The 127252-nt window shown below is 34.6% G+C and overlaps 3 protein-coding genes and 1 long non-coding RNA gene across 9 annotated transcripts; all 4 read left to right on the top strand.

Moving 5' to 3' along the window:
* Window positions 1–59399: 59399 nt before the first annotated feature.
* LOC141671422 (uncharacterized) lies at window positions 59400–70716 on the top strand. Of its 2 annotated transcripts, XM_074477668.1 has the most exons (9): window positions 59400–59566; window positions 59866–59921; window positions 60023–60158; window positions 61649–64155; window positions 64649–65748; window positions 66971–67101; window positions 67200–68005; window positions 69284–69396; window positions 70309–70716. In XM_074477668.1, exons 2-9 carry the CDS (start codon window positions 59868–59870, stop codon window positions 70658–70660), a joined length of 5199 nt encoding a protein of 1732 aa, XP_074333769.1. In that variant the 5' UTR covers window positions 59400–59566; window positions 59866–59867; the 3' UTR covers window positions 70661–70716. The 2 variants fall into 2 exon arrangements, with proteins under 2 accessions (XP_074333769.1, XP_074333770.1); XM_074477669.1 differs by lacking the exons at window positions 69284–69396; window positions 70309–70716 and having other exon boundaries at window positions 67200–67696; window positions 67782–67916.
* Window positions 70717–74566: 3850 nt separating this feature from the next.
* LOC141671423 (uncharacterized) lies at window positions 74567–80594 on the top strand. 3 transcript variants are annotated; one of them, XR_012555133.1, is made up of 3 exons: window positions 76177–78030; window positions 78632–78784; window positions 80013–80594. It is a non-coding gene; the product is annotated as an uncharacterized LOC141671423 (long non-coding RNA). The 3 variants fall into 3 exon arrangements; XR_012555134.1 differs by lacking the exons at window positions 76177–78030; window positions 78632–78784 and adding an exon at window positions 74567–76162; XR_012555132.1 differs by lacking the exon at window positions 78632–78784.
* Window positions 80595–81619: 1025 nt separating this feature from the next.
* Window positions 81620–87449, top strand: LOC141672593 (B3 domain-containing transcription factor VRN1-like). 3 transcript variants are annotated; one of them, XM_074479231.1, is made up of 8 exons: window positions 81620–82070; window positions 82207–82261; window positions 85247–85314; window positions 85440–85851; window positions 85962–86089; window positions 86271–86529; window positions 86706–86839; window positions 86956–87449. In XM_074479231.1, exons 3-8 carry the CDS (start codon window positions 85249–85251, stop codon window positions 87205–87207), a joined length of 1251 nt encoding a protein of 416 aa, XP_074335332.1. In that variant the 5' UTR covers window positions 81620–82070; window positions 82207–82261; window positions 85247–85248; the 3' UTR covers window positions 87208–87449. The 3 variants fall into 3 exon arrangements, with proteins under 3 accessions (XP_074335332.1, XP_074335333.1, XP_074335330.1); XM_074479232.1 differs by having other exon boundaries at window positions 85217–85314; window positions 86496–86529; XM_074479229.1 differs by having other exon boundaries at window positions 85217–85314.
* Window positions 87450–89054: 1605 nt separating this feature from the next.
* On the top strand, window positions 89055–89750 carry LOC141673812 (uncharacterized). The gene has a single exon (XM_074480548.1). The coding sequence runs from the start codon at window positions 89055–89057 to the stop codon at window positions 89748–89750; it is 696 nt and encodes a 231-aa protein (XP_074336649.1).
* The last annotated feature ends 37502 nt before the right edge of the window (window positions 89751–127252 follow it).

The following is a 127252-nucleotide window of genomic DNA, read 5'->3' as shown; positions in this document are numbered from 1 at the left end:
CTGAGAGAGAACAGTTCCATTATAACAGAGTTTATTATATCGAATACATCTGTTTTCTGTTACTTGTGTTTTAAATCGATTTGATTGTATTCTACACTGTATTCAACCCCCTTCTACAGTGTTGTCTGACCTAACAAGTGGTATCAGAGCCTATCTGTTAACACACATACAGTAAAGATCCAAAATAATCATGTCTGAAGAAGCAGAAAATCCAACCAAGCCCGCCAAAACCGAAGAAACCTCAAAGACTCAAACCCATAGTCGATATGAGACTATCAGGGTTCCCATGCTGAGACCTTCTGAGTATCTCATATGGAAAGCGAAGATGGCTATGTTTCTGGAAGCTACAGATCCAGAATACCTTGACAGAATTTATGAAGGACCGCATAAGCCAACCAAGCTCTCTGTTGTAGTTGCAGATCAGCCAGCAAAGACCATACCAAAGGAGAAAAGTGAATACACAGCAGAAGATATCTCATCTATTGCCAATGATGCAAAGGTAAGGCATTTCCTGCATAGTGTCATTGATAATGTCATGTCAAATAGGGTAATTCAATGCAAGACTGCAAAGGAGATATGGGATGCTTTGGAGACAAGGTCTCAGGGAATTGATGCAATCAAGAAAAACAGGAAGACTATACTCACTCAAGAGTATGAGCACTTTAACTCAAAAAGTGATGAGTCATTAACTGACTTATATGACAGGTTTGTTAAACTCTTGAATGATCTGTCACTGGTGGACAAGGAATATGACATTAAAGATTCAAATCTAAAATTCCTTTTAGCTCTTCCTGAAAGTTGGGATTTGAAAGCTACTATTATAAGAGACAACTATGCTCTTGATGAAACTACTCTTGATAAAATTTATGGAATGCTCAAGACTTATGAATTTGAGATGGATCAAAGAAGCAAGAGACATGGGAGAAAGTCAAGGACAGTTTCTCTTAATGCTGAGGAGGAATCCCCCAAAGTGGATGTCTCAAAGAAAGGAAAAGGAAAGGCTCTCATCATAAATTCTGATTCAGAATCGTCAAGTTCTGATGACGATGATTCAGAAACTGAAAGTCTACCTGAAGTAGATGCTGATGAAGAGATGATGAAGATGTGTGCTCTTATGGTGAAGGGTATCACAAAGATATCCTACAGGAAATTCAGAAGGGCAAAGAAGTTTTCCAGAAAAGGTAGAAGTTCTGATAAGAACGGCTTCTGAAAATCTGAAGGCAAAGAAAGAAAGTCTGACAGAGGAGATTACTCAAATGCCAAATGCTACAACTGTGGTGAGAAAGGCCACATATCTTTTGACTGCAAGAAAGGAAAGAGTGACAAAGGCAAGGCTCTTGTCACAAAGAAGAAAAGCTGGACAGACACTTCAGATTCTGAAGATGAGGAGAACTATGCCTTGATGGCAAATGCTGATAGCAATTATGATGTTGCTGAGTTAAAGGTACCTCAAACAACTTATGCCTTTCATACTGATGATATTACTGAGTTGAGATTATATCTTAAAACCATGTTTATTAGTTATAGAGATCAAACTTTAACATGTGAGAGATTAACTTCTGAAAATCTTGCTTTTAAAAAGAGGAATGATTAATTAGAAAAAGAGTTAGTTATGTTCCATCAAATTCAGAAGGATAGAGATGATGCTTTCTATGTTAGAGATGAAGTGCTAAAAATGAATAAATCTCTAAAAACTGAGTTAGAAAAGGAGAGAGAGATTATCAGGACTTGGACTAACTCTGGAAGAGCAACTCAGGATATACAAAGTAGTGGAAACTGGAAAGAGGGCTTAGGTTATGGAGATGAGAAAAGTGAAAAAGGAACTGAACAAGTTAAGCCAATTATTGTTAAACAGACTACTAAGCCAAAGGTAAATCCTGTTAAATTTGTAGCTAAAACTGTAAAGTCTGATTCTGAAAAGATGAAAGATATTGAGACAGAAGTGATAGCAGAGTCAACTTCTGACAAATTAGAACAGGATAAACCAATTGAAGTTAATATAGGCTTAATGACAAAGAAGCAGCTTAAACATAAGCTGAAAGAGATTACCAGTATAAACAAGGTAAAGGTAGCTAGGAAAAATAGGAATGGAAAGGAAGGTGTAAATAAAAGCAACAATTATATGCATGTTCCTAATGCTCCTAGAAAGAAATGCTATAACTGTGAAAAATCTAAATATCTGGCTTCTTTTTGCAGGAAGAATAAGAATATAAACTCCTTACCTTCTAAGTCAGGAGTTAAGAGTCAGCCTGTTAGGTTTAAGCCACACAATCCTTGTTTTCATTGTGGTAGTATATGGCATTCCATTAATACTTGTAAGGAATATCATAGTTTGTACAATGATTATTATCAGATAAAAACTTCTTTGAAGAAAGTTACTTTAATTCCTTCTAGTGTAAAGTATGATGCAAAGTCTGATACTGTTAATACTGATAAGAAAAATGTTAGCATAAACTCTGATGTTAAATCTGCTGCAAATGTTAACAAACTTAAAAAGGCCAAAGGATCCAAGCAAGTCTGGGTCCTTAAAACTAACCATTAGTGGTCTTTGTGATTGCAGGGCAACAGGAAGAACATCCTAGTTATGGATAGTGGATGTTCAGGACATATGACTAGAAATAAAGCCCTGCTATCAAATTTTGTGGAGAGAGCTGGCCCAGGAGTTTCTTATGGAGATGGCAACATTAGAAAAACTCTGGGATATGGCAAGATCAATCTTGGGAATGTCATCATTGAATCAGTAGCTCTTGTCTCAGGACTTAAACACAATCTGTTGAGTATAAGTCAAATCTGTGACAGAGGTTATTGTGTGGATTTCTTTGAAGAACACTGTGAAGTATAAGTAATTCTAAAGGCAAAGTGGTTCTGAAAGGTTACAGGCATAGTAACATTTATGAAGCCAGACTTTCAACAAGTACTGATGGTTCTGCAATCTGTCTGTTGAGTAGAGCATCAATTGAAGAAAGCTGGAATTGGCACAAGAAACTCTCTCATTTAAATTTCAACAATATAAATGAACTTGTAAAGAAAGATCTTGTGAGAAGACTGCCAAAAACAGTATTTGCTGCTGATGGCCTTTGTGATTCATGTCAGAAGGCAAAACAAAGAAAATCTTATTTCAAGAGCAAAACTGAGTCATCAATTCTTGAGCCTTATCATCTACTGTATGTTGATCTATTTGGTCCAGTCAATGTCATGTTTATTGCAAAGAAGAAATATGCTATGGTTATAGTGGATGAGTTCACAAGATACACTTGGGTGTATTTCTTGCACAAGAAGACTGAAACAAAATCTACTCTAACTGATCATGTCAAACAGTTGGATAAATTGATCAAAGATTCTGTTAAAATCATAAGGAGTGATAATGGCACTGAGTTCAAGAATTCAATCATGGAAGAGTTCTGCAAAGATCATGGAATCAAACAGGAATTTTCTGCACCTGGAACTCCACAGTAAAATGGAGTTGTAGAAAAAAGAACAGGACTCTCATTGAAGCTGCACGAACAATGCTTGATGAAGCAAAGCTACCAACCTATTTTTGGGCTGAAGCTGTGCAGACTGCTTATTTTACACATAATGCTACACTCATAAACAAGCATGAAAAACACCATATGAGATGGTGAAGAAAAAGAAGCCAAATCTGAAATACTTTCATGTATTTGGTTGCAAGTATTTTGTTCTTAAGACTCATCCTGAACAACCGTCAAAATTTGATATAAAAGCTGATGAAGGAATTTTTGTTGGATATCCACTTTTCACAAAAGCCTTCAGAGTCTACAATTTAAGAACAAGGGTTGTCATGAAATCTATCAATGTCTCTTTTGATGATAAGAAGATTACTGGACTTGAAGATTTCAATGATCATGATCAGCTGAGATTTAAGAATGAAGATTTAAATTCTGATTCTGAAAATTCTGATGACTTATGTCCTGATCCTGTAAGTTCTGATGGATTAAGTTCTAATGTCATTGAATCTGTGGTAACAACTCCAAAGGAAAATGCACCTGTCCAGGGGGAGCAAGCTGAAGAACCTACCACATCTCAATACTCTCAAGAAGCATCAGAACCTGTCACTGGCTCTTCAAGTTCTGATTCGTCTAGTCCCGATGAGCCAAATTCTGATAATTCAAGAAGCTCTGATTCTTTAACTCCTGAAAAATCAAATTCAAATTATGATGTCTCAGAGAGCATAACAACAGGGGGAGCATCATAAAATGATGATGGAGACATCATAGATCATGGGGGAGGATCCAGTTCTATTATTCAACTTTCATCTGCAAGGAAGTGGACTAAAGCGCACACACCTGATTTAATCATTGGAGATCCTGAAGTAGGTGTTAGAACTAGAACTGCAACTTCAAATAAATGTTTCTATCATTCCTTTCTATCTCAGACTGAACCAAAGAAAGTGGAAGAAGCTCTTCAAGATGCTGATTGGGTGCAAGCAATGCAGGAAGAGTTAAATGAATTTGAAATAAATAAAGTCTGGACCCTAGTGCCAAGACCAAAGAACAAATCAGTTGTTGGTACAAAATGGGTATTCAGAAACAAAACTGACAATGATGGCATAATTACAAGTAATAAAGCAAGACTGGTTGCTCAAGGCTACTCTCAACAGGAGGGTATTGATTATGATGAAACATTTGCACCAGTTGCTCGATTAGAAGCCATAAGGATCTTTTTGGCTTATGCTGCTCACAAGAAGTTTAAAGTCTTTCAAATGGATGTGAAAAGTGCTTTTCTCAATGGAGAATTTGAAGAAGAGGTATATGTTGAACAACCTCCAGGCTTTGTAGATCCTAAATTTCCCGATCATGTCTACAGACTTGACAAAGCACTTTATGGCCTTAAGCAAGCTCCAAGAGCATGGTATGAGACTTTAGCTCAATTCCTTTTAGAAGTGGATTTCACAGAGGCACAATTGACAAGACTTTATTCTACTTCAACCATGGAAAGGACTTACTTTTGGTACAGATATATGTTGATGATATCATATTTGGTTCTACTAATTCCAAACTGTGTGAGAAGTTTGCAAAGCTAATGCAATCAAGATATCAAATGAGTATGATGGGAGTACTCAGCTATTTTCTGGGCCTTCAAGTTAAGCAAACTGAAGAAGGCACTTTTATTTGTCAATCCAAGTACACCAGAAATTTACTAAGAACTGCAACCAAGTTAGATAAGGATACTGGTAAATCAATAGATATTACTAACTACAGAGGTATGATTGGCTCCTTACTCTATTTAACTGCAAGTAGACCTGTTAGATATATTTGTGATGTCATGTCTAATAATGATTTGTGTTTAGTTTTCAGATCTTGACTAACTAGACAAATCAGGACTTAACTGGAAATCAGTACTTATACTGAAGTTAAAACTTAAGATATCAGAACTTAAGTTATCAGAACTTAAGATATCAGAAGATATTCATCAGAAGATAATATCAGGAATTAAGAAGACATTCAGATAAGGAAGGCGGTTGATTGAAAGGAAAGAAGATCAAGACTAAAACAAGAAATATGCATGGAGAAGAATTCTATGAAGAATAGAAGACTTGGAGGAAAAGATAACTAATTTATATATTTTAGGATGCAGACTTATATTCGATATTAATTAGAAGATTATCTTATAACTGTGTGTCTATATAAACACATCATAGGGTTTACACTAAAAGTGTTATCTTAATCGAGAATATTATTCATTGTAACCCTAGAAGCTCTCGTGATATTTGTTCATCACTGAGAGAGAATGCTTCCATTGCAATACTGTTTATTAATAAGATTATTCCGTGTTACATACTTGTGTTCTTGATTCGATTTGATTGTACTATACAATGTATTCAACCCCCTTCTACAGTGTGTGTGACCTAACAAGTGGTATCAGAGCCTATCTGTTAACACATATACAATAAAGATCCAAAACAATCATGTCTGAAGAAGAACAAACTCCAACCAAGCCCACCAAAACTGAAGAAACTCCAAAGACTCAAATCCATAGTCGATATGAGACTATTAGGGTTCCCATGCTGAGACCTTCTGAGTATCCCATATGGAAAGTGAGGATGGCTATGTTTCTAGAAGCTACAGATCCAGAATACCTTGACAGAATTAATGAAGGACCACATAAGCCAACCAAGCTCTCTGTTGTAGTTGCAGATCAGCCAGCAAAGGTCGTACCAAATGAGAAAAGTGAGTATACAGCTGAAGATATCTCATCTCTTGCCAAGGATGTAAAGGTAAGGCATTTGCTGTATAGTGCCATTGATAATGTCACGTCAAACAGGGTAATCAACTGCAAGACTCCAAAGGAGATATGGGATGCCTTGGAGACAAGATGCCAGGGAACTGATGCAATTAAAAAGAACAGGAGGATTATACTCACTCAAGAGTATGAGCACTTTGACTCAAAACCTGATGAGTCATTAACTGGTTTATATGACAGATTTGTCAAACTCTTGAACGATCTGTCACTGGTGGATAAGGAATATGATCTTGAAGATAATAATCTTAAATTCCTTTTAGCTCTTACTGAAAGTTGGGATTTGAAGGCAACTACTATAAGAGACAACTATGCTCTTGATGAAACTACTCTCGATGAAATTTATGGTATGCTCAAAACTCATGAACTTGGGATGGATCAAAGAAGCAAGAGGCATGGGAGAAAGTCAAGAACAGTTGCTCTTAAGGCTGAGGAGGAATCCCCCAAAGTGGTTGTCTCAAAGAAAGGCAAAGAAAAGGCTCTCATCACAAAGTCTGATACTGAGTCGTCAAGTTCTGATAATGATGAGGATTCAGAAACTGAAAGTCTATCTGAGATGGATGTTGATGAAGAGATGATGAGATTGTGTGCTCTTATGGTGAAGGGTATCACAAAGATAGCCTACAGGAAATTCAGAAGAGGAAAGAAGTTTTCCAGGAAAAGTGGAAGTTCTGATAAGAAGGGATTCAGAAAATTTAAAGGCAAAGCAGGAAAGTCTGACAGAGGAGATTACTCAAATGTTAAATTTTACAATTGTGGTGAGAAAGGCCACATATCTCCTGATTGCAAGAAAGGTAAAAGTGACAAAGGCAAGGCAAATGTCACAAAGAAGAAAAGCTGGACAGACACTTCAAATTCTGAAAATGAGGTGAACTATACCTTGATGGCAAATACTGATAGCAGTTCTGATGCTGCTGAGTTAAAGGTACCTCAAACAACTTATGCTTTTCATACTGATGATATTACTGAGTTGAGATCTTATCTTAAAACCATGTTCATTAGCTATAAAGATCAGACTTTAACATGTGATAGGTTAACTTCTGAAAATCTGGCTTTTAAGAAAAGGAATGACTATTTAGAAAATGAGTTAGTTATGTTCCATCAAACTCATAAGGATAAAGATGATGCTTTCTATGTTAGAGATGAAGTGTTAAAATTGAATCAATCTCTAAAAACTGAGTTAGAAAAGGAAAGAGAGATTATCAGGACCTGGACTAACTCTGGCAGAGCAACTCATGATATACTAAGTAGTGTAAACTGGAAAGAGGGCTTAGGTTATGGAGATGATAAAAGTGAAACAGGAACTGAACAAATTAAGCCAATTATTGTTAAACAGACTAATAAGCCAAAGGTAAATCCTGTTAAGTTTGTAGCTAAAACTGTAAAGTCTGATTCTGAAAAGATGAAAGTTAATGAGACAGAAGTTAAGGCAGAGTCAACTTCTGACAAATTAAAACAGGATAAACCAGCTGAAGTTAACATAGGCTTAATGACAAAGAAGCAGCTTAAGTATAAGCTGAAAGAGATTAAGAATGTAAACAAGGTAAAACCATCTAGGAAAAATAGGAATGGAAAGGAAGGTGTGAATAAAAGCAATAATTATATGCCTGTTCCTAATGCTCCTAGAAAGAAATGCTATAACTGTGGAAATTCTAACCATCTGGCTTCTTTTTGCAGGAAGAATAAGAATATAAACTCCTTACCTTCTAAGTCGGGAGTTAAGAGTCAGTCTGTTAGGTTTAAGCCACAAAATCCTTATTTTCATTGTGGTAGTTTATGGCATTCCATTTATACTTATAAGGAATATCATAGTTTGTACTATGATTATTATCAAATTAAACCTTCTTTGAAGAAAGTTGCTTTAATTCCTTCTAGTGTAAGTTCTGATGCAAAGTTTGATACTGTAAAAATGATAAGAAAACTGTTATCATAAACTCTGAAGTTAAATCCGCTGCAAATGCTAACAAACTTAATAAGGCCAAAGGATCCAAGAAAGTCTGGGTCCTTAAAACTAACCATTAGTGGTCTTTGTGATTGCAGGGTAACAGGAAAAATATCCTAGTTCTGGACAGTGGATGTTCAGGACATATGACTGGAAATAAAGCCCTGCTATCAGACTTTGTAGAGAAAGCCGGCCCAGGAGTTTCTTATGGAGATGGCAACATGGGAAAAACTCTGGGATATGGCAATATCAATCTTGGGAATGTCATCATTGAAAAAGTAGCTCTAGTCTCAAGACTTAAACACAACCGGTTGAGTGTTAGTCAAATCTGTGACAGAGGTTATCATGTGGATTTCTTTGAAGAACACTGTGAAGTTGTAAGCAAATCTACAGGTAAAGTTGTTCTGAAGGGATACAGGCATGGTAACATTTATGAAGCCAAGCTTTCAACAAGTTCTGATGGTTCTGCAATTTGTCTGTTGAGTAGAGCATCAATTGAAGAAAGATGGAATTGGCACAAAAGACTCTCTCATTTAAACTTCAACAGCATAAATGAGCTTGTAAAGAAAGATCTTGTGAGAGGATTTCCAAAATCAGTATTTGCTCCTGATGGCCTTTATGATTAATTCAAAAGGCAAAACAAAGAAAATCTTCTTTCAAGAGCAAAACTGAGTCATCGATTTTTGAGCCTTATCACCTACTGCATGTTGATCTATTTGGTCCAGTCAATGTCATATCTATTGCAAAGAAGAAATATGCTATGGTTATAGTGGATGAGTTCACAAGGTACACTTGGGTGTACTTCTTGCACACAAAAAGTGAAACTGCATCTATCTTGATTGATCATGTCAAGCAACTGGATAAATTGATTAAAGACTCTGTGAAAAATATAAGAAGTGATAATGGCACTGAGTTCAAGAATCTGATCATGGAAGAGTTCTGCAAAGACCAAGGAATAAAGCAAGAATTCTCTGCTCCTGGAACTCCACGGTAAAATGGAGTTATTGAAAGAAAGAATAGAACTCTCATTAAAGCTGCACGAACTATGTTTGATGAAGCAAAGTTACCAACCTACTTTTGGGCTGAAGCTGTGCAGACTGCTTGTTTTACTCAGAATGCAACACTAATCAACAAGCATGGAAAGACACCATATGAGATGGTGAAGAAAAAGAAGCCAAATCTGAAGTACTTTCATGTATTTGGATGCAAGTGTTTTGTTCTTAAGACTCATCCTGAACAGCTATCCAAATTTGATCTAAAAGTTGATGAAGGAATTTTTGTTGGATATCCACTTTCCACAAAAGCCTTCAGAGTCTACAATTTAAGAACAAGGGTTGTCATGTAGTCTATCAATGTCTCGTTTGATGATTAGAAGATTACTGGACTTGAGGATTTCAATGATTATGATCAGCTGAGATTTGAGAATGAAGTTTTAAATTCTGATTCTGTAAATTCTGATAGTCTAAATCCTGATACTGTAAACTCTGATGGGTTAAACTCTGATGTTATTGAAACTGTGGTGACTACGCCAAAGGAAAATGCACATGTGCAGGAGGAGTATATTGAAGATCCAACCACATCTTAAGAAGCTTCAGAACCTAGAACAGGCTCTTCAAGTTCTGATTTATTAACTTCTGATGGGCCAAGTTCTGATAATTCTTGAAACTCAAATTCTGATTCATCAAGTTCTGATGGGCCAAGTTCTGATAATTCTGGAAACTCAAATTCTGAAGGATCCAACTCAGAGAGCATAATTTCAGGGGGAGCATCAGAAGATGTTGATGGAGATGGCATGGATCATGGGGGAGCATCCAGTTCTAGAGATCAACTTCCATCTGCAAGGAAGTGGACTAAATCACACACACCTGATCTGATTATTGGAGATCCTGAAGCAGGTGTTAGAACTAGAACAGCAACATCAAATGGATGTCTCTATCATTCTTTTCTTCTCAGACTGAACCAAAGAAAGTGGAAGAAACTCTTCAAGATGCTGATTGGGTGCAAGCAATGCAGGAAGAGTTAAATGATTTGAAAGAAATAAAGTCTGGACCCTAGTGCCAAGACCAAAGAATATATCTGTTGTTGGTACAAAGTGGGTGTTCAGAAATAAAAATGATGGTGATGGCATAATTACATGGAATAAAGCAAGGCTGGTTGCAAAAGGATATTCTCAACATGAGGGAATTGATTATGATGAAACATTTGCACCAGTTGCTAGATTGGAAGCCATAAGGATATTTTTGGCTTATGTTGCTCACAAAAAGTTTACAGTCTTTCAAATGGATGTAAAAAGTGTTTTTCTTAATGGAGAATTAGAAGAAGAAGTATATGTTGAACAACCTCCAGGTTTTGTAGATTCAAAATTTCCTAATCATGTCTACAAACTTGATAAAACACTTTATGGCCTTAAGAAAGCTCCAAGAGCATGGTATGAGTCATCAGCTCAGTTTCTTCTGGAAAGTGGATTTAATAGAGGGACAATTGAAAAAACTTTATTCTAACTCAACCATGGAAAGGACTTTTTGGTACAGATATATGTTGATGATATCATTTTTGGTTCTACAAATGACACACTTTGTAAAAGGTTTGCCAAGCTAATGCAGTCAAGATATCAAATGAGTATGATGGGAGAACTTAGCTATTTTCTGGGCCTTCAAGTCAAGCAGAATGAAGAAGGAACTTTTATTTGTCAATCTAAGTACACCAGAAATTTGTTGAAGAAATTTGGAATGCAAGACTGTTCAAGTTCATCCACTCCTATGGCCACTGCAATAAAATTGGATAAGGATACTAGTACATCAGTAGATATTATTGATTACAGAGGTATGATTGGCTCATTACTCTATCTAACTGCGAGTAGACCTGATATCATGTATGCTACCTGTCTTTGTGCAAGATTTCAAGCAGATCCAAGAGAACCTCACTTAACAGCTGTGAAAAGAATTTTCAAGTACCTTAAGGGTACAGCTGATCTAGGATTGTGATAATTTAGGGAATCAAACTTTAAGCTAATAGGTTACTCAGATGCAGATTTTGCAGGGTGCAAAATTGACAGGAAAAGTGTGACGCCCTCCAAACCCAGGTCAGAAGTTTGGGGCTCACAACACACACACATAATATATAAACCTGTATATAAAATATTATATGCACTGACCCTTCTTTTCACAACCATGGATCACAACAGGTTCAAGTATGAAAACAAGCCACAACCTTAACTTTTATTACATCGTGCCAAATCCCAACTAGTTCAACTTACAATTGATAATGATATCATTTTCACCATCTTACATAACTCATTTACAATATAAATCTCCTGGTAGCTCGATCCAACTTAATTGGAAAACCTAGCTCGCACATTGGATAGGGAATCCTCGTTACCAATAATTTCCCATTTCAACTGTTGAAAACATAAAAAATTTTGCAAGAGTGAGCTTACTAGCTCAGCAAGGAATAATAGCAGCAATTGAGGTTAAACAATCACCAATTGAAATGATTCAGAAGAATCAAGTTTCTGAATAAGCAATGATTAGAATTGGATATTCACTTTTCATTTTAAAAACCAAGGTTAGGCTGCTGATCAGTCACGCACTAACCCCGAGCAAGGATCCCAGCTTTGCTCTATATACTGGATCCAAGGCACGCATTGGCCTATTATGACCACGAATCTGGTCTGACCACGAATCTGGTCCATATTTATAAAACCATCAAATTCTAAAACAATTCAATATGATAACCAATGTAAATCAATAAGCTGAATCATAAACAACATTTATTTTGAAGCATAGGGTGATTCATAACACCATGAAGGCATAACAGGGAATTCGAAAAGATTGGCTTTCAATCAAGGAGAGATTCAGAAAGTAGAAGACCAAGGGTTCAAGGGTTCCAAGAATTGGTCTTCTGTTAAACAAGGAATAAGGGTTGGTATGTTAAGAAACTCAATATCAGAATCAGTATGTGGTAGATATGTATTTGTGGAGTAGTATCGTATATGTTTGGATCGTGTTGGGAATTCAACAATCAATGGTTTATGAAGAACAAGGCTTATGGCTCAAGATCAAGGAGAATCAAGGTTCAAGGTTAAATAGTTTAAAGCACTTGCAATATAAAACAGGAATTATTTTGAATAATAGTGACATGTTATGAAACAGTTCGAAAATATTTGCAATATATCTTAAAGAAAGGTTCAGAAGTACTTGCTTTATCACCGAAGATTTCCACTTTACATGTACTCATCTAACAGTTTTACTCATCAACCACTTCTCTTCTCTTTCTATGCTTTGCTTCTATTTATCAATCACTTTCCTTCTCTTTCTACACTCTGATTCTATTTATGGACAACTGATTTCCTTTTCTATGCCTCGCTGACTCTGCTAGGCATCACAAGTATCTATCAATTATTCATACTCATATTATTCTAATCGTCACATAGACGTCATAAGCTTTTATCTACCATTCGTTTCACCCAAATCTGACGTACGGATTGCAAGTTATGAATAAAACAGTCAAACCATAACCACATAGGCATATAACGCATCAATCAGTGAACACGTAGCACATAACACGTAAGGTATTTGATCAAATTAAATTTTCAAAGAAGATTCGGGGTCAAAATGATTTTCCAGGTATTTATTACGAATTTTTGAACATTTTTCAGAATTAAAAATGGACTCCGAATCATTTTATATTTAGATAATAGGGTTCGAACACTCGAATTTGACTTTAAAATAATTTTATAATATTTATCGAGCCTTGAAAATAATTTAAAATAATTTTTTAAAGCTCGAAACTATTTTTTTGGAATTTTTAAATCAATTTTAAATAATTAAATCTGATTATTAAATCAATTAAAATTAATTAATAATTAATTAAATTAATTAATCAATTAATTTTAAATTAATCGATTAATTAAAATAATTAAAAACTAATTAAAATTAATTAATAAAATAATTTCGATTTATTTTTGAATAAATAAATAATTAAAATAATTTTCTGAATTTAAAATGGTTAAATAATTGATTTTCTGATTTTTAAAATAATAAAAATATCATTTCTAAAATATTTTTAACAGAAATCTAATTTTTGTAATATTTTAAAACAGAAATCCCTGCTTTGCAAGATTAGCAAAAATACAGGTACTAACCTGCATTTTTGCCATCTTCCCCGCCTCGCAGCCGTTCGCCGCTTTTTCGGTGAGCCTGAATATTATCCAGAATTCGACGAGATTAACAGGAGATGTTCCCCTCGTTTCCAGCAATCCATTTATGCAATTTATTCGACCAACAAATCACTAAATCGCCTAGAAAAATTGATTGAAATTTCTGACGCCGTTGAACGGCGTTTTTCGACGAACACGAATTACAGGTCCTCGGTTTGTCTCTTTTATGTCAATAGATTGCTTTTAAAATGATCTAAACGATGGTTGCATTCGATTTAACCCAGAATCAGTAACTTAAAAATCCCCAAATTTTAATTAAAATTCTTCAAGAACTTCAAGAACCCTAGTTCATATAATCTCGAAAATTAAATCAAATTTTAGGCATGATGCAGAGCTCAAAAATCAACATATGATATACCAAACTGACTGGCAAGAGATGATCTACAACATGGAATCATCAAATCATATCAACAACATCAAGAATAAAAATTCATATTTTAATCATCAAATAATTCGAATTAAAATTTGATTTCTGGGCAAAAACAAATGGTTGATTCAGAAAGAAGATTTCAAGAGCTTCATTTTGATATGCTGCACGCCCGAATCAGAGTTCGATAACGCCTTCGTTCATACGTTAGATTCTCAAGAACGTATCGTTTTTAGGTTTTTTTTTCTCTGTAATTACTATAAAATTTTTATTTTTTTTACTGGTGGTAAATTAATAAACGAATAAAATGAAATAAGAAATATGGTATTTGTATTTACGGAATATTGGTTCGTTCGGGATCGTTTTGGATCATTAAATTAGTTACTTAGCCGCTAGGTCCAAAGGTATCGTAGAAGGGGGGTTGAATACGATACCACCAATTAATTCCGATTCAAAACAAGTTCTTAGTTTATGTTGGAAAGTAAAAACATAACACAATTCAAGGAATATATTTCGATTGATATAAACCTTAATGTTGCTACAATCTAATCAATTGATTAGCTTCTACAGAAATTTCAACAGCATAACAGTACAGTTACAAAGCAATTAATATGAACTTGAATGCTCCGTAATGCTCTCCATAAAAGCTTCTCAGTTTGCTGGTGAAGAATTCTCATCTGAATAAATGCTGAGATTTCTGTTTTATTGTAGACTTAAAACCAAATTGAATACGTGGCTTCTTCTGGTCCAAGCATTCTAATTTGCTGCATTTCAAAATAACCCAAGTCCCTAGTAGTCGAATTTGCATTCCTTCTTAGTAGTCAAATTTGACCTTGATGAAATTTGACTAGTAGAATATAGAAGTCGAATTCTATACATGTGTAGCACTTAGAGAATATTCTAATTAAGTAGAAGTCGATTTTGGAAGTCCATTTTGGAGGTCAAAAATTGACTAGTAGAATAACATTCCACTAGTTGATTTTCCACTAGTCGAATTCATACAAGTCGAATTCTACTAGTTGAAAATCAACTTCTATGCCTTAGAATATTTTCACTCATTCTTCTTTTTTTCTTTAATTCTGAATACATTCTTTTGTATGATCTTGAAATCAATTAACACTTCTTTTGTAGACTTGAATGATCAATCCTGGAATGCTGACGCTTAGTGCACTGGTCTGATTCACAAACGACTAGCCCTGAATTGAATATCCTTATCCTTTCTGATTGTTCCTTGTTAATGAATTCTGACTTGAGTTCTATAGATTGTTTTCTACTGGAATCACTTGATTTCTATACTTGAATCTTCAACTGTATTAAAACAACAAGTCCTCTGATTGTTTATTCTTCACAGAGGCTTGATCACTGAATGATCTTCTTTCTATGACTTCAAATAGACTTGCACTTGTAATACTGTGTTCTGATTCTTGTATGTGTCTGATCATTCTTCTTCTGGATTCCTTATGTAGACGTAGTTTTATTAACCTGTCATGTTCTAGTGTTGTTATTGTGTTGAGTTATCACGTAATTGTTCATACAGCTACGCAGTCTCACCAACAATCTCCCCCTATTTGATTGTTAAACTTAACAAACAAATTAAATAGAGAGGATAACTCAACTAACAACTAGAAAAAGTAATGTACCAGGACTTGTAAATAATGCTACTAGTTTTCTGGATCAAATACCGCATTTCCAGATTTCTTAAGTAACTGAAATGAAAGATGCTTGTTCCTTTAGCACTGAACTGATCTTCAAGTAGTTTCATCTTCATTTCCTTGGTTCTTCAACTCTCTGCCAGATAATACTTCTCAGTCTTGAAGTAATCATCATCAATTTCTTTTGTACAACCACATTTCCTGTTGAGAAGCGCATATCTCTCTTGCTTCTCCCTCTATGAGAATGAACTGCTTAAAGGAGATCACCTTCGTCTACCACCTCTCCCGTACAGTAGGATCCGCAGATAAGAACTAATGGTATTCCCCTTTTGGAAAACAGCTTCTCCCCTTATGAAGAATAGTGATGAACCAAACCACTTCTTCTGATCACTAGAAAATCACCTTTGTGTTTACCACCTCTCCCGTACAATAGGATCCGTAGTTACAAACAACAATGGTGTGGTGTAGTGTTTATGTACATTACCTTTTTCCTCCTTCCTGCTATTTCTCCCCCTTAGTTGAGGAATCCTCCAAACTATTATATAAGCTTTTATCTCCCCCTTAGAGAAGAAATGTATGCTGTCATCTGACGGAGTTCTCATATGTTACTGGGTTGGAAAAGAAATAACAAGTCTGAGTCTGATCAACCGTGTCCCTTTAAATGCTGCAAGAATGACTTCACTGTTGATCATCATGTTCACCAATTTTCCCAACTCCTTATACCTCCCAAATGTGAGATCACCAAGTGTTACCAATTGTTAGCTCCCAAGGTCCCGAAGTATTCTAATCTAATCTGTAAATGTTAGGTCCCTAAGAGTTAGGTTCCAATCATAAACAGATTCGAGACCCGAAGTATCAAGAACCATGTTTAGGGAATGGGATATGGTGTTTCTCTTTCTTCCTCACTGTGAGTGTGTGATTCTGTTTCGTGTACCTCACAAGTGTTTCACTCTTCTCTCCACTCATGTTTACACTCATTCTCACAAGTGTATCATTCCTCACATAGCTCCAAAATCCAGCTGTACCTGCAATGAAAATCACCCCAGCCATCCTTAAAGAGGTCACAGGTGGTGCAATGGGAGTTCGCAAATCCCCATCCTTGTTAGACTCATCAGATGAATCTGAGTCATAATCTACAAGTTGCTAGTTTCCCTTTTAGGGTTCCAGATTTGAACTATGGGAAGGTAAACAGTGATCCAAAGAATTTAGCATAAAGATCAAAGTTCCCTTCTAATGTCTGTGAAGACATTTCCTTGTGACACATCAGGTAAATCCGAATCATTGTCAACAAGTTGCCGATCTGTACCTATGTCAGATCCACTATCCGCAGATGCATCCAGGTTTATTAGTCCTGGGGAGGTAGACACTGACCACTGACATATGGCTATTGGATCAGTATCCTCTCCTAACACCTGTAAAGGCAATTGGTCCATTAAAGAACCTTGAACAATTGAATCTGACCGTAAAATGGTCGAAACTCTTGTTTCCGTTAACTCATCCTTTGTATGTGTAACCTTTACTTGTGCATCAAGAATTGTTTATGTTTGAGGTGGTGACACTACATCGGATACCCTGGCCGACAGGCGAATTTCAATAGACGCACCCTGTTGAGAGGATGAATCTAGTAACTGTTTTGTGCCTTTTCAGCCATTATATCTTTTTGAGAATATGTATGGGGGCTAGAAGTTGTCTTGGTTTAAATGCTACTCATCTTTGTAGGAGACAGGGCTGCTGGGTTGACGTCAGAACCTTCCTTATGTGGTGCACTAAGGCACTTTCTCCATCACGCTCATTCATACATCATTTTAGGGGTAAGAGATTATTGGTTGGTTCTATTTTTGTGTTTGTCTTTACACTCTGAGATAGAAGTTGTGGGTTTTCAACCTCATGACTATCAATGAAAGAATGTCATTGGAGGCTGAACCTGTATCACAAAGCATATGGCAATGTAAAGATAAAATGCACTTAAGATCTATAACGAATGAAAATTATGCATTTAATCTTTTGAGAGAAATGATGTACAATAGTGATTTCAAAAAGATTTTAATGAAATAAGCAATCACTAAAGTAGAAAGAAGTTTGATTTTCTCCTAAAACTGTTCGAGTGCACAAGTCTGTTTTTATGCCTAAAAAGATAAATGATTTGATAAGACACAGACTGATGACCTAGCTGTAACACCCCCAAATCCGGGGTCGGGGATCCGGGTTGTCACGAGTTCCATTTCCCTTAATAACACTTAACCTTAATAAACAACCAACTACTGCGTACTGTGACCCCACAATATATACACACACACACACCACAAGTTATAGTCTCAGAGATGAATACCAAAAATAACACAAGTCATTTTATTCCACAATTATAAACCGTTACACCTTAAAAGGGTTTCTGAATAAATTTACATTTCTTTGCCCTTATTATATTTCATATAGATACATAAGTCTGATACATCAGAAGTTGAAAGCCTAGCCTATTGGTAATTTATACCTCAGCTACAGCGGCATCAACGCCTACAGGAAACTGCGGAACGTTTCCTATCCGCTCGCAAATTGGGAGCTTGGTCCTGTTCATCTTGTCTATCTGTTGTTGTGTGATGAAAGAAGAAAGCAAGGGTGAGCAACAAGCCCACCGAAATAATATGTATAATAATTAACAATATATGAGCATTCTCATAGTACTCATGAAAGTCTTGGTCAAGAAGAAATGAACCAAGTTTGATATCTTAATGCGACAAAGTCGCAAAATATTTAGTATATATACTTATATACTTTTCAAAATCTTGGAAGTCCTCTTCCATGCCTAATATACACAGAGTTCCAGTTTATAACTGTATAAAAATATCGTTGCAAGGTGATCTCATATATCTAACCTTGTCTCAACGTTTTTCTGAAAATCTTCGACGTGCATAAGATAATCATTTACTAGATATAAGTTCAAAAGATGAAGTTACAAGATACTCCAATATACTTATATCTTTTCCAAATACTACTTGAACTACCACCGTTCAAGTTATAATCAGTTTCAAAAGTTCATCACACTGATGAGACTACAAGATAAGACTTGAATAGATTCAATCTTTGAAATATCATTTGAAAGAAATGAAGTTACGAGATACTTCATTAAGTCCCGATATATATATATATATATATATATATATATATATATATATATATATACCTATATATATATATGCATTTCATACACTCCTTGAAAACCTCTGTTATGAAAATTATAAACAGAGTTGCAATATCCAATGAATTTGGAAAGGAGAAAACCTTGGCATAAACTTGATATCTTGTTGATCAGGCAAAGATACCAATAAGTAACCTTTTCTACAAGTAGATGGACGAATTCCCCACTGGTCATCACCCTGGCCGCATTAGGACCTATGCTGGACTTCCACTCAGCCACTACGCATTGATGGACTCCTACTGAGCCACTTACACTTTCATGGACGCCCACTGAGCCCATGTTGCTTATGCCGACTCAAATAGATGGACTTACTTCCCGAATGTTGGGCAAGTAATCAAAATGTTTTCTCAAAACAGCAACCTTGTTGCGAATATAAAATACACCACAGAGCCGGATCCCTCGGGTTTTGAGCGATTATTTAAATGCCCATTGAAAGGAAGATCTTAAATATAAAAATGAGTTTTGGGATCCGCTCTAACTTTCAAAATCATTTTGAAGACTCGAAAACATTTTTAAGAATGTTTGGAGTAATGCTGATTTAATAAAATAAATCAGTCCCAATATATTAGAAAACATCTTAATATTATTGTTTAAATAATATTCCCATAAGGATAATCCTTATTAAAATAATTGAAGTAGAAGTTTTAAAACTTTTACTTGAAATGAATAATAAATAACCAAAGATATACTTATACGAAAGTACGATCTTTATTTGAATAATCGAAAATAAGTTTGATTATCGAAATATTATTCTTTAATAAAATAAAGAATATTATTTAATAAAATAAGCAGAGTCATAAGTCCTCGAATGAATATTCAAAAATAATATTCATTAAATAAAATAAACGGAATCATAAGTCCCCGAATGAATATTCAAAATAATATTCATTAATAAAAATAAAGTTATCGAATAAACCTTATTCGATTAATAATTTTGAAAACTATATCTATATATATATATAAGTATATATATATAATATACTCGGGAACATCGACTCCCGGTTTAGAAAATGTTCACCTTTGGGTCCCCTACACTAAGGGTATACGCAACTACTGCTTATCTCTAGCATAGGTATTATGCAACTTATAAGCATTTGAATCAACAGTTAGATATCAATATTATGAAACAGACATGCATATAAATCATATCAGCATGCTCCAATATACCGCAAGATTTGCTAATAACAATCATGCATCTATCACAAGATAATGTATATACATATATACATCACCACAATAGTATAACGGGTAGAAAACTTGCCTGAGTGTTCCCGGAATAGACTTAAGCTTAGACTGGGTCCGGTAACCTATGAACAATAACATAATCTGGAATTAGACCACGGTCGCTTAAGAAACTAGTTTTTAACCACTTAGACCCTAACGTTCGCTTTTACGCTTAGCGGTTTACATAAGTCGCTCGAGTACCCTCGGCTCCACCATTTTTAATAAATTAACCGTTACGAATTTTAAGTCGATTCTTTCGCGAGTACTCTACCAACTGCCTAATCCACTTTACATAATTGTTTCATACTCCAATTAGTCATTTAAGGGTCTTAACTAAGGTTTCAAAGTAAGGCGAGGGGTAATGGTTCGTTCGCGAAATGTCGTTACTTAAAACGGTCGTTTCTCCTAAACCGTACATCGGATTCAAGCAAACCACATATCAAAACGAAGCTTACGACATAATCTAACTAAACATGGAAAAGTCACAGATTCAATAGTTAGCTCTCTGTCCTGAACACTAAGAACAAGCAGTTGTATGAAATTGGGCATTACGACAGCTATGTTTACGCGATTATCAAGTTTTAAACCACTCCAAACAACCACCATTCAACTCACAACCAACAATACAACCAACCCTCATCCAAACCTTACTACATCAGTCCCCAAACCTCAATATTTTTCAATTTATACAACCCCACACATGAACTACTAGCTATACTTAAGTTTCATTAACTATAAACAAGATTTCAACATCCAAATCACTACAAATCCAATCCAAACTCTAAACACACAAGCATCATGCTTCTCATTTACTATAACCATCAAAACCATCGTAATACTCAAAGTAAAGTTAGGGTTTGGAGGTTTTATACCTTCCTTGGAGTGATTAGAGTAGCTAGGAAGTTTTAGGGAGCCTCCTACAAGCTTGATCTTTCCAAAGAAATCAAGAACACAAAGTTAGGTTTTGAAGTTTCTAAAAGTCAGATTTAAAGAACTGTCAAAACGAGGGTCTTACCATGCTTATTTGGACGAGACTTGTGAACAAGAGTTGTAGGCCATCTCAATACCTTTCCAAAGAGCTATAGAACATACTATTTGAGTGAGTATTGAAGGAGATATGGTAGTTTGAAGTTGCTGCTCTGGTTTTGGCCGAGAGCTTTTGTTCTTGGAAAGCAAAAGTCAACTTCTAATTTGTGTTTTGTGATAAGTTTTGCCTTGGCTTGGTTGCTACCTTTCTAAATTGTTACCATGGTAAAAATTATGTGGCTCACAATCAACCAACCAATCCTTCCCACTTTGTCATGCTCATGTCATCTGCTTATGTCATCTGCTTACACTTGTCCTCCTCTTGTTGGTGTGATGACATCATCCTCCACTAACCCTTTTGATTAACTCCTAATTACTTGGCTAATGATCGCTGATCTGTTATACGGTTCGCTTAACTTTCGTTCTCGTTTATCGTTTGAGGGATCATATCCGGGATCTTATTACTTAGGTTCCCCTAAACCTTTCTCAGTATTTTATATTCCTTTTATGATCCTCTCTTATAATCCTTGAATTTAAATCCTTTTAATCATGTTATCTTATACTCATTTCTTTCGGTATATGGTGGATTTTCGGGGAAAATCAAAGTGTTCGAATTTGAATTCTACCGACCTTTATGTACACTCATTTACTTTATGGAATACTAATACGATCTTAGAATTTCCATAACAGTACTCCTATATATCGTGGGCTGATAATTTTCCTTAATCAGCATCATCAGCAAAAGTTACTATTCATCAGGGTTTCAAAAAGTCCAAATTTTTTGGGGTTATTACACTAGCAGTATTAAGAAGAGAAAGAAAGATTTTGTCTTTTAATATGAATGAGTTTTTGTAAAAGCATTGATCACTTAGGGTAAAGTATAAGCAATTCTCATTCACGTCAAAAGCTCCATAATCTATCTTTATAAGATTATAATCAACAAAATTGTTTATTGATAAATAATCTTAATAAGACTGATTATGCTGCTGATTTCAAATTGTAGTGAATCTTTTAGATGTAGCAACTCATATAAATCCACTAGAAATTAAAATCTCACAATTATCTGCAATAAAATATTAACAATATATCATTATCTGATACTTGTCAAGTACTTTAGATACCAATAATTATGTTGCATTCTATTTTAAATATTAAAATAAGATATCAATAAATTAAATACCAATTATCTATCAAAAAGACATCAGCATTCAATTTCATATTTCGTACAATTGTTAACTCCTAACAACTGTAATATCTCAAACAATATTGGTTTGATAAATAAAGCAATATTAACCAACATCGTCTTGTTTGCAATCTTAGAAAAATGTTCTAAGTTCCATATACTTTGATCCATTGAGTATTGCATCTATTATCAAAGTGTTTAGGAGTTTGCAAACAAGTATAAAAATTACTCTAGGTGGATAATATATGGTTACTTATAATAAAGTAAAATCTTCATTGACCATAGTTGTACTCAAGAAAAATTTCCACACTTTCTATATTAGTATAAGTGACTGAAGATAAGCATTAATTACTTAGAGGAGTTCTAAGTAATGTCACAAATACTAATACTTCACAATTAATTCATATTTAAACTCTTAACTAAATATCATTAACTGATATAAGTCAAAAATTACACACAACTAATCTTGCTACAATCATATTCTGATTTCAGTGAATTCTTGAGATATAAGTATTGCTAAATTCAATAAAACCAAAATCTCATAATTAACTTATAACACATAAGTTACAATCAATATAGTAGATATCAGTTGTTGACAAATTTAGTTATAATCAATCATGCTGCTTATTTATTTTAAGTTAATTTGAATTATGGAGCAAATAAAATCATTGAATTGCTTCAATTTCCATAATCCAAACTACCCAAAATAAATATTAAATAAATAAATACTAGATATCTATGAGTTAGATACTAGCACCTAAATATTTATAATTATTCTTGAATAATCACCAAAAGGATATATGACTTATATACATGGCAATCACCTTCTGGATAATTAGTAATTTTAGAAATAATTTCTAAGCATATAAAATATTGAGAGGTTTATATACATAACTTAGAAAATACTTCAACTTTCAATATTAGTGATTTTAGAAATAAGCATTGATTACTTAGAACAAAAATTCTAAGTAATATCACTAACACTAAAAGTATCATAATTATTCGTACAAGATACAAATAACTATGCTGCATATTATTTTAATAAAATTCAAATTATGAGACTAATGTGGAATGGAATTGTCTACAGTCATAATTTAAATCAATTAAAATAATATTCAAACTTAATGCTATAACACTTAACTACCATAAATGTAAATGATATTGTAATCATGATAATCAAGATAGTGGCACTAAGTACGAGGTACTGGATTACTGATAAATTCACAAGTCCTTCAAATATTTAAGATTTAGTACTTGTGAACTTATATTAAGAATTTCTTATAGATGGAATTTCCAACTAATATGCAATAAATGATATCCCACATTTACAAACCAGTCTTGAAAATTAACTTTAACAAGTGATTTAATAAATGTTTCTGCAAGTGACTCTTTGACTAAAAGACATGCTCTCGAAATAAATGATACCTGGTGTCAAGGTGCCTTGTCATAGAGTGTTCCACAGAGTTATTGGATTTAAAGTTGTTTCTTATCATAACAAGAAATTAATCTTCTTCCACGAAGTTGACAGCTTCTCGAGATGCTTCTCCTATCACTTAAGTTGACAGCTTCAGAGATGCTTCTCTTGTCTTTCTTACAACCTGCATAATCTGTATCTATATAGCCAAACATGTTAAGCATAATATTTTTTAGGGTACTTTACTCCAAGAGTTGATAGTCCCTTAAGATATCTTATAATCTTGTTAATATCTATAAGATTGGATTCTCTAGGATCCACTTGAAACCTTGCACTTTGGCATCTTGAGAACATTACATGTTGTCTATTAGCATTTGAGTAAAAGAGTGAGCTCGTCATACCTCTATAGCTTGTCATTATACCTGAGTTACACTGATCAAGCTTTAGTGGTTTCTGTTGGTAAGTAGTCTTGGCATGTTCAGAATCTTCCAAATTTTGCATCTTCAAAAGATCCTTAACTTACTTGTATTTCCATCATTCTTTCGGTTTACTTGTGCTCCTAAGAGAATTGTTCTTTTGGCTTGCTTGAGCTCCTAAAAGAATTATTATAATGGCCTGCTTGAAGTAATTCCAAAAAGAATTGTAACCTTTCCAACATGCTCCTCCATACCTACTCTGCAATTACTTAGCAAATAATCTTGCACAAGTTTTTGTTAGTAGACCAACATATAAAATTATCATTATATCAAAGCACATATATAACATTATGTTTGTGCCAAGTGATAAGAGAGTTATTAATATGACGACTCTACTAGTTCATATTAAACTGTAACTTCAGTTAGAGTGCCATACCATGTCCTTGATGATTGCTTGAGTGGTATACTAGTTCATACCAATCTGAAGTGAGCTTGTGAAGAAGAGATATACGTGGTTCAATAGGTCTGCAACTGCAAAGTCCATGAACTGTTGTGCATTGACTTCCTCTTTTGACTCACCAACCAGGAGTGCACTTGTACACATCTACTAGAGTCCAATTCCAAGTATAATGTGCATCAGGTGCCTGATATGTCATAATATCCTCAAGTCTCATCACTGGTGCTTTTTGTTAGATACTGCTTCCTGATAATAACCTAGCATCCAGTTTGGCCTTGTCCCTCGTAACAATATCATTGTCATCCAGTATGATTTCTGGTTATCTTTATAGCAATTACAATATTGTCATTTGGTTTGGATACCAGCTTCCCTACAATCTGCTCGCTGACTGATTGAGCTCATCTTGCTTTGCAATCACCCAATCAATCCGAATCTATCAGAGCTTCTGTAACTTTCTTAGTTTCTTCTTCAGATAGAACTAAAGAAATTATCATTCACACTCAGTAGCCCTTGCTAATCATTACTCCACCATCTGGATCACTTAAGAACTAGACTCTGGGAATAATATTGACATCAAACCCTTTGTCTCAGCAGATATGTTCTTTAGTGTCCTCTTGATTTTCAATGTGGTATTGTGTCTGACTAGTTGATCCTTCTATTGCTCCCCCTAAGCTGTTGCCGGAATTTTCTGAAAATCCTTACCCTTGCTGACTGGCTTCATTGAAATAATAATTTGTATTATACATTGCCATTCCACTGCTTGGATATGAATCATCAATACCATCAATTTCTCCTTTAACAGCTTGGAGCATGGAGTTGTTGAACTGTGCACTTAGACTGTCAATCATCTTCTGTTGAAAAACCACAAATGCCCTGTAGGTTGTAGACTCCACTGAGTAGCCATGGAAAATATCCTAACTGTAGAACATTCTCTCCAAACACTTTGAGGTTATCCAGTGTTTGCTTCTGTTGGCCATTGACACATTAGTGGTCTTCATGTATACATCCAGATCAAGGCTTGATCTTACTTGTTGCAAACTGTTTTGACTACTCCAGCCTTTTGGTATTTAGAAAGTCTTGATTAGCTTGATATTTCCCTTGTAGCTTTAATCAAGTTCCGCTTCTTTCTTTGTACCACTCCATTCTGATACGGAGTTCCTAGTACTGAATATGTCTCAAAATATTCTTGATGTTACAGATATTAAACAGAAATGCTTCTTGAATTCAGTCCCATTATCCGATCACAAGATCATTTCTTTTACAGTTGCTTCCAGCTTGATCTTTTGATATGATCAATCACCAGTGATGTCTTGTCTTGAGAACGCACAAACAACAACTTTATGTTAAGAGTAGTCATCCACCATCACTAAGTTATGTCTTTACTTTGATGTGATGTTGTCTTTGACTCCTCTTTCTGACATGCCTCATATTTATCATTTTCTGTATTCTAGATGAGGTAGTCCTCTCACGAAACCCTTTTCACAAAAAAATTCCTTGAGTTGATGTTCAAGGGTGAGAGCTTCTAATCCATAGCCAGCTGTCATTTGCAGATGCTTTACTGTAGAAACACATTACTTGACCATCTTCTGCATAATTCCAGTCAGCTACAAACAGATCACCTTTTCTTACTCCATTGAGAGCAAGCCTTTCATTCTTCTGATTAGTGATCAAACACTTCTCCTTCTTGAACAACACATCACATCCTTTGTCACAGAATTGACTTATGCTTAGAAGATTATGCATAAGACCATCAACCAGAGAGATTTCTTCTATGATGACATTTCCAATTTCCAAACAGCCATATCCCGTTGTATAACCTTTGCTGTCATCTCCAAAGGTAACCACTGGGCCAGCTTTCTCAACCACCTTTGATAGCAAGGCTCTATCTCCAGTCATATGCCTCGAACATCCACTGTCCAGAATCCACATGACCTTCTTCTTCTTTATGCCCTGTATACAAAGGAGATTAAGATTTCTTTGGTACCCAAACCATGTTGGGTCCAGGGTACCTAGCAGATTTCTTAACATTCTTAACAGATTTAACATGATTTACATTGTCATTGACTGTGTCCTTAACACCCTTGGAAGGATCATTAGCTTTGCTTTTGGTCTTGGTGAAGGTAGCCTCTTTCCTAGCACTAGGAGGGCTTGCAGTCTTTGACTTACTCTTGTTCTTATGCATATGATTATCATGATCATGGCATGCATTGTGTGAGTGTGTGTAATCAAGATACATTTTCATGAATGAAACAACACATGACATGCAAGCAGGCTTATCACACTTGGAAGATTTAGGAACACTAGTCATGGTATGCATATTAACATTTTTTACTTTATCCACTTTAACCTTTTCACATGCATGAGATAGGTGTCCAGTGGATCCACAATTATTACACACCTTTCTAGGGCCATCCTTTCCTGTTCTGTCATTTCTATTCTTACTAGATTTAGTGGTGGAACTAAAACCTAGTCCTGCAGTAGTTTGTTCTCTTTTAGGAGATGCTTGTTTATCAGAATTCTTAGCATTTTTATCTTTTATCTTTTCAATATCTTCAACAAGCATCTCATGATGAATGAACAAATTCTCCTCATCAAAAGGTTCAGAAGATGCCTTCTTGAACAAAGGTTTCTTAATATTCTTCAGAACATGTGGTGTATCTAGTGGATTAACAACTTTTATTACAGGTTCATTATACACCACATGTTTCTTACTAGATTTCCTAAGTTCATCATAATCTAGTCCAATTCCAAGTTTTCCACTTACAACTTGACTAGATATGAGTTCCTTTACAAGATTAACAGAATTAACATAAGCCTGAAGCTTAGTTTCTAATTCCTTTATCTTCTCATCCTTTCCTTTTATAGTCTCAACATGTTTCTTATCTTTAAGTTCCAGATATTGATTTCTTGTTTTAAGGTCTTCTATAGCAACATTGGTGAGAACTAACTTATCATTTTCAGTTTTGATCTTTTCTAATTCTTTCTTCAAGTCACTAGTAGTACCTTCTGAACATCTTAGGGATAAGCAACAATTCCTATATCTTAACCTAAGCATATTGTAGTTTTCAGCACATAACTTGTCACTACATTCTACATTAGGTCTATCATAGGAAAATTTATCAGAATATACTTGAGCAAGTTCTTTAAAAGCTATACAGTTAGCATTATCACAAATTTTAGCAGGGGGTGATATAGATACCTGAGGAGTTGATTCTGCCATCAATGCAAGATTTCCATATTCTTCCTCTTCATTATCTGTATCATCCCGGCTTTTTCCTTCAGCAATGTAGGATTTGACTGGATACTTTTTGGATTTCCCTGAATCCCTATTCTGAACCCCTTTGCCCTTGTCTTTTGATTATTGAGGCTTCTTGCATTCACTGGCAAAGTGTCCAACCTCATCACAGTTATAACATTTGAATTTGTTTCTGTCTACCATTCCATTTTTATATCTAGAACTGGAGTATGAGTTGGATCTCTGCCCTATGCTACTTCTCTCTGAGCCCCTGAAACCTTTCTTCCTTCTGAATCTCATATTGCTGAACATCCTTGCTAGATTTGCCATTGTGGGATCTTCCATCTTTTTTAATTCTTCCATGGTGTAGTAGTCACTAGGATCCCCAGTCAGATTTCCATCATCCACTTCAGCCTCAAAAAGCACATTAGTTTGAGACTTGGCCTTCTCAACAGTGATATATAGGTCTTCATGCTTGCTTGCAACCAGTGCAGTTGTTCTCAGCAACTCAGCATTTTTGGCATCACTGGATTTGTTTCCATATATGATCCTCTTCTGGAATAACTCCATCTCACGAGTCTTCATTCTTCCATACACCTTTTCCAGTTTCATGGTCTTGAAGTCCACTCGTTCACGAACTGTTTCTTCCTTGTTGTCCAGATGTGAAGGGAGTGTCAACAAAAAATTTCTTTTGATTTCAAGCTGTGCATACTTCTTTCCATGAAGATTCATTTCATTTAACAGCCTATTCAGTCTTTCATAAACTGAGGTTACACCTTCACCTGGGAGAGACCTGAAGGCTTCATATTGAGTAGTTAACATGTCTAGGCGATTCTCTCTCACATCTTCAGTACCTTCCATTAAGAGTTCAATTGTGTCCCACATGTGTTTGCCACTTTCATAAATAAGAATTTAGTGACACATGTCAGAGTCCATGGCATCTATCAATATCAGCTGTAGACTGTCATCTAGGGCAACTAATTCCTTTTCCTTTGCAGTCCAGTCAGATTTTGGTTTAGGAATGGTACGTCGTTCATTATCAGGATCAACCATTTCAGGTATGTGTGGGCCATCATTCAGAATTTCCATGTAATCAGGGTTCACAACCTTGAGATAGAGAATCATCTTTTTCTTCCATAGATTGTAATTTTCTTTGTCAAACTTTGGTACCTTAATACTTCCAACCTTTTGAGAACTCATGATTAAATTATTTAAGATTCAAAAATTTCAAGAAATAGAAAATTTTGAAAATTAAAAAATCTTCAAGAGTGAACTTGTTTTGGTCTAAACTTCCGGATCTTGATTTGTATGTCAATCAAACTGCTCTAATACCAATTGTTAGGTCCAAAGGTATCGTAGAAGGGGGGTTGAATACGATACCACAAATTAATTCTGATTCAAAACAAGTTCTTAGTTTATGTTGGAAAGTAAAAACACAACACAATTCAAGGAATATATTTCGATTGATATAAACCTTAATGTTGCTACAATCTAATCAATTGATTAGCTTCTACAGAAATTTCAACAGCATAACAGTACAGTTACAAAGAAATTAATATGAACTTGAATGCTCCGTAATGCTCTCCATAAAAGCTTCTCAGTTTGCTGGTGAAGAATTCTCATCTGAATAAATGCTGAGATTTTTGTTTTATTGTAGACTTAAAACCAAATTGAATACGTGGCTTCTTCTGGTCCAAGCATTCTAATTTGTTGCATTTCAAAATAACCCAAGTCCCTAGTAGTCGAATTTACATTCCTTCTTAGTAGTCGAATTTGACCTTGATGAAATTCGACTAGTAGAATATAGAAGTCGAATTCTATACATGTGTAGCACTTAGAGAATATTCTAATTAAGTAGAAGTCGATTTTGGAGGTCAGAAATCGACTAGTAGAATAACATTCCACTAGTCGAATTCATATAAGTCGAATTCTACTAGTTGAAAATCAACTTCTATGCCTTAGAATATTTTCACTCCTTCTTCTTCTTTTCTTCAATTTTGAATATATTCTTTTGTATGATCTTGAAATCAATTAACACTTCTTTCGTAGACTTGAATGATCAATCCTGGAATGCTGACGCTTAGTGCACTGGTCTGGTTTACAAACGACTAGCCCTGAATTGAATATCCTTATCCTTTCTGATTGTTCCTTGTTAATGAATTCTGACTTGAGTTCTATAGATTGTATTCTACTGGAATCACTTGATTTCTATACTTGAATCTTCAACTGTATTAAAACAACAAGTCCTCTGATTGTTTATTCTTCATAGAGGCCTGATGACTGAATGATCTTCTTTCTATGACTTCAAATAGACTTGCACTTGTAATACTGTGTTCTGATTCTTGTATGTGTCTGATCATTCTCCTTCTGGATTCCTTGTGTTAACGTAGTATTATTAACCTGTCCTGTTCTAGTGTTATTATTGTGTTGAGTTATCACGTAACTGTTCATATAGCTACGCAGTCTCACCAACAGTTTATGTTCTGCTACATCAAACTTTATGATCAGTATTACAGATATTACTATCTTTGTGTAATCTATGCTTCAATTGAAATTTACTTAAGTGCTGATTATTGTCTGATGTGAATTTCTAAACTCTGATAGTGATATGAATGTATTTGTGACTATTCAATCCAATGAGGATAACTGTGCTAGATGCTGACCTAGTAGTCTCTAATATACTAATGATCTCATGTTTGAAGTAATTGTTTATGTGGAAATCTTTTAACACAAGCAAATTCTGATATTGAGCTTGGTTAGGTTCACTTTGTGTATCTTATTACTAAGTCACAAACTAGAATAGTGCTTCTCATCTGTAAAGTTCTGATGTTGGTAAATCTGATGGATGTACTAAGTGTTGATAAGCCTCACTTATCAAAAGAAAAAGTAAAGAAAAGAAATAAATATCAGGTACTCCTTTGAGATTTAGAGAAAAATGTATGTGGAAGGGAAGACCTAAGTGCATTGCTGGTATTAAGTAATATGCATTAGAAAAGCAAAATAAAATTTTCTTGGTGACTTTTCACATTCTTTGATTACTGGAGAAATACTCTGATAATAGCATAAATTCTGATAAGCAGTCGTGACTCACTTACACTGAGAAGCCACTGTAAAAAGGAATTTCAAAAGATGCATAAAATGAGCACAAAACAGTTGAGGTGGACTCATGCATGAACTCATTCTATAGTAGACTTTAGACTAATGACAGATTTTGAGCAAAGTTGTTAGTTATGCCTTATTTCTTAGATATACTGAAGTGAATCAGACTTTACTCTTTGTCTGATATTTAGCTTAAAGCACACACTTACACTCCATATGAATGATAAAAATTACTGTGGTGATCAATGTTGTTTTAGATGAATAGTTTAAGTGTTAGTTGCATAAATTCTGAGGACAAGTTCTGATGGAAGTTCTGATGATTAAGTTCTGTTGAAACTATATCAGTATTTGTGTGAAGAATTACAGAAATAAACATTCACTTTTTGAGTAAAGGAGCCATATTCTGATGACCTTTAAATTCTGATAATAATCAAGTTCTGATGCTTACGTGGCAGTATTTATTTCCTTGATTTATTTTTTGTCACTACTTCAACGGTTATATTTTATCAGAATATTGGTTTAAGTGAGATAAAGACAGTAATAATCATTTGTTTAGTGAGAACAGTTTTTAAAAAAAACTGCATGTGCATAGTAATCATTACTTATTTCCCGTGCCCATTAACTTTAGTCTTAACTACTGCATGGCTGACAGGTGTAACGTCTGTTCCACTTCTCAATAACTGTTGTCAAGTGGAGTGTATAAGTAAAAGAGATAAAAGATTTTAAAATCTTTTATTTACATTTCTTTCTATTCTCTCTCTCTTTTATCTTAATCTCTCTCTGACGGTTTTCTATACAAACATTTTATCAATCACCTTTCAGGCACTTCAAATTCTCACTTCTTTTTCAATGGCACCCAAGGATATAATCTTTAATGGAGCTAAGTTTGTACCAAACAACTACACTTCCATTCTCACTGTAACGACCGAGAATTTTGCGTCGTAATTAAGAAAGTAAAGTGCGTGTTATGTGATGAGATTATAATTACGTGATTAAGTGGTAATTATTTGTCATATCTGAGGAGCGTGGATAAAAACGTTCCAATTTAAAGAGTCAGCTTAGAAGTCGAGTTGTGGTGTCGGCCGTCAGGTAGAACGGAACCCGTCCTAATATAGAAATTAAATAATATAAAATGTGAATTATATGTGAAGTGAATGAATAAAGTATTTCGTCTTAAGAGACGTGTTAATTGGCAAAAGTAATGAGAAGCGTATTCGAAATGCTGAGCGTCGGGCCGTCAGGCTGAACGTTACCCGGTACGCGTAAAAGAGGATAAAGATTTAAGAGTGATATATTTTATAATCAGACCTGAGTCGTTATATGATCGTATATGTGTGATTGCTTGCCTGTGTGCATGACTGTGTGCTCTGTGACATTTTTTTTTTGGATTAAAAGGAATTACTTGATTTAAATAAGGGTTTATTTAACCTTCGTGCATTTTTATAAAATCATCTGAGATGGATAAAAACATGAGATTTGTTCTGTTATCTTCGTAGAGGTCTTAAAGACTTTTTAAAAATGATAAGTGAATTTAATTGTGGATCTTTGCATTTTTAAATTAATTTTATGTGGAAAATGTATTTATTAAAGCGAGTTCTACGTGATAAAGATTTTTATTCAAAGCAATTTCATCGTTCTGAGAGAAGCCTTTGCAGATTAATTCTAATTTCTTTTAAGGATAAAAAGAGAGTCAAATTAAGCAATAACCAAATTACCATATTACCCTCCCTTGGTAATATAAAATCACCCCACCTCCTTCTCTTTTCTTTTCTTCCCGAGCCCTCCTCTTCATTCTCTCTTTCTCTCATTTCTTTTCTCTCTCTCTGGTTTTTCTCTCCCTCTCGGTACTCTCTCTTTCTTCACTCTCTTTCACTTGTTCTTCACTCATTTTCGGGTATAGAACCCTAATTGTGTGAGAAATAGAGATATCCACTTGTATTCATTCATGCATGTAGCCATTTTAAAGTTTTTGGGAAAGATCAAAGTTGAGTTTGGTGATTTTTGAGTTCGGCTTTCATGAAAATAAAAAGGGGTCTTGTGTTTTGAATGAGGATTGTGTTGCATGTGTGATTACTTGAGTAATTGGTGGTTGATGGTTGGAAACCCCCGAATGGGGGCACCACTGAAATGCCACCGCCACCGGTGATGAACTCCGGTGAACTGGTGGTGAGCTATGATGCTTTGACTGAGCTCTAATAATTCAAAAACTTGGTTTCGAGTGTTGCATGTTTGTTGTTTTTTTTAGAGAATCCGAATGTTGATCTTGGTTTAAAAATGTTGTTAAACTCAAATGATTTGATGAATGTTTATAGTATCGATTTGAATTAGGATTTGATTGTGATTTGAAGGTGTGTATGTTAAATATGATTGCATGTTGAGTTGTGGTTCGAGAATTTGTTATAAAGTTTCGGATTTAAAGAATGAGTGTTCAAATTATTATTGATCAAGTACTTTTGGTTTAGATTAAACTCAATTCTTGATTTTTGAACTTGCATGTTGGTTTTTGCTAGTTGCATGGCATTTTGTTGAAAAAAGGCCGAATGGCCATTATAATTTTAAAGAAATCAAGTTGATTGTGGTTGATTGCATGATTTAATGATTTGATGTTAAGAAATAGGATGATTTGTGATTCAAGGAGTAAGAATATCAAGTTGCATGTCTTGTTTTTGAAAAAGGCCGAATGGACTTAATCTTTAAAGTTGTTTGATTTAAGTAAACTTGATTAAAGTAATAATGGATTGTTATTAGTTTGAAAAAGGAATGAAATTATTGATGCATGCTAAGTTAGGTTCGAATTTTTTTTTATGTTAATAAGAAAGGGAATTGATTTTTGTGAGATGATCTTGGTAAACGCTAAGTATGAATAGCCTAAAAGTGATTGCATATTAGTTTTACAAAGGATCAAGATGTGCATGTCAATGGTTTGTCCTTGAGATGTGAATTTGAGTTATTGCCGAATGAAATTGAATTAAAATAGATTAATTTGATGAATGAATGGATGTATGTTGTAATTTAGAGAAAAAAATCAATTGTGTTAAGGAACTGAGTTGGCTTACGTGGTAAAGATAAAGTGTTTGATATCATGCTAAGTTGAAATTGAATTGCATGTGAGCATGTATGTAGTATTATGGTTCGAAATTTTATGAATACAAGAAAGAAGAGTGGTTCTTTAAAGGTTGTTAAATGAGATACTTGTTTATATGAATTAAAGTGAATATTTGATTGGTTCTATGGTAGGTATTTGCAATAAAGCCGAATAGGCCATAAGAAATAAAGGTCAAAACTTGATTTTTGGTAATTGAAAGAATGATTGAGTGTTATATGTGAAAATCTTTGATTTTGCTTGATTGGATTGTTGTTTTGATTCGAATTAAGGAATAAAAGAAAAGGGAATTAAGTCGATTGATATAAGTGATAGTATGCACGTAAATGTTTGGTTGTGAATGGGTCTAGTACTCGTAAAAGAGTGGTGTTAGTGTGATTTGAGAAATAGCCTAGGTCAAGCGAGTACGCTTTGATTGCTAGGTATATAAGGATATGAAAACTACGAGAAAGAATTGTGCTATGTGCTATGTGCTGTGTGCTTATCTGTATAAGCTATATTCGTATACTCGAGTTAAAGATATAATCGAGTTATCGTATAGAGAGATCGTTCCGGGAACGAGAGTTGGGAATCTAATTAAGGTTTTGGTTTTTATTGTAGATTCGGAGCGTGAGGGCATTTGGGCTAGGAAAGGGAAAAGTATACTAGGTGGCAGTAGTTCAACCCTCAGGAAAGCAATTTCAGGCAAGTAACTCTGATTACTTGTGTAAATGATTATAAAGGAAATGTTGTTCATACCATGTAGAGTATTGAACTGCTAAAGTATAAAACCCTTGCTTTATGAAACCCTGATATTGATTTGAAGTATCCTTTATTCTTGATAACCTGTTATTGATAATCCTATTGATTTCACCCCTTGATAATCTGCCTTTCTGTTCAAGTTTCCTATAATGCCATGGTCATATTGAACCTTTAATTATCTTGGATAACTCTGTTAATGATACCCTGTTTCTCTTGATCACACTAATGATCCCTAAATTATTACTGATCCTTCAAGTTAATGCCTTATTATCCTTGATACAGAATTCTTGAAAATTGTTCCTTGCGTATCTTTGATTCACTCCCTGAACTTTGTTTCTTTAAAATCTGAATTAAGAATGAGTTTCGACTTGAAAGAGTCCAAATGATTTCAAAGGCTTGGTAATGATAAAATAAATTTTAGAAAACCTATTGTTTTCCAACTCAAGGTTTTCCAAATGAATTCCTGATGGATTGGATTGAGACGTAAGAGGCTAGTGGGACTAGTCTAGTCATGGTAAGAGGCTAGTGGGACTAGTCCAATTTAAGGCTGAAATTATGCCGAATGGTACCTTAAAGACCGGAATGGAGGTCGATACGGGCTGATCACCCGTATATAATGAAATGGAAAGATAAGTGATCCAATCAAGGGTTCTAAATGACTATTTAAAAAGGGAACTGAAACTTTTATTCAGTAAATTGATTTCTGGAAATGAAAATGTTTTATACTATTTTGAAAAGAGCTGATTATGTTATTGTGGAGCTTAAGGCTCAGAACCCTGATTCCTGAAATTGTTGATCATATGAATGATTCTATATCTTGAAATACTGTTGCTTTCCTCTATCGTAAGATCTATTTTGATCCTATAATGATTTGTGTTGAATGTCGGCTTTCATCCTGTTTCGAGCCTTGATTCTTGAAAGCCCAACTATTCTTCGGATACCTTTCCTTATCCCAAAGAAATCAAAAATGAATATATGGAAATCTGCCACCTAGATTAGCTAAAATAGAATGCCCTAGTTTGTTCAAAGTATATTGAGAATTGTTATTGTAGAACTGCTATATAGTTACTTGCTGAGTTTTATACTCATTATTTTGTCTTAATCTAACCATGGCAGTTAAGCAAGAAGATGGCCAGACTTAGGCGCACTGCTCGTAAGAGCGTACCTGGTGGTCCCTATCGTGTTGAGGGCTTCCAGTTGCCAGAGCAGGTAGTACAGGTTATGAGTGAGCTCGCGCCTAGAAAGTGGTGTTTAAAGATACCATGGGTTATCTGTCGGTTCCCAGCCGGAATCGATATTGATCATTTAATAATATTTTGGGTTTGTAAGTTATATTCTGTGATTGGTAGTTGTAATCTTGTCTCATACTTTATCCTGTTGATCCTGTTAGTAGCTAATCGGGGTTTATGCATATTTTATTATTAGAATAGAGGAGTGTAAGTCCTCATTTCCTAACCCCGAGATTGAGGGCGTCACACTCACTAAGAGTGAAGCTCCTTCGGAACTTCATTTTATTTAGGATTTCTTATCTCATAGTGAAATTGGGTTCGATTTGACGCAGCCAGCAACTTTTCTGGAACTCAAGTTCTGACGTTCTGGCGAACTGGTTTCTATGATGATGGTGGTAAGAATGGGACTCCAAGTATCGTGTTTACAGCACAGGAGGTTGAGTATGTTGTTACTCCGGCAACAGTTCGAAAAGCTTTACACCTACCTGAAAACTGTCAATTCAGTTCTGCTGTGGAGGAGCCATTGCTACAACAAATGATGGCTAATCTTGGGTATGAACAGAGTTTGGCTAAGTTGGGTCAACTCAAATGCCCATATATTCGAAAGGAATGGAGCTTCTTCTTCGATTGTATCACGAAGACGTTTGCCAACAAGTGCTCAAATTTGGATGCCATTCCTATTCTGACACAACAAATTTGGTATGCATTCCTAAACCAGTCTCATTTTGATTATGCAAAGACTGTGTTATATTTTATAGGTGATAGAATGAAAGAGGACAGGAATGTAGTTTACTTTGCTAGGTTTTGTCAGTTAATCTACAGTCATTGTACTTCAGAAGAACCACAATTAGAAAGTGAACAGATGGAACCATTTAGATTGGCTAAGAGTGTTTTTACTGATCTTATAACTGCTGACAACAAGAAGGGAGTTTTGAGACCCCTTAGAATTCCTTTATCAGTAAAGCAAGCCTTTGTAAATGTTGATGTTGCTACCTAAATATTGATATATCATGATGTCCAACCCACCAACACACAACAGCCATCAGAACCAACCACCACCCAAACACAGCAATCACAAACATCAGAACATACCAATCAACCATCGGCACCTACAGTGCAACCTTCTTCTTCTAGAGCAAAGAGGACTAAGAAAGTACCTCAGTCACAGCAGAAAAGAAGGAAGATGATTTTAACAGATGAATCTGATGATGAGGCACGGGTTCAACCATCAGAACCTGTTGCTGAAGCAGCTGAGGAAGTGTCTCCTCAGAAAATAAAGGAAACTGGGAGTTCTAGGCCCCTCAAAAGGCTTAGAAAGATACATTTTGATGACAAAGCTCCCAAAGTCTCTCCACCAGCAAAGAGACAAAAGAAACAAAGAGCAAGGAGGGTTGTAGAAGAGTCTATCTCTGAAGGAGTGGAAGCATCAGCTAAGGAAGGAGGTCAGGAATCTCTGATCTCAAAAGAACAAGTTGTGATTGAATCTCTTCCCAGTGTTGAACCAGAATTTACTGAAGCTCCACAATCTCCAAATCAAGAGCCAGAGACTGCTACATCACCAATGCCTACACCTGCTATGTCTCATATTCACTCTCCAGTACATGCTGATTATCCAGGTACAAGTGCTGAAATAGATATTCACAACTTGAATGTGCCTGAGGTTCTGTACTTGGAAGCTCCAACCATTCCTCAGCAAACTCCACCGGTAACTCCACTGCTAGATGATGATGTTAATGCAGATGAATCTTCTATTGCTTCACATACAATTATTCTATCACAAGATAATGATACTGAAGATTCTGCAAGTTCTGTTGAAATTAATGCTGAAAATACTGGTGAAGCTGCTACAAATGAAAATGTTGATGCAGCTGGTCCTTCAGGACATGCACCTCCATAAACAGTTGGTAAAGCTGATTTGATTAAGAAGTTTGTGAAAGAGGATGCACCAGTACCTTGGAGTGAAACCTCCAGAGGAAAAGAATTGATCAAGGAGTGGAACAAAGTTGATTTTGTTCCTACTGCAAATATTTTTGCTGAGCACCTGGCTAAAGCTGATGAGATGCTGGTGAATGATGACTTCAAAGCACAGCTCAGAGTTACTGCATTGAGTACAAGGAACCTTCAAGGTCAACACTCAATAACTCAAGCCAAGGTGAACAAAATTCAAGAAACACTGATTCAGCAAGACATGAATGTTAAACCGGATAAGAACAGGTTTTTCAAGCCTACCTTTAACAGAGTTGAGGCTATTGAGAAAGCTCAGGAGAAACAGCAAGCTCAGATTGCCTAAGTACTGAAGAATCAAGCTTCTCAACAAGTTCAACTAAATGAAATCCAATCTTCAGTGGAATTACTTCTCTCTCCAACTACCTGATGATGCCAAAAAGGGGGAGAAAGTGATTAAGTCCAAATGCAAAACTGATCAACCACTGCAGGGTAAGGATGATGGAAATGATGACCAGGGAAACTCTGAAAAGGGTAGAGGTCATGGTCAAGGCAAAGGCTCTTCATCTAGGAAAGCAGGAACTTCTACACAGAAATCAAGCTCTGATGCTGATAGAAGAATAAGTTCTGATAAACAAGTTCTGACTAAGCCTGATGTTCTGATATAAGGTGAAAGTCAAGAATCACAGAAGTTTATGCAAACACTGAAGCTTAAGGGGAAGGAAACAACAGTCTACTATCAAGACCCCAAGATACAGAAGCTGGATGAAGAAATTTCAAAAAGATTATTTCTCAAAGACAATCTAGGAATGGACTTTGAAAGTTTGAAGGAAGAAGAAGCCAGACTTAAAGCAGAAAATGTCAAATCCAAGTCTAAAGCTTATACTACTGCAAAGAAACCTCCAAAGCCTAAGGGCATTGTGATTAAAGAGAAAACAAACTCTGAGGTAACCAAATTCGAATTCAAAGCCAAATCACAAATAGAGGTAGATCCAAGGTTCAAGGGCAAAGCTAAAGTTGATGATTCTGTAAAAATCTATCTGCCAACCATGGATGAACAAGTAAATTCTGATGAAGATATTAGTCTGATTTTGAAGAAGAGGAAGAATATTCAAACTACCTCTGACAGAGCTCATGTTGTTCAAGATCAGGACTTAGTAAATTCTGATATTACAATGAAGCAAGCAACCTCTGACAGAGCTCAAGTTGTCTTGATATCAGAAGATAAAGGAAAGAAAACCTCTAACATTGCTCATGTTAAACCTTCAAAAATTCTACTACCTGGGTTTACTAAAGCTCAACAATCTACTCAACCTTTGAAGACTACATCAAGTGGTTTTGAAGCAAGAGTTATTCGAGGGAAGGAAACTAGAGATAAATCAGGATTAAGTAGTTCTGAAGAAAAGAGAATAAATATTACTACCTCTGATCCAACCTCTTTGAGTGAACCAGGAGTGGGAACAACTCCTGAAAGATTGAATCAACTGGAGTCTGTACGAATGGTCTACCACACTGTGCTAAAAGAAGACATCATGCTATACTTTATGACAGATGGGAGGGTATTCCAGATAAGAAAGGATGTTATTCATTTGAAGTATTTTGAAGAATTGCAACATGTGCAATTTCTACTACAAGTGAAAAACAGATCAACAGATGGTGCTGCCAGATACTTAAGGACTGATATTGAGAGACAGAAGAAACTCTACTCTATAAAGTCTGACAGGCCATACTATCCTAAGTACAGAGATTACAATGGTGATTTAGTTGAGATGAAGCCCAATACTGCCAATATCACTACTTTTCTGGGTATTAAGGGTGTTGAATTTAATTTGGAGTCTGATAAAGCTTATCTGATCAGACTGGATCAGAATATAAGAAAATCAAAGATTAATGATCTCAGGGCTGCTATCTTTCAAACAGGAGAAGATACAGCTGAACTTAAAGATGCTAAAAGGAGGATGATAAATGAACTTGAATATGCTGAGAGAACTCTTCTGAAGAACTATCTCAGAACAACTCCTGACATTAGAGAGATCACACACTGAAGCCAAGTCAAGGACTACAACTGTTAAATTCTGAAGGATATACAGGCTAAAGCTGATATCAGACTTTAAGGATGGTAAAAGCTACAAGGACTGTGAGTTATAGTTATCTAGTCAAATTCTCATATGCATTTGTACTTAATGTTTTTGACATCATCAAATATCTATTGAACTTGTATATTATGCTAATTTATAAGTTGGGGGAGATTGTTAGATATATTTGTGATGTCATGTCTAATAATGATTTGTGTTTAGTTTTCAGATCTTGACTAACAGGACAAATCAGGACTTATCTGGAAATCAGTACTTATACTGAAGTTAGAACTTAAGATATCAGAACTTAAGTTATCAGAACTTAAGATATCAGATGATATTCATCAGAAGATAATATCAGGACTTAAGAAGACATTCAGATAAGGAAGGCGACTGATTAAAAGGAAAGAAGATCAAGACTAAAACAAAAAGAGATATGCATGGAGAAGAATTTTATGAAGAATAGAAGACTTGGAGGAAAACATAACTAATTGATATATTTTAGGATGCAGACTTATATTCGATATCAATTAAAAGATTATCTTGTAACTGTGTATCTATATAAACACTGCATAGGGTTTACACTAAAAGTGTTATCTTAATCGAGAATATTATTCATTGTAACCCTAGCAGCTCTCGTGATATTTGTTCATCACTGAGAGAGAACAGTTCCATTGTAATACTGTTTTATTAATAAGATTATTATGTGTTACATACTTGTGTTCTTAATTCGATTTGATTGTACTATACATTGTATTCAACCCCCTTCTACAGTGTGTGTGACCTAACAAGACCTGATATCATGTATGCTACCTGTCTTTGTGCAAGATTTCAGGTTGATCCAAGAGAACCTCACTTAATAGTTATGAAAAGAATTTTCAAGTACCTTAAGGGTACAACTGATCTAGGATTGTGATATCCTAGGGAATCAGATTTTAAGCTAATTGGTTACTCAGATGCAGATTTTGCAGGATGCAAAATAGACAGGAAAAGCACTAGTGGAAGCTGCCAATTTCTTGGAGGCAGATTGGTTTCTTGGTTTAGCAAGAAACAAAAATCAATTTCTACATCAACTGCAGAAGCAGAATATGTTGCTGCAGGAAGTTGTTGTGCACAGATTCTTTGGATGAAGAATCAGTTACTGGATTATGGGTTAGAATTTTCTAAAATCCCTATTTACTGTGATAATCAAAGTGCTATTGCTATGACAGGTAATCCAGTTCAACACTCAATGACAAAGCACATCATCATTAGGTACCATTTCATAAGGGAACATGTGGATGAAGGTACAGTGGAATTGCATTTTGTCCAACAGATCAACAGTTAGCAGATATCTTCACAAAACCACTATGTGAAGCTACTTTTATAAGATTGGTAAATGAACTTGGAATGGTTTCAGGTTCTTTCTCTAAATCTGCTTAGTTTTTGTTCTCATGCATCAGACTTTATGATCAGTGTTTACAGATTGTATTATCTATATGTAATTTGTGCTTAATTTGAAAATTCATTAAATGTTGATTGTTATCTGATGTGGATTTATATACTCTGATAAGTGTTTTGAATGTTCTGTGGCTATTCAATCCTATGATGATAACTGTGCTAGATGCGGACCTAGTAGTCTTTAACATACTAGAAATCCCATGTTTGAATTAGTTGTTTATGTGGAAACTCATTAACACAAGCAGATTCTGATATTGAGCTTAGTCAAATTTACTTTGTGTATCTTATTACTAAGTCACAAACTAGATTCGTGTTTCTTATCTGTCAAATTCTGATGTCAGTAAATCTTAAGAATGAACTAAGTGCTGATAAGCCTCACTTATCAAAAGAAAAGAAAAGAATAAAAGTCAGGTACTCCTTTGAGATCTAGAGTAAAAATGTGGAAGGGAAGACCCAAGTGCATTGCTGGTATTAAGTAATATGCATTAGAAAAGCAAAAAATTTCTTGGTGACTTTTCACACTCTATGATTATTGGAGAAATACACTGATAACAGCATAAATTCTGATAAGCAGTCGTGACTCAATTACATTGAGAAGCCACTGTAAAAAGGAATTTTAAAAGATGCATAAAATGAGCACAAACAGTTGAGGTGGACTCTTGCATAAATTTGTTCTATAGTAGACATCATGACTGATGACAGATTTTAAGCATTTTTCTTAGTTATGCCTTATTTCTAAGATGTACTGAAGTTAATCAGACTTTAATCTTTATATGATATTTTGCTGAATGCACACACGGTTTCACTCCATATGAATGATGAAAATTACTGTGGTGATTAAGTTGTTTTTGACAAATAGTTAAGTGTCATTTGTAAATTCTGAGGACAAGTTCTGATGGAAGTTCTGATGATTAAACTCTGAAGAAAACAAGTCAGTATTTGTATGAAGAATCACAGAAAAAGATTTTGACTTCTTGAGTACAGAAGCCATGTTCTGATGACTGTTAAAATCTGATATAAGTTAAGTTCTGATATTAAATCCTGATGGAATCTTTGATGCTTACGTGGCATTTTTCTTTACTTGACTTATTTGTGATAATATCTGAAATAATCATATTTAAATCAGAATAAATTTGGGTGAGACAAAAACAGTCATAATCATTATGGGTTAGTGGTTAACGTGTATTTTTTGAAAAACTGCATGTGCACAGTAATTGTTAATATTTACTTCATCGATTTTTAACTTTATCCTGTGATGAATGTTTTGATTCAATAATGGTCAATAATAAATTTTGATGATTTGAGGAAACAATTGAAGCACGAGTTCATGCATCTAAACCTGTGATAATTAAAGCTGAGAATGTTACTTCTCAGAAAGAGAAAGCAGCTCAAAGTTCTGATACTTTGAAAAGGAAATCGGTAAATTCTGATGCTGCTGAAGTAACTCCTTCATTGGCAAGGAGATTGAAAAAAATGAAGGCTAGGAGGTATTTGGCTAAGGCTATATCAGAAGATACTGAAGAAGCTGAGGAAGGGGGTCAGGAATCTCTGATCTCACAAGAACCAATTATCATTGAAGCCCTTCCAGCTCAAGCAAAAGACACTGCTAATGACACAGTTGTTACCCCTCTTGTCTCTCCTATTAAAGCTACAGATGATGCTAAAGAACAAACTGACAATTCTGAAATAGATATTCATAATTTGAATATACCTAAAGTTCTTTATCTAGAAGCTCCATCTACATCAAAGACACCAGCTCTGGAGATAAATTCTGCTGATCAGAATTTAGATGATGTTATTCCTGAATCTCCAGTTGCTTCACACACTGTTGAGCTATCAGAACAGAATGAGTCTTCCTCAAGTTCTGATGATAGTGTTTCTGTTGAGATTCCAGTACCTACTCTGGGCGAGGAAGAATTGGTGAAGAAATTTGTTAAAAATGAAGCACATATTCCTTGGGAGGATACTCACAGAGGTGTTGAATGGACCAAGAAGTGGAATAAATCAGATTTTATTCCATGTTCTGAAGTTCTGACAGAGCATATTGCAAAAGCTGATGAGTTGCTCACAAATGCTGATTTCAAGACACAATTCAAGATCACAGCTCTGTCTACAAAACATCTTCAAGGTCTACATACTTCTACAGATGAAAAGGTTGATACACTCAAAGAACAAGCTGATAAGCTAAATATACAGATCAAGCTTGACAAGAACAGGTATATCAGACCTATTTCTGAAAAAGTTACAGCCATTGAGAAAACTCAAAAGAAGCAACAGACCCAAATTGTTAAGATCCTGGCTAATCAAGCTTCTCAGAAAGCTCAATTGGATGAAATCCAATCTTTAGTTGAACTTCTTCTTTCTCTTTTACTTCCTGATGATGCCAAAAAGGGGGAGAAGGTAGTTAAGTCCAAATGCTCACCTACTCAAGAACTGAAGAAAAATGATGATAAAGGTGATGACCAGGGAAACTCTGAAAAGAGCAGAGGTCAAAGAAAAGTTCAAGAAAAATATTATATTCAGAACAAGTCAAGTTCTGATGCTGTGAATGCTCAAAGACTGAAGTCAATTGGTGATAAGCAAAGTTTGATGTCAAATTCTGATATTCTGATTCAGTCAGGATCTGAAGACTCTCAGAGGTTTTTGCAAACTCTGAAGTTAAAGGGGAAGTAGACTACTGTTTATTACAAAGATCCTAAAATCCAGACACTTGATGAGGAGATAGCAAGAAGATTATTTCTGAAACACAATCCAGGAATGGATTTAGAAACTCTCAAGGAAGCAAGAAGCTAGATTTGCTGCTGAAAAGTCAAATTCTAAGTCTAAAGCTTTTGATGCAAAGAAACCTCCAAGGCCTAAGGAAAAAGGCATTGTGATCAAGGAAAAGTCAAATTCTGAAACTTCAAAGATCAAGACTAGATCACAGACTGAGAGTGATCCCAAAGAAAAAGAGAAAGGAAAAATTTATGAACCAACCAAGTCACTGGACTTGAAAACTTCTCAAGATCTGATGAAACCAGTATGTAAAATGGTTCAAGTAACTGATGATAATCTTATTGAAGATGAAACTGTTCAAATTCTGAAAAGAAAAAAGATAAATGAAGATTCTAAAATAACCTCTGACACTGCTCAAGTTGTTGTTCAGAATAAAGGACAGGAAGGTACAGAAGAAACATCAAATTCTGATCAAGCTATCAAGACATCAACTATTGACAATGCTCAAGTTGATTTGGGTAAAATGATAATTGCTGATAAGAAGAAGCTGTTATGGAAGAAAGCAACTCCAGTTGAACCAAAATCCAATCTCGTGATTAATCAACTCGCTACATTTGGGTTGAGAGCCAAGCAACCTAGAGATAGAGCTAGATTAGGTTCTGACGAAGTGAAGATTCAAACAGGAGTAGAGGTTACCCTAAGAGATCCTTTCATGTTGACTGACAAACCATATGAACAAATCAAACAAAGGCACCTTGATAAGGTATTATCTGCTCAAGTTGTGATAGATGCTCATGATAAGGAGAATTTAAAAGAGAAATTGATCTTATTTCTCAATGATAGAAGGACTTATAGATTAGCTGATACTGATGTACTAAATAAGTCTATCAGAGAACTTCAACATTTTCATTATCTTCTGGAAGTAAAATCTGATGTTACAAGAAGATGGTCAGAATACATTTTGAAGGCTATAAGAGATCTATTCAGAATCTCTGGTACAAAGACTTCTCATTACAGTCCAATGATTACTGAAGGTGATGGAAAAGAAATTTCTATGCTGAAGAATTCTGCTAAGGTGGAAGTTATTCTGAAAGGAAGATGGTTATGTTATAATGAAAACTCTTCACATCCTAAGGTTATCAGACTTGGTGATGGACTTGAAAGAACATCCATTCAAGCTCTCAGAACAGCCATTTATCAAATTGGTGATAGTAAAGAAGAAGAACTGATGCAGGTCAAAGCACAGTTAGCTGAAGTTCTGAAGAAAGCTAAAGATAATCTGATAAATGATTTTGTTAAGAATCATTATGGATTCAGATTGATTCAGTGATGTTGGTAAAGCTGGATGTTTTGTAAGTTGTAGTTAATAGTCTTATTAAACTCTTATTGCATTTGAACTTAAATATTTTTGACATCATCAAATCTATTAACTTGTACATTCTTGCATAATTTACAAGTTGGGGGAGATTGTTGGATATATTTGAGATGTCATGTCTAATATGTTTCATGTTTAGTTTTCAGATCTTAACTAACAGGAAATATCAGTTTTTACTGGAATCAGGACTTACTGGAAGTCAGGACTTAGATTATCAGAAGATGGATATCAGAACTTAAGTACTAGAGGACTAACAGTTAAGGAAAGATCGAGACTAATACAAAAAGAAGATATGCATGGAAAGAGTTAGAGGACTAGAAGAATTATATAAGATATCTGATTGATATATTTTAGGAGATAGAATTATATTCCATATCAATTAGAAGTTATCTTGTAACTGTGTGTCTATATAAACACAAATATAGGTTTACTCTATAAGAGTTACGATCATCGAGAAGATCATACAATTATAACCTAGCAGCTCTCGTGATATTTGTTCATCACTGAGAGAGAACAGTTCCATTGTAACAGAGTTTATTATATCGAATACATCTGTTTTCTGTTACTTGTGTTTTAATCGATTTGATTGTATTCTACACTATATTCAACCCCCTTCTATAGTGTTGTGTGACCTAACAAAATTCATTACAATAAAGCAGATCCAATGTAATGTTCTAAATTATCAATTAAAGTGTTTAATAATTATTACATTGTCTCAGGCTCCTGAAGAAGGCCTTCCTCAGGTACTTAAACATTTGGTTGGAAAGGAAGTCACTGTCATTATTCAGTTGAACAAAGTAAATGTAACTGAGGATAGTACCATATTTGATGCAAATGACATATTTGACACGACTATGCAGAGTCCAAGTCCATCTGAATCTGCACATATATCAGAATTTTCCTCCATCAACTTTTTCGTTAATGTAAGTTTGGTTTTTATTTGTTATAATACTCGAACCATTATAATTTTATAACTTTTAGTCTTTCAACAAATCTTTATAAAGCATAATTGTTGTTGTGTTAGTCTGTCGATCTTGATGTCATTTATCATACTCCAGGCTCTGCAAAATCAGTTACCAAAAAAATTAAAAAGGTAAGATACATTTATGCATTGTATTTTGTTTTTTTGCATTAAATCGCTTACATTCCGTTCATTAATTATCCTCATAAGTTGTAAGATAAGTTGTTTTTCTACGTTAAATTTAAAGGATTACATATTGGTTTTGGTTCTTGACGTAAGTCTGAGTTACATTACAATTTGATATAAATTGATTGGTATAAATATATTAATAAGTATCTATATTCTATAAGTTTTTTCTGTTGTTTTGGTCATATTCTAAGAATTTTTAATCTGATAAAATTTGCAGGAGAAGTAATACAACAGTTTAGCACTCAATTATTTTGCTTGATGTTATGTACGAAAGCTGGATTGGATTGGTGTTTAGCATTTCTGAATTTCGTTTTAAATAATGACCATTATCAAGTTGTTATCATTATATTCTATCTTTCATAACTTTATTTTCCGGAATTGATGCAAATAAATTTTGCAGATTGGACAAGTTGTACATCTTTTATCTGGCATGGATGCAGCATTTGTGTTGGCAATCCAATTTCTTCAGTTTTTAATTATTAAATTTCCTTATCAAATTGAACTCTAAACTTGATTTGCTGATGTTGAAAGTTTGTTTTTCCTATTTGAATCAATGAAGAATGCGTTTTGTTTTTTTTGTCGTTTATTTCGTATTATTGTCAAATTGCGTTATTCATATTTAATACAATTCTAATGGGAACACCAAAGTTTAGTAAGCAGTTTTTAGTTATAACTGTTTCAAGTTAGTATTATAGTATAAGTATAACTGTTTTAAGTTAGTTTTTTTCAAGTCACAAATTGGTAGCCATTCCCCAATAGTCACATCTTTCCATTGTATTTTGTATTTATATAAGTGTGTCATTACATTTGAGATTAGTTATTCTGTCAACTTTTGATTAAACCCAAAGAAACACGTAAATCATAGAACATGTTGAACGTGTATGGCAATAACCTGCTCAAGGTTGGATGAAGATAAATGTTCATAGTGAGTTTATTCAGAATGCTCCTGAAGGTCAGAATAGAAATGGCATTGGCGTTGTTGTTAGAGATTCAAATGGCCTTCTTATTCGATTAACATATGGCACCGTTCCAGGCCTAACTAATCTTAATAGTGCCTTATGGGCTGTTTTGATAGGAATGCGTAGAGCATTTCAAGACCAGTACGAACGTGTTATCATTGAGACTGATAATATCCAGGCTTACCGTGAATGCAAGTATTACATAGAGGATGGAATAACACCACATACTAGGAGTACATTCAGATGTATCCTTTCATGTCTTAAAGATCCTAACATTCGTTATGAAATTAATTTGGTACGTCTGCAGAAGAACTCTGTTGTAAAACGTCTGACATCAATTGGTAGACAAAATCTGCACGATTTGCTAACATTGGATCGGCCTGTTGACAACATTCAAGAATTTCTTAATATGGATTTAGGTCTTGGCCCTCCACAAGCACGATTTCAGGATGTTGAGATTAATGACCCTGAACCTGTTCAAGATGGACAGGTTGTGAATTTCTAAGCATGTTCAATGGTTGGTGATTGTTCTTGTTAAGTATGTATATGTGAATATGTAACAAATTTGTACAACTTGGTTATATATATGAATGCAAATATTTATTGTAATTGTGAAAAATATTTTTTGTAAAAGATAATGATTTGATGTTATATGCATTGTCCATCACTAAATTTGACCCACATCTATAAAGTTGTATCTTTCTTAGTGACACGTTTATCAGTTTGAGTCATGATTATGTTGATTTCTACAAGGCAATAATATATATTGGAAATTTTTTTTATTACTACAAGTCATAATGATGTAGTATTCCTTTCCAATAATCCAAGCGACCCCCATTATTTCATTAAGTTTTTCTGAATTTACATATTTTTAAACAATTACAAAGTAGGGTAGGAAATGAAAATGTTTTATTCACATTCAATGCAGTTAACTCCAGTATTTGGAATACATAAAGCATCTTATTTTTTCACAAACTTGCTCAGCTCCAAGTGTGCTATCAATTACATATATAATAGTTGTAGCACGTTTCCTTTTTTCTAGACCTTATCACAGTCAGTTAAAATTCTAATTGTGCTTCATTGCCCAAAATACTCTCTTCAGTTCATCATGCCAACCTTTAACATTTTCACCGTCAATACTGACATTATGTCTGTATTGTTTGGCTTCTTAATACACGATCTTGATAGCTTTCAAATTTTCGAAAAGTTTCTGATGGCCTCCTATACCAAATCTAGCCGAATACATGTTAAGGAGATGTTGCAGAAGCTCAATTGGGATGCTCTATACCAGTACCATAATCATTATCTAGAAGTTCGGCGTGACCAATTCCATGATTTCGTTCTTTTTGCCATTTCTCTGGAAGTTGAGCAAGCTATGTTTTATAACTCGATTCGAATGCTTTTCATGCGCAACAATGTGGATCATAATCTTGAAACTCTCTCTTTTCTCTCCATTAATCATTTCCCATCTTATTTTAGTTATGTGTTTTTTAGAGCAATTTACATACCATATGAAAGAGATCAGGTTGTTGAAGAAATGTCTCATATTCTTACAATGCTTGATCTTAAATCGAAGTTATTAGACATTGTTCATTTGCTTGAAGATATATACTAGAACATATCGGACGTAGATAATTTGCTTCCTGTTTCTAAATTTTGTCCAAATGCAATAAATAAAGACCCGATCAACATGACTAAAGGGAATCCTTTTGGTGAAGAGCTTTGGTATTCACTTTGTGAGTTGACTGTTAAGGAGAAGTACAGTGAAGAAGGTGATTTCTATCATGCACGCTTAACCATGTCACATATCTGGAATTCAAGTTGTGGTCATTGCAAAGTGCAGCTACTTTTGTTCAAGATTTTGCTGGGTGATGTTTGTGATTGATGTGTTGCACTTTTATTTAATTTTAGTACAAAATTAAAACCTTTGGTAGTTGAACTTATGTTATTTCTAGCCTTGATAATGAATGCTATATTGTTGTTCTTTCCTTTTGTTTAAAGTTACATGACAATGATCTGTAATATATATGTTTTGAACATGGAAATGCCATTATTGTGGTATATATTCCAAGATAGATTGTATGACACAATCTTTTGTTACAAAAAATAAGAATATGATAAATACAACAATTATATAAGTAAAGATTTTGTGATGTCATTTCCACAATTAAAATATTGACCAGACTACATAATTTGCCCATTTTTTGGAGAACTTGGGATTATGCCATACTAACATAACCTTAGAGTTGTTTGACGTGATTAGTTGGAAATCTTCATTAACTAAAAGTATCCCTGATTTGTAGCTAATGATGTACCAAAACAATACCAAACCCGTATTAGTGTCTAACAAATGAAGTGTAACTGAACATATTAAAAATATACAAATGCTGTATTTTTATGCCATGAATTTATGTTATGATTAGGTAAGTACCTTAATTTAAGCATGGAAGAAATCAGTACATATGCCCAATGGCGTGTGTACCAATAGTTATCATATAATATTTAAATCCAGTAATAGCCGATCATACAAATCCCAATATATATGCATTACGTTTACGAATTAAATCCATGCCACAACAATTGGCTAAAGTATGAACATTACATGTCTTGAAACCGAGAGCATAAGTTACAAACATTAAAAAAAGTAGCATAAATGAAAGCATAGTAATGAGATGTATTCAGACCAATTCATCTCCATTGCATTATCCCTGAAGTGTTTCCTGGTCATTCTATGCATTAAGATAAAGATCATATTAAGATTTAGATGTGTGTGAAAGAATGTGGTCAAACAATCATCTTTTAATCAATTAAAAAGAAGTTATGTAAGGTAAGCAATTATTGTCAATTAATATAACCATATTGTATTACAATTTTGTTATTAGTAGAGTTCTCACCAGCCTCTGGGGTTTGATCTTCAAACAACTTCTGCACTCCATCTTTGTCAAAAATGAAAGCATCAAACCGACCAGCTTCCTAGTTTATGAACACTATAAAATCTCCCATTTGAGGCTAAGTTTTGCTGGAATTTTATAGAGAGCAAAGAACTGCTTCTCATAATCGCAAAAATAACCTGTAAACATTGTATCCAAAGGGAAACAGTAGAGAACAACTTCTGGGATATGCTTGCCATATCGTGCCACAAAAGGATGTGGAATATCCTGCAATAGGAGTTAGATCATATTATTCCTATGTTTTTATATTTTATAAAAAAAAAGCACATGTGCATAACATATTACAAGTTAATGAAAAAAGAACTTACAACTATGCCATCATAGATTGTTTTCTTAGTAGCTTCAACTAGAATTTTAACTCCAGCTATATCAACATTGGCTGATCATGTGTATAAACATTATAATAACGATCATGACTTAAGATCGGCTTTTCAATGTGTAACCAAATATTGAAGAGCAGAAGACAGTATTACCTCTCTTTGCCGCATAGAGATTTGGATCTTCAGGCTTGACATAGTTTATCTCACATCCAGTCTTATCAAATATGTGACCCCAGTAATTTCCTTTAGATTCAAAACAGAGAAGAAGCTTACAAGCACTTCCTTTTGGGTAAACTTGGATGAGTTCCCCAAGTACAATTAGCCTGCCACTCTTATTATCATAAGTAAAATCTAGCTTCTCGCCATTTGGTAGCATTATGTGTCCAATAACAACAAGTTTGCCACCATATTGACTAACAATAGTGGCTGGTAATTTCTCCAACCGTAAATAAAGAGCCTTTCAATAATTCAATTAACAAGCACGATCACATATTCAAACAAAATATAAAGTTATTTACCAATTCAAGTATAGTTGGATCAAACAGAACTATGAATGATGGAATCTTCATGGGTTCACAGGTATTATGCTGCGTTTGAATAATAAAAATAGTTATTATTAGCAACTACATAAATAGTATAATATTCCAATTAGTAAAACATGTTGAGTTCAACAAAACTCAGTTCAATGAATGGCTAAGTCCAGGCAGTCATGGGGGATACGATTAGAAATAAAAAAAACCAGACTCAACATTGTTTAATGACTGTCCCGGCACATAACATATTTAGACAAAAATCACAACACACCCTTCCAGACAAAACAAATTGTGACTATCAACCAGGTACTTAAAACATTTACATGGTTTTTTGCACCATGTAAGTCAATATACAGATGACAATACCTTTTCATTGCAACATAAAGGATTAGAAATCAATATACCTATGTGCAATATGATAATGACTGTCCCAACACATAACCAACTATCCCAAGATCACAACATACACTTCGACCCAAAATGGTTTGATTGTATAAACCACATACTTAAACACTTTACAATGATTTTGCAACATATAAGTCAACATATAATATGACAATACTGTATACAAAAATACCCAATATGAATCAATACACAATCTTTTTATCAGATTATAATGACAAATCTATTTAATGTTAATAACTAATTTTATAGCACCATGAATGTAGACTATTCAGAATACTTATATGTAAACAAAGATGAGCAAGATTGGTCAAATCAAATTCAATTAACACAAAACAGAGATTTATCTACATTCATCACATTACTAATTGAATGACAGAGTATACATACCTCCATGAGTTGAGTAGAATGATGAAAATCAAAAGTCCCCTGACGATTGTTTGTGCCGAGTTTGGAGTTTTTGTTCGGTGTTAGTATTGATGAGAATGGTCTTTTGCATGCAGGGGTTTATTTTGATCAAGTGAACAAAAGTCAATCAACACGGTTCTCCATGTGTAATTACAATAAGTGCTTATTTAATGGAAAAGATGTAATAAAATTTACATGTTAGGTTACATAATTATTAATATTAATTAAGATTACATATTTTAAGTATGCATTCAAATTATGTATTTGAAAAAATGTGTAAATTTTACAAACTTACAATCGAGAAGAATATTAAGTTATTATTTTTCCAATATTAAAATTTAAGTTAGAAAACATTATGCCGCGGTTTTAACAGAATTGTACTATAGAATAATTTTGAATAATTTTCAAGAAGTTTATTTGTCTGAATATGCCCTGAATACGGATTATAAATTTACTATTTATATTATTAAAATACACAACACTAATAAATTTTGATTTTAATAGATTATGTGTCATTTTTTTTATACATGTTCTCTCATATCTTCATGTATGAGCATTCAATAGTTTAAAAAAAGTATTTGGTATCTTTTGTAAATCTTTGGAGGTGTATTATATATGTTATTGTAATAAGATGTTTTATATTTTAATTTGAATAAAAATAATAATAGGCTTATAGACTTATTATATTTATGTCTAAAGTTTTGACGCAGAAAGTAATTCGAACAATCGTTATCAAATGTCTATTAAATATTAAACATCTCAACTACAGAATATAATAAATATATTTATTATTGATTGTATTGTTTTAATTTTTTAACCCTAAGGTAAAGGCTTAAAATTAAAAAAATCATTTGTTTTTGAAACATTAAGACTTATTCGAGATAATTTATTTTAAAATATTTTCTTATGAACGTTTAGTTTTGTATTTTACGTCATAATATCATCAGAGGTGAAAATTTCTAATAACCGTTGTATTTAATAGATTATGTGTTATTTTGGAATCCATATTTAGTCATCTTCCCATGATAAAGTTGCAATAGATATTCCATTTGTTGTTCCAATTTTTTTTCACATTCATACAATTTGGAAGAGAATTCAATATAACATAAACTATTGCAATACCATATTTGATGAGAATAAATGTTTGCATTGATCAAGATAATATCATCACACGTATTCCTACCGAATCGAGATAATTAATTTCAAATTATATTTTTTTGAGGTTTTAAAATTGCTTATGCAGGAAATGATTACTGTAAGTACAATTTGTTAACATAGATTAACAAATAGTTTTTCATAATTGATGTACCAATCCAGTTTAGGTGTAGGGAAATGATAACGCCCATGAAATAATTAATGTACAAACTTACATTTGAGAAGAATATTTGTTATTATTTTTCCAATAAAAAAATTTAATTTGTAAAACATTATGCCAAAGTTTGAACAGAATAATACTACAAATTATTTTTCCTATATTTCAAATAGTTTATTTGTCCGAATATGTCATTCGCTGGATTATAAATATTACTATTTATCTGAGATAATTAATTTCTAAATAGTTTTGTATGAGGTTTTATATTAGCCAATTCACGCTAATATATCATCAAAATACACAACACTAATAACGATTGATTTTAATAGATTGTGTATCATATTTTTATACATGTTCTCTCATATCTCCATGTAAAATTTGTAATAGTTTCCAAAATACATTTGGTATCTGATAAGATTTTTTGGACCTGTATTAAATATCTTTTTACAATAAGATGTAATTCGAACAATTGTTATCAAATGTTGGGTCAATATTAAATATCTCAACTATAGAAAAAAATAAATGTCTTTATTATTTATTATAGTGTATTATTTTTTAACCGCATGCTACAGTCTTAAAAAAATTATATGACATTTTCAAACATTAAGACTTATTTCTACTATTTTTTTAAAAATTTAGTTTTTATGAACTTTTATATTTCTATTTTACGCCATAATATCATCACAATTAAAATTAATAATAACCATAGTTCGTCATAATTAACGTACGAATCGAGTTTTTATGTACGAAAATGATAATTCCAATGAAATAATTTACGTGAATATTGTATAAGACAATTTAACCTAAATTTAAGGTCATGTTGATACCACGTTAACTTACTAAAATTATTTGCAAAATATTGCATTTGTAATGGAGAAGTAAAATCCTAACAAACTCTTATCTAAAGATCACGCCAACTATGTTAACATCAATCATGTACCTAAATCCATGGTTGTCGTACTAATCCACACACACACACACACACACATATATATATATATGTATATATAGTTTTCATGTGTTATATGAATATCATAAAGTAATAACCCTTTAAGAAAAATTTGTTGTTAGTTAACCTTTTGTGATTGCTGCCATGAAAGACAACCTTGCATTGGTTAATAGCACTAGGACTGATTGGAGGGTTCGTGTACGTATTACTAGGATGTGGCCTTCATTTTCTCGCATTCAACAATTCTAAGGTGTTAATCTAATTGTGCTTGATTCAGAGGTACTGTCTTGCGCTTTGTGTAGTAGTAGTATATGATTATTGTTTGTATAGAAGAGTTTCCAACGAGCTTTTGTTATGCAGGATTGCCATATCTTTGCATTTGTAAATCGTGTGATTTGGCATGATGTTAGCAATATCATACTTGAAGGAAACATATATGATATTCATAATTTTATAGTAATGGAGCCTGCAGGACTTATGAGGCCTGTATCTACTGATAAGATAATTGTTTTTTTACATGATACCATTATCCTACCTATTCTGTTTGAAGTAAATACCATTCCAAGGCACAAGTTTGAGCTTAAAACCATTCCTGAGATTTCTGATCTTGCAATGTCACTCTCTCAACATGTGCCGCTTGTACATGCTATAGGTATTTTTGAATATTATCACATATTTCTTTTTAATTGAATTCATGATTGAAAAAGCTAAATAGTAACTATTTTGTAGATATTGTTGGCATGCCTCAGAATATTGATCCAATGAAGCAAGTTTATACACGATTTGGCGAGAAAAAGTTTCTTCGATTTGAGTTGTTTGATGGCAGGTAAGACCATCATTTCAGTAATAAATGTAGTGTCGATCAGTGTTGAACAATATTTATCTGAAAGTTTCATTATATTTCTTTCCATTTCAGCAACGTGGTTAAGATTTTTGCTTGGGATGAATTTACTGTTGATTTAGCAAATGCACTTCAGGGATATGTTGGGTATCCTCCAATAGTTATCTTGACAACCATGAGGCCACTAATCCACAATGGTTCCATTTTCTGCTAATCTACATATCTTTACTACAAAATGTAATAGTTTTTCATGGTGTCAACTAAAGCTTATCGCTGAATTGCTTCTAACAGGTTCACTGCAGATAAGAAGTTCATCATGTTCGCGGATTTATTTCAATATTAATCATCCTGCTATTGAAGTGTTGAGGCAAAGGTATCAACACTCTTTTAGAGATGTCAATTATTACTATATATGAGACATAAACATTAATTTGAGAGGTATAAACTCTAATGAACATTCTTTGTACTATTGTGTTTACAGGATACTTGCTGGATTGGTCTAAATAAATAACTATTCGCGTGAAGTTTTACATATGGCATTGCAATATTTTAATGTTTGCTATTTTGCATTATAAAAGCTTGATATGAATTTAAAGAGGATTGTTTTGAAAATTAAGTATTTAGCCAATCTTTCTTTCCTGAATATTGAGTTGTATGGATGTTTTATTCATCTGTTATATGTCATTGGCAACTTTAATGTTTTCTTATGACATGTTACAAATTTGTAAACCATCCATGTTGTTATGTAGCCATGATTTAAGTGGAAATCCAATAAAGCAATAATCTTACCATGAAACAATATGTAATCCAACAATGATATCATTTAATTATAGATAACAACAATGTTCACTTTGATCCAATAATGTTACAAACACTGTTTCCAGAATAACAACTTTGTTACTAATTTATACTAAACCTGATTACAGAATAACATACTAACATTCTTCTAATAATCAAATGAAGTTTTAACATATATTGCGACTATAATCATCCATTAATATGCGAATTCTACCAATTGATTCAATCAACTTAGCAGCCTGAGCATTGAAATTAGCAAGATGTTCCTTCCACCCATCGTCAAACTTTTGAAAGGCACTCATCACTTCTGCAGCAGTCAATTTCAAGGTTGTCTCATGCCCACGCAGAGATGAAGATGTATCACTTAGGAATTTAGGTTGATTTTTCATATATGATGCTGGTATTACTTCATTGCTTTGGGATGATTCTCCACGCTTGTTTCTTGATCCATTCTGCAAAATATCTTCTATGTTGTTGTAAAGGAGAGATGTAAAATTAATAAAGATAATTACCAAACATTAGTAAAACATTAAAAGATATAAACATGTACATATTACTTGATCTGTTCTTCCAGGCCAACCGAGCGAGCAAACAAATCTGATTGCCTACTTTCTATGGATGCATACAACTTTGAGAAGAAAATATTTGCGTCTTCCAAATCAGTGTTGATATTTGCGCAAGTGACAGCCAATGTCTGCAACTCTTGCATTGTCATATTTTGCATCACTGACCATCGTTTCCTCTTTACACTGGATGAAGCCATTTCTGATCCGCCAATAATAATTTTTCCTCTGTGTTTGTTTGTATGTTTGAGGTGAGTATAATAACCCTTATATAAGCACATAAAATGTAGCAATTTCCATGTTGTAGAATGTGCAGTTAAGTAACCGCAAGTTAGTTACCATAAAATGTGGTAAGTGCAGGTAACTTCCACCACATTTAGCAGCAAAAAAGTCATGTCCAAAATCTCATATTACCTCTTCTAAAAAGTAGTTGCCACATATGTGTAATTCTTTTGTTCTCAAGTATTACTTCTACCATGCTTAGATGGTAAACGTTGTTTATAAGCATCTTCATATGCACATATTGCAGGCAAACATTGTGACATTATGACATGTAAATGCTGCAACAAAAGTAAAAGGATGTGAACATTGATCAGTTTGGTTGCTCACATTGAACAGTTTGGTTCCTCAACTGTGACCTTGCTCAATTTCCTACATTGCTGCAAACATTGATTCAATTTTGTTGCTCCATATGCAAACTTAATTACCCAGTCATGCATCTGAGGTTCTAGACTTATGGTAGAAAAAATAACTATGACAGTTTACATTCTTTTGTAACCTTAATAGTTTATTGTTTAATTTAATTACGTAATAAATGAAATGAGATGTGTTGAAAATATTTGAATTTTGCATAATTCTTAGAATAAATTTTAAGTTATATGAGTTGTGGACGGAATATTGTGTTAGCGGAGAAAAAATAGTGATTACTAATTTTATAATTATAATATATTACATCATATTATAGAAAGCGATACAATGTTTTAACGCTATAGTTTCTCGAGAGTTATGAATAAACTCTTGATGAAACCTTAAACTTTTCGATCATAAAATTTTAACGCTATAGTTTCTCGAGAGTTATGAATAAATGTTTTATTTACTACATACACTCAGTTTTGTTGTACAAATTATTAAAATATTCACTACTAAAAATATAAAAGAGAAATGTTAAAATATGAGTTAAGAGACTTTTAATTGGTTATAAAATATGAGAGAAATAAAACTAAAATAAAATACTGAGATATAACGTTAAACTATAATATCAGTTTTATATTTCAAAATAAACGGAACCTAAATAACTGTAATAAATAAATTAAATAAAACTAGAAGCTAACCGTTTATGTTATAAAAATTACAAACTTCGAGAAAAAAAATCAAAATTTAAGAAATTTGGAGTGCGCGTAGCGCGGACAAAAAGTTCCTAGTATTAAAACAATAAACAATTTCATCTTGTGTAGAAAAGGGAAAAATAAGGGGTGAAGGACAAATTTAACATATTTTTACACAAAATTGACAAAAATAACCAATTTCTGAAAAGTTGGCCAACTTTGGCCAATGGGATACCCCACTGTGAGTGGAGTATCCACTTTATATAAAATACCCAACTGGCAGTGGAATATCCTATATATGAAATACCCAACTACCGGTGGAGTATCTTATACAAATTCGGATACCCAACTGAGAGTGGAGTATTCAATCGGCCAAAATTAACCACTTTTTTCAGAATGACTATTTTTGTTAAATTTATTCAAAAATCGGCTATTTTTGTCATTTTTTCAAAAATAAGGGGAAAGAAAAATAATGGGCCTCTTTGTGTATGGGCTTATAAGCTACTTATAGCCAATAAGCCCGTAATTACTTATGTCGGACCGTTTGTCGACCCAACTTAAAAGTCGGATTTACAACTTATAAACCGATAAGTTGAATGTTAGTAACGACGTACTTTTTCTCAACTTATTTTAATTTTTCACTTTTTTTATTAATTTTAGTTTTTAAATATATGTTTTTAGATGTTAAGTTAATTTAAAAGTCATGAATTAAGATAATAATATTTAAAAATCATTTATTTTAGTTCATTTAAGTTAAAAAAATCTGACTTATAAGTAAAATTAACCAAACACTTACGTAACTTATAAGTATTTATCTATTTATTACTTTTAAGTCTTATTAATTTTAAATCATAAATTACTTGTTTTAAAATTTCCACAACTTTGAAACCCAAGAGTAGGAGTGAGCATTTCCCAGTTCTGAACCGGGAACCGAACCGAACCGATCAAAAATTGCGGTTCTGGTTCGGTTCTCAACTAATTCGGGTCCGGTTCGGTTCTTATTTTTCTAGTAATTTCAGTTCTTAGTTCGGTTCGGTTCTTAACATACTAGAACCGTAAGAACCGAACCGAACCGAACCCTATAAAAATGAACAAATACAAAAATATTTATAAATATATGTATATATATTACGTAATATGTTTTCTTATTTATAATACTTTAATAAATTTTAAGAAAAATATGATTTTTATTGTATTACTCGTTTCTTTAAATATTTATGGAGTTTTGAATATTTTTATAAATATTTTTCTTCTTAAATATTAGAAAGTAATCGAATTCAAAATGATCCACCATTAATAAAAATCTTTTTTTACTAAGTTACCCTTAATAAATAATCAAGACTAGTCAAAATTTAAAAATTAAGAATATAAAATATTATGAAATAATAAAAAAAATCCGGTTAAGAACCGAACCGAAATTTACGATTTGGTTCCTGTTCTGTTCTTACATATAAACGGGTCCGATTCGGTTCTTAAAATATTTTTATTTCGATTCACGGTTCTTTCGGTTCCGGTTCAATCCGGTCCGGTTGGTTGTGACCCGTTCCTTACCCCTACGGCCCTCCACACGAGCACAGTTAGATTTGAATACTCCATCCATCCCTAGTTGCTAACGAAGGCAGGCAAAGGGTTTACGCTTTAAATTCAGGGGTTTAGGCAAGTCCGGCTAAAGAAATATATACAATTTTCAATCCAATTCAATTCATATACATTTGCGTATCAAATCTTTGGGTTTTAACATCCGAAAAGGTCGGGTCTCTCTCTCTCTCTCTCTGTCTCTCTCTCTCTCTCTCTCGCTCCCTCCCTCCCTCTCTCTCTCTCTCTCTCTCTCTCGCTATCTCTCTCTCTCCCTCTCCCTCTCCCTCTCCCTCCCTCTTTCTCTCCATCTCTCTTCTCTCTCTCTCCCTCTTTCTCTCCATCTCTCTCTCTCTCCCCCATCTCTCTCTCCTCCTGCCTCTCTCCACACGTATATATGTTTGCAATTACACACACATTTGGTTTGTCCATAATGATTTGTGAAGATTAATTCTAATTGAATAATTGTATAGGCATGGCGCAGGAGGCGGTTGTGCGGCATGTCCCGGTTAATCCTTGCTGTGAATTGGTAATTTCTCTTAACTATTTTCCTAGTTTTCTTTAATTCATATATTGTGTTTTAGGAAATCCCGACAATTGACGATAGTGTCTTGGTTTTGGAGTGTCTAGTTGCAAAAGAAAGAAACAAAGTTGTCCCAGAAGCTTGCCAAGTCCGAAGAGGGTCGGAATTTTCTTAAGAAGGCTATAGGAATTCTTCAGGAAAAAATCACTAATTTTGATGCTGAAAATGTTAAGCTCAAGGCAGGTATGTATGCCATGTAATGTAGTTTTATTAATGGCTAATTTATATGTGTATGCAATTTGTGCAGTTGATGATAGCAGGAATTTGGTAGATATAAGCATATACCAATATAGACTTCCCGTCCCAACCTTCGAGTCTTTTTATTTAACACGAAAGCTGTCTGAGATTGTACTCTAATAAGTTAACAGGAGTAGAAAATTGGATTATTCTAGTGCATAGATTACAAGAAAAAGAAAAAATGTGAAATATTGTTTTTAGCGAATAACCCAAGTGTAGTGTGTTTCCTGGAGTAACCTGTTGGGCCTATTTAAACATGGGCCGTTACCCACACAAGATCAAATATAATTCTCGTATCAACATAATTAATAAAGGTTTTTGTAGTTTTCTCTTAGGTTTTTGTATAGTTTGTGACATTGAGATGTTCGTGGTGTTCTGTAGGGTATGCACACAGGATCAGATTTATATCTTATTTCAACATAATTAATTAATGCTACCCACAATTGCCAAAATTATAAATCTTGCTAAATTTAAACCCACAACGTGATGAAGGTATAGATAGAAACTTTTTAAAATGAGAAGCACCCAAGTCGCATTGTCTGGAGGTTTAGTTTAGGAATACTACACAAATTGGGGGGGGGGGGTATTGTCTAAATTTCTTATTTCTACATGTCTAATGTCTATCACAGGAACATGACATTCAAATTTGTTAGATTCTGTTAGTAAAACATGGACACTTAGACCAAGTAAAAAACATGAGAGATGAGTTTAGAACGCAAAAGGAAAAAACGGGAGTAATAAAAAAGGAGAAATAGGTGCCAATTTTGCAAATAACTTTACGAAATAATGTTAAGTTTAGGTTTCATCATTTATTATACTATGAAATTCATCCTTATATGCTTTTTGATTCAAAAATTATGTTGTGTTCTCTTATCCGTGTTCAAATATTGGACATGATCTTCATATCCCAGTTTTCAGAAATTTTGAGTCTAACACTCCTTATTGGAGGCTGATTAACATAAATTAAGGTAATAAAAGGGATGAAGTTAAAAGATGATTATTCTCAGACTTTTATGGTCTATATGTTGAGTTTTGCTGTTTAGCAATTTAAGTTCTTTCTGTTATTTATGAATTATTAAGCTCCTGTACTATCATTGTTTACAAGTTTTATGCATTTATTACTACATCAGGAAGCCTTGCATTGCATCTGCATCTTGACTACGTGAATTTTTTATTTTTTATTCTTGTTGAAATATTAAATGAAAATTCAAATTATTTTGATTGATTTAACCTTGATTGTTTATACTTTTTACAAGGCTTTATTTTTCTTTTGGTAGATATGTTCTTTGTTCCCCATCTGTATATTTTCAAGGTCATTGTATGATGACCAAATTCATAAATTACTGTCAAGACAACGTTTTTTACTAGATTGTTGTTTGTTCAATTATTCTGCATCATAACTGATTCTGAATGTTTTTTTTTGTTTTCTGTATAAGAACTAGAGCTAGCACGTAAGAAAGCAGATGATGGAGAGAAGAAAATCGAAGAATTAGCTAGCCGAGATACTTTGGAGAATGAAATATCTTCCTTGAGGTCTGAGATATCTTCTTTGAAGCAAAAGGATTGTTCTGGATCTGAAGACAAGGATAAAAAAGTTGCTGACCTTCAGGCAAGTGTCTCTGAAGCGGAAAAGGAGATATCTATTCTGAAGGAGCAACTTGAGAAGGAGCGAAAGAGAGCTGTGAACGAGCAGAAGATGGCTGAAATTGAATTAAAAAAAGCAAATGAAGCACTGGAAACTGCCAAGGCAGAAATGGCCAGGGTTGAACAACTTCAGGCAGACAATGAAAGAGAGATGAAAATGAATGAATCCACTATTCGAGATTCTTTGGAGAGTGAGATTTCTTCTCTAAAATCTCAGATAAAAGTGTTGCAGGAACAGACTGTCTTAGTTGCTCAAGATGCAAACAAGGAAGCAACTCTTCTCCAAGAATGTGTCTCTGAGCAGAAAGAAGAAATAAATCGGCTCAAAGAACTTTTTCAGATAGAAAAAGATCGAGCAGATTCTGAGAAAAAGAAATCCGATGAAGCAAAGGAGAAAGCTGATGATGAAAAAAATCGGGCTGAAAAAGTGCTTTCTGAGAGTGAAACAGAGTTGAGAGTGAAAGAATTGGCTGTCCGAGTCTCTTTAGAGGATGAAATATCTTCACTAAAGTCACAGATAGCACTTCTGCAGAAACCGGCTGTTTTGGGAGCTCAGGATGTGAACAAGGATATAATTCTTCTTCAAGACTGCATCTCTAATAAGGAAAAAGAAATTAATAAGCTCCACGAGCTTCTTCAAATTGAGAAAGATAGGGCAGATTCTGAAAGAAATAAAGCTGAAGAAGAAAAGAAGAAAGTTGATGAAAAAAAGGGCTGGGCTGAAAAATTAATTGCTGAGAAAGAAAAAGAGATGAAATTAAAAGAAACAGCTTTACGACTTCCTCTTGAGAATGAAATCGCTTCCCTAAAGTCTCATATAGAGCTATTGCAGCAACAGGTTGTCTCAGGAGTTCAAGATGTGAACGAGGAAACAGTTATTTACGAAAGGCGTGTATCTGAGAGGGAAACAGAGATAAATCGTCTTAAGAAGCTTCTTCAGAAAGAAAAAAAGAGAGCAGGTTCGGAGGAGAAGAAAGCTGAGACTGAGAAATGTAGGGCTGATAAAGTGCTTGCAGACAGTGAGATATCTTTAAAAGAAAAAGAACAGGCTGTTCGTCTTTCTTTGGGGACTGAAATCTCTGCTCTAGAGTCTCAAATACATTTGTTGCAGCAAGAAATTGCAGTTCGAGATGAGAAAAAGGAAGTAAATCTTTATCAATCACTTGTCTCCAAAAAGGATGCTGAAATCAATCAGCTCAAGAAGCTTGCTGAGAAAGAGAAAAGAAGAGCAGAATCGGAAAAGAAAAAAGTCGAGGCAGGAAAAAAGAAAGTCATTGAATCTCAGAAGATTGCAATGACAGAAAAAACTAGGGCTGATGAAGAAAGAAGGATTGCTGATATTGAAAGAGAAAAGGTTGAGGAAGCTAGTCTGCAGTTGGAGATGTTGAGGGCTAAAGTTCATGAATTAAAAGCAAATTTGGAGTTGGAAGCATTGAAAGTTCAACAGGCAAATGAAATTCTTGAGACAGAAAAACAGAAGGTGATCATAGAAACACAACGTGCAGATATGGAGATGGCTAAAGCTGAAGAGCAAAGTAAAGTTTTAGAAACTACTAGGAAGGAGATTGTGGAAGAACGCGCTCGTGCTGATTCTTTATCTTTGCAGTTGGAAGAAGATAGAGTTAGGATTGTAAAATTGCAGAAGGAAATAGCGGAACATGTGTCCTCCAGAAGTACAGGGAACAATGCTGGTGACCTTTTTGTTGAACATTTGGGTCTTGAAGCTGTTAAGTTGAAAGGAGGGCCTCACATAGAGGTATTGGACCAAGAAGCCAGGGCATCTATGATGGTATTTAATTGTTTACAATGTGAAGAGTTAATCAAAAAGCTGAGGGATGTAAAACAAGAGGCAAAGAGGGAAAAAGAGCGGGCTGATTCGGAGATGAGAAAGGCAGAATATCAGAGAAAGGTTGCAGAAACATATGGGGAGAAGGCCAAAATGGAAACAGAGCGGTGTCGGGAGTTAGCTGATGAACTAAAAGATAACAGATGTAAGACAGAAAAACTAAAGAAGGAGATGCAGGAACTCGCGGCCTCGGGGAAAATGGTTAATACTGTTGAAAGAAAGGATGAAAATTTTGATGCAACCAACATGAAGCTGCTAAGAAAATCATTGAAGCTTGAAAGAATGCAAACAAAGCATGCAAAAGAAGTTGCGAGATTGGAAAAGGATCGTAATATCTTACTTCAACAAGAAATCCGGCGCATAAAGGAGGCATTTTTTGGAATCACTAATCAGCTTGACATACTAGATAAGTGTTCGTCACACCGGGATGTAGGTATAAATGACCTTGAAAAGGTTAGTTTCTAATTTTTGCTGATCATCTGATTCTTGTTTCTTTTTTAAATTTTACTATGCATTAATTGTTTTTTTGAGGCTATGTAGATGTCATCAAATGATCACAGAGAACAAAAGTATTTTCTTATATTCTGTACTGGTTTCCTACGCCTCAGAAGAAACGTCGCAGAGTAGTTGATATAGGGAGTTCGACGTAGGCTTTTCAATTTAATGATTGGGTAGGTCAATTAAAGCCAATGTTGCTCCTCATTCTACTGAATAACCAACTTTTCCTATATAAATTATTCGCAGAAACCATTGTTTCACCCCTGTAAAATATTTTAGTCTAACTTATGTATTGTTCATCTATTAATATCATAAGTTCTTATATCTTTCATAGTATTAGCACATCATTCTAAAATGTTAGCTTTTACTTGATCCATCCTCTTACCTTGAAAGCGTGCACGTGTTTCTGCTGGTGTTTATTTAACACTAATGTTTTATTTGGTTGCAGAATTCCAATGTTAGAAGACAAGGTAAAAAAAGAAAACTCTCTGAAGAAAAACTATGTCAGGTACATCATAGTGGAAATGAACTTGTGAAGTCTAGTTCAACCTTGGATGCTTGTGATACTTTCAAGCATCGCAAGCAATGTACTGCACCATTACTTTCATCTAAAGAATGTACTGAACCCCTATCAGGTATTGACTCTGAATTGTTGCCTCTGCTTGGAGGTTCCCAACAAACACTGTTAAAGACACGTGCGAAAAATTCTTGTAAAGCATCTTTTCCTGATAGAGCGTTGCTGGGATCACAGGAAGGATGGGCTTTATCTGCTGGGGAGATGGATAAGTTGGCAGAGGGGGCAACAAACTTACAGCTGACTGTCCTAGGACCGTTTAATAATATTAGCAAGCCGATTGACAATAATATTAATTCTCGACCAATGTCTAATGCGACCGGGATTACTTATGCATGCAATGAAGAAACTGGGGATGCTAACAGGAATTGTTTGGGTAGTTTTGATGAAGTGGAGGATGGTAACTATCTTAAATTGCTGTCCTTAGATGATCCTTTGGATGAAGAAATTTATCGTGTAGCGATCGAAAGGCCCTTGTCACCAACTCTTCCTGTGATAGAGCCTTTACGCGTGGGAACACATGAAAATAGTAATAATGACCACATCGATGTTGTATCACTAGTTAGTAATAGTTTGGTGTCACTTTGCAGCCCTAATGAGGAGATTGATTCCAGTAAGTTTAATGCCTATACCTCCGGGACTAGCCATGTTCCGCCATTGCCAGAAAAGCTAGGTCTCACTGGTTCTCATGAGATTATGGAAAAAAATGATATGGGTCATGCAAGTGACCCAAGCAATTTGGGGCAGACGTTTACAGGTCATAAAAGGCTCAATGTTTCAAGTGGAAGTAAATCTCAGCCTGCTTGCAGTCTTCGCTATTATGTTATATTTTCGGATATAAGTAGTGATAAGAACATTACTAAGATATTATCTGCTACAAGAACGTGTATGGCCCAGTGCTCTATGCTGCCTCAAACAGATCATGTGGTTCAGGTCATGTCAACTCTTTCGAAGGTCAAAGGTCTTCTATCCAGGTAAATGATACATTCGGTATACATTATCTATTTCTCTTCAACCGTTTTTACATATCTGGTATTATTTTTATCTTACTTTTCTTATTTGCTGTTTGACATGTTCTTTTAGTTACATTCTTTTGTACCTCTTTAGTTTTAGTTTACTGATATAATTTATGTGTCCTCCTAGAGACATAAGTTATGTTTATACAAACATAAGATCGGATACCTTAGAGGTATTAATATACATTTATTATTGAAGTTGCATATTTTTACGCGCCATTTTTTTAATATCTAAGATATGTTATTTTGTACCCAGCATAGGATAATGGTCTACATGTGTATGTTAAATACATTACTGGCAAGTGGGTACTGAATCAAGTGTACGAAATACTATAAGCAAACACTTGCAATACTCGCTCAAAAATTATATCTTTAGCCCTGATAATTTTCTGATGTAATTTGTGTGATGTGTCAGCATTTATGATGTTGCATATCATATTTTTTGTACCTCTCCGGCTCTACAGTCCTGTTTTCTGATATTATCTATGTGTCTGTTAAAAGACAAATTCTGTTTGTGTATACAGTTCTCAGTTTAGTTGCATATATTTATGTCAGCTTTTATAATCTAAGATAAGTAGTTTCATACCCAGAACAGAATCTTGGTCCTCTGTACATGTAGGAATGTTAAATATATTGTTCAATAGCTAACACATTTGGTCAAGTGTACTAAAAAAAAAAGTTACTTGCAATAGTTGATCAAAGAGCACATCGTTATGTTGCAGTACTATATTGAACTAAACAGATTTGTTGACAGTAAGTTAGTACTTGTTCGTAAATTACTTAAAACCCAAATGTGTTAGCTATTGTTAGATACTTTTATAAATCTATTATATTTATAGATCGAATTGGTACATTACCACATACTATTTAAAATATTTTAAACCAAGGTATTTTATATGGCAGCTTTTACAGGAATGTTCTCAGAATTTACTTGCAATGATTATACCTTCGACTGATATTTTTTTTATTAAATGAACAATCTAATTATCTCATAAAATTTAGAAAGTGATGGTTGGTCTAAGATAGGGTTATATTTGTTCAAGTAGAGATAGAGAATGAAATTTTTTGTTTCGTGATAAGTTAAATTCCTTGATGTTGTAACTGGTGAAAATTTTCACTTTTGTAATTATATAGGTCGTTAGTGTAGTTCACTTAAACTGTTTTTGCTGTATCTCTCCAGGGAAATGGTTTGCGTGTTCTTTTCACTGTTATTGCAAAACGTTCCTGAGTTTACATTGGAAAACTTCAAGAACGTCAGTGATGGCGGGTTGGTCCGCTCCTTTGAATTATTTACTGAACAAGTGCACTCAGGTATTTTGCTTTTATCCTGCTTTTGATTTTTGATTTCTAATTTTATATGCTGCATTGACTTATTTTATTTTATTCTTTAAAAAAATCTCTTGTTGCAGTGATGGATGATCTAGAGACAAGAAGTATTGAGGAATTACTGAACTTGGATGAGCTGCTTAGCCTCATCGAAGATTTTCTAATTCATAGAAGAGTTCTAATACATCGCGATGATGTATTGTCCGAGTCATTGCCTCTATATGATCCTAAAAGTGACATTATTGTGAGTGATGGGGATATGCTATCCTTTCAAGCGGCTTCAGATCAACAGTTGATTAGTGCATCCGTGGTATTAGTATCTATATGTTTAGCAATTGATGATATTGGTTTTGTATGTGAGACCTCGTACAACCTGTTGAAGATGCGAAAAATTGACTCATCAACACTTGCTATCCTTCATGTTTTTGCGTATATTTCTGGAGCTAAATACTTAAACAATTGTGACCACAGTTTATCCATGACAGTCTTAAAATCATTAGTTACTGTTTTCGAGAGGGAAATGTCATCAACGAGCGTGGTACAGCTTGGGTTCCCCCCATGCACGAATTGTCCATATGTGGTGAGTGCTATTCCCATTGATGTAGTAGTTTCACTGCTCATCAAAAAACTTCATAACTATGTCTTATCCAATGTCTCGTTTGAAGACCTGAGGGAAGTAACTGTTTATATGAATGACGAAGCTCCGGGTAGCAATGAGAATAGAGAACCAAATTCAGGTGGAGGAATATCTTGTGTCCAATGTGGTAAGTTTGAAGTCTGCTGTTCCCACAAAGCTAGAGTGTCTACTTCGTCAGAAGGTGTTTCCTGCGGGACTCTGTTATATCTGGGTGATGTCCTGTCATTACTTGAGCTGCTAGCATCTTACATGGTAAAATTCTCACACCTTTTGTGTATGTTTTTTTTAATTAAGTTACTGTTGGTGAATCAGCTTATCAGTAGATGATTACTTTTTATAATATGATTTACTTTTTTGGAATCTGCTTATTAGTTGTAAGCTTACTTAACATATTGGCAAGTGTTTGTTTTCACCAGACTTTGCAGCCATCTGAGTATTGTTTGCCATTTTCTTCGTTACTACCTTCTCGGAACAATTTTTTACAGTTGGATGATCAAAATTATATTTTGGCCGCATCCCGAATTGGTTTGCATACCCATTAGCTTTAGGGGAGTGCATTATTGAAACTGTTTAACTGGACTCTAGATGTACACCGTTAGCTCTTTACAAGTTTTATCAAGCAAGCAGCCTTTTAATGCAACCTGAATTTCGTTGAGTGAGAAAGCAATGGAAATTCTTTGTGTCTTATTTTTTGTAATTTTTTCCTTTGATAATCTTAGTTTGCTTGCGTTGGTGTTTGTTTTGCTTACATGCAGACATTTTATGCATTGCTCCAGAAATCTCTAGATTGGAGGGATGCACGGTGCCTTGAGTTTTGTGTTGGCTGTTCCTTAAATTATATAAACTCATGTCTATATGTGTGTCACACGTGACCTCGCATGCACACATGCACACACACGTTACACCCTGCTAAAATAAAAATGTGAAATTAAAATTAAAAAATCACAGGAGAAGAGAATATAAAGTTAATTGACATTCTAGTGAGCGGAGGGACACGCCTAACTTCTGGCCTAGGACTTTAGAACAATTTTCTTATTGGTGAGAGTGATGTATTGGTCTGTACTTTGGGGGTAAACCGGAGTACTTGCTTAGAGTCTTGTAACCTTTTTTAAATAATTGGATTAATGATCTTTTGAGTCACTATTTATACTTTATAAATATAATACCAAATTTATTTTATCAGTCTTAAATGCTTGAGTGACTCTTCTCTCGATTATTAAATATGATCTTAACTTGGATAGCTTGCATGTCTGTTTATAATTTTTTGCATCACTGCTCACCTGTACCACTACAACATAAGGAGACGAATTAATGTAGACATTTTGATATCTTTCTTTCAAAGATGTTGCTAGTCTTTCGATCCTAATACTTTGAACACTGAACACTATAAAGTGGTGGTTCCAGTATAGGAAGCTAGTGAGATCTGAACATCTTTTAACTGAAACTTAAGTAATATTTACATTCTAGTTTTGATTTTTTATTTTTGTCCTGGCTTCACTTGACTAATCCGTTTTGTCCCTTGCTTTGCAGAACTGGAGCTGGTCGTTCACAAATATTGTTCTGAAACTTTTGGATATACTTGATTCCTGTGGCATTGAGAAGCTCGTGCCTGCTATTGTTGTTCTACTGGGCCAGTTGGGGAGGTAAGTCATGTTTAATTTTATCTCTGGTCATTAGACAATTAGTCCCTCCTATTTCTTTTTTAGTCTATTGTGTACGGTATGTTGCTTATTTATATATACAGGATATATAAAATATATTACAAAAAAGGAAAGTTTTAACCTTCTGCATGGGTTTGGGCTACTGTGTAATTCTGTGTTAGAATCCCGTCCTCTGTTAGATGCCATACTAATGTCTGCATAGGTTTTATGCTATATCAGTAGTACTATTTTAGAATTATGCCTCATTTAAATCTTTTCCCTCGACCACTTGAAAATTACACTTCTAAATCTTTAAATGTTTAATATAAGTCTTCTCCCTTGTTTGTTATTATCGTGTTTATTGTAGAGACATTTGGAAATTATTAAAGAACTTTATATGTATTACCTGTGATACGAGTTCTATACTGTAACCAATTAAGCTCGACTTCTTATGGTGTATAAATTATGAGGTGGATGTCAGGATTTGACCAATAAATAGATCTTTATTACCTCAATTGATATATATTTTAGTACTACTGAGTAGTCATTTTTATGCTTGCACGTCAAAATTTCTATTACCACTCTTACCCTTTGAATTTCTTTAATTTAGCTTATAAATAGAGTATTAGACCGGCCGCCTTGAACTTTATTTCTCTTTTTAGGAAATCATTTTTCTAACGGTTTTTCTAGTGTGTGCCCAGCACTAAATTTCGTAAGTTTAGCTCATTTTTATTGGCCCCTACTTCTCAATAATGGTGGACCCCCCCTGCATACACAAAAACTACACTAATCAAAATGAGCTAAATTTATATTTTCAGTGCTTAGCATGTGCCCATGGGCACACACTAGAAAAACCCTATTTTTAATTCACTCCTAATTGCTTGTATTTTGATGACGTTTACCATCCATTTGTAGGCTTGGTGTTGATGCAAATGGGTATGAAGATACTGGTGTTGAAACGCTTCGAGGTAGATTGTCTTCATTCCTGCACCGAAAGGCCTCGGCTGTCACAGAATTACCATTTCAAATAGCAACCATAACTGCTTTACTTGGAGTTGTTCCCCTCAGGTTCGAAGAAATTTTTAAGAGAAATAACGAGCTTTCGGAAGTTGTTAAAGATTCTGGTCCTGTTGATTCTATAAGAAACTGGTTTTCTTTATTGAGTAAGGAACATCAGTCCTTATCAATCAGACTTTTACTTGATAATGTAGCTAGCTTGAGATATGGAAAGTCCTCTGCTACAAGTGTAAATTTTGCAAAATTTTAACTGTATGTTCTTGTACACTTTAATTACTCATATGTTGATACCTTTGTGCCTTTGTATGTGCTGGAAAATAGTTTTGTTGTCTTTCTTGATTTAAAATTTTATAAAATTATGCCGTTTGGATCTAATGAGCAAAAAAATATTAATTTTCCTTTGCTTATTAATTTTTAAACTGTAATCTCTTCCTTTGGTAATCTGAATGAGCTAGTTTACTTCTCTCGTGTTCGTGGTGCATATATTTTATGCCTTTACAGCTCATTACAAAATTGCTTGTTTGAAGTTATATCGCTATACTAAAATATTATAAGAGTGCCAAGACTATCAACTTTCAGTGTTCTACCCATGTATGGTTTCTGTTAAAAGATCCTGGTATCCTACAACGTATATATTTTTATATATCATTTCCAATATTTAAATAACATATAAATTTATCTATCATTTCCAATGTTTAAATATGTAAATCTAGTTGTTATATAATTTTGTGTTACTTTTTTATGTTATTATAATTAAATAGTGTATAGTTGTCAAAAAGATAGTTAGGGTTGTAAATGTGTCAAGATGCTGATGAACGGCTTGGAGTTTGACTAAATTAAACTTGAAGACTATTATCCATTAAATTCATGTTCATGTATAGACATGTGGTGTTATTAATTGAGAAAAAATTATACATGTTATCTATGATTTAATTAATTCTTTCTTCAGTTACTCTTATGAATGTTAATCCTATTTTATTTTACAAGCAGCTCACAAATAGTGTTTTGAGCTAGGTAACTTGGTCCGAGCTCGAGATTTAGCTTACCTAAGTTTTTTTTGAAAAAACTTAACGTGTGTGAAGTTGGTCTCAGTTACAACCCTAAGTATATTCTTAAGTATAATTATAACTCATTTAATTGTAATTTCTAACTTAGGTAGTTCGTTTATTATAAAATATTGACGGATTTTATTTAATTACAGATTTTAATGTACAGAATACATAGTTTCAATTTTATGTGGCTACTAAATAGTGTGGGAAACCCCAAGAGGAAAGAGAAAGAGCGTAATAGGAAAATAGTAAATGGAATATAAAGGGATCGGTGAAAGAACAAAAGGATGCAATATAAGTTGATATTAGGAGAAGTTGTGTGCCTGACTTCGTATGTTGAAGTTGCTTAAGGAGTCGATTTTAAGTTATGAACTGATGTAGGAATTTTTATTTTAACTCATCGGAACAAAACATATATGGGACTACGTAAAACATATTTGGTAGAAGTAATATAGTATGGGACGGAACATTACATGTGAGACGTCTTTTTTCAGCGTTAGAACACCATGTAATGTGTAGTCGCCATAATACAATGATAAGCTACTGAACCATGTCTAGATTCCTGGAAACCAAGGATGTCTTGAATAGATTGTTCGGCGACAACATTCTAAAGCAGGTATGCCTACATCTGTTTGTTTCACTATTTTTATTAATATAAATATGATTCTTTGCTCATGCCTGAAGTTGAGTAGATCAACCTTGGTCTTTACTTGTGCCGGTCTCTTGAGGTTACTCTTAAAAGTATTTTTCCCACTGTAGCTTGTGTTTGGTTGCGTATTGATTTCCACATCAATCCCTGTAACCTTGAATTTTTTCAGAAGTATGCTCTGTGTTCTTGTAAAGCTTCCTCATTTAGTCCATATGTTGCTACAATGCCTTAGCATAATTTACATTCTACAAGTAAATAATGTAGGTTGTATTAATTCCCGTTTCTATGTGGGAAAGAATTTTGAATTTTCAGTCGCCTTCCTTCGGTTCCTGTATTATAAAAACTAATTTTTTTGAAAGAAATTGTTCCCATAAATTCTACAGCTCTCTTTTAGGTATGATTCAGTTGCAAAATCTGAGTTCGGCTAAATTTCTTTTGTACAAGTCTGCTTTGACCTGCAAAACATCTCAAGACTGCCCTTTAAGAAACCTTCAAAAGATAGCACAGATTCAATCCGACTATCCTAGTGATTGCCTGTGCAGTTCCCTGCTCGGAGACTCAATTTTGGGAACCATTTGCGCGTCAATGGTGTTAGCTCATTAAACTATCCAAGGTATAGTGAGTTGAAGGAAACTTGTACGGTCTTATTGTTAGTGTGTCGGTCAATATTTGGTATGATGACTCTAATGAAGAGAGACTTAGGTAGATTTCTGCAGCATATTGCCACTTCAGTTCACGCTCACTGTCTCATTGGTCCGAAACTCCAACTTATAATAATTGGGAAGAATGTCACCTGTACTTGTACTCAAACCAGCATGATTGTATATGCCTATCAGGTATGAATGTCTATCAGGGATTCGTCCATAGAGATCAATCAGGTATGAATTATGCCTTACATTATTATCTGCAAATCTATCTATCTCCATATATTACTGAATCCTCCATCATTAATGTGGCAACAATGGTTTATCTATCAGGCGGTTGTCCATAGTATGGACTCCATACAGACAGATCAATCAGCTATGCAGGTATTGCGTTGTCAACTGCAAATCTATATCTTTCACCATATTACTGATTCCTCCATATTGACATGGCCATCAAAATCTATATAGGGCACAGGCACACACTTGTTGAAATAGGTGATTTTTACTTATTTTTGCATTGTTATAGTACAGTTTAATTTACTTTTCTCTGCAATGTTTAAAGTATGGTACTATAGTTCTAGACTTGTAGTTACTTTTTTTTGGCAATATTGTTGTAGTGTTACTTCAGATTTTAAACTTGCAGTTTTGTCCTCTATATCTACTCTTATTGCTGGGAAATATGAGGGTTATTGTGAATTAGGACTAGAAGGGGTTTAGCAGAAATTTTGATTGGTCATCTTACTTGATGCAAAGTATTGATGCTTGGATTTTTCATCTCGGTGTAGGGAGTGATGATTTGCAGAGTTGCTGGCTTTCCACTCTTGGATTTCTTTAGATGAGAAGAGCAATAAATGGGGAGGTGAGTTTGGTGCTCGGATATAGTTTGAATTTGTTGTTATATAATAGAATGGAAGAAAATTTACTTTGTAGGTGCTTTATTTGTTGCAATATAGGCTGTGATTAAGGATGACATTAATTGTTTGATCATATGATGATAGAAATGATATTATGTATGTACATAACACGCAAATCAGTAAGCATATGGAGACTTTACTAGTAAACGTTCTTGATAACTTGTAAATATGACTCAGTGTCAGCGAGTAGATTACGATTATATTCCAGTGCAAGAATTAGAGATTTGGGATTGGCAAGAATTTAATAGTTTGTCCTTTTACTTTTAAGTCGATCAATACGTGATCCATTACTGTCTGTTTTTTTACCAGGACCAAGTCCAATGGTGTTGCTAAAATACGTATAGCTATTGCTATATTTTGAAATTAAAAAGTGGATTTTGATGTTGAAATAGAACTTGTGCTCCAGGATAGTTTTAAACTGACACCAAACATTTCCAAATAAAGCCATATTTCAACTATCTATCTTTAAACACACAATATTGTTTGTCACCAAATATCCATTTCTCTCCATCTACCCACTATCTACCCACTTGCATTCTTATGTGGCAATTATAATAACATTTATAGTTGGTTTTATATTTAGTACCGGCTATCTAAGTTACTCCAACTCGGGTGCGAAGAGTCGGATACGACACATATCCGAGTGTCGGATTCGTTTTTCTGAAAAATTTAGGACACAGGGACACCGTCCAAATTTTGGACACGGGTATGGGGACACGGTATTTTTTAATTTAAAAATATATATATATATATATATGTATAAATATATAAATTAAGTAAAATATTAATTAATTTTGTGAATTAATAAAATATATAGCGTGTTGGCTTATTAAAATTTGAATAGGAGAAGTAACTTGTCCGTGTTTGTCATTTTTTAAAGATAGGCATCCAGCTGGCTCAGTGCTTTTAAAAAAATAGTAATACAAATAAATGAATGTAGACAACATTCTGTCCAGGTTCATTTTTTTTATTAGTGCTGTATATACATACATATCTGCCTACATCACGTGACACCACGTGAAACCAAAAACATTTTTGACTTTGTCTCCTCCCTTCTCCTTTATCTACATCGACTTTTTCTTCTCCTTTTTCCACCGACGATCCGCTCAATTTTCCGTTTCTATTTCATCAGATCTGATGAAACTAATATGTGCAAACATGTATACAGGGAGCTTTTTACCACTGATAAACACACAACTTTCTCCAGCTACCTGCAAATTTTTTCCGGGGAAGAAGGATCCAATTTCACACACACGAATCCGACGCGTATCCCGTGTCGTGTCCCGTGTCGTGTCGTATCGACACGGGTACGGCCGCCTATTCCGGCGAATCGGAGTAACTATGGTTGCTATTTTGCATCCATGTTCAGTGCTCCATTGGAGTATGGTTTTTATGGATGCAAAGTAGTGAAATGCATCATTGGTATTAAATATAGCACCAAATATAAATGTTGCTATAATTGACTCATAAGCATGCAAGTCGGCTAATGATTTTTTTTTTACAAATATGACTTATAGCTTTACAAATGTCTCCTAAATTCTCGGGTGAGCGATGATCGAACCCAGGACCTGAGACGACAGAGGATAAACTCTCAATCACTTGAGTTATCCAACCGTGCTAAGGCAAATGAATTAATAAAGTAATAATGACAAACATATTTGGCATTTTGAGGTTAGATAATTGAAATATAGCCTTTTTTGGTTATGTTTGGTGCCATTTTAAATATATAAATTGGAGCACAAGTTCTATTATAACATCAAAATTCACTTTTTGGTTTCAAAATATAGCAATAGGCTATACATATTTTAGCACCATAATTGGATTTGCTTTAACTCTCTATTGCAAACTTTTCCAATACCTGTATACAAGTTTGTTAGTACAATAATTTTGTTTTTTGCCTTATCTTCTTCTGGCTTCTGGCTTAAACACTTTATGCTTGTTCAGATTTGAAATTGTCGTCTTTTTTTGCATTATTTCGAAATTCTTTTGGGCTACAACTGGTTCACTATACCCATACAAGAGATCTTTGGTTTCAAGTAATTTTTAATATCAACATATAATAACTTATATATTAATAACTTTTTAATATAAAATAATTTGTTCTTTTTCCAAATATTTAGCCTCATGCTTTGCACGAGCCAAACGTATTCATATACAGTTTAAATAAAAAATAAAACACGTTGGGTGGCTGAGACTAGTTGATGAACATTTTGATTGGTAAAGGATTTGAAAAGGTGTTAAGTTGGGGATCACTCTACAACAATTTAATGTTCCCTTACACCACTGAACTCAGACTAGGGATTAAAGTTTACTGTGTTTATGACATCTTCGTAGTAATTTGAGCATGTATCTTGTAAAGTTTGGTTTGAGGATGACTAGATATATTCAGCTGATATAAGTTTGCTAATTAAATAATAAGCACACTTAACAAAAGCGAAGGGCACAAACTTGCTCGGGCTTATGCACATGGGGAAAGGGGCGGAGGCAGCCAATCTGGTTTGACCTAGTTTCTTAAATTTTTTATATTACGTTGTAACAAATCCTTTTCAAGAAAAAATAAAAATATTGTCGTAAAAAAATTAAAATATAATTCAGTTTTTAGTACTGTCACATACCCTTTAATTCACTATTTATTCAAGTGCCTTGATGAATTTTTTCTGCATTTGCCACTGCAAACTTTCACTGATACTAATAAATGTAACTGAAGGTAAGTGTTGAATAAGTGATGCGGAGCATAGTATAATTAAATTAGTTGCTAATTGCTTTATTATTTTGATTTAAGGGTCAAGTATGTTTTGTTATTAATAATTATATTATATAGTTAGAAACATCCAGATTATGCTACTAAAGTAATTAAAGTATTTGTTTCCTTTAATTAGTTATGGTAGTAGATACAGATAAGCTTTTAATTTTCTCTTTATTAGGTTATTACTTGGTAGTAGGTAATCTATATAAACTCTTGTAATATTTTATTAGGGGACACAGGTGAATATTTGAATTGATCACTGTTCCATAAACGGAGGAGTTATATGTGACTTCACTAGTTCTTTGCAGAGATGGTTATTTATCCTTGTTTCGTATCCTTCTACATTAGTTCAAGATATAATTTTAAATATTGAGATGTATTCCCTTATAATTTCTACTAAGATCTTGGTATGCTTTGTTCATGGTAGAAAAAGTTATGTGAACCAGTCTTGCTCTTTACTCTAGCTAATGTTTATCCCATTAGCTTGCTTGTAAAAAACTTGTTGATCCTTGTTCATTCATAAATCAAGATCTCTGTGATTGCATATGCTGCTCTTGGAGATCTGGAGACATCTTTCGATACAGATGTTAAGGTTATGAATCCAACCAAGGTGTTTTGCTTTCAAATCTTTATCTTCAGTGGTCCAGCTTGTTACATACTGAATCATAAACCTATTTCCTTTTCTACGAGGGAAAGGGATTTGTGATTCTGAAGTTTTATCCATCATTCCTTTATATGGAGTCCAGATTATATAATGAAGTAACTGTCTTAATATTCCTTCAACTCCTGTTCTTGTGATTGGTTTCCGTACAAAATCAGAGGTTACTTTGAAGTAAGTCAAGTAACTCGTGAATGGAGATCTACCTTCAATGAGAGCTTCTAATCTTGTATTGTATCCCGTGCACCGCCTCTTCTAATGTTCCAACACATAAAGAAATATTCCATTTGCATAAATTAACTGAGCATTGACAACATTGTCTGCTCCAAGGCCATATTTCCTCATCAAATGACCATATGCACCCCCCACAATGTGCCCTCCAATCCTTGCAAAGGCCAGCTGGGTAGCCATATATTTTAGACGCGGCGATTATATAGTAGACTTTACTGGTGGTTGTACCAGCTTCAGTCCAAGAAGAATTGTCTACATATCGACTATGATAGATTTGAGTCTTGATAGGTCAAGAACAAGAAAGGTTGCCTTGTTTTTAAGATATGCCTTCATGGTCATGGTCTCCACTCCATATTCGTAGCCGGATTTCAAGCGCGTTTAAGAAAATTATAGAGGTTTGATGTGTGATATTTTCAGTGATAAGAAAATAAGCCGAAGTTTCGAAATAGAAGGTAGAGTGAACCTACAGTTTTGTGCTGTAGAAGCCAGAATGGATGTATGTAAATGCAGAGTTATCGGCTGTGTAAAATGTTGGGGACAATGGAATATAGGCATTTGAATTTTTTGATATACACTGATAGGAACTTTCTTGAATAGTTGGAGTTGAAGCGCTCTTAAAATTGAGACTAAGAACAGGATAGCAAGAATTGGAATGGTGAAAGATTGAAAATGCCATTTTAAGTTTCCTATATTGGTTGATGTCTCACGAACTGCTCTTATATATACAAGGTTTGTGAAATCTTGATGACTTTCTCTCTTTGTGAAATGTTTTGCAAATTGTAGTACAAAAAATCTTTAGATGTTAGCGCAAGGATGTAGTGAAGAGTCTGTTTTTATCATTATACTATTTAGTCCGGTAATAGTTGACTTTGAAATTTAAAAGCAGTAAACCTATTATTTACTTTACTACTTACTCTGCATAGTTTATGTTCAGCCTTGGTCTTTGGCTAATGATGCATAGGTTATCTTCAGCTTTAGCTTACTCTAATAGTCATTGACTTCTATAATTATAGATTATAAGATTATATATACTGTTTTTAACTTTGTAACATCCCATGCCTAGTAGAGCCTTTTTGCCTACCCAAATTGCGACTGTTTGGATATTTGTATGCAAAGTTTATGAGCCTATTTAGTCTTCAATTGTTTCTCAAGTTTTTATTCTTTTGTTGTATTTATATACGGTTTATACTTCCTACCAATTTTTTGTCCCTTGTGTTGTTGGGGTGTTGAGTGCAGATACATTTACTTGTTACTTCTCCTCTGGTTTAAAAGTGATATTTTTTCCTCTGCAACCGGATTTACTTCATTATTATGATATTCTTTTCGGCAGTGCAAACAGGTTGACTTACTATAAATGTGCAGTCCTATATGCAAGTTATTGACCAATCTTAGAACTGTCAAAGTTGAGAAATTTGTTTTCAACATGAACGATCGTCACATTCTAGGAGAGAATCATGAAGTTCATTCTTTACTTCTTGTTTAGGTGAGGAGATACGAGGACTAAATCTGAGTAAGAAATGATAATGTCATAGTGACAAACCTTTGACTATATTTAGCGGAGTATATTCTTAGTTATATCTCCGTGTTACCAATGATGTTTTCTATAACGGTTGGTTATATATCATAGTGAAAAACCTTTGAAGATTTTGATATTTGTTTTATTATTATTTATATTTTGTTATATTGCATGATCCTTGTAGAATGAAATAAATAATATAAATGTTTAGCTACAGTATGTTGTTGATAGGATTCCGACATGAACTGTTAGAGTAGGCTAAATAATAGATAATACAAATGTTTAACTGTAAGGGGTTCGGACCTTGAACCTATAGGAATAGAGAATATTGTTCTCAATTATCCGGCTTAAAATCTAATATATTTAACCGACATCAATCAACCGACTAAATATCCATGTCCCGTTTCAAATAGTATATTATAGATAATAATGATTTTGTAAATTATAGAGAATCCAAAAGTTTTTTTGTTCCAATGACATTCTCTATAATAATGATCAGTTATAATTTAAGATATTAGGTGGAACTTGATTATTATAATGTGGACTTCAAATGTAGATCCAGGAATTATGTTATTACACATCATTGGTTAAAATTCTACATGACTTTTCTGCTGCTATTAGGTTTCACTACAAACTCTATCACTTTAAAAACTCTACTTTTGAGTTGGAGATCATTATATATACTAGTACAATTCACCCGAATCACCAATCTATAATCTGTAGGATAAACTAGTTTCAAACGCACACATGTACACAGTACACTTGATGGAAATGGAACAAGTAAAGCAAGGAAATAAACATGTGTACACACTCCTTTAAATATAACAATGGGAAGATAGTTGAGTACTTTAGTGTAACAATCAAAGCCAGTATAACTAGTATAGTAGTACTAGTATTTTCTTTCTGATAACGGTGGGATGCTCTGCTCATGCCTAAAGAAGTTATCTGGATCAACCTTGGTATTTACTTTGAACCAATCTTTTCAAATTTTCTTTAAAATATTTCTTACCCCATACACTTGCTCCACAAAACTTGTGTTCCTATATTTGTTCATTACCTAAATCAAGATCTCTATAAATTTACATATGCAGATCTTACTCTTGGGGACTTTGAAACATAAGTTGCCATGTATTTGTACACATCTCGAATCCAATTAATGTGGTTTGTTGACGATTTCTTATTTGTATCATTGCAGGCTGTTAGGTACTGAATACTATATATGTAGTCTTTTCTGTGAGGGAAAGGGATTTTGGATTCAGAAATCTTGCTCATGATTCCGCCGTAAGGACTGAATATCACGACGGGAAAACTCTTTTAGAAGCCTTGCGAATAGTCCTTCGAGAGCAGTTTCAGGTATGAGCTCTTTGACAAAATCGGATTTGGCTATAAAGTAATACTTGAACAAAGGCTTTGCTTGTAGTAATACACTTCAGTTGGAGTTGTTCTCGGACATCCGGCAAGATAAAGCACTGATTCTAACCAGCTCATCGCAATGCAGCCTTTCTTCTTCAATCCCAGTTCGGTAAAATAGTCTGACATAATATTGAATAGTTCTTCAGTTTTTCCAACAGGGCTTGATAAGAGCTTGTTACAGTCTTGATATTTTTACCATTTTGGTTTACAGCAGTTGTTTGCACAGTGACATGGAAGAGATCTTCATCAATCTTATGTGCAATCTTTTGCCATTTATGGAGGATTATTATCCCCGTCTTGTTCCAAGGTCTTAGAAACTGTAAAAATGGTGACAATTGATGGAACACGAGCAAGTTTAATTTTCCATGAATTTCTAATTCCCTAAATTCCTCCAGCACTTCAGCTAATAGCTGAAAAAAGATCTTCTCCCATGGATTGCCTGTCAAGAATATTTCCATTCGAGTCAACAATTTTAGCATCAACAACATTATCTGCCCCTAGTCCATACGCATTTTAACTTTTTCAAAGTAGTTAATCAAAGATGGTCATTTTTCCTTTACCTTTCATTCTAATAGGATGGGTCATAGTAATTTATCTGTATGTAGTAAATACAATTATCTTTGAAACTTGGATTGAAATAGAGACTAAAATTCAGGTACCCATCATGGAAACTAGGCTGGTCAAATACATATGGTGTGGTCTCCGGGGTTGGTAAAATCAAACATGACTCGAACCCTACACGGACCCAACCCGTAAAAGTACGAATTAGAGTTAGGGTTTTTGACTTTGGGTTCAGGTTTGGTAAAAATTTATCAAAAAAATGGATCTTTTCGGGTTAGACCCGAAATACTCGAACCTAACATGTTTATTTAAATTATATATATATATATAATGGTTTTTATTTATAAAACATTTGTAATATTTTGTTTTACTACATTTCAATTATTAAGTTAATGCCTCACATTTTATTTTTGTAATGTCGCAAATTAAACTTTTTTTATTTTTTCATTGATTTATTCTATCGGATTATTTTGGGACAAACAGGTTAGTTTCGATTTACTCGAGTACCTTTTAGGTCGGGTTCGTGTCACAATTTTGGAACCCTTTTCGGGTCGGTCGGGTCGGGGGTCAGATTAAGATTCATTACGAAATCAATATGAACTTTGTCACATTCAATCCGACAAAAATCGGGTATGAACTATATAAAATTACATTCTCTCTTTGCAAAAAAAATTATAAAATTATATACTTAGAATTTTTATATGTAATTTAGGTTAAATACACAATCAAATAAATTAACTTCTTATATGCTTCATTATTCTAATTTGTGAAATATATTTTAAAAATATACATATATTTATATAGTTCTCAAAATTGCACCATCAAAATATCAAGAATTAATCCGATATAAATCTGATTTGATAAATTTAAATAAATATGAACATGAATGCATTGAAATCATATGTAAAGGAAACGAAACAAACCCTACAAGGCGCTAGGGCTATCACTAGGCCCTTTATTACCGTAGGTGTAAAATGTTAACCCAGATCCTGATGTGATGCGCAGGACATGATACTTATTAAAAAGAAGAATATGTACGTTCATTTCACAGTTGATGCATGCGTTAAAATTTAATACAGTATACAGCAGTTGCCAATCCATTAGGATGTAAAAAATATGAAGGCAGGCATTGAATAGTGTCACCAACCTCACACAACACACACTAACTAACTCATCAATTTCTATCAAGCATCCCAGCATAGAGTATCTTGGTTTCTTTTGAAGCAACACTACCTGAAATCAAAACCCTCTTCCTCCTCTAACCAAAAATATCTTACAGGTATGTTCTTGGTCCTGTTGTCCATCTCTGCAGTATTATTACAAATATGCTACTGCATTATAGTCTCTCTCTCTCTTTTTTTTTGTGTGTGTGTGTGTCTTTCTAGCTCCTGTTTCACTGTTCTTCTTACTTGCAGCTTCAGGTTCATCTTGCAGAGCCATTAACAAGCATCATACTACCATCTACAAACAGTGAGTCAACTCAACTCAGTGATTTTGTAATTTTCTTGTACTGATTTCAACCCTATCTTTTGTTTTGTTCTCTATAATTCTATTTTTTTATTCATGACTTGTATTTTTTTTTCTTTTTTTTTATTATTAGTATCTGTGTAGCTTGATTTCTTACAACTTAGAACAAGTAGACTACTGATCTGTCTATAGTTTTATATTTGACTACACTGCTTATATTCTTGTTTTGGTGCACAAACTGACTTTTGAGTTTTGAGTTGGCAAATTATCACCTTAATACCTGATTTTTATCATATTTTGTAAATTTACCATTCAACTTTTGTAAACTTACAGATCAGCCCATTAAGAATTCCCCTAAATGACATTTTGTAAAGCTAGTAGTTAGTTATGTTGTTTTTGCTAGAGACCAGGGTTAGTAATGATCCATTACTGTCTCCTTTCTGTTATTGCACTACCACCAGGCAGTTAAAGTTGAAAATACACATATGAAATGAGGATACTGTTTCATACAACCAGACTTTCTACAGAGTTTATGCACGGGTTTTGCACATCAGACCCGACTATGATATACCTGGGATGATTTGTTCATTTCCTAAATTTCCCTGCACCATCCAGTATGTTCACTTTGACCAAACCATTCAGAATTTTCCTAAAAATTTTAAACGTGCCAAACTTCAATTTAACCTACATTACCATCGTTTGGAATCCTAGTACCTGCTTATAGTTGAGAAATGCATCTCTTGGGACTTGGACTGAAGCTTTTATGAATATTTAATTAGAACCTGTTATCTCGCTGGTATCTTTCTCTCTGAGAATTCTCTTTCCTGTCTGTTCATGAAAACGTAATCTAATTAGGATGAGTGTGCCCGACCCAAGAAATCCGTTTTTTTTCTTCTTTTGCCAAGGAATTATGCTAAATTCATTACAGTAAGGATCAAATCATTACCAATGTTACCTAAATCTGACACTGATTTTATTTTTCTCAAGCCCATCTTTGGAAATCAGACAAGCTACAGTACTCAAGAAAAACATTTTGACAATAAAAGCATCGCAAACTTTATTTTACTGTAATACATACCTAAAATTCATGAACCATATTTAAATATTTAACTAAAATAGAAATTCCACAAGTTTTTTTGTGATTGTAGAATATGGAGTTTCAGTGGTAATGGGGTATGAAGTATTGACCTGATTGTAGATTAAGTTGCTATATTTTGTTGGACTGCAATCACTTTCTTAATTAGTATCTGCTTGAAAGGACTATATATAATCACTTGATTACCTTTAATCTCTACTCATTTTGTCAATATTCATCTTATGAACCATGAACGAGTTTCGATTACTTAAAGAAAGTTCTTAATCACATTCTCACGAAGTACATTGCAATTCCATTTACATAAAATATAAGATTGGTAGATGTGTTGTACGCGAGAAAATAACTTTCGTAAGGTGAGAATATGATAGAAAATCAAAGAACAGAGATACTAGTTTAGAGTTTTTTTATAAATATCAGTAAACTTTGTCGAAGGGGTGAGTTTTATTTAAGGTATGCTCAAACAGTACACAATGCTCTGCATATTTTCAACCCTGTACGGAACCAACTTCATAAGCAGCTCATGTCTTTGCGCACTTGATACTTAATATACAATGCACTTCTATGACATACCTCTGCTTAACGAGGTGTCTTGGCATACCTGGGATGATTTGCTCATTCCTAAATCACCCTGGACCATCCAGTATGTTCACTTTCACCAACCCATTCATAATTTCCCTAAAAGACATCTAAATAGGCCAAACTTCAATTTAACCTACATTACCATTGTTAGCAATGCTAATACCTACATAGAGTTGAGAATGCATCACTAGGGACTTGAATGAAGCTTTTATGACTATTTATTTAGGACTTGTTATCTTTCTGGTATCATTCTCTCTGAGAATCCTCTTTTCTTTCAGTTTATGGAAACAGGATTTATATAAGTAGCCTATAGTGGAGGAGTGTGGCCGACCCAAGAATTCCGCTTTTTAATTCTTCTTTCGGCAAGTAATTCCGCTAAATTTTACAATAAGGATTATATCATAACCATGTTTCCTTAATCTAACACCGGTTTTATTATTTTCTCAAGCCCATCTTTGGAAATCAGATAAGTTACAGTCAAGAACAACAGTTTGACAATAAAAGTATCATAAACTTTGAGGACTTGCATACATACCTAAAATTCATGAACCATATTTAAATATCTAACTTAAAATATAAAATTTCAATAGAAATTCCACAAGTTTTATGTGATTGTAGAATATAGAGTTTCAGTGTAACGGAGTATCAAGTCTTGACTTGATTGTTGATTAAATTGCTGTATTTTTGTTGGGACAACAATCAGTTGCTTAATTAGTATCTGCCTGGAAGGACTATATATAATCACTTTTTAATCTTTACTTATTTTCTCAGTATTCATCTTATGAACCATGAATGAGTTTAATCACTTGAAGAAAGTTCTTAATCACATTCTCACTAGGTAGATTATAATTCTATTTACATAAACTGTAAGATTGGTCGACGTGTTATACACGATAAAATAACTTACATAAGGTTATAATATGATAGAAATCGGAGAACAGAGATAATAGTCTAGAAATTTTAATAAAATATCAGTAAATCGCCATTTGTAATTAGTGTCAAGTGGAGGATTTAGATTTAAGGTATGCTCAAACAGTACACAATGTTCTCCATATTATCGACCACATATATAACCAACTTCATAAGCAACTCATGTCTTTGCACACGATACAAAATATACTTCGTGCCTGTAGTCTTCTATGCACATTATATGTTCATATTGTTATTAATTATCACCACATCCCAAATATTTGATTTTTAGAATTTTGATCACATGAGATATTATACAAACTATATTTTGGTATATCTTTGATTCTAAATAACAATTTCTTCTTTTCCTGCAGTTGAGCTGATGATCTCTTTATCTGGTTCAGATATGCCGGGGAAATCAAACAGCTTTTTCAAGATTATACTCACTGATGTTGGCTCCCATAATAAACTTGTAAGAAGTTATTTAAACTCTTGGAGCTTGAACACTGGTTACATATCTGTATTTGCATGATCTGTTTCCTCCTCGTGTAAATGTTAATGCAACGCATGATATATTTCAAATTTTATCCCTTGCAGCTATTTCCTAAAAAGTTTGTAACAATTTTTGGAAAGAACCTAAAGGATAGTGTATCCTTGACTACACCAAGTGGTTCACAATGGTTAGTTGAGTTAAAAAGACACAAAGGGGAGGTTTGGCTGCAAAATGGTTGGCCAGAATTCGCAAAATTTTATTCAATATGTTTTGGTTATCTGCTAGTATTTAAATACAATGGAGATTCCAATTTTCGAGTATCTATATTTGAACCAAGTGCACTGGAGATAGATTATCCAGTCAACTTTGTTAAATCAACTCCAGAGAAGAAAAGAGTTCTTGAGATTGATGATTTTAGCAGTTCTGAGTCTTCTGACAATGTACTCAGGCCTTGTAAGAAGACAAGGACTAAAGCTCCTAGTTCAAAAGCATCCTCAAAACCGAGACAAGAGAAAGGTATATATCTTCTGTGAGTGGTGTCTTTTTATTATGTACACAATGAAAATTTAAATATACAGTTAGCTAGAAAATGAAAAAACTGACATATACAGATGTTGGTTTTACAGAAAAAACGGGAAATGAAGTAGCCAAATATAGAGCACTTGCTTTGGCTAATGCTTTTCAATCAAAGAACCCGTTCTTCATTCACGTGATGAAAGAATCACATCTTGTAGGCGGAGGATGGCCTAATGTGGTAAGTTGCAAAAATGTACATATTTGAATCTTCAACTGAGTAGCCTCACTGAAAGTAAAAAGTATGCAAATTGTTTTGAAATTTACAAATTGCTTTAAGATATGTATTCTAAATTTAAGTTGTCATATATTGAAGTATTCAAGTTTAAAAACTCTTGGAAACTATCCTCTCTTTTTTTCAGTACATACCGAAGAACTTCAAAGAAGCTCATAAAAACTGGAAGACCAATGACCAACTTATCCTACACTTTGCAGAAGAATCTTGGGTTGTTTATTGTAATTTAAATATAAAATGTGGTCAGTGTAGAATTAGTCGTGGATGGACTATATTTGCACGAGATAATTCCCTCAGCGTAGGTGATGTTTGTGTCTTCGAGCTCATCAACCTCTCTAAAAAATGGTTTCAGGTCATCATACATCGAGCTGCAAATGATGCAAACGGTTAGTTAAATTTTTATACATTATACGTTATTTGTAATCTGAGTACTTGGGGTTCCATCACTTTTTTGTTGTGTATATTACCATTTGCTTCTTCCCTTAAGGATCATCTTAGTGAATCTGTTAATAGTTGTGTTTTTTCTCCTGATTCATTATTTAATGATCATTTTCTTTTTCAGATGCAGAAATTGAAAAACTGCCCAGAAGTGAAGTTGACAAAGCTAGAGTGCTTGAATCAGTCAAGGCCTTCAAACCAAAACACCCCAACTTCACTGTGGAAGTTAAATACTCTTATTTGTATGGTGGATCAATAGTAAGGATTTCAACTATTCTAAGCTGTTTTTGAATAGGAATTATGTTGCTTTTCCTTGTCCATTAATTATTTTGTAATTATGTTTCAAATTTCCATTTTACCTCTGGCCTTTGCAGACTGTGCCGGTGGATTTTATAAGCAGACACATAACCAAGGACAGTTGCAAGGTTAACCTTAAACTTCCAGATGGAGAAGTTTGGAAAGTTAAGTGCTACATTAACAAGAAGTGTGCCAAATTCAGTGCTGGTTGGAAGAATTTTGCAAAAGAAAATAATCTGGCTGTAGGTGACATTTGTGGATTTGAGTTGGTTAAGGAGAGGTTATTTAGGGTTGTCATTTTTCGAGTTAAATCTGGAGTTAAACTTTAATTCCAACAGATGTTCTCCTGGTGGTAACTAGTCTTAGTGATAGTTGTGGCTTCCAATATTTTTCCACTCTTCCTAGCTTCATGAATCAACAATATATGTACTAAGTGAATAGTGATCGTTGTTGGTGTTCATGTTGTTTCTACTGTGTAATTGGATGATGTTGTTTTTGATTGAACCTATCATGCATGAGAACTAATTGTTCAGAATGGATTGGTAAGCGGAAGCTTGAATGATATGAGAATGAGCGACTTGTCTATTTGGTAATTGAATGATATAATGATGAGCACCCCTTCTCTGTATACTTCCTGGTTATAGTTTAGTAATCTGTTTCCCAAATATGTCAGACATGTTATCAAATTCTATTTCAGTGAACACTGAACAGAACTATCATGATAATCATCTGGATCTCTTTGAGCTTCCCTCGGCCACTATGAGTCTCCCACTAAACACGTTCCACAAATCAGCTTCATATCGCATTAGTTCAACCTTGGATCTCAAATTCTCAATATCTGAAGTATATTTATGCATGAGAAGTACATTAAAAAAGGAAAAGGAAAGAAACAAGACTAGGATATTTTTCAAATAATAATTCTTACTAAAACAAACGCCTTACATATTTTTACCAGAAAGTGGAAAAACTCAGCTGGAAACATTCTTGGAATATAATAAACTTCCTTTTACATATTTGGTTTGAAGAATTTCATCAAAGCATGCAACCCCATCAGAGATATTGTGATAGGTGTTTCATACCACCACACCTTTTACGACAACACCTCTGCTTAACAAGGTGTCCAGGCATACCTGGAATTTGAGATATTGTGTTCATGTCTAAATCTCCCTGGACCAGCCACTACCAAATATGTTTACTTTCACCATCCCATTCAAAATTTCCCTAAAATGCATTTTACAATTCACATAGCCCAAACTTCAAATTAAACTACGTTCACTGTTATAGTCAAGAACAACACCATGACAATAAAATTCCCCCTTTGTTGATGCACTCATCAAGTGGAAGCCTAAGTTCAGGTAGTAAACAATGGTGCCAATTATAATATTATCTAGGGAATAAGGAAAATTATATGAAAAATTGATTACATTTACGATCGTTACACAAACTAAAGCTGCAAAAAAAAATTGAAAAGAACAGTTGCAAACCTCATGTTTTTTGACAATTAGCATCCAAGCTGCATTGCCCCTGTCATTTGGCCTGTGCACGTCTAATAGATCAAGCAATCTGCAAAGTAAATCTAAGACCTTTCCGTTTTGTTCTTTCATATGTAAAATGATTTGGCAATAACTTATAAAGTTGTATCTGCACGAGTTTGCAGACTACTAGAAACAGAAACCAACAATACAGAAATTTAGCACAAGTCGGAAGACAAAGCTGAAAGTCACATATAAATTCACGTTATAGATGCATATCATCTATACAATTGTAAGGGATGGTGATAATGTAATATACGAGTTCAAAATATGTATGTGTGACATTCTCAAATGCGTAACACCTTCTAATAATATGTAAGTTCGTAATAGACGCATATATTTGATGTATATTTCTAAGCCTATAATTAGGGAATCAGTATCATCATCTAGCAGATTTGTAGGCATTCAATTATATTATATCCATAATGTGAATAGGCTGGTAACTATTTATACAAATGAATGAATGTGAAGAGGGCAAGGAGCCTATTACATCTTTTATGGTATCAGAGCAAAGTCCTCTAACCTAATTCCTCTCCTTCCACTCTTCTTCTTCTTTTCACCACCAAGATATGACTTCCAAAAACCAACTCCACCCTGCTACAACAGTGTCCAATATAAAGAGTTTTATCCCAATAACCTTAGAAATGGAATCAGGCCAGTACGCTTCCTGGTCTGAGTTGTTTAAAATCCATTGCAGAGCCTTCTTGGTCCATGACCACCTCTCCCCCATGCCTGATACTCCCAAACCAGTCACATCTCCCTCTAACAAAGAATCACAGCCACCCAAACCCGATGATGAGTGGGATCGCCTGGACGCCATTGTCCTCCTTCACACCATTCTCAAACCTAATTCAACTGCGTACGCTGCCTGGATTGCTATACAAAACATCTTTCAAGACAACAAAAGTTCACGTGCCATTCATCTTCTTCACAAGTTCTCTAATACCCGTTGGGATGGATTTCCCAACGTTTCTGCATATTGTCAAGAATTAAAAGTGTTGGCTGACCAACTTGCCAACGTCAATACACCGGTAGATAATGACAGGTTGGTATTGCAACTAATTGCTGGGTTGAACGAGCAATATGAGGGTATAGCCACAATCCTTCAACAACAAGAGCCCCTCCCCTCTTTCTATACCGCCCGTTCGAAATTGGTTCAAGTTGAGAGTCGGAAGGCGGAGCAGGCACTCCACGCCTCTAAAAACGCCGGGACAGCCCTTGCAACAGGTACATCACGACAGCTCCCGTATGATAATCGGCCTGATTTTACTTACGAACGCAGCAGGGGTCGTGGTCGCTTCAGAGGTCGAGGTCGTGGACGTAACTTTGCTGGTCATTGACGATTCTCCTTCTACAACAATCAGGGTCCCTTCTGGCAGCAATCATACCCGCCTTCGCCCTGGATGCAACCTCGAACAGTTCCTCATGCACAACAGGCTCAGCAGTTCAGTTGGCCCAGTCCACCTTGCCCGTACCCCACCACTTCAGCCCGGTCAAATCAGGCCCAACAAAGCACACAAGGTCTACTTGGCTCCCGACCAAATCAGGAATATCAGGCTGCTTACACTCCAACAGATATCGAGCAAGCTCTCTACACCATGTCTCTAAAGCAGTCCGATCCCACTCTCTACATGGACACCGGAGCAACTACCACCATGACAAACGAGCAAGGTGATTTTCATTCCTTCTTTAATAATTGCACTTTACAAAATATTGTCGTTGGTAATGGTGACTCCATACCGGTTCTTGGACAAGGCACAAAATATCTTCCCAAACCCTTCCCACCCTTTGTCCTTAAAAATGTGCTCTACGCCCCTAAATTACTTAAAAATTTAATCTCGGTTCGTAGATTTACAACTGACAACTCTGTGTCCGTTGAATTTGACCCCTTTAGTTTTTTGTGAATAATTACAAGACCCGGACCCCTATCCTCCGGTGCAACAGCAGCGGTGATCTTTACCCTCTCGTGCTCGGGTCAGGCTCATCACAATCCTCGGCCTTTGCTGCTATTTCTTCACAACTCTGGCACCAACGTCTTGGACATCCGGGACAATCTCCTTTGCATTCCTTAAAAAATTCTGGTTCAATTGACTTTAATAAATCTATGAATAATGTTTTCCAATCTTGTGTTCTCGGCAAAAGTATTAGATTACCTTTTTACACTTCTACCTCTTGTACTTCACAACCTTTTGACATCATCCATAGCGATTTATGGACATCTCCCATTGTAAGTTCAGAGGGTCATAGATATTATATTTTGTTTTTGGATGATCTTACCAATTTCTTATGGTCTTTTTCCATCTCAAATAAATCTCAAGTTTTCTCAGTTTTCTCCAACTTTGCACAACACATAAAAACACAATTTGAACGAACAATTAAAACCTTCCAATGACTACTAAAGCGTGATGTCCAGACAGACCGTCGGGATGAAAAGATAATTCTGAGGATGCCAAATGAGAAGGTGAGGAGGTTCAGAAGATGAAAGAAGGTAACGAATTTGTTAATAATGATTACAGTGATCAAGATATGAGCATTATGGTGATTATGGAATACATAAAAGTCGGAAGTAAACAAAGTTTGAAGATTTTATAGTAATCAAGGAGTTTCAAGATATATTTTTGTATGAGTTATCAACGTTTCCTTCGGATATAGAAATTGAGTTCGTGACTGATTTGGCACCTGAAATGAAGCCAGTGTCCAAGGCCCCGCACAGAATGGCGCCAGTTAAAGTGAAGAAGTTAGCAAAGTGAATGCAAGAAATACTAGAAGAAGAAGCGATTAGACCTAGGGTACCCCATAAGGTGCACCGGTATTAAATGTTAATAAGAAATATGGAAGTATGTGATTATGCGTCGACTAGCAAGAGCTCAACAAGTTTACTATCAAGAACAAGTATCTGTTACCTTGACCCAATGATTTGTTTGATCAAACGAAGGAAGCAAAGTACTTTTATAAGACTGATTTAAGATTTGATATTTCACCAATTGAAGACTAAACCTATGAATGTATCAAGGATAATTTTCAGAACTAAGTACTGTTCTCATTTTGTCATCTATATTAACCAATATACTAGCAATATTTGAACTGGATGGACAATACCTTTAAGGAATATCCGAGTAAGCTATAGTTGTGATACTTAAAGTTAATGGAGGAGCATGCAAAGCGATTAATGATGACTGGGAAGTTGGAGAAGAAAGAAGTTGTATGAAATATAGTTCTTAGCAAAGATAGTCAATGGAGAGAAGATCAAAAGAGATTCAGCAGAAGTTAAAATTACTATGAATGAAAAGAGACCAGAAACACCAACAAAAGTAAGAAGTTTTATTATGGGTCGGTTACTATTGGAAATTGGTGCAGGATTTCGTGAAAGTTGCAATATCTTGGACGAAGCTAACCAGGAAAAGCAAGAAGTTTTGTGAAATGGAGAAGGATGAAGGGAAAGTTTTGCGGAGTTAAATGAAAGAATGGTTTCAGCACCTGTTTTATCAATTTAAAAGTATCAAGGAGGTTTGGTAGTTGATAGTGATGCTTCTCCTTAGGGAATAGGATGTGTGTTGATGCAGCACAATAGGGTTATTGTATATGCATCCAGACAACCGAAACCTTATGAGCAGAAGTATCCTACCTATAATTTGGGAATAACAGTAATAATATTCGTTTTGAAAGATTTGGGAAACATAATATGTATGGAGAAAGGTGTAAGATCTATACGGGCTATAAGAGGTTGAAATATATATTCACGAGGAAATGCAAAGATAGAGGAAAGCAATAACGAACATAGAGACTATACCGAAAGAATTTCTATGGAATTTTAGAAGTTGAAATTGGGAATCAGAGTTTATAATCCAAACTGGAGCAAGGATGAATAGTATGACCTTTCAGTCGAAGTTGTTAAGGGAAGATAAGAAGATGTCAAAAGAAGATAACGGATCACGATGTTAGCAGTTGTGAGAGGAAATTCATGCGCCCAGGAGAATGATCATGATATCCCCAGATTCTCCTCCAGCACTTGGACGCTATAAGCAGAAGAATTAAGGAACGAGATCCCATAGGGAATTCACAATATCGAGTATTTAATCTATTGAAGAAATGCCAAGATATATAGAAACTTAAAGAAAAATAGTGATAACCAGATATAAGAAGGGAATTTCAGAACAGATTGGGAAGTGTTAGACATGCCAAAGAATTAAAGTGAAATATTGGAGGCCTAGTAGATAAGGCAGACCCAGGAAGTGGTTTTACAAGAAACAAATCATGAAGTGTATCAATGATTTTAAGGGAGAAAAAGGAATGAAAGTATAAAAGTATGTACTGATTATCGGGAGTCTAACAAAACAATGAATAAGAAGAAGACCCTATAAAGAATTGATTACTTATGAGACCCAATTTAAGAAGTGTGTTATGTATTGAGAATTAACTTAAGATCTGACCTGAAAAAAAATCAGAGATTACGATCAAAGTGAGTTCAGAGCATTGCAAGCTCTGATGATATTATGTGAAATGACAAGTGTATCAAGTGGCTACAAGGAATTAAGGAACGTGGTGTATAAGGAGTACTTGGGTAAGCAAATTGAATTTATTGATAACATCCTCAGTTATTCAAAGAATAAGAAAGCCTGCATGGAATGCCCAAAGATTTTCTCCGAAGATCAGAAGGAAAGCAACTATACGTTGAGTCTTCAAGACTAAAATTTTGACTAAGGTTAACAAAAGATTCTGAATTAATCCATTAACAACTACCTAAACAAAGCTGTATGGTAACAGATGCCTTATATCGACAGAAAGGATTGGATGTAAATAAGACCACCGAGGAGTTAGTAAACGAATTGGAAAGAGTAAGAGATGTTTAAATGTTTGGAAACCAGGTTAAAAATGAGTACCGCCTATCATCCTTGAATAGAGAGTCAAGGTACGAAAGTGATTCAGGAAAGGTAAAATATGTTGAGAGGTGAAGTTTTAAGGAAACACTGGAATGATCATTTATCAGCGATGTCAGCTTTGAAATGCCACTTTACCAAGCTTCATGTGAATACAAGTATAGGTCCCCATTTCTATTAAAATAAAGTGGGAGAAAGAAAGTTGTCAAATTCTAAGTTAGATCAGCACACCAAGAGCGTAATGATATTGATTGAAGCAGCTCGGGGTAGACAAAGAAAGAAGGCGAAATTATATTGAGGAAGAATATGAATATAGAAATAAGACCAGTAGTGTTAGTAAAAGTGTCGTCTTATAAGAAACTGGATGAGTCTAAGTAGAAGGGACAAGATAAGTCCTAAAATTAGTGAACAATTCGAGGTATTGATAAATATAGATAAAGTTGTTCATAAATGATATGACCGTCACACCAGTGTGCATACCTAATGTATTTTACTTGTCAATATTAAAGTGATAAGTATTGGGTTTAAATTAAGTAATTGATCAGAAGCCAATGGGGCTCTGGTCTAAGTTGTTCTGCATATAGTGATCAATCCAAATTCTTGATCGTTAAAGGCAAGTCCTTGGAAATGAGTGCATACCTATTATGAGTACGTTTGAATCTTCGAGTAGAAGGGTCTACTTAGAAATTTGAGTCAGATATACTTGACAAATATCCTCACTTAATTAGTTAGACCAGATTTTGAGGACAGAATCCTTTTAAGGGGGGGAAGGATATAACGACTCGTGTGTTTTTGAATTATTTAAATATGTGATTATTACGGAAATTATTAAATAAAATATGTGTATTGGTTTTGACCGCTTTGTGTTGATTGATTATTATATAGGTGTAATTTATAATATACCGGGTTGTTCGTGTGATTAATTATGGAGTCGTATTGGATTGTTTTCATTTTCAAAAGTGGATTTGGTGCAAATTTATTTGCATAAATATTGGGAATGTTTCAAAAATTATTTTTATGATTTTATAATTACAATAATTATTTTTAGGATTTTATAAAATTGAGAAATCAATATTTCATTAATTATTTATCTTTAAATGATTTTCTGAGTATGTTTAATGGTAAAATCCATATTTAATTCTAAAATTCCTCAAATATTATGAAACTCATATTTATTTAAGTTGGGAATATTTCGGGAATTTTAAAATTATTTTGGAAATTTTCAGGATTAATTTCACGCGCTCGTTGTTTCGTGTTATTGATAAAAGCGGGTACAAGTTGCGTTTTAGAAATTGTTTTAAAATTCCAAAAGTTACATTTTTATTTACTTCGGGATATTTATAACATTTTAAGACTATTTTCGTGATTTTCGGAATTTGTTTTAAGTGCAGCTCGGTTTATTAATTATCAAACGCGGATATGAGTTGCATTTCAAAAATGTTTTAAAAATTATGAAAATTTTATTTTATTAGTTTTGGGATTTTTAGAAAATTTTAATGTTATTTTGATAATTATCCGAATTTATTCTATGGGCAACTGGGTTCGATAAATCACGAATTATTGGAACAGATTGATATAGCAGGACACGTGTCAAATTTCTATAAAAAGAAATTGACACGTATCTTGTTCATTGCCTCGTGGCGGTATTTCCTAAATAAACCGATTTGATTTTATTTACTCATAATTTAATCTCTCAATCTCTCTTAATCTCTCTGATCTCTCTGATCTCTGATCTCTCCTCTCTCTATTCTCTTTTTCTTCTTGTTTTTCCCTTGTTGTTCTTCTGCACTCTCCTCCCCTGTTCCCCGTTTTACCGTCGTGTTCATTTTCCGGTTTGTTTTCCGGTGAATGGCGGCTGTTCGGTTGCTTTGGTTCCTTCCTGTTATTAAATGCATATATATACATGTATGTATACGTGTGTGTAATTAATTGTTGTTCCTGTGCTGCCCTTTTATCTTTCCGGTCACCGCCTCCTTTTTTTTCCGTTTTCGGTGAGAGGTGTTGCGGCGGGTTGTGTTGGTATGCTGCTGCACGCGCCGCGTGTGCGTGTGGTTGTGTTACTGTTATTTTGTTGGCTGTGTTGGTTCAGTTAATTCAAATTTAATTCTTATTATTTTATTAAATTGCAGGAAATTATGATTGCTATTCGTGATATTAAAATTAATTATTCGTGCGAAGTAAATTTTAAAATAATCGGTGGAATTTATGTTGGAAACCCAAAATTAATCGGGTACTCGTAAATTTTACCGCCGTTGATGATGAACTTCGGTGAGTCAACGGTGGACCATGATGATCATATTCTGAGTCCTAAATTAGTAAATGAAAATAAAATGTGAATTAAATGAAAAGTGCGAATGATAATTAATAATAGTATTAAATTGGTGCTTGGGAATCTATGAATATTGGTTGTGGTGACTGGGTTGTGATTTGTTGTTATTGACGTTGATGATGTTTCGACGGGTAGTCCGATAAACAAAGGGAACGCTGCCCGATTTTCGGGGAATTGAACTACGAAAATACGGGAATGTACCCGGGGATTATCGGGACGTCGAGCGAGTATAAGTATATACATAAACGTAAGTTTTATATAAAACCTGAATTGTACATTGTAGTGGAACGTTTTGCCAAAACCAATAACCCTAATTTCATACGCTAACAAGTATATGTACTTTCTGAAAATAAACACCGAATCGATTTTCGAGAACGTGAACCCTAACTGTTGCCTGTATTGCAATACTGTATGTGTTACGAGACATATTTAAATATCGTTGGGTAAGAATTAGTATCGAGGATATGTCAAGCATACCTAGACGTCTAACGTAGGGTATTTCGACCCTGTAGGTTATAATCGGGAACCTGAAAGTGGACGATGGACTAGAGATGACCTAGTAGTCAGTCGTCGAGCTCAGTAGATTTTCAACAGAAAAAAAAACCTGAGTGTCGAAGTCCAATCCAATGGGATCTAGTGGTTGGACGTTAAAGCCTGAGCGACAGAGTTGGTCCAGAATTGATCAGTAATAATTGTAAAGCCTTATAAGGCAAGTATTTATGAACTTTGCTTCAAGATATATATTACCAATGTTTTCGAACTGTTTCATAACATGTCGCTATTACTCAAAATAACTCTTGTTTTGTATTGCAAGTGTTTTAAATTACTTACCCTTGAACCCTGATTCTTTCTTTATCTTGAGCCGTAAGCCTTATTCTTTGTGAACCATCTTTCGTTATCAAATCACACCAATATGATACTACTCCCCAAAGGTATAACTACCGAACACCAAACACTGAAACAAAATTGTTTAAAAACACATAAACTTTTATACTGCAATCATTCTTTATAACATCAAAGAACTATACTTTGAAAAATCATTTCTGACCTAATCCCGGATGCTGGTACAAATTGAAAACCATTTTTTATACATACCCTGAAATCTCCTTGAGATATCCATAAGCCTCCTTATGCTTTTATTCAAGTGTTTAACTATCGTTGATTATGAACTTGTTTTATTGAGTTATATCGTTTATCATATTGAACTGCTTTAGGATTGGATAGTTTTTTATATATGTGGACCAGATTCGTGGTCAGACCATACCAATGGTCAAGTTAGGCCAATGTGTGCCTTGGATCCAGTAATTAGAGCAGTGCTGTGTGCTTGCTCGGGGTTAGTGCGTGACTGATCAGCAGCCTAACCTTGGTTTTTAAAACTTAAAATGAATATCCAATTCTAATGATTAGTTAAAAAGAAACTTGATTCCTTTGAATCATCTCATTTGATCATTGTTTAACTTCAGTTATCGTTATCGTGACTTGCTGAGCTAGTTAGCTCACCCTTGCGATTCTTTTATATATTTTACAGTTGAAAAGAATACGGATGATAGTGAAGTTCCTCAGTCCAAAGTGCGGGCTAAGGTTCCAGTCGAGTTGGATCGAGCTAGCAGAAGTTTCATGCGGTAAAGAGATAGTTAGATTGTAAGAATGATTTTATTATCAATTGTAAGTTAAATTAGTTGGGGTTTGGTACGATGTAATAAATTAAGGTTGTGGCTTGTTTTCATACTTTAACCTGTTGCGATCCGTGGTTTTGTGAAGCAGGGTCATTATAAATAATATTTCTTATACAGGTTGATATTTTGTGTTTGTGTTGTGGACCCCAAACTTCTGACCCGGGTTTGGAGGGCGCCACATCCAGAGCAGCAAGGCGTTGCTGCTCAGCCACCATGGCACGTCTCTCCTGCTCAAGAGAGACTTCTCCCTCAAAAAATAGGAAGTTTATCTGATCATCCCACGAGAGTTCATCAAAAATGTCAAGGGGAACATCAAAGGGACCGCAAACAATCCCCCTGACGCGGACACGCAGTCCGAAAGGGTCATAGTAGACTTGGTTGTCAGCCAAATGAAGAGCGGGTTGATAAACTCCATTGATAAGCTTGTAGAAGATCGGGGCAGCCATTGGAGAGAGATGAACAATAAGTGAGTTTTGAAGTTAGGATGCTTGTTGAGAAAGAGAGTAGTGACGAATAATGAAGAGAGAAGGGTTTGAATTTATAGAAGGAGAAAAGAAACCAAGAGACTCTTGAATTGCCCGGTTAATAAGTGTAATAATCACACAAACATACTTTATGAGTATCTAGACAGTAAGAAGTGACTTAACTTTCTAGAATTCCCCATGCAAGTACTCAAGAATCTTAGTTCACTTTCTAGGTTAACTATTCCCCATGCAAATAAACAAGTACCCCTATACACAGAGTAACCCTTCCTATCAGCAAAATATTCCACTGGCTAACTCATCAAAATAAATACTGATAAGGAATTATTTTGAATAAATCCACAACACATAATTAGCATATAGTCAAATAAATTTAACTATTATCATCATTCTCAAAACATCACATATAATGTACTAGTCTACTTTCATTAGACTAACATATTCCACATTAAAAAAATTGCACATAAGCACGTAAATGTGTCAACAAGTCTGAGTAATTATAGACAAAGTATGTCAAAAGTATTTTTCTTAACATAATTTATGAATTAAATTATTTTAGTTTTTCATACTTTTTGCTTATTTTGATCTATTTTTTATTAACTTCATATATTTAGGATATGAATTAATAAATATTCAGTTTGCTTAGAATTTTGAGAAATTCCAAGTTAAAATATGTATCGAGAAGTCTGAGTATTTATAGTAAAAGTAAATGACTTGTTGAGAACTCAAAAATAGACATTTGGGGTTTTTCTATCGAGAAGTCATTTTAAGAGATAAAGTACATATCGAGAAGTCATTTTAAATTACTCTTTTAGAGAACTCAAAATTGACTTATCGAGATGTCAAATAAATACCCAGTTTGTCCAAAAAGTGGACTGAATTAATTCTAACTTTTATTTGAATAAATTCAAAATGAAATTAGAATGAATTTTCCAAAAGTATTTTACCAAAATAATTTGTTAATTTAAATTTTCTCAGTTCTGAGTTATTGATAAGTCAAAAATTGTACTTGTAGGGAACTCTGTGAATAAACACTACTAGAGAACTCTACAAGGACTTATTGATGAGTCATTTTTAAGCCTATCGAGAAGTCACTCGAGAAGTCAGTAAATTGACTTATCGAGGACTCACTCGAGAAGTCCTATAATGACTTGTCGAGAAGTCAATTTTTACTTATCGAGAAATCAGTTCTCTATATACTTTTGTTTTTTGTAATTCTGCTTTGTGTTAATTTTACATATTAAAAATGTAAATTAACAACTGAGCAATTTACTTAGAATTTGAACATTCCAAGTTGAATTTGAATTTGAAAAAAAAATATGCAGAGATTTCTGAAATATTTATAATTCATATTTTAGTTAATTTCCAATTTAATCAAATTAATTTTGATTTACTGGAGATTAATCTGCTGCAAAGCATTAGCTGAGTTCTTGCCTTAGGATGAAGAGTTAAGCATTCCAATTTCTCCTACGAGTCTCGTGAAAGTTGGTTCATCCAAAGGTTTAGTAAAAATGTCAGCTAATTGTTTTTCTGTTGGTACAAAAATGAGCTCAATGGTACCATTTGTTGTTCTTTGATGAAATGATACCTCACATCAATGTGCTTTGTCCTAGAATGATTAACTGGATTAGCTACTATAGATATAACACTAGTATTGTCACACATAATAGGAATTTTGTGTAACACTAAGCCATAATCCATTAGCTGATTTCTAATCCAAAGCACTTGAGCACAACAACTTACTGAAGCTATGTATTCAGCTTCAGCTGTAGAAGTTGATACAGATTGTTGTTTCTTGCTATACCAAGATACAAGTCTATTAGTCCCTAACAATGCAACAAGAATTATAGAAGAGGGGTTGAATGGAATTCTTGAAACTTATTCTGGATTATAAAATGTTCTAACTTAAGATATATATGACAGTGTTTTGATTTGCAAAGTGCGGAATAACAAGTTAAATATGAATAAAAAACACAAAGTAATAAAAACGCAAGTCTTTAAAACTTTCTGGTGGACTTGAATGTATCAACCAGATATATATATATATATATATATATATATATATATATATATATATATCAAGAGAACTCTGTGAAGCTTGAATAGCTAAACCTACAGAGAAATGCTAGGATACAGCTTACAAATGATTCTCTGAGAAAAATATTTGATTAGTCTTCTTGTTGTTCTATTTGCTACTCTTGGTTTATTTATCACTAAGATTACACAGTAATAAGACAAGATAATAAAACAAAACCTATCAAGTCTAATACTATGCTGCTTCACTACTCTATTCCAGCATCTTTGAATATCTTCATAATAGCATGGAAATGGCAATACTTCTTTGTTCTAAAAAACCCAGTTGAATAGGCTGCCACATTCCTTTTGCATACACTCAATGCATGTGACTGTGTTGTCACTGTCAACGGATGTTTGAATTTATCATCCGCCGGGTACATGATCATCCGTCGGTGGCTTTGTTGATCATTCGTCGGTGGCTTTGTTGATCATCCGCCGGGTAGCTATTTGGCACTTGACTTCATTTTATTTATACAGAATTACAAGACATCATCTATGTACAATTAATCAACCTATTCTGCATATCTAATTAAAGTCAACATTACTTATATACTACTACAGAATCTAAACAAAGGTGTTTGCAGAAATGTGCTACATGACTTATTATTACATAAGCTACTCACTCGATTGATAATAAACCATCATCCGTCGGGACTACATTGAGTTATCCGTCGGGACTATATTCCTTTTCCGTCGAGTGCTACATTTTTCACTAAGTTGAATCTACTAAGGTGTTTTGTTAATGAAATCATCAAGTTCACAACATATTCACAACAATCTCCCCCAATTTATGTCTACTAGAATTGTAGCCATAAATTAAGAGAAACTTGATGATAACAAAACACTCTAAGAATACAAATTTAAATGAAAGTAGATAAAACTATAAAGTGCCGCAAATCACAAAATGTACAAAGATTTGCTCACAGTTATTTTTAAGGTGCTCCTTTAGCCTGAGCAGATTAATCTATTTCCTTAAAGATCTGGATCTCTTTCCAAGCTTTCTGTTGTTTTCTTCTATCTGATTTTGGAACTGTCTGTGGAATTCCAGTTCATCAGATTCTGAGAGATTTAACATTTCTTGCATTTCCAAAAGAGTCTCATTACTAGAGATACTCAATTGGTCTTCTAATCTGAAGAATCTTCTAACTCCTTTATCATCCATGAATTCCATCAGCCAGTAGGGCCTTAGATGCACTCTACTCCCTGTGTAAGGAATAATTAGGGTCTTTGGGAGTGCATCTTTGGCTCTAATACTCCTCAGTTCTTCAATCTTCTTTAGAACAAGTCTTCTAGCTGTCACATTGAATCCAAAGTTCTTTTTGAAGGATGAATAAACCTTTATCAGCACATATTGGCTTTCTTGAAGGATCCTGTGAAGTGGCCACTGTATCTCTTTTCCTCCCTTGTACTTGAATACTAACCTTTCAGGTAGATTCCTGTAGGCATCAATCCCTCTAACTTCTTCTAGTTCATCTAGATAGAGGTTTAAATCTGAGAATTCTTTGATGTCACAGATGTACATGATGGCTCCTTTGTTGACTTTGGGTTGAGCTTTGGTTAGGGACTTGGATCTGAGAGTTGAGGGCTTCACTTTCTTAATTGCTCTTGTCTTTGTCTTCTTTGGCTTCATGAGATGAGGTAGATTGAGTTCAGGTATTGGTAGACTATCCCAGTCCATTGGCTCATTCTTTGGAATGATAGGTTCACCATGAAAATTCTTAGATGGATCTATCTTGAATTCTCCATGTGCCACAGAGGGCATGGATGTTTGAGTTGTTACAGATGTAGAATTTTTGGGAAACTGATCATCCAATTCCTTCTTATCAAAGTCCACTTTTCTCTTTGCATGAACTTTGTATCTAAAAATTTTTCTCAGCTGTGATTCTTCTTGCATCTTCAGTTCCTTAGATTCAGTGGTTTCAGATGGTTGTTCAGGAATTTGTTGTGTAGGTTTCACAGCTTGCAGTTTGGCCAAGATAGCAGCTTGCTCCTTCTTTTGTTTGACCTTTTTAGCATCTAGAGCAACTTGCTTCTTTTCTTGCTTCAATCTTGCCTTTTCTTCTCTTTTTGCTTCAGCAAATTGAGGGTGTCCAGCCACCACACAAATTTCCTTACCATTTTTGAAAACTTTGGCAATTCTCCTTTTCAATACTGAATCAGCTGGATCCTTGTAGAATGCAATAGATCTTGACAACAGTTTCTTCTCATCAGGCTTTGGTATCTTATACACTGTGTCCAAAGGATTCTTTAGTAAAGATTTTGAGTAGTTAACCTTTGGCTTCATGATTAAATCTGCCTTTGGAGATTTGATGCAGGATGTTTGGCCTCTTTCCAGATAGTTCATGCTCATATCATTCACAGAAATTTGCCTGACTCGAGAGTGATGAATGGCTGATTTTTCTGGCTCCTTTGCTAGCCCAAAATTCTTTTGAATGTCCTCATCAATTTTTTCCCAGTTGATTTGGCTCAACTTCTTCTTTTCAGCTGCTCTCAATATGGCTGCTGCTTCATTTATTAGATCAATACTGTTTGTTATTGGTGGCTTGGTGAAAGCAATTGTATGCATAATTACTTTACTGACTTGAATGTTAAGTTGTTTCTCCCCCTCACTTGATCCTTTCTCCCCCTTTTTGTTATCATCAAGTTGTGTGGGAGGGAGTTGAGCTACTACCAATTGTTGGAGTAATGCAGTTTGAGCTTCTTGATTATTTAGTATCTTGGACATTGACTGCTCTACAGCAGATAGTCTTGAGTCCATGGCCTCAACTTTCCTGTTTAGATCAGCCTCCTTCCTTATTTTGTGAGCAATTTTAGTCATGGTGGTTGAAGAGAGTCTACCATCCATCCTTTCTATAACATCCTTCTTGACTTCAGAAATTTCCTTCTTGATGGCATCCACACTCTAACTGTGTTGGAGGGCTTGAATCTTATGCAGCTGGAGTGCTTCAAGATGTGCTTTGAGTAGCTTCTTTGTGCTGGCATTAGTAGATGTTTGAATGGCTGCTTGGGTGTCATGAGTTAACTGGAAAAGTGTTGATTCGAGATGTGAGTAGGAGCATTCTTTTGTTAGCATCCAGGTAGGAACATCTGCATTTCCCCTATGTCCATGATATCTTCCTCATCATCCCAACAGCATCACCAAAAGAAGTCTCATCCAGTTCCAAATCACTGCCTGTATTGGAAGGCATAACAGTGATTGCATCCTTTGCTTTTTGTAAAGATTGTGTTGTATGCACCAAGTTCAGCAATCTTTCAGCCTCCTCATTGCCCTGTACAGCTAGAGTTTGGTAAGCTGTCACAGGGTGAGTAAATGTCTCATCATCCAGGGAAATGGATTCTATAATAACTTGATATTCTTGCTGAAATAACCTTTCCCTTTCTGCATCATTGACATTCATTGACTCACTTGCAATGGTTTCCACCCTTATCACTCCTGTACCTGCATTTCTCTCTTGATCTCTCTTTTGTTGCATCAAGGTCTCACCTTGGCTCCCCACCCTCACACCCTCACCTTCACCATCTAAGGTGGGACTCCTCACACTCTCTTTTGCCAGTCCTGAAGAAATGGACTGCATTGGTTCACTCTTTTCCTCTCCTTTTTCCTGGGAGCAACCCAAACTCTCACTCATTTCACTTCCTTCCCTCAATCCTAGGAGTGATTGTACTACTACTAAGTCTTCTGCACTTGTAATAATTGATAAAATTTAAAGTTGTGCAGAGACAGTCGACGGATAAGAGATATCCATCGGGGTAGTAATTTGGCTAACCGACGGATGACTGCTGTTAGGCACATCCATCGGGATACAATCACTACTCGATGGATGAACAATATCCATCGAGAGAGTAGAAATAAATGAGTTTGGAGTGGAGACTATTGTGGACTCTGTGCAGATTGATGAAAATTTAGGCACAGATGTCTTAACAATCTCAGAAAGAAATGGCAAGTGAGCCAACAAATCATCTAGAAGATGATGCTCACTTGCTTGGATTTTTGGCTTCTCCATGAGAGTTAAAGATGGAGAATTTGGAAGTGATGTGTTTATCATGTCAACATCCAAAGAGTGTGTGGGAGAATTTGGTGTTTCAGGTGCTTCAATTTTTAGAGATTTTGGCTGTGACTCCACATTTATTGGAGCCACATCAATCTGACTTTGAGAAGGTGTAGTGACTGTGTCTTTAGCACCAGTTTGCACAGTGTGTGAACCCTGTGCATCCCCAAGGGTCTTTGGTTTCTTCTTTCTAATATAGGTTTGGGGTTAGCTTGTGTCCCTTACCCTTTTGGCCTGTGCTCTTGGTTGAGAGCTTTGTTCAATAGTCACATCCTTTTGGGAGGATGCAACTAGTAATGAGCTTATATCCTTATTAAGCACTGCAGTTTGTTGGGAAACTCAGTGTGGCTAGGCTGGGAAACACTCACCTCTCCAACCTTATTCTTAGGGTTTTTTTTGATGTTCACCCTGTCCCTCACCTTTCTTACCCACCTTCACACTCCCCTCTTTTGGTTTTGTGGATTTTATAACTGACATCTTTTGAGAGACACCAGAGGGGGATTTCTTTATCTTTGTTTTTGAGATTTTGGATTTGGTAGCTTGGGAAGGCAACTGTTGGGTCAATGACACAGTTGCCATGGCTACACTGGAATGCAAAGAAGTGTGTGAGGCTGGAAGAGTAGAGACAGTTGAACTTACCTCACTTACCTGAGGTGCCTCCATAACTGGAAAGTAGAAGAGCGACACCTCTTTGTGATGGTTTGCCCTGTTCAAATCTGCAATGATTCTCCTCTCTTGAACCCAACAATCTAATTTGTTGGGTGGGTTCTCAAGCACAATATTCTCAGTGAGGTGATTAGAAATCATCATTAAAAATCTAGCATAGTAAACATTTTTACCCCTCTTATTTAGCTCCCCTAACTTAAACCCCAACTCAAATATGACAAGATCACTAAAGTTGAAAATTTTATCAGTTACTAGCATGGAAAGCATGTTACGCATAGAGATATTAACTGAATCAAAATTGCTAATTTTACCAGAAAATACCTTAGTAACTACATCACACAGATAACTCCATTCCTTCCTAAGACCCAACCTCCTAATTTCACTTAATTTAGAAGTAGGGAGTGCATAGCCCATGGAGTTAAGCATATTAACAATGTCAGTGTCGGTGTGTGGTGAAGTTACAGTATTATCAGGAATTTTGAAACATGCTTTAACAATATCACTATTGACACATAATTCCTTACCTTTAATAGTGAATATGATAGTCTTATCAGTTGAGTTGTATGTTGCAGTCGTCCACATCTCTTCAACAACCTCACAGTTGATGGTGGGTGATTCCAGAATGGCATAGTTGAGTTTGCAGTTCTTCACAAAATCCATCATTTTGTGGTATTCGCCAGACTGTTGAATCCCCTTATTCACAAGAGCAGTGAGGTTGTTCTTCTCATAGATAAATCCAGTTTGAGACATGATCTTGACGACTGGTGCCATTGTTAGAGAGTGAAAATTGCAGAGGGAGAGATGATAATTTCTTTTGAGAAATAAAGAAATTAGAGCAGATGATTTGAGAATGATAAAAGAAAAGTAATGAAAATGAATTATGCTTTTATACTATCTCAAAAATAACTGTTAGAAATAATAAAGTAAAATAAAGTAACCAATAAGAATTGCCCAAAATAGCCGTTTTAAAAATAAACTGTAAAAATTCCATCAATTATCCGTCATGTTATGCTTACAAACTATAAGTATACTCGATGGATAATGTTCAGAGAATCAACGGCTAAGAATGAGACAATTCGACGGATGGGAATAAATTAGATATCCGTCGAGTCATAAAAATATTCCAGAAAAATAATTGATTTTATTAACAAATTGTACACCGACGGATGATCAAACTCGATGGATAATGATCATCCGTCGAGATGTAAATTTTGACTTAGCCAAAATTTCATCCAAGACTGAAAAATTAATTAGATTTCTGGCTACATTACAACTTGCAACAATATCTGAAATGATTCAAGAATAATTAAGCATACCTAACTCACTTACCAACCTAGAAAAGGTGGATTCATCAAGTGGCTTGGTAAATATATCTGCAAGTTGCTTTTCACTTGGAACAAAATGCAGTTCCACAGTACCATTCATCACATGTTCCCTTATAAAGTGGTACTTGATGTCTATGTGCTTTGTTCTTGAATGTTGTACTAGATTTTCAGTGATGGCAATTGCACTTGTGTTATCACAGAAAATAGAAATCCTATCCAGTTGTAGACCGTAGTCCAACAATTGGTTTTTCATCCACAAAATCTGTGCACAGCAACTACCAGCAACAATATATTCAGCTTCAGCTGTAGAGGTAGAAACTGATTTTTGCTTTTTACTGAACCAGGACACAAGCTTGTTCCCTAGAAATTGACAGGTTCCTGTTGTACTTTTTCTGTCTATTTTACAACCTGCATAATCTGCATCTGAATAACTAGTTAAATCAAAACCAGAATCTCTAGGGTACCAAATGCCAAGTTTTGATGTTCCCTTGAGATATCTGAAAATTCCCTTAATAGTTACTAAATGAGATTCTCTAGGATCAGCCTGAAATCTAGCACAAAGATAAGTATGAAATATTATATCTGGCCTACTAGCTGTTAAGTACAGAAGTGAGCCAACCATGCCCCTATAACTTGAAATATCCATAAACTTTTCAGTAGTGTTTAATTCAAGCTTTGTTGCAGTGGCCATGGGAGTTTTTGCAGATGTGCAATTCATTAGATCAAACTTCTTTAAAAGTTCATAAATGTATTTAGTTTGACAAATGAATATTCCATCATTAACTTGCTTAACTTGCAAACCAAGAAAGTAAGTTAGTTCTCCCATCATGCTCATTTCATACTTACTTTGCATCAATTTGGCAAACTTTTTGCGAAGTTTTTCATCTGTAGAGCCAAAAATAATATCATCTACATAAATTTGAACAAGTATACTAGAGCCATTAACATTTTTAAAGAATAAAGTTTTATCTACAGTACCTCTAGTAAAGTGATTCTCTAAAAAAAACTTTGACAAAGTATCATACCAGGCTCTAGGTGCTTGCTTCAGTCCATAAAGTGCTTTCAAAAGATAGTAGACATATTCTGGAAAATTTGGATCTTTAAAACCAGGAGGCTGACTGATATAGACTTCCTCCTCCAAATCTCCATTTAGAAATGCACTCTTGACATCCATTTGATAGACTTTGAAATTGGCATGGGCTGCATAGGCTAAGAAAATTCTGATGGCTTCAAGTCTTGCAACAGGAGCAAAAGTTTCATCAAAATCTATTCATTCTTGTTGACAGTAGCCCTTAGCAACCAATCTAGCTTTGTTCCTGACTACTATGCCATTTTCATCCATCTTGTTTCTGAATACCCATTTGGTGTCTATTGGATTCTTTCCTTTAGGCTTGGGTACCAGCTTCCATACTTTATTCCTTTCAAATTGGTTTAGCTCCTCCTGCATAGCTAAAATCCAATCAGGATCCAACAAAGCTTCTTCTACCTTCTTTGGTTCTTCCTTAGAGAGGAAGCTGCTATATAGACATTCTTCTTGAGTTGCTCTCCTTGTTTCAACTCTAGAAGATACATCACCTTTGATGAGCTCAAAGGGGTGATCCTTTGTCCAATTTCTTTGTTGAGGTAGATTAGCTCTAGATGAAGAAGCCTCATTGTTGTCTTGATGTGTGATTGAGTTTTGATTATTAGAAACTCCCCCTGAGTTATTGGATCTTTGATTTGAGAAAGGGAAACTTTCTGTAAGTGATCTATTCTGACTTCCAGCTTCTTTTGATGACCCGACGGATGGTGAATTTTGAGTACCGACGGATGAAGTTGGTTGTCTCCCGACGGATAAAGCAGACTGTCTCCCAACAAATAAAGCATTTTGCAACTCGACAGATGTTGAATTTTGTGCTTCATTGGTAGTGGATTTTTCTGCATTATCCTTTGATACTGTTTCTTGATCACTTTCATCATCACTATCATCACTAACCATCTCCACATTGTCAATTTTGAGGCTCTCATGGTAATCTCCATCTTGCAGTCCTTCAATCTTTTTATCATCAAACACAACATGTATTGATTCCACAACAATATTGGTTCTTAGATTGTAGACTCTATATGCTTTACCAATAACATATCCAACAAAAATTCCTTCATCTGCTTTAGCATCAAACTTCCCATTTTGATCAGTTTGATTTCTCAAGATATAATATTTACAACGAAAGACATGAAGAAAATTTAGAGTTGGCTTCTTGTTCTTGAACAGTTAATAGGGAGTCATGTATTTTGCTTGATTAACCAGAGAAATATTCTGAGTGTAGCATGCCGTATTTACAGCTTCAGCCCAGAAATATGTTGGTAACTTAGACTCTTCAAGCATTGTCCTTGCAGCTTCAATAAGTGATCTGTTCTTTGTTTCTACTACTCCATTTTGTTGTGGAGTTCTTGCTGCTGAAAACTCATGCAAAATCCCATTTTCTTCACAAAATACTCTCATGACAGAATTCTTGAACTCAGTTCCATTGTCACTCCTGATTCTTCTAACTTTAAAATCAGGATGATTGTTGACTTGCCTTCTGTGATTGATGATGATTTCACTAGCCTCATCTTTGGACTTAAGGAAATATGTCCAAGAGAACTTTGAGAAATCATCTACAATTACTAGGCAAAATCTTTTCATTGAGATGGACAACACATTGACTGGTCCAAACAAATCCATGTGTAGCAGTTGTAAAGGTTCTTCAATTGTTGAATCAAGCTTCTTTGTGTATGATGCTTTAATTTACTTTCCCTTTTGGCAAGCATTATACAGTCCATCCTTAGAAAACTCCACTTGAGGAATGCCTCTAACCAGTTCTTTCTTTACAAGTTCATTCATGGTCTTGAAGTTTAGATGGGATAGCTTCTTGTGCCATACCCAACTTTCATCTTGACTTGCTTTACTGAGAAGACAAGTAACATATTCTGCATTTGACGAGTTAAAGTCAGCTAAGTACACATTTCCTTTTCTCACTCCAGTAAGAACCACTTTGTTGCTCCTCTTGTTTGTCACAACACAGGCTTCTGAGTTGAAGGTTACTGAATTGTCTTTATCACACAGCTGGCTGATGCTCAACAAATTGTGCTTGAGACCATCCACTAAGGCAACCTCCTCAATGATGACATTGTCTTTTGAAATCAAGCCATATCCCACAGTATAACCCTTGCTGTCATCTCCAAAAGTAATACTTGGGCCAACTCTTTCCTTGAACTCTGTGACCATGGTAGAATCACCAGTCATGTGTCTTGAACAACCACCATCCAAGTACCATAGATTCTTTCTGTTTCCCTGCACACATTAAAATCAAATCAAGTTGATTTTGGTACCCAAGTTTCCTTGGGTCCTGCCTTGTTAGCTTTCTTTTTCTGTTTCTTAGGTTTGATCTCATTTGACTTGGGGATATCAGATTCATCCTTAGTCATTTGAGTTGGACCTTTGAAACCATTCATTACAACAGAATTATCATGCACATTATGATTAGCAGGAAATGGCATGCTATTAGTAAACATGTTATTCCAGTAGGGCATGCTAAATGGTATTTGAGGCATACGAAATGCAGAATAATAAGGATTAGTTGCAAATGGCATATTAGCAAATTGTGTATTCATATTCTGTGTAGACATAGCATTCATAGGCATAGAAGGCATGGCATTCATGTTGGGAAAAGGAGGTGGCACATATATGGAAGTAGGCATGGCAGTTTTGCAATTAACAGACATATGATTTACACTACCACACTTAACACAGATTTTTCTTGTAGCATACTTATCAGGTGTGTAGTTGTTATGCTTGTTAATCCCTACTTTACCATTTCTATTGTTTTTCCTTTTAGCCTCTGTTTTAACCTCAATCTTTTCTAGTCTGTCATTCAATTGCTTGATAGACAGATGACCAACATTCACTTTCTTTTCCTTATTCACTTGACTAGATTCTCCTGAAATGAAGTTTTTGGAAACTGATCCATATTTTTCATTTAACTTGGCAAGTTTGGCTTTACTCACAGGTTTGCTCACAGCCAACGGATGAGGATTTATGTCACTCGACGGATAATCCTTTTGATTATCCGACGGATGACTCTCATCATCCGTCGAATTATCATCCGTTGAGTCTACATCTGTTAGCAATCCTTCAACCAAATTGGATTCCAGCTTCTCCTTATCCTTCTTCCAGGCTGCATCACAAGAGGACTCAATACCTTGAACTTTGGTGATTTGAGCATGAACATCTCTATATGTTTTCCATGCCTTAATCACCTCCTGTTCTCGTTTAAGCTGCTTCTTCAAGATCTCTTCTTTCTTAAAGGACTCGGTTAATTCATCCTTTGCGATTTTACACTCAATTCTCAATTTTTCAAATTCAATAAATTGAGACTCTAGCACATTATTCCTCTCACTTAAAAACAAATTATTTTATTTGATTTTAGCATTTTCCTTAGTAAGAGAGTTAAGTGTAACAGGCAAATGATATAATTCTGTAGACATGTCATTTATTGCATCATTACACTCAGCTTTAGATAAATGTGCAAGGTTAGTGGTGATTACCTGATTACTTGAAGAACTTGTCTCTGTTTCATCAGACTTGGCCATTAGGGCTAGATTGACATAGCTGATATCCTCATCCTCATCCAGACCATCTGCTGCCAAGTCATTTTCTTGTGTAATGAATGCCCTTTCCTTTTGTTTGAGCAACTCAAAATATTTCTGTTTATAATCCACAGGCTCAAACTTCTTCTTGCTGGAATCTGACTTTCTACACTCACTGGCAAAGTGCCCTGCCAAGCCACATTTGAAACATTTGAATTTTGATTTATCCACCATGTTTCTATTTGGCTTGGATGCTCCAAAGTTCTTCTTGAACTTGAGCTTGGAAAATCTTCTGGAAAGAAATGCTAGATGTTCATCAATGTCATCCATATCATCTTGGCTCAAAGAATCTTCATTTTCTGCTACCAGCCCCTTGCCCTTGTTTTCACAGACCTTTGAAGTAGACTCAACAACTTCAATCTTCATCTCCTTCTCTTTCTCTAACTCAGCAACCAGTGCAATGGACCCTCCTTTCTTTCTCCCTTTCTCCATTCTTTCATCTTGCTCTATTTCAAGCTCATAAGTCTTTAGAATGCCATACAGTCTCTCTAGTGTAAACTTCTTGTATTCTTGTGAGTTTCTCAAGGAGATTGTCATTGGTTTCCATTCTTTTGGTAGGGATCTCAGAAATTTGAGGTTAAAATCTTTGGTTTGGTAGACTCTTCCATGCAGCTTCAGAGCATTTAGTAGCTTTTGAAATCTACTAAAGATATCAGTGAGAGTTTCACCTTCTTCAAAATGGAAATGCTCATATTGCTGAATTAGTAGCTGCATCTTGTTTTCTCTAACTTGTTCAGTGCCATCACAGATAATCTGAATTGTATCCCAAACTTCTTTGGCAGTTTTGTAATTGATGATGTTGTCAAACATGTCACCATCAACTCCATTAAACAGAATATTCATGGCCTTCTTGTCCTTCCTGACTTGTTCAATATCAGGATCTGACCATTCATGCCTTGGCTTGGGAACTGATGGCTCATTTCCAGTTGCAGCTCTCATTGGTACGTGAGGGACTCTCTCTATGCAATCTATATAGGCCTCATCTTGAGAAAGTAAATGAAGATGCATCTTTACCTTCCAGTGATGGTAATTGTCTTTGTCCAGAAAAGGAATCTTGACTCCAACATCCTTCTTGTTCATCTTGTTGTTTGTTGTGATCTTTAAACTCTTTGTTCTTTAAGAGCTTGCTCTGATACCAATTGTTAGTCCCTAACAATGCAACAAGAATTACAAAAGGGGGGTTGAATAAAATTCTTGAAACTTTTTCTGGATTACAAAATGTTCTAACTTAAGATATATATATATATATATATATATATATATATATATATATATATGACAGTGTTTTGATTTGCAAAGTGCGAAATAACAAGTTAAATATAAATCAAAAACACAAAGTAATAAAAATGCAAGTCTTTAAAACTTTCTGGTGGATTTGAATGTATCCACCAGATATATATATATATATATATATCAAGAGAACTCTCTGAAGCTTGAATAGCTCACAGCTGCTTATAAATAAGAACAACTAAACTTACAGAGAAATGCTAGGATACAGCTTACAAATGTTTCTCTGAGAAAAATATTTGATTAGTCTTCTTGTTGTTCTATTTGCTACTCTTGGTTTATATATCACCAAGATTACACAGTAATAAGACAAGATAATAAAACAAAACTTATCAAGTCTAATACTATGCTTCTTCACTACTCTATTCCAGCATCTTTGAATATCTTCATGATATCATGGAAATGCCAATACTTCTTTGTTCTCAAAAACCCAGTTGAATAGGCTGCCACATTCCTTTTGTAAACACTCGACGCATGTGACTGTGTTGTCACTGTCAACGGATGTTTGAATTGATCATCCGTCAGGTACATGATCATCCGTCGGTGGCTTTGTTGATCATCCTTCGGTGGCTTTATTGATCATTCATCGGGTAGCTATTTGGCACTTGACTTCATTTCATTTATGCAGAATTACAAGACATCATCTATGTACAATTAATCAACCTATTCTGCATATCTTATTAAAGTCAACATGACTTATATGCTACTATAGAATCTAAACAAAGGTGTTTGCAGAAATGTGCTACATGACTTATTATTACATAAGCTACTCACTCGATGGATAATAAACCATCATCTGTCGGGACTATATTGAGTTATCCGTCGGGACTATATTCCTTATCCGTCGAGTGCTACATTTTTCACTAAGTTGAATCTACTAAGGTGTTTTGTTAATGAAATCATCAAGTTCACAACATACTCACAACAAAGTCTTTGTCCAAGAAATTGACAACTTCCACTAGTACTCTTTCTGTCAACCCTGCATCCAGCAAAATCTGCATCTGTGTAACCAACAGCTTCAAAACAAGTTCCCTTAGGATACCATAATCCCAAGTTTGGAGTTCCCATCAAGTATCTGAAAATCCTCTTTACAGCCATCAAATGTGATCCAATCATCTCTCTATAGCTTGAGATATCTACACTCTTGCCTTTTTTATCTACATCCAACTTTGTTGCAGTAGACATAGGTGTAGATGCAGGTAAACAATCAACCATTCCAAACTTTTTCAAAAGATCCTTGACATATTTAGTTTGGCTGATGAAGATACCATCACTTCTTTGACTGACTTGAAGTCCAAAGAAGTAACTCAGTTCCCCTATCATACTCATTTCATATTCACTTTGCATAAGCTTAGAGAATCTTTGTCAAAGCTTCTCATTAGTAGAATCAAAGATGATATCATCCATATAAATCTGAACTTGGATCATATCTTCACCATATTTCTTGTAGAAGAGAGTCTTTTCTATGGTTCCTCTAGTCAAACCAAGCTTCAGTAGGAAATCTGATAGTGTGTCATACCAAGCTATAGGTGCCTGTTTTAGTCCATATAGAGCCTTGAGTAACTTGTACACAAAATTTGAAATTTTGGATCCTCAAAGCCAGGAGGCTGTTGCACATAAACTTCTTCTTCTAGCTCACCATTCAGAAAGGCACTTTTGACATCCATTTGATATACTTTAAAGTTTGAATGTGCAGCAAATGCTAGAAAAATTCTTATAGCTTCAAGTCTTGCAACTAGAGCAAAAGTTTCATCATAATCAATTCCTTCTTCTTGTGAGTAGCCTTTTACAACCAACCTTGCTTTGTTTCTGGTAACTATACCATTTTCATCCATTTTATTCCTGAACACCCATTTTGTTCCAATAATGCTTCTGTTCTTTGGTGCATGAACTAACTTCCTGACTTTGCTTCTTTCAAACTGATTCAGCTCTTCCTGCATGGCAGATATCCAGTCAGGATCCAGTAGAGCTTCATCAATTTTCTTAGGTTCTACTTGAGACTGAAAACATGCATGTAGGCACTCATTAGCAGTTGCACTTCTAGTCCTCACACCAACAGTAGGATCACCAATAATTGTTTCTTTAGAGTGACTTCTATCCCACTTCCTTGTATGTGTTTATTGACTTATGCTTTCATCCTCTACTTCATTGTTGGTATGACTGCCAGTTCCTTCTTCTCTTTCTCCCCCTGAGTTTGTGCTATCAAATTCAGGTGTCTGAGCTGAGCTTCCATTTTCATGATCTTCCTGTTGAGTAGTCTCTTCATTTAATATCTGTTGTGCACCAACTTCATCTTCCACATCATAATCACTATCAATGTTGAGGTTTTCAAATGCAAGGGCTTCAACTTCATTATCATCAAGGCATTCCAAGCCTGGACACTTGTCATCATCGAAGGTCACATCTGTGCTCTTCATAATCTTCTTTTGATCAGTCACATAAACTTTGCAGGCTGTTCTTTCTAGTGAATATCCCAGAAAAATTGCTTCAAAAACCTTTAAGTCAAATTTTCCCACATATTCAGAGTTATCTTTCAAAATGTAACACTTGCTTCCAAACACATGAAGATGCTTTACAATAGGCTTTCTCTTAGACATGATTGAGTAGGGTGACTTGCCATGTGCCTTTTTTAATGAGATATATGTTCTGAATATAAGATGCAGTGTTAACAGCCTCTTCCCAGAAACTTGTTGGTAACTTGGCATCTTGCAGCATTGTCCTGGAAGCTTCAACCAATGTTCTGTTATTTCTCTATACTACTCCATTTTGTTGAGGTGTTCTGGCAGCTAAGAATTCTTGAACAATGCCTTTTCCTTTACAGAATTCACTTAATGTAGCATTTCTGAATTTTGTTCCATTGTCACTTCTCAATCTTTTCACACAATTGTAATCTTCAGCCTGTTTTTCTATTTTCTTGATGTGCTCAATTATGATGTGTGGAGTTTCATCTTTAGAGTACATGAACTCTACCCAAGTGTATCTTGAGAAATCATCCACCATCACAATTGCATATTTGTTCCTTGGAATTGATAAGACATTTACTGGCCTAAATAAGTCCATGTGAATAAGTTGCAAGGGTGCACTTATAGAATTCACAGTTTTTGACTTGTGACTAGATCTTTTCATCTTTCCTTTCTGACAAGCTTCACAAACTTCAACTTGAGCAAATTCCAGCTTGGGCATGTCTCTTACTAACTCCTTTCTGACTAAGTTGTTAATTGCCTTGAAATTCAAGTGAGACAGCTTCTTATGCCATAACTTGCTTTGTTCTTCTGATGCCTTGCAACAAATACCATCCTTATTTGTTGAGTCCAAGTCTACAATAAACAAGCTTCCTTTCCTTTCTCCTTTCAGAGCAACTTCACCAGTTTTCTTGCTGGTAAAAGTGCATTCTTCTTTGTTGAATAAAACTTCAAAGCCTTTGTCTGCAAATTGGCTAATACTGAGAAGATTCACTTCAAGACCAGCTACAAGTGCTACATCATCAATGACAACATTTTCAGAAACAATCTTGCCATATCCCATTGTGAATCTTTTGTTGCTGTCTCCAAAGGTCACCAATGGTCCAGCTTTCTCCTCAAACTGTGATAGCAGGTCTTATCACCTGTCATATATCTGGAACATCCACTGTCAATGATCTATATGACTTTCTTCACTTTGCCCTGCACACAATGAAATTTAGGTGTGTTTAGTCACCCAAGTAGTGTTGGGTACTTTCTTCTTGTTAATTGATTTAGCAGAGGTAGAGTGAGTTATTTCAGATAAAATAGAGTTCAATGATTGTTGTGCATTTTTTCTTTCTAATGTAGACTCAATTTTTGTATCTTTGAGGTCTACTCTCAGTTTGTGGCAACTCTTCATCACTTTCAAGTTGCAAGGGATGCAGTCAAACTTATCACAGAATGAGTAGGGATCATTTATATCTGCTTCATTGTATTTGCAAGCTCCTTCAGTTGTCTTACTAACAACCTTTTTACAAAGGTGAGTTAGATGATTTGCAGAGCCACATTTTTCACACTTCTTTCCAGGAGCATCTGCAACATAACCCAGATTATTGCTTTTGTTTCTCCCTATTCTCCCATTTCTATTTTTCTTTCTTACATCTTCAATCTTTATTTCTTTGACAGGAGTCTTGGTGCTTTAATTGTCCATGAGATTTTCTTCAGCCTTGGAAGATTGAGTTGAATTTGCATTTTTCTTTTCATTATCCTCATCTGCAATTTCTTGCTTGATGATCAATTCTTCTTCACTGAAGTTTACTTCACAACTCTTGAACATAGGTGACCAAACATTTCTTAGCATTGCTGGAACATTTTCACTCTCTGTTGCTTTTCCTCTGTGTTAGATATATTTAAGATGTCATGTCTTATATGTTTCATGTTTAGTTTTCGGATCTTAACAAATAGGAAATATCAGTTCTTACTGGAATCAGTACTTACTGGAAGTCAGGACTTAATGTCATATCAGTACTTAAGGTCATATCAGGACTTAAGTACGGGAAGACTTACAATTAAGGAAGGAAGCTGATTTACAGGAAAGAAGATCGAGACTAATACAAAAGAAGAATATGCATGGAAAGAGTTAGAGGACTAAAAGACTTGTATAAGATATCTGATTGATATATTTTAGGAGACATAATTATATTCCATATCAATTAGAAGTTATCTTGTAACTGTGTACTATATAAACACAGACATAGGTTTACACTATATGTGTTATCATTATCGAGAAGATCATACATTGTAACCTAGGAGCTCTCGTGATATTTGTTCATCACTGAGAGAGAACAGTTCCGTTGTAACAGAGTTTATTATATCGAATACATATATTTTCTGTTACTTATGTTCTAAATCGATTTGATTGTATTAAACACTGTATTCAACCCCCTTCTACAGTGTTGTGTGACCTAACAAGTGGTATCAGAGCTTATCTGTTAACACACATACAGTTAAGATCCAAAACAATCATGTCTGAAGAAGCAGAAAATCCAACCAAGCCCGCCAAAACTGAAGAAACTCCAAAGACTCATGAACTTGAGATGGATCAAAGGAGCAAGAGACATGGGAGAAAGTCAAGGACATTTGCTCTTAAGGCTGAGGAGGAATACCCCAAAGTGGCTGTCTCAAAAAAAGGCAAAGGAAAGGTTCTCATCATAAATTCTGATTCAGAATCATCAAGTTCTGATGAAGATGATTCAGAAACCGAAAGTCTACCTGAAGTAGATGCTGATGAAGAGATGATGAAATTGTGTGCTCTTATGGTAAAGGGTATCACAAAGATAGCCTACAAAAAATTCAGAAGGGGAAAGAAGTTTTCCAGGAAAGGTGTAAGTGCTGATAAGAAGAAATTCAGAAAATCTGAAGGCAGAGGAGAAAAGTCTGACAGAGGAGATTACTCGAATGTCAAATGCTACAACTATGGTGAGAAAGGCCACATATCTCCTGACTACAAGAAAGGAAAGAGTGACAAATGCAAGGCTCTTGTCACAAAGAAGAAAAGCTGGACAAACTCTTCAGATTCTGAAGATGAGGAGAACTATGCCTTGATGGCAAATGCTGATAGCAGTTTTGATGCTGCTGAATTAAAGGTACCTCAAACAATTTATGCTTTTCATACTGATGATATTACTGAGTTGAGATTATATCTTAAAACCATGTTTATTAGCTACAGAGATCAAACTTTAACATGTGAAAAATTAACTTATAAAAATCTTACTTTTAAGAAAAGGAATGATTATTTAGAAAAAGAGTTAGTCATGTTCCATCAAACTCAGAAAGAAAGAGATGATGCCTTTTATGTTAGAGATGAAGTGCTAAAAATGAATAAATCTCTAAAAACTGAGTTAGAAAAGGAAAGAGAAATTATCAGGACTTGGACTAACTCTGGCAGATCAACTCAGGATATACTAAGTAGTGGAAACTGGAAAGAGGGCTTAGGTTATGGAGATGATAAAAGTGAAAAAGGAACTGAACAAATTGAGCCAATTATTGTTAAACAAACTGTTAAGCCAAAGGTAAATCCTGTTAAGTTTGTAGCTAAAACTGTAAAGTCTGATTCTGAAAAGATGAAAGATATTGAGACAGAAGTTGAGACAGAGTCAACTTCTGACAAATTAAAACAGGATAAACAAGCTGAAGTCAACATAGGCTTAATGACGAAGAAGCAGCTTAAACATAAGCTGAAAGAGATTAGAAGTGTGAACAAGTTAAAGATAGCTAGGAAAAATAGGAATGGAAAGGAAGGTGTGAATAAAAGCAATAATAATATGCCTGTTCCTAATGCTCCTAGAAAGAAATGTTATAATTGTGGAAACTCTAACCATCTTACTTCTTTTTGCAGGAAGAATAAGAATATAAACTCTTTACCACCTAAGTCAGAAGTTAAGAGTCAGTCTGTTAGGTTTAAGCTACAAAATCCTTGTTTTCATTATGGTAATTTATGGCATTCCATTTATACTTGTAAGAAATTATATAGTTTATACTATGATTATTATCAAATAAAACCTTCTTTGAAGAAAGTTGCTTTAATTCCTTCTAGTGTAAAGTCTGATGCAAAGTCTGATATAAGTTCTGATAAACAGCATGTTAGCATAAACTCTGATATTAAATCCGCTGCAAATGCTAACAAACTTAAAAAGGCCAAAGGATCCAAGCAAGTATGGGTCCTTAAAACTAACCATTAGTGGTCTTTGTGATTGCAGGGCAACATGAAGAACATCCTACTTCTAGACAGTGGATGTTCATGACATATGACTGGAAATAATGCCCTGCTATCAGACTTTGTGGAGAAAGCTGGCCTAGGAGTTTCTTATGGAGATGACAACATGGGAAAAACTCTGGGATATGGGAAGATCAATCTTGGGAATGTCATTATTGAATCAGTAGCTCCAGTCTCAGGACTTAAACACAATCTATTGAGTATAAGTCAAATCCGTGACAGAGGTTATCATGTGGATTTCTTTGAAGAACACTGTTAAGTTATAAGTAATTCTACAAGCAAAGTGGTTCTGAAAGGTAACAAACATGGTAACATTTATGAAGCCAGACTTTCAACAAGTACTGATGGTTCTGCAATCTGTCTGTTGAGTAGAGCATCAATTGAAGAAAGATGGAATTGGCACAAGAAAATCTCTCATTTAAATTTCAACAATATAAATGAGCTTGTAAAGAAAGATCTTGTGAGAGGACTTCCAAAGTCAGCCTTTGCTCCTGATGGCCTTTGTGATTCATGTCAAAAGGTAAAACAAAGAAAATCTTCTTTCAAGAGCAAAACTGAGTCATCAATTCTTGAGCCTTATCACCTACTGTATGTTGATCTATTTGGTCCAGTCAATGTCATGTCTATTGTAAAGAAGAAATATGCTATGGTTATAGTGGATGAGTTCATAAGGTACACTTGGGTGTACTTCTTGCACAAGAAGAATGAAACTGCTTTACTCTAACTGATCATGTCAGACAGCTGAATAAATTGATCAAAGATTCTGTTAAAATAATAAGGAGTGATAATGACACTGAGTTCAAGAATTCGATTATGGAAGAGTTCTGCAAAGAGCATGAAATTAAACAGGAATTTTCTGCACCTGGAACTCCACAGCAAAATGGAGTTGTAGAAAGAAAGAATAGGACTCTCATTGAAGCTGCACGAACTATGCTTGATGAAGCAAAGCTGCCAACCTATTTTTGGGCTGAAGCTGTGCAGACTGCTTATTTTACACAGAACGCTACACTCATAAACAAGCATGGAAAAACACCATATGAGATGGTGAAGAAAAAAAGCCAAATCTAAAATACTTTCATGTATTTGGTTGCAAGTATTTTGTTCCTAAGACTCATCCTGAGCAGCTGTCAAAATTTGATCTAAAAGCTGATGAAGGAATTTTTATTGGATATCCATTTTCCACAAAAGCCTTCAGAGTCTACAATTTAAGAACAAGGGTTGTCATGGAATCTATCAATGTGTCTTTTGATGATAAGAAGATTACTGGACTTGAAGATTTCAATGATCATGATCAACTGAGATTTGAGAATGAAGATTTAAATTCTGATTCTGTAAATTCTGATGACTTAAATCCTGATCCTGTAAGTTCTGACGGTTTAAATTCTGATGTCATTGAAACTGTGGTAACAACTCCAAAGGAAAATGCACCTGTCCAAGGGGAGCAAGCTGAAGATCCTACCACATCTCAAGACTCTCGAGAAGCATCAGAACCTGTCACTGGCTCTTCAAGTTCTGATTTATCTAGTTCTGATGAGCCAAGTTCTGATAATTTTGGAAGCTCTGATTCTTCAACTCCTGAAAAATCAAACTCAAATTCTGAAGTCTCAGAGAACATAACTACATGGGGAGCATCAGAAAATACTGATGGAGATAGCATGGATCATGGGGGAGGATCCAGTTCTAGACATCAACTTCCATCTACAAGGAAGTGGACCAAATCACATACACCTGACTTAATTATTGGAAGCAGGTGTTAGAACTAGAACTGCAACATCAAATGAATGTCTCTATCATTCTTTTCTATCTCAGAATGAACCAAAGAAAGTGGAAGAAGCTCTTCAAGATGCTGATTGGGTGCAAGTAATGCAGGAAGAGTTAAATGAATTTGAAAGAAATTTATTAAAATGGAAGCTGCCAATTTCTTGGAGGTAGATTGGTTTCTTGGTTTAGCAAGAAACAGAAGTCAATTTCCACATCAACTGTAGAAGCAAAATATATTGTTGCAGGAAGCTGTTGTGTACAGATTCTTTGGATGAAGAATCAGTTACTGGATTATGGGTTAGAATTTTCTAAAATCCCTATTTACTGTGATAATCAAAGTGCTATTGCTATGACAGGTAATCCAGTTTAACACTCAATGACAAAGCACATCAGCATTAGGTACCATTTCATAAGGGAACATGTGGATGAAGGTACAGTGGAATTGCATTTTGTTCCAACAGATCAACAGCTAGCAGATATCTTCACAAAACCACTATGTGAAACTACTTTTATAAGATTGGTAAATGAACTTGGAATGGTTTCAGGTTCTTTCTCAAAATCTGCTTAGTTCTTGTTCTTATGCATCAGACTTTATGATCAGTGTTTACAGATTGTATTATCTCTATGTGATCTGTGCTTAATTTGTTAATATATTAAATACTGATTGTTATCTGATGTGACTCTTTAAACTCCGATAGTGATTTGAAGGTTCTGTGACTATTCAATCCAATGAGGATAAATGTGCTAGATGCTGACCTAGTAGTCTTTAACATACTAGAAATCCCATGTTTGAATTAGTTGTTCATGTGAAAACTCATTAACACAAGCAAATTCTGATATTGAGTTTAGTCAAGTTTACTTTGTGTATCTTATTACTAAGTCACAAACTAGAATCTTGGTTCTTATCTGTCAAATTCTGATGTCAGTAAATCTTAAGGATGAACTACGTGCTGATAAGCCTCACTTATCAAAAGAAAAGAAAAGAATAAAAGTCAGGTACTCCTTTGAGATCTAGAGTAAACATGTGAAAGGGAATACCCAAGTGCATTGCTGGTATTAAGTAATATGCATTAGAAAAGCAAATAAATTTTCTTGGTGACTTTTCATATTCTCTAATTACTGGAGAAATACTCTGACAACAGCATAAATTCTGATAAGCAGTCGTGACTCACTTACACTGAGAAGCCACTGTAAAAAGGAATTTCAAAAGATGCATAAAATGAGCACAAACAGTTGAGGTGGACTCATGCATAAATTTGTTCTATAGTAGACTTCATGATTGATGACAGATTTTAAGCACTTTTCTGAGTTATGCCTTATTTCTTAGATGTACTGAAGTTTTTCAGACTTTAATCTTTATCTGATATTCTGCTGAATCCACACACTTTCACTCCATATGAATGATGAAAATTACTGTGGTGATTAAGTTGTTTTTGATAAATAGTTAAGTGTCATTTGCACAAATTCTGAGGACAAGTTCTGATGGAAGTTCTGATGATTAAACTCTGAAGAAAACAAGTCAGTATTTGTATGAAGAATCACAGAAAACGATATTCACTTTTTGAGTACAGAAGCCATATTCTGATGACTGGTAAAATCTGATATAAGTTAAATTCTGATATTAAATCCTGATGAAATCCTTGATGCTTACGTGACATAATTTTTTACTTGACTTATTTGTGGTAAAAATATGAAACAGTCATATTTAAATCAGAATATATTTGGGTAAGATAAAAATAGTCATAATCATTATGGGTTATTGATAAACGTGTTGGTCTTGGAAAACTGCATGTGCACAGTAATTATTGTTTATTTTGGGTGCTCATTAACTCTTGCTTTAACTTTTTATTGACTGTTATTATTACACATCGGTCTAGGGAGACGAGGCATCATTATTTTTATTCTTAATTGTTAAACAGTCCTCGCGTCCCTTGGTATTCTATTGGCTATTTAAACCGACTATTCAACCATAACCAAAATCTACCATCAGGACATCTCTCAAACCATCAACTCAATCATCTCAACCTGAATCATCAGCACATACTATCAGACCTTCATCTTCCAGGCCTAAGAGGATAAAGTCTGTTTCTCAACCTCCACAAAAGGGAAGAAGGATGATTCTCAGAATTGAATCTGATAGTGAAAGTGAAGCACAGGTTCATGCATCAGAACTTGTGACTGTTGAAGCTGAGAATGGTACTTCTCAGAAAGAAACTGCAGCTCAAAGTTCTGTTACATTGAAATGAAAATATGTATATTCTGATGCTGTAATAGCAACTCCTTCATTGGCAAGGAGGTTGAAGAAAATAAGGGCAAAGAGGTATAATGCTAAATCTTCATCAGAAGATACTGCAGAAGTTGAGAAAGGGGATCAGGAATCTCTGATCTCACAAGAACCAATCAATATTGAAGCTCTGATTTTTCCAGCTCAAGCCACAGACACTACTACTGATACAGTGGTTACCCCTCCTGACTCTCCAATAAAAGCTACAGATGATGCTTAAAGAACAAACTGACAACTCTGAGATAGATATTCACAATTAGAATATACCTCAAGTTCTTTATCTGGAAGCTCCAACTACTGAAGCTCAGCCATCTACAGTCAAATCTTCAATCTTAGATGCTGAGATACCATCTACATCAAAGAGAGCTACTCTGGAGATAAATTCTGATGCTCAGAATTTAAATGAAGCTGTTCTTGAATCTCCAGTTGCATCACACACTCTTGTACTGTCTGAAAATGATGAAACTTCCTCAAGTTTTGGAGACAGTATTTTTGTTGAAACTCCAGTTCCTATTCTGGGAAAGGAAGCTTTGGTGAAGAAATTTGTTAGACAGGATGCTCCTGTACCTTGGGAAGAAACTCACAGGGGAGTTGAGTGGACAAAGAAGTGGAATGAATCAGATGTTATTCCATGCACCAAAATTCTGACAGAGCATGTATCAAAAGCTGATGAGTTATTATTAAATTCTGATTTTAAGACTCAACTCAAGGTTACAGCTATGAGTATAAGAAGTCTTCATGGTCTACATTCTATTATTCATGCTAAGGTTGATACACTCAAGGAATAAGCTGATAAGCTAGATCTACAACTCAAGCTTGAAAAGAATAGGTATGTCAGACCTACTCTTGAGAAAATTGAAGCCACTGAGAAGATTCAAGAGAAGCAACAGGCCCAAATTGATGAGGTTCTGGCTAACCAAGCTTCTCAGAAAGCTCAATTGAATGAAATCCAATCTTCAGTTGAACTTCTTCTCTCTCTCTCTTACTTCCTGATGATGCAAAAAAGGGGGAGAAGGTAGTTAAGTCCAAATGCTCACCTACTCAAGTATTGAAGAAGAAGGATGATAAAGGTGATGACCAGGGAAACTCTGAAAAGAGCAGAGGTCAAAGAAAAGTTCAAGGAAAATCTTATATACAGAATAAGTCAAGTTCTGATGCTGTGGATGCTCAAAGTATGAAGTCAAGTTCTGATAAGCAAAGTCTGATGACAAAGCCTGATATTCAGATTCAAGGTGGAAGTCAAGATTCACAGAAGTTCATGTAAACTCTGAAGTACAAGGGGAAGCAGACTGCTGTCTATTACAAAGATCCTAAGATTCAGACTTTTGATGAAGAAATTGTAAGAAGGTTATTCATGAAGCACAATCCAGAAATGGATTTGGAAAATCTTAAGGAGGAAGAAGCTAGATTTGCAACTGAGAAGACAAATCTAAAGTCTAAAGCTCTGATGCAAAGAAACCTCCAAGGCCTAAAGAGAAAGGTATTGTGATCAAGGAGAAGTCAAATTATGAGGTTTCAAAGCCCATGACAAGATCACAAATCGATCCCAAAGAAAAAGGGAAAAGAAAAGTTGACGAACCAACCAAGCCACTAGAGATGAAAATTTCTCAAATCCTGATGAAACCAGTGTGCAAAATGGTTCAAGTTACTGATGATAATCTTGCTGAAGATGAAGATGTTAAAACTCTGAAAAGAAAGAAGATTTCTGAAGAATCAAAGACAACCTCTGATAAAGCTCAAGTTGTTCAGAGTGAAGAACAGCAAGCAATAGCAAAAACAACAAGTTCTGATAAATTTATCAAGTCAACCTCTGACAGTGCTCAAGTTGATTTAGACAAAATGGAAGTAGCTGATAAAAAGAAACTTCTATGGTAAAATGTCAAACCATCAGATCCAAAGAAAAGCCAATTATTGTCTGATTTCATGACTATTGGGTTAAATGCTAGAGAACCAAGAGACAGGGCTAGACTAGGTTCGGATGAAGCTAAAATCAAGACAGGAGTTGAAGTTGCTACTAGAGATCCATTTCTATTGACTGACAAACCTCTTGAAGATGTTACACAAAAACATCTTGATAAAGTTATATCTGTTCAAGTGGTTATGGATGTTCATGATAAGCAAAATGTCAAAGAAAATCTGATTCTTTTTCTTGAAGATGGAAGGACATATCAAATGTCAGAATCAGATATGCTAAACAAAACACTGAAAGAACTTCAATTCTTTCATTACCTTTTAGAGGTAAAGTCTGATATTACTAGGAGATGGTCAAATTTCATATTGAAGACCATAGAAGATAAAGCAAGAATTTCTGGTTCAAGAATTACAGAATTCATTCCTAACATAGTTGAAAATGATGGAAGTGAGATTTCAATGAAGAAGGATTGTGCTATACTTGAAGTGATACTGAATGAGAAATGTCTATACTACAATGAAGATTCTTCTAATCCTAAGGTAATAAGACTGAATGATGGTTTAGAAAGAAACCATATCTCTGCTTTAAGGATTGAAATCTATCAGATTGGAAGTCAGAATGAAGAGATGAAGCAAGTCAAGACTACACTCTCTCAGGTCCTGAGGATTAAAGAAGAAAAGCTGATATCAAACTTTGTCAAGAATCATTTTGGATTCAGATTGACTCAGTTGGATTGGTAAAAGCTACAAGGACTGTAAGTTGTAGTTAGTTATTCAGTTAAACTCTTAATGCATTTGTACTTAAATGTTTTTGACATCATCAAATCTATTAACTTGTATATTCTGCGTAATTTACAAGTTGGGGGAGATTGTTAGATATATTTGAGATGTCATGTCTTATATGTTTCATGTTTAGTTTTCAGATCTTAACAAATAGGAAATATCAGTTCTTACTGGAATCAGTACTTACTGGAAGTCAGGACTTAATGTCATATCAGGACTTAAGGTCATATCAGAACTTAAGTACGGGAAGACTTACAGTTAAGGAAGGAAGCTGATTTACAGGAAAGAAGATCGAGACTAATACAAAAGAAGAATATGCATGGAAAGAGTTAGAGGACTGAAAGACTTGTATAAGATATTTGATTGAGAAATTTTAGGAGACAGAATTATATTCTATATCAATTAGAAGTTATCTTGTAACTGTGTACTATATAAACACAAATATAGGTTTACACTATATGTGTTATCATTATCGAGAAGATCATACATTGTAACCTAGCAGCTCTCGTGATATTTGTTCATCACTGAGAGAGAACAGTTCCATTGTAATAGAGTTTATTATATCGAATACATCTGTTTTCTGTTACTTGTGTTCTAAATCGATTTGATTGTATTAAACACTATTTTCAACCCCCTTCTGCAGTGTTGTGTGACCTAACACTCTGTCACTTATGTTTTTCTTTTTGCTGTTCAAGGCATCATAATCAAGACCAATAGCAATGTTTGCACATGGTTTATTTTTCTCATGTTACTGACCAACCAATTCAGATACATTCCTGGAGGACTTCAACTTTACTTCAATTTTCTCCAGTTTTTCCCTTAGCACAGCTTCAATCTCATTTGCTTACTTGAGCTTGTTCTTCAGATAACCATTTTCTTGTTTCAAGGCGTCAAGCTCCATTATCAATAATTTAGTTCCTTGTGTTTCATTCTCAAGCTTCTCATTCATTTTTGTCAATCTGCTCACTTCTTCATTTGCAGCCACCATGCTTGTATGAATGTGAAACATTTATGTGCTCATCTTTTTATCAGTTTCCTTATATTGATTCACATTTAAATCAGTGGAGGTAAGAGTTGGTACCTGTGATTTAGATGAGGATGATTCTCCTTGCTCAAAGGCCATGAGTGCATAGTTTCCAAGTTCTTCATCTTCATCATTTTCAGAGTCATCCCAACTTTTACCTTCTGCAATATAAGCTTTGCTTTGCTGTTTCTTCAGAAGAGCTTCATACTTTGCTTCAAGTTTAAGATAAGCTTTATCTTTTTTGCCTTCTTGGGTTTCCTGCATTCTGTAGCAAAGTGACCTAGTTCATCATAATTGAAGCACCTTATCTTAGATCTGTCAATATATCCAGTTTTGTAGCCATTCTTGCTATCAGAATTGTACTTCCCTTTTTCCTTCCAGCTGTTATCTTTGTTGAAAGACTGTCCTTTACTCTTAAAGTATCTTGGCTTCTTTACTCTAATGTTAGAGAATTTTCTAGCCAAATAGGCCATTGACTGATCTAGCTCATCCAGTTCTTCAAGAGTATATAACTCATCCTTTTTCCAATTCCAGAATGACTTGCTCTAGTGAATCATTTGTTCTTTGCTAAGGCAATTGAAGTTTGAGATCTTGGTTCATCATTGGATGTTTGGCTTTCATTTACAATTAAGGCACTTGATCCATCCACAACATGTCCTTGACCAGATCATAATGATTGCCTTTGAATCATCTCTAGTTCATATGTTTTGAGAATTCCATATAGAACTTCCAGAGTTATTCTGCTCAAGTCTCTCCCTTCCTTGATTGTTGAGATTTTCTGTTCCAAATGATCAGGAAGAGTAAGCAAGAACTTTAGATTCACTTCTTCAGCTTCATAGTATTTGTCATGAAGTTGCAAGTCAGTTATCAACTTATTGAATCTTTCAAACACATCAATAATGTTTTCCTTTGGCTTAGCCATGAAAC

The sequence above is a fragment of the Apium graveolens genome, chromosome 7 (assembly GCF_009905375.1).
Source record: "Apium graveolens cultivar Ventura chromosome 7, ASM990537v1, whole genome shotgun sequence".
In the NCBI taxonomy this organism is placed as follows: domain Eukaryota; kingdom Viridiplantae; phylum Streptophyta; class Magnoliopsida; order Apiales; family Apiaceae; genus Apium; species Apium graveolens.
This window is presented reverse-complemented; position numbering and strand designations above follow the sequence as displayed.

Excerpts from the sequence above, each read along its gene's own strand:
- LOC141671422 (XM_074477668.1), top strand. The coding sequence starts at position 59,868 with ATGGCGCAGGAGGCGGTTGTGCGGCATGTCCCGGTTAATCCTTGCTGT. Across the intron at positions 60,159-61,648 it reads AAATGTTAAGCTCAAGGCAG|AACTAGAGCTAGCACGTAAG; the intron begins GTATGTATGCCA and ends TTTCTGTATAAG. Across the intron at positions 68,006-69,283 it reads AGCTGCTAGCATCTTACATG|AACTGGAGCTGGTCGTTCAC; the intron begins GTAAAATTCTCA and ends CTTGCTTTGCAG.
- LOC141672593 (XM_074479229.1), top strand. The coding sequence starts at position 85,225 with ATGATCTCTTTATCTGGTTCAGATATGCCGGGGAAATCAAACAGCTTT. Across the intron at positions 85,852-85,961 it reads AAAACCGAGACAAGAGAAAG|AAAAAACGGGAAATGAAGTA; the intron begins GTATATATCTTC and ends TTGGTTTTACAG. Across the intron at positions 86,530-86,705 it reads AGCTGCAAATGATGCAAACG|ATGCAGAAATTGAAAAACTG; the intron begins GTTAGTTAAATT and ends TTTCTTTTTCAG.
- LOC141673812 (XM_074480548.1), top strand. The coding sequence starts at position 89,055 with ATGGAATCAGGCCAGTACGCTTCCTGGTCTGAGTTGTTTAAAATCCAT.